The sequence below is a fragment of the Syngnathoides biaculeatus genome, chromosome 9 (genome assembly GCF_019802595.1).
Source record: "Syngnathoides biaculeatus isolate LvHL_M chromosome 9, ASM1980259v1, whole genome shotgun sequence".
NCBI lineage: Eukaryota > Metazoa > Chordata > Actinopteri > Syngnathiformes > Syngnathidae > Syngnathoides > Syngnathoides biaculeatus.
Genome location: NC_084648.1, coordinates 29,340,591 through 29,463,354, shown reverse-complemented (window position 1 = coordinate 29,463,354; position 122,764 = coordinate 29,340,591). Strand labels below are relative to the sequence as shown.

At 43.2% G+C, this 122,764-nt stretch overlaps 1 protein-coding gene and 1 long non-coding RNA gene across 2 annotated transcripts; one reads left to right on the top strand and one right to left on the bottom strand.

The window, feature by feature from the left end:
- Positions 1–52,336: 52,336 nt before the first annotated feature.
- Positions 52,337–106,002, top strand: LOC133506302 (neuromedin-K receptor-like). The gene is made up of 5 exons (XM_061830312.1): positions 52,337–52,975; positions 61,415–61,603; positions 61,863–62,013; positions 94,064–94,260; positions 101,566–106,002. Exons 1-5 carry the CDS (start codon positions 52,608–52,610, stop codon positions 101,882–101,884), a joined length of 1,224 nt encoding a protein of 407 aa, XP_061686296.1. The 5' UTR covers positions 52,337–52,607; the 3' UTR covers positions 101,885–106,002.
- An 8,028-nt stretch (positions 106,003–114,030) lies between these two features.
- LOC133506194 (uncharacterized) lies at positions 114,031–121,177 on the bottom strand. The gene is made up of 3 exons (XR_009796423.1): positions 121,006–121,177; positions 119,316–119,408; positions 114,031–116,389 (listed from the first exon to the last, which is right to left on the bottom strand). It is a non-coding gene; the product is annotated as an uncharacterized LOC133506194 (long non-coding RNA).
- Positions 121,178–122,764: the final 1,587 nt, after the last annotated feature.

Here is a 122,764-nt window from a genome sequence, read left to right as displayed (position 1 = left end):
GCCTCCGTGATGTGAGTTTGGCTTGGTAGTGGGTCAGTCGCTCCCGCAACGTGGGCTTGGTTTGGTAGCGGATTGGTGGAAACCGGGATGTGGGTGTGGCTTGGCCGGTAGTCTAATTTTCGCCGAACCTGGTTTGTGACAGCCACAACTTCCTCCCTCTGCTGCTCAAACTGCTCCCGCATAAAGCGATAGAAAGCCATGTGGTCTTCGGATTGTTTCATCTCGGGGGTCGCAAATCCCTCCTACCCCTGGGTCGGAGGCTTACTGGTTTATTCAGCGTCCGCTGGCTTGAATGTCGGCGGCAACGTGTCGTGGGGAGTTGGCTGTGGCTTGGACACCTGAGAAACGTGGGTGGATGTCGGCTGTGGCTGGGTCACAGACCAGCAGGAGGCACAAGGTGGCACCCTACTTGGGCGTCTATTCTGGCCGCCATGCCGAGGACCTGGAGAGATGGCCAAACAAGTCCCCAAGAAAGGATTAGAGGAAGAGGACTTGGGATCACAGGGCGAAGGCACTCGAAACCTGGAGGGGCGGTTCCACGAAACGAAGTCACTGAGACTCATTACCGGGAGGGACAATTCACCTTCATTGTCCGAGTCAGAATCAGGCAGCTGTTCGTATAAATTCAGGTCTTCCTCATAATCCAAAAAATCCGAGTCCAAAAAAGCATGTGGTGGTGAAAGGGTCGTGGTCGGGATGTAATCATGACAGGTGGGTGGTGCGTATGACAAGTAAGAAGGGAACGACATCACGGAGCCCACCCGGATAGGGTATGCTTGGTTTTCAGGCAGGTGGCGTGCCTGGCGCCATCCCCGGCAACACCGCGTCTTTCCTGCTGGGTCCTGTAATTGTCAGTTCGTTCTGTCACAAACCATTGGTGCAAGGCTGGACCCAAATGCAGGACTCTGAGATGAGGGCATGATGTTAGGCGTGGTTTATTCAAGAAACAGGGTCATACACAGTGTAAGCAGTGTGAGAAGGCAGAGGCACAAAACGCTAAGCACAGATGGGATCCAAAAATGTGAAATGAGGTCTGATGACCAGGAGGCAAACTAGGAAACATGAACTAGGACTTGACTCTGACTATGAAACATAAACTAAGACAGGACTAAACTGTGGTGGCACAGAAACGCTGTGATGAGGATAGCTCAACACTACATTATTCTCAGTAGTGGAGATTCCTACTGTCAATGAATCTGTAACCCGGTTAAAAGTTGGTACAGGTAAAATTTCAGTATAATAGAGTAGCAATTAGGTGATAGGTTTTCTTTATGCAATGTTGTGGAATATCTGTTAAACTGTGTGTGCTGACTGTATTTTCTTTTGGAGGGATTTGTATTTAAATGTGTTTGATTCATTTGTGAAAAAGAAATACTTTTGTTTGCCATTTTATTGTTGAAACCATTGTTTAAGAAGGACAGGAAGTGACGTGTTGAGGAGACGCTGAAAAGAAGAGGGAAAAGGGTGAGACAGAGTGGAAGGGACGAGTGGTTGTTGGAGGGCAACAAAAGGACAAAGAAAGTGAACGGTGGACATTTATCAAAAGTTGTTCGACAAGGACTGTTGAAAGTGTGTCGTTTGAGTGGACTACTCAAATCACGCCGTAACGTGGTGGAGTTAGCCGCTACCACAGGGGCTAAGTGCATGCATGGGACTTGGATTGGGTGCTAGCAACCACCTAACACTAGCTAGGCAGGCGCGTGTACTGAACCACGAAGGAGAGGACAAGGGTGCTAGCGTCGAGCTAAGGTGGCTCTGTTTGGACTTCAAAGAAGGAAAAGGGACAAGGACCATGAGGACGCCGGACAAAGGAAAAACCACCTTCACCTTTCTTCATCCCTGCCTTGGGAAGGACCGCAGTGACATTGGGGTTTGAAATTTGTTTGCATGCCGGCTATATTCCTATTTGTTTGGGCCCTGACCATGTGTGCATTGTGTACCTGTTAAATTGACTTTGTTTATTTGACTGTTGTGTTTGATTTTTCCATTTTTTATTTTGTTATTAAATGTTCACACTTTTTGTTGCATAGCCACTTTTATTATTTGACTATCTGCAAGACAGTTAAAATAGTGGTGAGTTTATTTGGTAGCTTGATTATTTAAATTAGGATAATAATAATAATAAATTAGGACCAAATCTTCAGAGTCAAGGACAGAAAAGGCGAAGACAGTCCAGTCTACCAAATCGGCCCCAAAAATAGACTTGGGAGGGAAAGTATGGTCCACAGAAACCTACTACTGCCATGCAACCATATGCCCCTTGAGTTGGCTCCAACACAGCCACTCCAACCGAGGAAGGTGCTGAGATCTACAGGGAAGAAGAGAGCATCACACCATGACCAGGAGCAGCAGACACCATCGGACAGCAGCTCAGAGGATGACGACAGTGGCGAAGTCTACCAGTGGCATCTCTGGTCCATTGGGAAAAAGCAACAGAGACAAGTACTGAATCCTGAGGCTGAACCTTTCTGGCCTCCATTGGGTTCCCCATCTCCAGAAGAGGATGTGGCACTACATTGCGAAGAAGATGTGCCACTACAATGTGAAGAGGATGTGCCCCGACAGAGCAAAGGAGTTGCTGATGTTTTAGCTGACCAGCATGAAGCAGTCGCAGCAACATCTGCAGCACCTGAACGTGGTGAGTCAGGAGAGCAAACGCCTCAGTTGGTACGAGGACACCCGCACAGGTACAGGCAACCATCTGTAGTGTTGAGGTAGGAGACTCTAGGGCAGCCATCACTGATTTCAAGACAATGTTAAGTAATGGAGACTCAGTATAATGAGCAGACATGGTGAGTTAATGATTATAATGTTGAGAGACACTAAAACTTGTGGGGGAGAGTGTGGCACATTCTGTTTGGAGTGGAATGGCTGAGACATTAATAACCTGTACATTATTATTTTTGGCCAACACAACACACACAGTTTTAAAAAATACTTTACCCCTCAAATTCAACTCATGTGTGACTCTGGACATGTATAACATATTTGCTTCATTTAAGTGTGTTTGTTCTGATAGGAACAGCAATTCGCCAGTGGAGGGCGTTGTGTCGCAGTCGTCAGTCCAGCTCATTCGCAGAAGAAGCTGCAGTACAGGGAAGCATATGATTTCTGTTTCTGTGCTGTGAGCTAAATGTTTATTCTGTGGTGTTTACAGAAATAAAATTAACACAATTTGAATATGCTGCACAAAGAATTGGCGAATCCATTCTTTAAAGTGTAACATTTGCTTCTTGGATCTCGGTGAATGCACATCAACTTAGTGACTTCTGATAGGTGTTTTCACTGACGTCACATTTTTTGCTGAATTACACATATCCACTGCGCGCCACCATTTAGCCTCTCTACCTAACGTCTACCTGTCATGATCCTGGCGCTCCAGCCCGGGGTGTTCGGGTGTCCGCGCGGTTGCGCTGATTGGGAGGTGCACACCTGCGCCTCATGCAGCCTGATTATGCTGTGTATTTTTATGGCCCCGATGACGACTGGCCGGCGCCAGTTCGTTGAGCTTCATGTCCCGTTCCTGTGCTCCGGTATCCCTGATCGAACCTGTGTGTACCGACCTTCGCCTGTTCTCCGACCATCCTTGTAAGCCTGACTCCTTTGATACTTCTGCCTGATTTGATCGTTCTCCTGTGTACCGACTCCTGCCTGCCCGCTCACCTGCTCTCTTTGCCCGACGTCCCAACTACCGCTGCTGCACCGGACTGCCTGCTCGATCCCCGACCTCGGCTTATAATAAACGTTTCTCCTTGAACTACCTTGCATCGTCCGAGTCCTCCATTTGGGTCCTACTCCCGTTCCGATGGGTCGTGACAGAACGAACTGGCCCCGACAGGACCCAGCAGGAAAGACCCGGCGTCGCCGGGACCGACGCAAGGTAGACCAAACCTGCCCGCTCACCTGCTCTCTTCGCCCGACATCCCAACTACCGCTGCTGCACCGGACTGCCTCCTCGATCCCCGACCTCGGCTTATAATAAATGTTTTTCCTTGAACTACCTTGCATCGTCCGAGTCCTGCATTTGGGTCCTACCCCCATTCCGATGGTACGTGACAGAACGAACTGGCCGGGACCAATCTTCATCGGGGTGATATAAATACACAGCATAATCAGGCTGCATGAGGCGCAGGTGTGCACCTCCCTATCAGCGCAACCGCGTGGACACCCGCACAGCCCGGGCTGGAGCGGCAGGATCATGACAGTACCAATGTTGTAGACTTCGGGATTCTCATCGTTACTGTTTGTGTTTTTGTGTTTCACGGGTATCTCTAGACTAAAGTACACAAAACAGGACTTGCTAACCATCAGAGAGCCTTCTTCTGACTTTTTCGACAACTCTCACCAAATCGCTGAAGCTTTTTCCAGAGTTGCTAGTCGGTGCTCTCTTCAAAGCCTCACGATGAAGAGGAACGTGATCCAGTACACAAGTCCGGCGGCGTAAGCAGGGACATCGTCTAACGCTTCCGATGAAGGACTTTGGAGGTTCTGCAGCTCTGTGCTTCACGGAGACCTGGTGAGCTACCAACGGGGGGCGGGGATGTGATGCTCCCAAACTGTTTTAAGGTTAATGTTATGTTGCCTCCTATATTTACTGTATTGTCTGTGCTTTCATTCTGTATCAGGCTAGGTGGAATTTCAAAATTGCAAACCATCTCATCCTGCACTTTCTACTTTGGCTTCAGACCAGACCTTTCTCACTCTTAAAAGAGAAAATCTCATCCAGTTTATTCCCATACTCTGACAGCCATTGCATCTTAAAACAACAGCATTTCTTTTTTAACTTTCTCCATTAATATTGAAAGTAAACATAAGCTGCATGTCAAGCTCGTCTTTGCTGTATGTTGCTCAGACTGTGTTGCTAGCTAAAGCAGGGGTGGTGGACGCTGTCATTATAAAATACATTGATGGGCTTCGGAAGTACTGTAACATTTGTAATTGAGTGTACGTCTTTAAGAGCAGGGGTAGCGGCGGGGTCGGGGTGTGGGTGTAAGCTAAAGTAGGAAACAGAGTGTGTGGCAGAGCAGTGGTCGTTGTTAGAGAAAGTTCCGTGTGCTGCCTAAAGAAACCAATGGCTTCCTCTTCATTTTTTACAGTATGTTTGTGAATTGTGCCATTGGATGTAACAACCAGTCATCCCTCAATCATTAAATCACATTGCAAAATGAGAAAAACTGACTAGCTGTATGTTATACTTTCAATTTGCATTGGATTATTATTTTTTTCTCCGCACAACGCAGAATATCTGCCATGAGACTATATCAGCGGTGCACAATTGCGCACGCGCGCAGTTTAGAGGGAACGTTGGTTGACATCTTTTTTTTGGGCTTGCCGTCCTCCGATTGACTGGTCCCTGAATTAATGCATGTTTTGAGATGTGAGAGGAAACTGGAGTGCTTGTAGAAAAGCCATGCAGGCACAGCGAGAACATGCAAACTCCACACAGGTGGGCCCAGGATTTGAACCCCGTTCCTCAGAACTGTGAGGCTAATGCTTTAACCAGTTGCGTCACCGTGCCGCCCCATCCATTATCATCATGTTAAAATGGTCATTAGTGTTAAACCAACTGTTCTGATCTTCAGTATACTGCCAAGTACTTGAAGATATCAAATGAGAGCAACAGGAAGACTTTGCTCTTGATTAATCGCCAGTCGTAAACTAAATTTGTGTCCTCACTGGTCATAAAAGTCAAAATAAAAGTAATTACAAACCAAAAGCTTACAAAGCTTTTCCTAAAACACCCTCTGTCAGTGGAAATTTCAGACAAATAGATTATCTGAATAAAACCCTGTTTGACTATCAAATCTAATTTTTGCTGGTGCCTGGGCTCTAAAGACTAAATGCCATCAACACTTCCCATCACCAGCTCTAATCAAATGATGGATAAATCCAGGCCAAGATGAAAATAAAAAATTTAGAAGCACTGGAAAGACCTGAATGAGTACAACATAAATATGGTGCCTTTACAGAAAGCAGCTTTCTGTCATGTTTGGATTTCTTGTCATTTGTCCTACTTTATAACAGGCCCTGTGTCCATTCATCAAAAGACAGTGCTAGGCAGATGTTTATTAAACCCTAATGTAGATAGAGAATTTTAAAGAATAGCTCAATTGAACCCTCCATACAGGGCACTGAGCCACGCCTCCTGAAGTTACATCACCCCACGTGTGCTAACCTCAGACAAACAATTAGCAAAAATGGCGGCGCAGGAAGAAAAGACTAGAGCGAAATTGTCTTATTTACCAAATGATTTCTCACTGGCATTCTTAGCGAATAGTGAAATATTGTTGAAAAGCAGACAGCAGGGCTTCAATTATTTCAGCGAGGGGTATTTCAATGGTATTTCCATGCATATCGACGGAGAAACCATTGATATTAGCGCGAGATCTTTCCAGAGTCAGAGGAAGACCGAGAAGCCACATAATATAATATATTATAACCCAAAGACGAATTTGTCATTGACAGTTTCCTATTTTCGTGTTACATGTTTCGTGTTGAATTAGTGGCGAACCTACGTAAGTCCCGACCAAGTACGACAATCACTACTTTATAGTGTCCTCAAACGAGGCCCCGTAGCTCAGTGGTTAGAGCACTGGTTTGGTACACCAGGGGTTGTGGGTTCATATCCCACTGGGTTCTCCACTCCCTGAGAAGGGTTGTGTCAGGAAGGGCATCCAACGTAAAAATTGTGCTAAACATATATGTGTGTTCATCTGAGATGACACGCTGTGGCGATCCCGAAAGGGACGAGCTGAAAGACCCTACATAGTGTCCTCAAACGTCCTTCCTTCAGTCTTGGTGTCTCGGTGCACGTCGAAGGCTTTTAGGAATCGCTAGTCCGGTTTAGCTTAGCTCCCTAGCCGGCAACAAAGAGACAAGCTTGTGCAGTCAGATCATCGCAAAATATCGCTCAACACAGATCAAGTGTGTCAATCATTCACACGTAGCTATGTTATGCAAGCGAAGAACTGCTAATTCATTTATGTGAGACATCTATTGAAAATCAAATATAGGGCATACCTTCGTGCAAACATAGTCCGGTTTAGCTATGCTCGGTAGCCGCCGAACAGAGACACGTTTGTGCAGTCAGATCATCGCAAAATATCGCTGAAGACAGATCAAGTGTGTCAATCATTCACACGTAGCTATGTTATGCAAGCGAAGAACTGCTAATTCATTTATATGAGATATGTATTGAAAATCAAATATAGGGCTTACTTCGTGCAAACATATCTGTTCCGGTTGATTTTACATGGATTGAGTTGATCATACGATCTTCCACAAAGTTTGATCCATCGAAGAAATTTTTCGTACTCGGTCTTCTGTTCCGGTTGATATTAGATGGATTCAGTTGATGATGCGGTCTTCCACAAAGTTTGATCCATCGAAGACATTTTTCGTACTGGGTCTTCGGTTTTGGAATGCTTTGAGCTCAAGTAGACTGTAATGGTCTTCTGAGTTAACTCCTCAAAAAGGGTATTAAACAGCTGCACCCCATTCAGAATGCTGCAGCTCGGGTTTCGACTAGAACAACGAGGTCAGAGCATATAACTCCAATTGACCCCTCCGTAGAAATTGCGTCATCTGCGTCGCTGACCAATCAGAGGCCAGAGATCTGCATAAACCACGCCCCTTGTTGGCATCCGCCGTTACCTCTGACAAAGTCGCATGGTCCAGTATAGCTTTTGTTAGCGTTTTATCACGTATTTGGGTTCCTTAACAAAAGATATGGTTAAGAGGTGTAGTCACGGACTTTGTAATAGTGACGCCAGGTATCCTGATAGGCTAGTTGGTGGAGTTGAATTCGTACCCTTTCCAAAACCGAAGACAGAGTAGGAAAAATGTCTTCAAACTTTGTGGAAGACGGCATGATCAACTGAATCCATCTAAAATCAACCGGAACAGATATGTTTGCACGAAGGTAAGCCCTATATTTGATTTTCAATACATGTCTCATATAAATGAATTGGCAGTTCTTCGCTTGCATAACATAGCTACGTGTGAATGATTGACACACTTGATCTGTGTTGAGCGATACTTAGCGAGTCCTAAATGCCTTCGACGTGCACCGAGACACCAAGACTGAAGGAAGGATGTTTGAGGACACTAAAGTAGTGATTGTCGTACTCGGTCGGGACTTACGTAGGTTCGCCACTAATTCAAGAATAATTATTGAGGGGACCGCGTGACGTTACACAAAGAAAACGAGATAAACAACTCATAAATCAAGCCTCGCCTTCTTCTTTTCCTTCATACGGCGGTTCACAAACGGCTATACAGATACACATACAGATTCTGCACACAAGTGTGATATGTAACACAAAAATCGGAAACTGTCAATGACGAATTCGTCTTTGGGTTGTAATATATTATATTATGTGGCTTCTCGGGCTTCCTCTGACTCCGGAAAGATCCCGCGCTAATATCGATGGTTTCTCCGTCGATATGCATGGAAATACCATTGAAATACCCCTCGCTGAAATACTTGAAGCTCTGCTGTCTGCTCTTCAGCGATATTTCACTATTCGGTAAGAATGCGAGTGAAAAATCAGCTGGTAAATCGGACAATTTCGCTCTCGTCTTTTCTTCCTGCGCCACCATTTTTGCTAATTGTTTTTCTGAGGTTAGCAAGTGTGGGGTGACGTAACTTCAGGAGGCGTGGTTAAGTGCCCTGTACGGAGAGGTCAATTGACATGAAGCATTGATAGTCTGGCAACATGTTAGAGTCCCACAGTGTTTGAAGAGAAGTCAGGGGTACTTAGGATGATCAGATACAGCTTTCAGACACCAACACATCAAGGACTCATGACACACGCACACACGCACAAACACCCCCACGCACACACACACACATACACACACACACATTTGGACACCCAAGGGCTGAACTCAGGGTGCTCAAGCAGCAGCCTGACAGCTAAGGCTTATCTAGAGTCTTCAATAAACCAACCATGCATGAAATAACAGTACCTGATGAAAACTCACGCAGGCATGGGGAGAAAGCAAGCTAACTCAACACAGGCAGGCCCAGGATTTAAACCCCAGTCTTCAGAACTGTGAGGCCAATGTCCTAAACTTTGCTGAACATGACTGACCAATTCTAAGCGACATACACACTTTTCCTATATGAGGCTCTGTCATTGGTGGCCAGTATAAACCCATGCTCAGTTGAGCACACATAATCCATACATGACCCAGTCATCGCTGACCAGTTCTAACCCATGCCCATTTACCCCATGTATAAACCATATGGTAACCAAAAAGCAGACAGGAGAGTACTTGGGGTGCCTTCTGGTAGAAAAGGGGAGAAGGAGACTTGGTGGTGGTGGAACCCCAAAATACAGGAAGTCATCCAAGGAAAGAGATTAGCGAAGAAGAAATGGGACATGGAGAGGACTGAGGAGAGGGGGAAGGAATACATTGAGATGTGACGTAGGGCAAAGATACAGATGGCGAAGGCTAAACAAGAAGCATATGACGACATTTATACCAGGTTGGATATGAAAGAAGGAGAAAAGTATCTCTACAGGTTGGCCAGACAGAGGGAGAGAGATGGGAAGGATGTGCAGCAATTAAAGGTGATCAAGGACACCGATGGAAATATGTTGACTGGTGCCAGTCGTGTGCTAAGTAGATGGAAGGGTTACGGTTAACCCTTCCTGTTTGCGGTCGTAATGGATAGGCTGACAGATAAGGTTCGAATGGATTCCCGTTGTACCATGATGTTCGCAAATGTTGTGATATGTAGTGAAAGCAGGGAGCAGGTGGAGGAACAATTAGAAAGATGGAGGCATGCACTGGAAAGGAGAGGAATGAAGATTAGCCGAAGTAAAACAGAGTATATGTGCATGAATGAGAAGGGCAGAGGGGGAAGAGTCAAGCTCCAGAGAGAAATGATAGCTAGGGTAGATGACTTCAAATACTTGGGGTCAACAATACAGAGGAATGGAGAGTGTGGTAAGGAAGTGAAGAAATGGGTCCAAGCGGGGTGGAACAGTTGGCGGAAGGTCTCTGGTGTTCTATGTGACAGAAGAGTCTCCCCTAGGATGAAAGGCAAAGTCTATAAAACAGTGGTGAGGCCAGCCTTGATGTACGGATTAGTAACCCCCGCCTCCTAATCCCAGTCTGTCTGGTGGCCGTCCAGGCCCGCAAAAGCGAGGCATCCGGGCGGGCAGGTCAGGAGGTCGACCCAGACGAGAAGAGAAAGCGAGGGTGGATGACAGCGTTGCTACTTCCACTGTAATACTGATTCAGATAAAAATCTAATATTAATATCCATATTTTACTCAATGGTTCTATGAGTATGTGTCTTTAGTATTTCACAGAAAAGGTTGGAAAGAAACCTGAGAAGCAAAGAAGAAACATGGCAACTCTGCTATCATTAAAGAATGGTAGACAAGTGTGGGCAAGACTAGCTTTACAGTACACTAGTGCAATAGTACACTTTAGGCTGAAATCTCCTTGGACCATGATGTTCGCAGATGATATTGTGATCTGCAGTGAAAGCAGGGAGCAGGAGGAGGAACAATTAGAAAGATAGATGTATGCACTGTAAACAAGAGGAATAAAGATTATCCAAAGTAAAACAGAATATATGTGCGTGAATGAGAGGGGCGGAGGATGAATTGTGAGGCTCCAGGGAGAAGAGATAGCGAGGGTGGACGACTGCAAATACTTGGAGTCAACAATACAGAGCAATGGTGACTGTGGTAAGGAAGTGAAGAAACAGGTCCAAGCGAGGTGGAACAGTTGTCTGGTGTTCTATGTGACAGAAGAGTCTCCTCTCGGATGAAAGGCAAAGTCTATAAAAGAGTGGTGTGGCCGGGCATGAGTGAGCAGGTTGAATAGGATTAGAAATGAGCTCATTAGAGGAACAGCCAAAGTTGGATGTTTTGGAGACAAGCTTAGAGAGAGCCGACTTAGATGGTTTGGACATGTCCAGAGGCAAGAGCGTGAGTATATTGGTAGAAGGGTGCTGAGGATGGAGCTGCCAGGCAAAAGAGTGAGAGGAAGGCCAAAGAAAAGGTTGATGGATGTTGTGAGGGAAGACATAAGAGCAGTTGGGGTTAGAGAGGATGCAGGAGATAGGCTAAGATGGAAAAAGATGACATGCTGTGGCGACCCCTAACGGGACAAGCCAAAAGGAAAAGAAGAATATTATATTGGGTTTGTAAAGCACACTTCATTTTTGAGAATTTTTGAGTGCTATATAATGTATGATATGATAAAACCTGAAGATAATGCTCATTTATATTTGACATTTTACAGCTAAGATGGAAGAAAGGAAAAAGCAATGTCTAAAGAATATAAAAAGAGTGGAGCAGAGAGGCTGTGAGAATACAGACAAACATTGAGGGGAAATCCAGAGAAGCACATAGAATATTTAGAGAAGTAGAGAGGACAAAACAAGAAACAAAAGAAAGTTGGGGGAGACATCAAATTTATCAGTGATTCATCTGAGAGGGCATAAAGGAAGGTCAGAAGATCATGACGAAAAAGACAGCAACATCATAGGGTATCAATGAAAAGTCAAAAAGCGATGTAACAATTGTGCAAAGCTTCCACGCCGCCTCCCACACCCTCTGCCACACCTTCTGCCATGTCTCCTCCTCACCTTTTACACACTTCTAGTGAAACTAATAAGAGGCGTTCTGTAATGTGTGCCCACAGAAAAATAAAGACCCATAAGATGAAGATGAAAGAACTTGAACGGAAGAAAGAAAAATATAAAAAATGGTGCCATAGGTTGTGCATGAGGCCAGAGGAATCAAATTGTTCCCCAAGAACAAAAACCCTGAAGGAAATGCGGAGGCACAGAGTTCCTACGTATATCAGAAAGATTCTTCTTTTCCATAACACACTCATGCATGATTCGGAGAATAACTACAAGTCTTCCAATTACAAAGAAAAACTTCGCTTGAGAAGATCACAGACGAGCAGGTTGGTTATAAAATCCAATCTTTCTATGCTCAGTTATTGACACAACTGCAGACAAGCCAGATCTAAAGTTCACCTATCAGAGAACTGCCAAACACAAGACCTTAAACTTAGCCAAGACTTTCTTTCTAAATTCAAAAGGCAACAGTCAAGTATCAGCTGGGAAAAAAAGAAACAATCACAAGACACAAAATGAAGTAACAAAAGCGGATCCTCTCTGACACAATGCTGAATTTACATCAGAAATTGATACTGGAGATGCCTCATCTGATGACAAGATCTTATACACTCTTCTTCTTTTCCTTTCGGCTTGTCCTGTTAGGGGTCGCCACAGCATGTCATCTTTTGCCATCTTAGTCTATCTCCTGCATCTTCCTCTAGAACCCCAACTGCCCTCATGTCTTCCCTCACCACATCCATAAACCTTCTCTTTGGTCTACCTCTCGCTCTTTTGCCTGGGAGCTCCATCCTCAGCACCCTACCACCAATATACTCACTCTCTCGCCTCTGAACATGTCCAAACCACCGAAGTCTGCTCTCTCGAACCTTGTCAGCAAAACATCCAACTTTGGCTGTCCCTCGAATGAGCTCATTTCTAATCCTATCCAACCTGGGCACTCCGAGCGAGAACCTCAACATCTTCATTTCTGCCACCTCCAGTTCTGCTTCCTGTTGTTTCTTCAGTGCCACCGTCTCTAATCCGTACATCATGGCCGGCCTCACCACTGTTTTGTAAACTTTGCCCTTCTGTCACATAACACACCAGACACCTTTCGCCAGCTGTTCCAACCTGCTTGGACCCGTTTCTTCACTTCCTTACCACACTCACTGCTGCTCTGGATTGTTGACCCTAAATATTTGAAGTCCTCCACCCTCACTATCTCTTCTCCCTATAGCTTCACTCTTCCCCCTCCACCTTTCTCATTCACGCACATATATTCTGTTTTACTTTGGCTAATCTTCATTCCTCTCCTTTCCAGTGCATGTCTCCATCTTTCTAATTTTTCCTCTGCATGCTCCCTGCTTTCACTGCATATCACAATATCATCTGCGAACATCATGGTCCAAGGGGATTCCAGTCTAACCTAATCTGTCAGCCTTATCCATTACCACTGCAAACAGGAAGGGGCTCAGAATTGATCCCTGCTGCAATCCGACCTCCACCTTAAATTCCTCTGTCACACCTAAGGCACACCTCACCATTGTTCTACTGCCATCATACATGTCCTGCACTATTTTAACATACTTCTCTGCCACACCAGACTTACGCATGCAGTACCACAGTTCCTCTCTTGGTACTCTGTCATAGGCTTTCTCTAGATCCACAAAGACACAATGTAGCTCCTTCTGACCTTCTCTGTACTTTTACACTAGCATCCTCAAGGCAAATAATGCATCTCTGGTACTCTTTCTAGTCCTGAAACCATACTGTTGCTCGCAGATACTTACTTCTGTCTTGAGTCTAGCCTCCACTACTCTTTCCCATAACTTCATTGTGTGGCTCATCAACTTTATTCCTCTATAGTTCCCACAGCTCTGAACATCCCCTTTGTTCTTAAAAATGGGAACTAGAACACTTTTCCTCCATTCTTCAGGCATCTTTTCGCCCGCTAGTATTCTGTTGAATAAGTTGGTCAAAAACTCCACAGCCATCTCTCCAAATTGCTTCCATACCTCTACCGGTATGTCATCAGGACCAACTGCCTTTCCATTTTTCATCCTTTGTAGTGCCTTTCTGACTTCCCCCTTAGTAATCATTGCCACTTCCTGGTCCTTCACACTTGCCTCTTCAACTCTTCCTTCTCTCTCATTTTCTCCATTCATTAATTTATCAAAGTACTCTTTCCATCTACTTAGCACACTACGGGCACCAGTCAACATATTTACATTGCTATCCTTGATCACCTTTACTTGCTGCACATCCTTCCCACCTCTATCCCTCTGTCTGGCCAAATTGTAGAGATCCTTTTCTCCTTCTTTCGTGTCCAACCTGGTGTACATGTCTTCAAACGCCTCTTGTTTAGCCTTTGCCACCTCTACCTTTGCCCTACGTCGCATCTCGATGTACTCCTTTCGCCTCTCCTCAGTCCTCTCAGTATCCCACTTCTTCTTCGCTAATCTCTTTCCTTGTATGACTCCCTGTATTTTGGGGTTCCACCACCAAGTTTCCTTCTCCCCTTTCCTACAAAAAGACACACCAAGTACTCTCCTGCCTGTCTCTCTGATTACCTTGGCAGTCGTAGTCCAGTCTTCCGGGAGCTTCTGCTGTTCATCGAGAGCCTGTCTTACCTCTTTCCGAATGGCCGCACAACATTCTTCCTTTCTCAGCTTCCACCACATGGTTCTCTGCTCTACCTTTGTCTTCTTAATCTTCCTACCCACCACCAGAGTCATCCTACACACTACCATCCTACGCTGTCGAGCTACACTCTCCCCTACCACTATTTTACAGTCAGTAACCTCCTTCAGATTACATCGTCTGCACAAAATAAAATCCACCTGCGTGCTTCTACCTCCGTTCTTGTAGGTCACTATATGTTCCTCCCTCTTCTGGAAATAAGTGTTCACTACAGCCATCTCCATCCTTTTTTGCAAAGTCCACCACCATCTGTCCCTCAAAGTTCCTTTCCTGGATGCCGTGCTTACCCATCACTTCTTCATCGCTCCTGTTTCCTTGTCCATTAAAATCTGCACCAATCACAACTCTCTCACTGTCTGGGATGCTCAGAACTACTTCATCTTGTTCCTTCCAGAATTTCTCTTTCAACTCTAGGTCACATCCTACCTGTGAGGCATAGCCGCTAACCACATTATACATAACACCCTCAATTTCAAATTTTAGTCTCATCACTCGATCTGATACTCTTTTCACCTCCAAGATATTCTTAGCCAGCTCTTCCTTTAAAATAACCCCTACTCCATTTCTCTTTCCATCTACTCCGTGGTAGAATCATTTAAACCCTGCTCCTAAACTTCTAGCCTTACTACCTTTCCACCTGCTCTCTTGGATCCACAGAATATCAACCTTTCTCCTAATCATCATGTCAACCAGCTCCTGAGCTTTTCCTGTCATAGTCCCAACATTCAAAGTCCCTACACTCAGTTGTAGGCTCTGTGCATTCCTCTTTTTCTTCTGACGATGGATCCGGTTTCCTCCTCTTCTTTGTCTTCAACCCACAGTAGCTGAATTTCCACCGACGCCCTGCAGGTTAGCAGTGCTGGGAGCGGGCATTGTTAACCCGGGCCACGACCGTTCCGGTATGGGATTCTTTAGATGAACGCTCATATTTGTTTGGCACAGTTTTTACGCCGGATGCCCTTCCTGACTCAACCCTCTGCATTTATCCGGGCTTGGAACCGGCCTACAGATTGCACTGGTTTGTGCCCCCATAGGGCTGCATTACAAGATCTTATACACCCTGGACAATATTTTAACCTTAATCCCTCATCTAGGCAAGGTCACCGAGGGGCATGTCCAAATCAGATTTATAGTGTTATTATAATAACACTAAAAATAAATACAGGGAGTCCTGGGGTTAAGACGGTCTCGACCTAAAACGTTTCGACTTTACAACGCCCGTCCCCGTCCTCCATTTGGTCTCGCTAGTGCTTGTCCCTGTTTGTGCACCGGCAGTATCTTCGCATTTTTTGCCCTCCTTTTTAGACATTATCACCCCAAAGAAGAAAGCTGTGTCTTTTAGCAATGCTTCTGGAGTCAAAAGAAAATCCATTACCATGAAGCTCAGGATCATAAAATGATCGGAGAAAGGAGAAACACCAACACCACCAAGGCTTCATTCGGTCAACCGTGTTGACAATTATTAAAGACAAAGAAGAACTGTGCTTTGTTTTATGTTTTTGTTTTTTCTTCACAAAAAGAAAGTTGCTTCATAACCCTCATAGGGACGAAACCCTTTATGTTCGCTAAAATATGAGCTTTGTCCTTAATAATGATCGCCACGGTTGACTGACTGAAGCCCAAGTCTTTACCAATGTCTCTCCTTTCGCCAACCTTTTTATGAGGTTAAGCTTCGTTTTCATGGTAAATGATGTTCTTCTGTCTGGACCAGCATTGCTAAAAGACTCAGCTTTTTTCTTCTAGGCCATAATGTGTAAAAATGTGGGTGAAAAAGACAAAAATACTCCCAGTGCACAAACACAGAAAAACACTGTGCATTAGCTAAGCAGAAACAGTGTGGTGCTCGTGATAAAATGGTGGATGAGGCACGAGGGTCATAAAGTCAAAGTGTCATAGGTCGAATGCGTTGTAACACAATGAATTCCTGTAACTGCACAGACTCCCGTGTTCGAGGTTGAATCATTTTGAGTAATACTCCACACCCATTCTAACAGGCTCGCTAATCTCCTGAAACTTCAAACAGTAATCCATAATCGATTGTTTCTAGAAAGATTGATGGTGCCTATCCCTCCAGCCGGCCATTTATCTACACATTACAGTACCCATTGCTGATGTGAAACTATGCCCAACGTTTAAGATCATTACCTGCCACCGTGGGGGACCTAGGTTCAATACACAAATTGGACCCTTCACTAACATTCCCCAGACTCACAGCAGTAGTGTCCTTGAGTCAGACACTGATACTCTGAACTCCTCCCCAGGCACCTCAGCTGCACCCAGCTTCAGTGTGCTCCACCAACAAGTGTGTGTGTGTGTGTGTGTGTGTGTGTGTGTTGTGTGTGTGTGTGTGTTCACTATGGATGGGTAAAATGCAGAGAACAAATTTCATGTGCATGGATGCATGTTTATGGTAAAAAAGGTGATTCTGCTCTACAGAAGCTAGCTAATCTGCTAAACTACGTATCATTGCCTCTTGCAATCAAGGGGCAAGAGTCAATTACTCAATGCCAACATATTTTTCTGACGATATTACAAATCCATGCTGTGTTGCTCTTTGTAATCTTTGGATGATTTATTCTAGTAACATTGGAGCCATCATGTTTCACTATATCCAAGTAGTTAGTGTTATTAGCCTACACTGGTGTCTACGCCTAATGCGGGACAGTTCTCTAAGAACAAACTATTTCGCTCTAGCTGGTGGACATGTTCCTCTACCAGGGAAAGCCTCTGATGGAGAATGGTCCAATTGGTTCATGAATCTATATTCATTTTCATTTGCCCAGAGTTTTTGAAGCGAAGTCTGTGATACCCAAAAAGCCTCATGGATGTCTGGCAGTGTTGTGGCTGCAGCTAGAAGCTTTGAAAACGCGGCTTCTCCACTCTTAAAAATTCAAAATACCGCAGTCTCAAAAAGTAAAAATTAAACCAAAGGCAAAAGGTAGAAATGTAAGAAGATGAGAGGAAAGTGTTAAAGTTTTGTCTGTAGAACATACACAGGTTTGTGCAACTGGACCAGTGGTATACTCCTCCTTCTTCTTCTTCTTTTCCTTTCGGCTTGTCCCGTTAGGGGTCGCCACAGCGTGTCATCTTTTGCCATCTTAGCCTATCTCCTGGATCTTCCTCTCTAACCCCAACTGCCCTCATGTCTTCCCTCACCACATCCATAAACCTTCTCTTTGGTCTTCCTCTCGCTCTTTTGCCTGGGAGCTCCATCCTCAGCATCCTTCTACCAATATACTCACTCTCTCGCCTCTGAACATGTCCAAACCATCGAAGTCTGCTCTCTCGAATCTTGTCTCCAAAACATCCAGCTTTGGCTGTCCCTCGAATGAGCTCATTTCTAATCCTATCCAACCTGGTCACTCCGAGCGAGAACCTCAACATCTTCATTTCTGCCACCTCCAGTTCAGATTCCTGTTGTTTCTTCAGTGCCACTGTCTCTAATCCGTACATCATGGCCGGCCTCACCACTGTTTTGTAAACTTTGCCCTTCATCCTAGCAGACACTCTTCTGTCACATAACACACCAGACACCTTTCGCCAGCTGTTCCAACCTGCTTGGACCCGTTTCTTCACTTCCTGACCACACTCTCCATTGCTCTGTATTGTTGACCCCAAGTATTTGAAGTCGTCGACCCCCGCTATCTCTTCTCCCTGTAGCCTCACTCTTCCCCTTCACTTTTCTCATTCACGCACATATATTCTGTTTTACTTCGGCTAATCTTCATTCCTCTCCTTTCCAGTGCATGTCTCCATCTTTCCAATTGTTCCTCTGCATGCTCCCTGCTTTCACTGCATATGACAATATCATCTGCGAACATCATGGTCCAAGGGGATTCCAGTCTAACCTCATCTGTCAGCCTATCCATTACCACTGCAAACAGGAAGGGGCTCAGAGCTGATCCCTGATGCAGTCCCACCTCCACCTTAAATTCCTCTGTCACACCTAAGGCACACCTCACCATTGTTCTGCTGCCATCATACATGTCCTGTACTATTTTAACATACTTCTCTGCCACACCAGACTTACGCATGCAGTACCACAGTTCCTCTCTTGGTACTCTGTCATAGGCTTTCTCTAGATCCACAAAGACGCAATGTAGCTCCTTCTGACCTTCTCTGTACTTTTCCACGAGCATCCTCAAGGCAAATAATGCATCTGTGGTACTCTTTCTAGGCATGAAACCATACTGTTGCTCGCAGATACTTACTTCTGTCCTGAGTCTAGCCTCCACTACTCTTTCCCATAACTTCATTGTGTGGCTCATCAACTTTATTCCTCTATAGTTCCCACAGCTCTGAACATCCCCTTTGTTCTTAAAAATGGGAACTAGAACACTTTTCCTCCATTCTTCGGGCATCTTTTCGCCCGCTAGTATTCTGTTGAATAAGTTGGTCAAAAACTCCACAGCCATTTCTCCAAATTGCTTCTATACCTCTACCGGTATGTCATCAGGACCAACTGCCTTTCCAGTTTTCATCCTTTGTAGTGCCTTTCTGACTTCCCCCTTAGTAATCATTTCCACTTCCTGGTCCTTCACTCTTGCCTCTTCAACTCTTCCTTCTCTCTCATTTTCTTCATTCATCAACTTCTCAAAGTATTCTTTCCATCTATTTAGTACACTACCGGCACCAGTCAACACATTTCCATCTCTATCCTTAATCACCCTGACCTGCTGCACATCCTTCCCATCTCTATCCCTCTGTCTGGCCAACCTGTAGAGATCCTTTTCTCCTTCTTTCGTGTCCAACCTGGTGTACATGTCTTCATATGCCTCTTGTTTAGCCTTTGCCACCTCTACCTTTGCCCTACGTCGCATCTCGATGTACTCCTTTCGCCTCTCCTCAGTCCTCTCAGTATCCCACTTCTTCTTCGCTAATCTCTTTCCTTGTATGACTCCCTGTATTTTGGGGTTCCACCACCAAGTCGCCTTCTCCCCTTTCCTACCAAAAGACACACAAAGTACTCTCCTGCCTGTCTCTCTGATTACCTTGGCTGTCGTAGTCCAGTCTTCCGGGAGTTTCTGCTGTCCATCGAGAGCCTGTCTCATCTCTTTCCCAACATTCTTCCTTTGTCATCTTCCACCACATGGTTCTCTGCTCTACCTTTGTCTTCTTAATCTTCCTACCCATCACCAGAGTCATCCTACACAGCACCATCCTATGCTGTCGAGCTACACAGTCCCCTACCACTACTTTACAGTCAGTAATCTCCTTCAGATTACATCGTCTGCACAAAATATAATCCATCTGCGTGCTTCTACCTCCGCTCTTGTAGGTCACTATATGTTCCTCCCTCTTCTGGAAATAAGTGTTCACTACAGCCATCTCCATCCTTTTTGCAAAGTCCACCACCATCTGCCCTTCAAAGTTCCTTTCCTGGATGCCGTACTTACCCATCACTTCTTCATCGCCCCTGTTTCCTTTACCAATATGTCCATTACAATCTGCACCAATCACAACTCTCTCGCTGTCTGGGATGCTCAGAACTACTTCATCTGGTTCCTTCCAGAATTTCTCTTTCAACTCTAGGTCACATCCTACCTGTGGTGCATAGCCGCTAACCACATTATACATAACACCCTCAATTTCAAATTTTAGTCTCATCACTCGATCTGATACTCTTTTCACCTCCAAGACATTCTTAGCCAGCTCTTCCTTTAAAATAACCCCTACTCCATTTCTCTTCCCATCTACTCCGTGGTAGAATAATTTAAACCCTGCTCCCAAACTTCTAGCCTTACTACCTTTCCTCCTGCTCTCTTGGATGCACAGAATATCAACCTTTCTCCTAATCATCATGTCAACCAACTCCTGTGCTTTTCCTGTCATAGTCCCAACATTCAAAGTCCCTACACTCAGTTGTAGGCTCTGTGCATTCCTCTTTTTCTTCTGACGCTGGATCCGGTTTCCTCCTCTTCTTTGTCTTCGACCCACAGTAGCTGAATTTCCACCGACGCCCTGCAGGTTAGCAGTGCCGGGGGCGGGCGTTGTTAACCCGGGCCACGACCGATCCGGTATGGGATTCTTTAGATGAACGCTCATATTTGTTTGGCACAGTTTTTACGCCGGATGCCCTTCCTGACGCAACCCTCTGCATTTATCCGGGCTTGGGACCGGCCTACAGATTGCACTGGTTTGTGCCCCCATAGGGCTGCATTCAGTGGTATACTCCTGCACCTGCATTAATTGTTCCAAAGAGCATTTTTTGGGGGGTTTGTTCCAAGTTCCTCAACATTAGACATATTCACATTAGATAAATTTGTTTTCTCCATACTCTTTACCATGATTTCAGCAAAGAAAGTCATCCATCCATGGATTCATGGCCTGTGTTTAATTTCTGGTCATGGTGGTGGATGCCAGGGAGGGATAATAATAATGAGGGAAAAGCAGAGAGGGGGGGTTGATTTTCCTGAATGATGGAAGAAACTGTCTTTGAGCCTCCTGATTTTGGCCTCAAGACTCTGCAGTCTCCTCCCTGATGGCAGTAATTTGAAAGGGCAGTCGGATGTGTTAGTGGGGTCACGAGTGATCCTGATGGCCCTGCAGGTGAGGCGCGTGTCATAAATGTCCAGAAGGGTTGGGAGAGAGACATCGATAATCTTCTCAACTGCTCTCACAGTGAGGTGCAGGAGCTTGCTGCAGGAGGTGCTGCAGGCGCCATACCACATGGTGATGCTGCTGCACAGGATTCTCTCAATCATCCCTCTGTAAAAGGAGATCAGGATGGGGGACGGGCCTCTTCCTCTTTTCGCTTCTGGCTGCTTTTGTACGTTGAGCTGCGTGGAGTGTAACTAATTACAGTTGTGCCACTCCTTGGATCCTTTCTTCTTGTAGGGTGTACGATGGAGAATACATTCTCATGTCGGGATAACATCGTCAATGTGCAGTTCTATAATACTGCAAAGTCCCTGCAGACGTGGTTAAGCATCTTAATAACACTGCTGCTAATTGACACTGCATTGACTTTTCTGTCTGGCTTTACAGTCACAAACCCTGACATAGATGCCACAAGCACCAGCAGGTACTTTTCCCTCTTCTGGGCTGTCTCCTGTGGGTCCAGTCGCATTCATGGAGATGGATTCCTATCAGAGTGCTTTTAATCACGAGCAAATGAATTTCCTGCCTTTTTTTAACATATATTGTAGTGACCACACAGCTCAAGGTATCACATGACACAGTGGATCACCTTTTCCGAAATGCAGAAAAACATCCTGTCCAGCTCCTTTTTTGTCTGAATATCATTCTCGCTATAACACAATAATTCTTTTTATACACTGAACAATATACTTCATTATCACCCCACCACTATGCCCCCAAACTTGCATTACCTTTCTTATGCACCACTTCCACTGTTTGGTTGTAGCTCAGTAGTTTTCTCCCATATGTCATGGTCTACATTTTTGCCTTTCATCGCCTTTTCATCCTCAAATAGTCAAGCCTTCATCAAGTCCCTGAGTATAGTTTTTCTTTGTAGCTTGTCCCATTAAGGTTCACAACCACATGTCATCCTTTTCTATGTAAGCCTTTCTCCTGCACCCCCCTCTCTAACACCAACTGTCCTAATGTCTACGTCAATCAACCTTTCTTTGCTCTTCCTTGAGCTCCCTTGCCTGACAGCTCCATTCTCATCATCCTTCAACTAACATAGTCACTCTCTGTACCCTCTGAACGTGCCCAAACCATTAAAGTCTGCCCTGTCTGACGTTGTCTCTAAAACATCTAACCTTGGCTGTCACTCTGAAGTAGTCATTTCTAATCCTATGCAGCCAGCTCACTTCAAGAGAGAACCTCAACATTTTTATTTCTGCCACTCCAGCTCTGGTTCCTGTTGTCTTTTCAGTGACACCATCTCTAATCCATACATCATGGCTGGCCTCACCACTGTTTTGTAAACTTTGCTCTTCATCCTAGCAGAGACTCTTCAGTCACATAATACAATGGACCCCTTCCTCCAACCTTCAAACCTGCTTGGACCCGTTTCTTCACTTCCTTACCACACTCACCATTGACCCCAAGTATTTGAAGTTGCCCACCCTCTCTTCTCCCTGTAGCCGTACTCTCCCCACTCCCACTTGTTATTCATGCACGTATATTTCGTTTCATTTCAGCAAATCTTCATACCTCTCTTTTCTATTGTATGCCTTTACCTTTCTAACTGTTCCTCCACTTGCTCCCTGCTTTCACTACACATCACAACATCATCTGCGAACATCATGGTCCACAGGCTTTCCAGTTTAACTTCATCTTTCACCCTATCTGTCACCAATGGAAAAAGGAAGGGGTTCAGGGCTGATGACTTATATCTGCCAGTGCTTTCTTGTACAGTAAGTACACTATTTCATCTTCTCATACAAAAGAGTATATTCCTCTTCTATAGTATCAACAAGTATTATTATTATTTTTTTCATTGTATCTGTACTGTATTCCAATAAGTGAAGCTTACCTTTACCATGATGCAAAAAAATGACTAAATTTCCAAAGTTTCTACTAAACAGTTAATCTAACACTCCCCACTCAAGATTTGCTTTCTGGGCCCATTTTCCCTCAATTTCTGACTGTTTTGGTGTAACTATAATGAAAATAAAGGTCTCACCCGATTGACACAAGGTACTTTTTTCAATTGAGAAAATAAACAATCCTAGCCACTATATGAGGAAATATACTCCAGTGCTGTATACCCAAATGATTTCAGAGTGGCATTTGCTTCTCCGTATGAAATATGTAATTATTGGGAAAAATGACAGTAGTGTCTCTTCTTCCATTCCCATAACTAGCTGCCATTCCATGACCAAACTTCCATACATTCTATGTGCATGTGCAGAACACCCTGCATTGTGATAATATTCTCGTCACATACTCTATGTTGCTAGGAACTCTATTGTAAGAAGCCCACGAGAATGTTCTGCCAGAGGAGAAAAGGCAGCATGATGGAGTACATGCCATTTATCCTGGGACATTTGCTGCTGATTTCCCCTAAGAGCTATCTCTTTGGAATTCATTGCCTGAGGGGTTTGACTCAGGTGAAGCAGTATTAACATAGCAACAACCAACAAAAGTGGCAGAAAAGGTTCTTTACATGAAGAACAAAGGAAGTATTTCAGCTTCACAAAACTGTGCATATTGTGAATTTGATGTTCCTAGTTTTGGATGCTGGATTACCCCCATTTATCCTCCAATTCTTTGTTATAATGGAATAAAGGGCTGACTGGAATATACTCTACTCATAATGTCCATAAATACTGTCTCCCTTCATTTTTTTTTTAAATCAGAGCTTCTGTTTGTGTTTTGTGGTAGTTACAAAAGCAGTAATGAAAAAACATTTGTAGTATGGTGAGCACAAGAGGCAGGTCACTGTCATTCTATGTAGAGTGTCTATATAGGAGCACTAGCCCTATTATTAATTCTGAAATGGGGACATATCAAATTCAGATGACATATATAAGTGTATGTTGTAGTGACATTCTGTCACAAATGATTCATACCTGTGAGCAATGCCTTTTTGTTCACGAAAGGACTAAAGTTGCAGAAACCTCTTCTCATTTGGGAAGGACACGCAGTGTCAATGGTCAGATTCTGATGAACTATGCCTGCACGTCAGTGCATAAATGTGGGATTCCAAAGAGGAATGGGGTGAACAGGAAATTGGTGTTAGAATTCCATATACATTTCAGAAATAATTTATAGTATTTTTATGTGCAAACCCAATTCCAATGATGTTGGGATATTGTGTTGAACATAAAAAGAGAATACAATCATTTGCAAGTCATCCATCCATTTTCTGAGCCGCTTATCCTCACATGGGTTGTGGGAGATTTGCAAATCATGTTTTTAATTGAACAAACTATAAAGACAAGATATTTAATGTTCAAACTGATAAAACGTTATTGTTATTAGCAATCATTGACTTGGAATTTTTTGGCTGCAACACATTCTCAAAAAGATGGGAACATGATTGCAACATGATTTGCAAATTGTATTGTGTTTATATTTATGTTTACCACAACGTCCCAACTCCATTGGAATTGGTTTCGTATGGGAAAGTTAAAAACCTTTGCAAGGCTTCTTTATATTCCTGTGCAGCGACCACAATAAAGTAAGTGTGAGTCTCCTGCACGTAGTTTGGCTTCACACTCGAGCAGAATCCACCAATCCAGTTTTGAAAATGTGCTGGAGTTCTTCTCCAAGTCAGAGGTGTCGCTATGGCTGGTATTGGCTAAAATGCCACGGCGTGGGGTTTTACTCAGTACAATTTAGACATCTCCGTTTTCTGTTTTCACGTTCTTTTCCGTAACAAGCAATGAAGTAGAATATATATTTTTTAATTTTTCGTCATTGATAACAAGGAACAAAGCAATAATAATGGCGACTGTGGAAGGTTGTCTGCTTTAACAAACGGACCTATAATGTGACGGAACGGGCCAATCATGAGAGATGCACTCCGTGGCTCTCATCGGGCTGAAACTTTTTTTTGATGTATGCACGGCAGGCTATGCCAGTGATTCCCAAACAGTGGGCCGGGGTACGGTAGTGTGTGATGGTATAAAGTAAAAAAAAAAAAAAAAAGTATAAAGTAGCCTTAAGACTGTAACATTTGGAATTAAACTAAAAGCTTGTGGTAAAAATATTCCAATAAAAATGGGTTAACTCTGGTCACGTATTTAGGTTTTAATGGCTTTGTTGGACACATAGTCCACTAGAATGAAACAGCCTTAATAGAATCATCAACTTTATTGGCCAAGTATGTAACAACTCACAAGGAATTTGTCTCCTGTAGTTGGTGCCGCCTGAGTACAAGATACATGTTGAGTAGGAAGAACTATAGTCAACTAATAATGTTCAAAAAATGAGATGTGAGGCACTGTTACAACACAAGTATGTCGCATTATGCTTATTTTGATAAAAATAAATAAGTTAAGTGTAATGTCCATACATTATTTTATTTTACACTAGTATGAAATCCTAAAATCCTGTGATTAGCTGATGACCAGTTCAGGGTGTACTCCACCTCTCACCCAGCACACACACGACCCTAGTGAGGATAAGGAGAATGGAAAATGAATGCATGAATGAATGACAGCTAAAACATCAGTGAGTGGCAGAGAATCAGTTTAAGCTACACGTAGCCTCTTTAACAGAGTCAGCGAGGTTAGGCTCTCACACACCAACAACCTTTGTGAGAATAATTGGTTCAGAAAATGGATGGAAAACTGTGAAAATACAGATAGAGATAATGTGGTAAACATTACCTCTACAGTTTGTAAAGGATAAATGATGGTAAACGTTTGACCCTGGAAGTATTTGTTTTCTTGGTGGAAAAACCCATGATGACATCCCAGAAGGTGAAAGTGTTTCATTAAAGTAGGCATTTGTTTCGACATCCTCGTCTGTAGTTTAGAGTTTGTGCAAATCTTGTAACAAATAGCCTAGAGGGTGTTTACAAGCTAAAATCAATGCAAGACCTTTCAATCCACTGACCTTCAATCATACCTGAGGGAGTGTGGGGGTTGGGTGGTGTTTCAGCATAAAGGAAGCTTGGTCGCTTTGAGCTGGAGCCTATTCCATCTGAAAGACTAGATTGGTCACCAGTCAATCATAACAAATGAAGTGGAAATTAATAAATTTGTGCGGTTGCCTCAGTATACGTCATTATTCAACACACAAAGGCACACTTAGTTACTGCCATACTTACTGTGTATTGGGCTAAAAAACTGTTGATAGAAATGTTGACTTTATAACTTTCTGCTTCATTAGCACCATGTTAGAACTTGTGAACAAAATCACGTTACTGTGCTACCATAGAAACTGCATGAAATCCCATTTTTCAGATGACCTGTACCATGACAGACAAGTGTAAAAGGATTTGATTGAATTTTTCTAATTCATGTCAGTTTCAAGTCATTAGCAGCATAGTCATTAACAGCATTTCAGATCATATGCAATTTTGAGGGAATTGCAGCTTCTATTTTTTTTCATTCATATTTTTATCAGGCGGCACGGTGGAGCAGCTGTAAAACATTGGCCTCACAGTTCTGAGGACCAGGATTCAATACCAGCCCCCCCTGTGTGGAGCTTGCATGTTCCCCCCGTGCCTGCGTGGGTTTTCTCCCAGCACTCCGGTTTTCCCCCGCATCCCAAAAACATGCAACATTAATTGGACACTCTAAATTGCCCCTAGGTGGGATTGTGAGTGCAACTGCTGTCTGTCTCCATATGACCTGCGATTGGCTGGCAACCAGTTTAGCGTGTACCCCGCTTCCTGCCCGTTGACAGCTGGGATAGGTTCCAGCACTCCCCTCGACTATTGTGAGGATAAGTGGCTAGGAAACTAGATGGATGGATAACTTTATCAGTAATATAAATCATACATTGGCCTTACAAATTGTATTACAACAAGATAAAAGGCAAGAATAATCCACAGAGAAACAATACAGCTAATACACTGCCTCAGAGTGTTTGGAAATAATACCGGCAGATTTATTTGATGTCATTTGCTAACTATTTCCTTGGTATTTGAAAATCGCTGCAAATGATGTATTAGCATGTCCTCAAGTCATTTCTTTGTGTTTTCAACTAAGGAACTCTATCTAGCAATGAGTTACGTAGCTGCCATAAATGTCAATTAGTTGTACTACCAAAGTTAATTTAATTGTTTGATTTATTTGAATTAAAGTGTAACTTATGTTATTGAGGGAAATTTTTTTTTGTTATTTCATGTTTATATAGCAGAACTTTGTACACCAATGTTGGTGGTGTGAGGAGGGTTATTTTGGTGTGTTTCCTCTACACCACGCTATAGTTAAAACGGTGGCAAGGATTTGACGGTAGTTAGAAAAAATAGCAAGAGAAGCAAGAAGAATAAGTTAACTCCGTTTGGTCAGAAGATCAATAAGTTCTCACTGTAACTCCCGTTCAGTCACTCAGGACAAGGTGATCCTTTTTCACAGGCATCTAAGCATCTTGGCATATTAGCCTGTTGACATGCTGACGTGTTAAGAAAAGCCTGTGAAAAAGCACTTTGTCCTAAGTGACTGAACGGGAGTTACAAGTAATTTTTGACAATAAGATAGTATGTTTTACAGACACCTTTTATTATTCTTATAGACACTTTCAGACAAACAGTTTTCTGCAAGTGAACACACACACACACACACACACACACACACACATACATATATATATATATATATACAGGCTTGCTAGGGATGTATCAAGACGCATCAAATCCACAGATTACGGTATTTGAAATGGCATTGTGTGCTGCCGTGACATATCTGTGAGATTATAAGTACTGTAGTTATTTGTAAACTTCTTAACAAAACTAAAGGAGTATGTTGCTGTTCACTCACTCGTTTCCAGTACGGTAAGAGAGGAGGAACATACTTGGAACCAGAAACAATTGCTCAAGTATAATTCATTACGATGCCAATTATTGGGCTTCGTATAGGGAATATGCGCCCCAATTGGAGGCACCTTCTGGTCTGGTCTTAATTACTCTGCCTCTCACACTTCCAGTCAAGTGGCTCAATAATGCGGATCAGGTTTTACGTCTCATCGCACCTCTGCAATTTTGATGGTAAATTTCCCAGCATTGCTTGCTGGACCCTTTAACTGGCAATTTGGTCATTTGTGCACATTTTAAATAACTGCCATCATTCTCTCTCCCATGAGGTTGGAGAACCACATTTGTAAAATAGCTGCAAAAGCTGTTTTTTTGGTATAGTTTCCTCTTTCTAAAGGAAACACTTGTGAGCTTCCATTTCAAGCAAGTTTGTGTGAGAGGTTGAAAAGGTTTTAGTCATAGTTACAAGGTGGAAAACAAAAGGACACTGACTTTACCATTTTTTATGGAAACAGTTACATAACCAGGTTGTCATATGAAACACTATTTTCTGAATTGTGCACAAAATAGCATGCTAAGGTGGATTTCCACGTGCTGCACGCAAATAATGCAACAAACAAACACATTTTTTAATTATATACTGTATTTAATTTCATGTTTTGTTTTGGGTTTATTATTTGTGTAAAGAACAAACAACATCCAATCGAAGCAACATCCGAGGCTTTAGTGTTAATTAGTTATATTACTTGGAGTAATTAATTGAAATCCTATTACATTTTGAACAGGGTAACTTGGAATTGTTACCAAAGACACAACCCTCATTTGTTTCAAGCTAATTTGTATTTGAAATAGGTTGAACAAAAATTGTCAAGTGGAGTAAGTTTTATTTTTTCCCTCCACTGGAAGTTTTGGCTTGAAACAAGTTTGGTTCATTATTACATGATTAGTCTTACTGCAATTGGGTTAGTTTTGACGAGTAATAAAAGAAATATTCTTTCTAAGAATTGGGCTTTTTGCAGAGTAAATAAAAGCTTCAACCAAACAAAATAAACAAAACAAAAAAGCCCGTCCAGCCTTGCCCACCCACAGGACAACCACTCCGGAACATTTAGAGAAATCCGCTGCGTCCTTAAAAGCTGATGATGAATGGCGTCAGGAACAACACTGTAACTTTGTAACACCACCTCCGATGCTTTGCTGAAACCAAACAACCCTCTTGTGAGGATACGCGACTCAGATAAGGGAGGGATGAATGAATGGGTGAAATTAGCCATCAAGGTAAGCATCTTGGAAAATGGATGGATGGATGGATCTTCTGAGAATTCAATCAAGACAAATGATGAAAAAAGCCAAAAAAAAACGGGGTAACATGGTGATTCTTTTGCGTTGATATTTCTTGCAGTCTATTCCACTTTTATTTCTTACTTTTATGTCTACCATCATCGAAAAGGATTGTTTATAAGGATGAAACACAAATGGTATGTTAAGGGCTTTCTTACCAATAAGTCTTGACCTCTGCTGGATCCCACCTCTGACTTAAATTATCTATTATTTCATGCCTTGTATTCTACTTATAGTTACATATTGTCATGATCCTGCCGCTCCAGCACGAGCTGTGCGGGTGTCCGAGCAGGTGCGCTGATTGGAAGGTGCACACCTGCGCCTCATGCAGCCTGATTATGCTGTGGATTTATATGACCGCGATGACGACTGGCCGGCGCCAGTTCGTATGATCTTCATGTCCCATTCGTGTGCTCCGGTATCCCTGATTGAACCTCTGTGTACCGACCTTCGTCCCTTCTCCGACCAACCTTGTAAGCCTGACTCCTTTGATACTTCTGCCTGCGTTGATTGTTCTCCCGTGTACTGACTCCTGCTGCACCGGACTGCCTGCTCGATCCCCTACCTCTGCATATAATAAACGTGTCTCTTCTTGAACTACCTTGCGTCTTCTGAGTTCCTGCATCTGGGTCCTACTCTCGTTTCCGATGGGACGTGACAGAATGAACTGGCCAATACAGGACCCAGCAGGAAAGACCCGGGGTCGCCGGGACCGACGCAAGGTAGACCGTCTGCCGGAGGACCAAGCCTGTCCAATCTGGGTAGGCTCCCTGACGTCCTCCACTTCCGTGTCTTACGCTCCGCCAGCGAGGTATGAATACGTCCCGAACACGACCCGTCCGGCTCCTCATATTCTTCTGGACTCTGACTTTTCGGAGTATGAGGAGGACCGTGATTTGTATGACCGGCTGCCGGAGTACGACTCCGATTATTCTGACTATGAATCTGCTCGTCCGATCTTTCATCCCAGTCACTTTTTTTTCACCTCCCCGTGTTTCTAGCACCAGAACGTCTTCACCCGGTAGGTTTAAGTACACCAATCCATATGAGGGAACCCGCTTGGCCATCTACCCGGGACCTCCGCGTGGCGGCCAGAGGAGACGCCCCGGCTGGGCGCTCCCCGGTGCCTCCCGCTGCGCGGCAACTAAGACATCGTCCTCCCACTCCTCGCCGGCAACGGTGAAACCGGCAGACCCTAAGCTGGTGGCGAAGCTTCCAGCCCAGAGGGAGGAGGAGTCTCCAAATCACGAGGCGTTCTACCGTGAAATGCGGGCGGAGATAGAGCGGCAGAGCGCGGAATTGGTGGGTCTCACGGCCCAGGTCCGGCAAGGATTGGCGAACCAGCCGAGCTACTCTGACGTCGCAACGGCGACGGACTCGCTGCTGATGCAGGTTCACGTGGCAGTTGGAACTGACCCGCTTCCGAGACACGCCCACGTGTCAGTTTCGACTGACTCTCCGCCTGCTCAGGTTCACGTTGCCGTGGAAACCGACCCGCCCCCTTGCCAAGTGCACGCCGCAGTGGGAACGGACCCGCCACCTCGCCAAGTGCACGTCGCAGTTTTGGCTGTTCTGAGCAGAGTTCACGCAGCAGTCGAAACTGACCCGCTCCCGAGACACGCCCACGTATCAGTTTCGACTGACTCTCTGCAGACTCTTGTTCACGTTGCCCTGGAAACGGATTCGCCACCGCGCCACGCCCACGTTGCTGTTTCAACGGATGCACTGCAAGCTCACGTGGCAGAGGGGACCGACCCGATGCCGCCTCACGTTGCTGTCCAGGAGGTGGCGATGGGGTCGCCGCCTTCTCACGTTGCTGTCCAGGAGGTGGCGATGACGATGGGGTCGCCGCCTTCTCACGTTGCTGTCCAGGAGGTGGCAGTACTGGCGCCGCCTTCTCACGTTGCTGTCCAGGAGGGGGCGGTACTGGCGCCGCCTTCTCACGTTGCTGTCCAGGAGGGGGCGACGGTGTCGCTGCCTTCTCACGTTGCTGTCCAGGAGGGGGCGATGGCGTCGCCGCCTTCTCACGTTGCTGTCCGACAAGAGCTTGGGAGTTCTGATGAGCCACCCCGGAGCTGGAGAGACTTCGGGATGGTAATGGTGGCGGTCATGGCTCTCGTCCTTCTCTCCATCATCCTATTCGCTCCAGATGGCTCCCAGCCGCTTCATGACTTGGCCTCATTGGTGACCAATCCACGGCTGCCTATTGACCAAGCCTCGGTGGCGACCAATCCTTGGTTGTTTGGCAACTACGGCGTGGGAGGTTCTCGTCCGGAGCAGTGGCCTGCCTCGTTCTGGTGCCTGCTTCTTCGTTTGGTTCCTCACAGAGGTCGTCCGCCCGAATCGCCCCGTGGGGACCCTGGTGCTAGGCGTCCGGGTCGCCCTCCTGACCTGTCCACCCGGACGCCTTGTGTTTGGTGGCCTGGATGGCCACCAGACTGGGGTTGGGGGGGGGGTGCCCTCCTCCGGACACCCCTTCCGCCCACCCCTGCCTGTGTTAATTACTGTCTGTTTTTTCGTTTAGGCACGTCTGGGAGCCGTGCCTTTGAGGGGGGGGGGGTACTGTCATGATCCTGCCGCTCCAGCACGAGCTGTGCGGGTGTCCGCGCAGGTGCGCTGTGTCATGCTCCTGGATTCCAGCTAATCTGAAGGTGCACACCTGCGCCTCATGACCTTTGATTAGACCCAGTACATATAGGACCCGGGGGACGACTATTACTCTGCTAGATCGTTGCTCTTCATGCCTCGTTCCCGCACTTCTGCTTTCTTGACTTCTGACCTCCGTGTACCGACCCACGCCTGTTCATTGACCACCCTCGTAAGCCCATTCGTACTGGTACTACGAATTGTTTGGACTGTCTACCTGATCTCAGACCTCGGACCGAATAAAGGTTTCCTCTGTACTGTCTGCTGTCTCTGGAGTCGTGCATTTGGGTCCACCCTTGAGCCCCGCACCGTGACAGAACGATCTAGTCAGAACATGGACCCAGCCGACTCTGAAGCCATTCGCCATGCGCTGCAAGTGCAGGGCAAACGCCTGGGTGAACAAGAGGCTGCTCTCCAGGGTATGACTCACCAGATCCAGGAGCTCTGCACCCAGCTGGAACCGTGGCTAGCCTCCCAAGCTAGCACGGCCGCTCCTGTGCCTTTCCGTGCCACCATCACTCCGCTCTCTCGACCAGAGCGGTTCTCCGGCGACTCCGGTAACGTCAAGCCCTTCCTGGCGCAGTGCAATCTCCACTTTGAGCTGCAAGCGTCCGCTTTTCCCACGGACCGCTCCCGGATCGCCTTCGTCATTTCCCACATGACAGGGAGGGCGGAGGCATGGGCCACCGCCGAGTGGAGCCGTAACTCGGAGACCTGCCGCTCATGGGCGAGCTTCGTCTGCGCGCTCACCCAGGTGTTCCAGTACGCGGCTCCGGAACGCCAGGCGGCGTCGTCACTCATGACAATTCGCCAGGGACGTCGCCGCGTGTCCGACTACGCCATTGAGTTCCGGATTCGGGCTGCCGAGAGCCGCTGGAATGAGGAAGCCCTCCATGACGCGTTTTACGAGGGACTGTCCCCACAGATTCGTGGTCACCTCGTGGCCATGGATCTTCTGCCTTCGCTTAACTCCCTCATCGCATTGGCCCTCAAGGTGGACCAGCGCCTCACCGTGCAGAGACAGATGGAGGGCCTGAGGGAGGAGGAGAGGGAGAGTCGCAGTCCGGTTGCTTCCGCTTCCCGGCCACCCGTGTTGTCAGCTTCATCGGAGTCCATGCAAGTGGAGGGCCTTGGCGGCTCAGCGGAGGAGCACTTACGTCGGCGATGAGAGGGACGCTGTTTTTACTGCGGGCGTTTGGGACACTTGATCGCCCGCTGCCCGACTCGACCAGGGCACTCTGACATCAGGATCTCTGCTCCGGTGAGTGTGCGGTACACCGCGGCGGGGTCAGGGAGGTCCCTTCTTCACCTCACCTTGGGAACGGACTCCCGTTCATGCACTGTGACGGCTTTCATAGATTCTGGGTCGGAAGCTAACCTGATAAATCCCCGCGTGGTCGAGGAGCTGGGGGCAGCAACCTTTCCCACGCAACGGTTTCGTCACGCCTATGCCGCCAACGGCAAGTTCCTTTGTCGGGTTACACATCGCACTCAGACGCTACGTATGAGCTTTCCGGACGCTCACTCGGAGCGTATTAGCTTTCATGTCTTCGACGCACGTAGTAGCGACATCATCTTGTGCAGCCCGTGGCTCAAAGAACATAATCCGCACATAGATTGGACCACGGGTCAGATCAAGACTTGGGGAGAGGACTGTCTCAGTCGCTGTGTCGCTGTCCTGAGAGACAAGGGTATTCAAGTTGCGCCGGTTCGGCTAACAGAACCTAGTACCGCCCTGGACCTGACCGCAGTGCCCTCCTGCTACCATGACCTACGGGAGGTCTTCTCTGAATCTAAAGCAAAGTCTCTGCCGCCACATCGGTCATACGACTGCGCGATTGAACTCCTGCCAGGCACCTCTCCTCCCAGAGGGAAACTTCTCTTTAACAGGACCAGAGCATCAAGCCATGAGGGACTACATCGAGGACTCGCTGGCAGCCGGACTCATTCGCCCCTCATCCTCACCAGCCGGTGCGGGTTTTTTTTTTGTCAAGAAGAAGGACTCCACGCTGCGACCCTGCATCGACTACCGAGGCCTGAACGACATCACAGTCAAGAACAGGTACCCTTTGCTGCTTATCTCTACAGCATTCGAACTCCTCCAGGGAGCCCGGATCTTCACCAAGCTCGACTTGCGCAGCGCTTACCATCTGGTGCGGATTCGGGAAGGGGATGAGTGGAAGACGGCGTTCAACACCCCCACAGGGCACTATGAGTATCTTGTGATGCCCTTCGGACTGACAAACGCTCCGGCCGTCTTTCAGAACTTCATTAACGACGTGCTTCGGGAGTTCCTGAACAGATCTGTCTTTGTTTATCTGGATGACATTCTCATCTTTTCAGCAGACCTAACCTCTCACATTCAACAAGTCAGAGAGGTGCTCCGGCGTCTGCAGCAGCACCAATTATACGTGAATATGGATAAGTGTGAGTTCCATCGGGCATCCGTGTCCTTCCTGGGCTTCGTCCTGGCTGAGGGAGAGATACGGATGGATCCCGGGAAGGTCGACGCGGTGCTGCGGTGGCCTACCCCCACCAACAGGAGGGACGTGCAGAGGTTTCTGGGATTTGCCAATTTCTATAGGAAATTCATAAGGAACTTCAGTTCATTGGCCGCTCCTCTGCATTCGCTCACCTCGCCACATACCCTCTTCGACTGGTCCGGGACCTGCCAGGAGGCCTTCAGCAGGCTCAAGGCAAGTTTCACTACTGCGCCCGTTCTCATTATTCCGGACCCAGATAACCAGTTTGTGGTGGAGGTGGATGCATCGAATTGAGGAATCGGAGCAGTCTTGTCGCAGAGGAGTCCCAGGGATGGAAGGATCCACCCGTGCGCGTTCCTGTCTAGAAAGTTGACCCCGGCAGAGAGGAACTACGACGTGGGAGATAGGGAACTGCTGGCGGTCAAGAGCGCGTTGGAGGAGTGGCGGCACTGGCTGGAGGGCTCGCAAGTACCGTTCGTTGTCTTCACGGACCATAAGAACCTTGAATACCTGAAGTCTGCGAAGAGGTTGAACGCCCGTCAGGCCAGGTGGGCCCTATTTTTCACCCGCTTCCACTTTAAGGTGTTTTTCCGCCCAGGCTCCAAAAACGGCAAGCCGGATGCACTCTCGCGGATCCACGAGGGAGGGCGCACGGATTCAGACGCCGCTACTATCCTGCCAGCGGGGTGCTTCGTGGCCGGTTTCACCTGGGCGATCGAGTCGCGGGTGAAGGAGGCCCTGGGAGAGACACCGTCACCCGCGGATTGTCCGTCGGGCCGCCTGTTCGTCATCCCATCTCTGCGGGGAGACGTCATCAACTGGGCCCATACCAACAAGACGGTCTGCCACCCGGGTATGGCGAAGACACGTTCAGTGGTCAAACAAAGGTTCTGGTGGCCTAACCTCAGCAAGGACGTAAGGGAGTTCGTCAACGCCTGCCCGGTGTGTGCTGCCAATAAGACTTTCCGCCTACGGCCTGTTGGTGAGTTGCAACCCCTGTCCATCCCCTTTCGTCCGTGGTCACACATCGCGCTGGACTTCGTCACTGGCCTGCCGCCTTCTCAAGGGAACACAGTGGTGCTGTCCGTAGTGGACCGTTTTTCCAAGATGGTCCACTTCGTGCCGCTTCCGAAGATCCCGTCGGCCAAGCAGACAGCCCAGTTGGTATTAGACGAGGTCGTCCGTTACCACGGCCTACCCCAGGACATCGTTTCGGACAGGGGTCCGCAATTCAGCGCCCGTTTCTGGAAGGAGTTCTGCAACCTCATCGGCGCTTCAGCAAGTCGGACATCGGGTCATCACCCAGAGTCTAACGGCCAGACTGAGAGGATTAACCAGGAATTAGAGACCGGTCTTCGATGTCTGGCATCCAGGGACCAGAGCACGTGGAGCCAGCACATCAAGTGGGTGGAGTATGCCCACAATTCTCTACCCTCCGCTTCAACAGGTATGGCTCCACTCCATGTCGTGCATGGCTACCCTCCGTCCCTGTTTCCTCCACTGGTCACAGACTCCGCAGTTCCGTCAGCCCTGGCCGTGGTGCGACGCTGCAAACGGACCTGGGAAGCAGCTCGGAGGACGCTGCTGCGCATGACCAGCGCCTACAAGGCCGCAGCAGACCGCAAGAGAAGGGCCGCACCAGAGCTCAGAGTGGGACAGCGAGTGTGGCTCTCCACCAAAGATCTCCCGCTGCGGACGGAATCCCGCAAACTTGCTCCCAGGTTCGTTGGCCCGTTCCCGGTTTCCAAAGTTATTAACCCGGTCGCCGTCTCGTTGAAACTGCCCAGGTCGATGAGGGTGCACCCTACGTTCCACGTCGCTCAAATCCCCCCCGCCCCCCGCATGGTCGACGGTGGGTTGGTGTATACTGTGCGCCGGTTGCTGTCTTCCCGTCGCAGAGGAAGGGGGGTCCAGTACCTGGTGGACTGGGAGGGATATGGCCCGGAGGAGCGCTCTTAGATCCCCTCCCGCTTCGTCGTGGACCGCTCCCTCATCAGGGACTTTCACGCGGCTCACCCTGATGCTCCTGGGCCGTCCAGAGCCGGTCGTTGAGGGGGGGGTTCTGTCATGCTCCTGGATTCCAGCCAGGGCTGGGCGTGGCCAGCTAATCTGAAGGTGCACACCTGGGCCTCATGACCTTTGATTAGACCCAGTACATATAGGACCCGGGGGACGACTATTACTCTGCTAGATCGTTGCTCTTCATGCCTCGTTCCCGCACTCCTGCTTTCTCGACTTCTGACCTCCGTGCACCGACCCACGCCTGTTCATTGACCACCCTCGTAAGCCCATTCGTACTGGTACTACGAATTGTTTGGACTGTCTACCTGATCTCAGACCTCGGACCGAATAAAGGTTTCCTCTGTACTGTCTGCTGTCTCTGGAGTCGTGCATTTGGGTCCACCCTTGAGCCCCGCACCGTGACACGCTGATTGGAAGGTGCACACCTGCGCCTCATGCAGCCTGATTATGCTGTGGATTTATATGACCGCGATGACAACTGGCCGGCGCCAGTTCGTATGATCTTCATGTCCCATTCGTGTGCTCCGGTATCCCTGATTGAACCTGTGTGTACCGACCTTCGTCCGTTCTACGACCAACCTTGTAAGCCTGACTCCTTTGATACTTCTGCCTGCATTGATTGTTCTCCCGTGTACCGACTCCTGCTGCACCGGACTGCCTGCTCGATCCCCTACCTCTGCATATAATAAACGTGTCTCTTCTTGAACTACCTTGCGTCTTCCGAGTTCCTGCATTTGGGTCCTACTCTCGTTTCCGATGGGACGTGACACATATTGTCCTTATAATCCCAGGAGGATATTTCATGTTACAGTATTTCCACTACATTGTAAAAAGGGGGAGGACTGTGGTTGCGCCAGCCCACATTGACTTTGTGATGATCATGAGGAAGTTTATTGGGATGACACTCCTCACCCTCCCTGATAAGGTCTACTCCGGGGTACTGGAGAGGAGGGTCCATCGGGAAGTCGAGTCTTGGATTCAGGAGGAGCAATGTAGTTTTCGTCCTGGCTGTGGAACAGTGGAGCACCTCTACACCCTCGGCAGGATCCTTGAGGGTGCATAGGAATTCACCCAGTCTACATGTGTTTTGTGGACTTGGAGAAGGCATTCGACAATGTCCCTGGGGTACGATATGGGGTATGATACGAGCTGTTTGGTCCCTGTAGGACCGCTGTCAGAGTTTGGTCCACATTGCCGGGAGTCCGACTCGTTTCCGGTAAGAGTTGGACTCCGCCAATGCTGCCCTTTATCACTGATTTTGTTCATAACTTTTATGGATAGATAGAGGGTGTCCAGTTTGATGGCCTTAGCCTCGCAATGCTGCTGTTTGCAGATGATGTGGTTCTGTTGGCTTCATCAAGCCGTGATCTCCAGCTCTCACTGAAGGAATTCATAGCTAAGTGTGAAGCGGCTGGGATAAGAATCAGCACCTCCAAATCCGAGACTATGGTCCTCAGTCAGAAAATGGTGGCGATCCCTCTCCAGGTCGAGGATGTGATCCTTCCCCAAGTGGAGAACTTCAAGTATCTTGGGGTCTTGTTCACGAGTGAGGGAAGAATAGAGCGGAAGATTCACTGACAGATCGGTGCAGCGTCTGCAGTGATGCGGACTTTGTATCGGTCCATTGTGGCAAATAGGGGTTCCTCCATCAAGTCTCCTTCTCCACTTTCCAACCAGAAGATACACCTAGTACTTTCCTGCCTATTTCTGATCACCTTGCCTGGAGTGGCACAGTCTTCCAGGAGCTCCTTCTTCCCACTGAGAGCCACCCTTGTGTTGACATTCATGTTGAGTACTGAGAAGAACAGACAAACAAGAACGAAGAACAAGGAGCATCCAGTTAATAGGGAACTATTTCTTATAAGAGTCACAATTGTGCAAAGACAAAATCTTCTTGCATTTGGAGCAGTGTGTCAACCCCCGACATTATGTTATGCTTATGCAGTGTGCCCTTACCCGTTCGTGGTTGACCGTTATAGACCAGTGAAATGACAACTGTGCAAAGGGTGCAATCGTCTATAGTATGTATTACTAATACTAATACTGATTGGACCCGCAGGATGTGAGGGTGTGTCCCCAAAACGGCGCAAGGCAGAAAATAGTAGGCTCACTGAACAAGAATTTGATGACTTAATTGCAAGATGGAAAAAACTATTTGAGTGTCTGCTAGTTGTGATTTGCAGTGATCGGTAGCGCCCAGCCAACGAAAGGAGCTTCCTTTCTCAGCTTCCACCACATGGTTCTCTGCTCTACCTTTGTCTTCTTAATCTTACTCCCCACCACCAGAGTCATCCTGCACACCACCATCCTATGCTGTCGAGCTACACTCTCACGACCTAACTAGCTAACTAGACGTATAGTCACCAAACTCAAAAAACTTCTCCGAAAGCACCAATAATAAAAAGCTTCGTCCGCGTCCGACAACGTTATCCTTCTCTCAGAACGTAACAAAAGATCCACATCATAACTTTATAAAGTACACTAGCGGACGGCCTGGCGTTGTTGTCGTCTTCCAACGGACGGCTCGGGGTTAGCCTCAACGCGGAATCTCTCAAAAATCTCTCTTATTCATCTCAAAGCAGGTGGCCCAGCGTCTTCTCAATGGTGACTGTCCTAGTGGGACATCTGCAAATGACGTTACAGGCAATATGGCCACCATTGGGATGTCGAGTAAGACTTCCGCAACTTTGAAGATTAATGACACACTCTCCGTTCATTTTTTTCCATATAGACATGGAAGTTTCATAACAATCTATCTTATTTCAATCTATTTTAAAATGTATATATTGCTTTCAGTTGACCTTTAAACATTTTGTCTTTTTATGTTTCTTTATGAGTAATGCCTTCATTCTCAATGGCCTTACAGCCCATGTCAGTCCAGGACTCGTTTCACTGTGGATAATGACACTTTCTTACCTTTTTCATCTAGCATCTTCACAAGGTCTTTAGCTTTTGTTTTGGGGTTGCCCGTCTCCTTTTTGAGCAATGTGATATTCCCATGATGTTTATATTTGGTTATAATTGTTTGAACAGAGGAACGGTGCACCTTAAAGAATCCGACTGTCAAACTCCTGAAGTTTGCAGATGACACCACAGTCATCGGTCTCATCAAAGACGGTGATGATTCTGCATATCTACAGGAAGTGCCGAGACTGGAGCTTTGGTGTGGCCAACACAACGTGGCATTGAACACTCTAAAGACTGTGGATATGATTGTGGAATTCAGGTGGCATCCTTCACCAAAGCTCCCCCAGACGCTGTCCAACTGTCTGATGTCAACCGCCGACATCTTCAGGTTCTTGGAAATTACAGTCTCAGAGGACCTCAAGTGGGGGACGAAGATCAACTCCATCCTCAAAAAGCCCAGCAAAGTATGTACTTCTTGTGGCTTCTTAGGAAGCACGACCTGTCACAAGACCTGCTGAGACAGTTCAACACAGTAATTATTCCATCAGTACTGTGTACCTTCATCAGTTTGGTTTGGGGCTGTGACATAAAAAGAAAAACTCTGACTGCAACAGACAGTCAAAACTGCTGAACGGATTGTCGGCACCACACTACCCACTATCGAGAACTTGCACGCAACTGTCATGGTCCTGCCGGTCCCAGCCCTGGCTGTGCAGGTCCCCTACACACGTGCATTGATTATGAGGTGCACATCTGCGCCTCATCGATGATAATGAACCCCAGTACTTATAGGACCCAGCGGACAGTCTGTCTTTGCCAGATCGTTGCCATCCATGCCACATTCCCACACTTCCTTGTTCCTGATCCTGAATTGTGGTGTATCGACCTCTGCCTGTCCTCTGACCAACCCCGTAACCTTAACGTCCTTGATTCTGCTGCTCTCTCTGACTGATCTCCCGTGTACCGATCCCTGCTTGCCTGCTGGCCTGCCTTCTACGCCTGACGCCCTGGTTACCGCAGCTCCAGTTGACTGTCTGCCTGATCCCCAACCTTGGAACGATTAAACACTTTTCCCGAACTGCCTCTGCGTCTCTGAAGTCCTGCTTTTGGGTCCTCCCCTATATCGATGGGTCGTGACAGCAACGCGAAGTAGGTCCAGAGCAGGCAGGATCATTTCGGACCCTCCATATCCTGGCCACAAGCTCTTTCAGCTCCGTCCGTCGGGAAAGAGCTACAGATCAATAAAAGTCAAAAGTAGCAGGCGTTCGAACTGTTTTTTTTCCCTCTGGTAATTAAGTCATTAAATTCTTGTGCAGCGAACCTACTATTTTTCTGCCTTGTGCCATGTTAGGACACTCACTCACATCCTGGTGTCACGTCCCATCGGAACGAGAGTAGGACCCAAATGCAGGACTCGGAAGATGCCAGGTAGTTCAAGGAGAAACGTTTATTATATGCAGAGGTAGGGGATCGAGCAGGCAGTCCGGTGCAGCAGCGGTAGTTGGGACGTCGGGCGAAGAGAGGAGGTGAGCGGACAGGCAGGAGTCGGTACACAGGAGAACAATCAAAGCAGGCAGAAGTAGGGAAGGAGTCAGGCTTACAAGGTTGGTCGGAGAACAGGCGAAGGTCGGTACACACAGTTTCGATCAGGGATACCGGAGCACACGAACGGGACATGAAGATCAACGAACTGTCGCCGGCCAGTTGTCATCGCGGTCATATAAATCCACAGCATAATCAGGCTGCATGAGGCGCAGGTGTGCACCTCCCAATCAGCGCACCCGCGCAGCCACCCGCACAGCTCGTGCTGGAGCGGCAGGATCATGACACCTGGCCAATCAGTATTAGTATTAGTAATATATATATATATTATATTACACTATTTATCTATTTTTAATATTTTGTAGACCGCATGATTTGTCACTTTAAACTGCTCCTTTTGCGCAATTGACACTGTTAACACACTTATCTATATGGATTTTACATCTTGCACGTCTTATAAGGAATAGTTCCTATAAACAGAAATCTCTTGTTCTTTGTTCGTGGTGATATGTTGTTCCTTGTTCTTTGTTCTGAATGTTGTACTCGGGTAACGCCGACTGCCAGAGAAAAATTCCGTGTGTTTTACACACTTGGCCATTAAAGCTGACTCTGTTTCTGATTTGTGTATACAGGAGTGCTCAATGCATCGATCGCGAGACGGCGTGCCCAAAACAAAAAAAAAAGCAAAAAACAAGTCAGCCAAGGCAGCACGGTGGATCAGCTGGTTAAGCGTTGGCCTCACAGTTCTGAGGACCCGGGTTCAATCCCTGACCCGCCTGTGTGGAGTTTGCATGTTCTCCCCGTGCCTGCATGGGTTTCCTCCGGGCACTCCGGTTTTCTCCCACATTCCAAAAACATGTAACATTAAATTGCCCTTCGGTGTAATTGCGAGTGCGGCTGTTTGTCTCGATGTGCCCTGCAATTGACTGGCAACCAGCCCGTTGACAACTGGGATAGGCTCCAGCACTCCCCACGACCCTCGTGAGGATAAACGGTGAAGAAAATTGATGGATGGATGGATGTCAGCCAATGTTCCGCTGATGCAGTCTCTTTGCAGATATTCTGTGTTGCGCGCAAAAAAGATCCAATGCAAATTGAAAGCATAACATACAGCTATTCAGTTAGTGCCATTTGACAATGTGATTCAATGAGTATAAATAAGACATTCTCAGCACACATTAAAACCAATCCAGCGTAATGAATCAGAGCCTGACATTTTTTTTTTTAACACCGAAAGCACATTGTCTACTGCTCGTTTACCTGACTCCGCCCCCCTTCGGCTCTTAAAGGAGTACACTCGTAATTACAAACACCGTCCACCCACACAGTCTGGGCTACGTAGAGCAGAGAGACATGCTGCTTGTGTTTTCTCTCAATAATAATGGTAAAAGTAAAAAAAAAAAAAAAAGAAGTGCTGTTTCCTTTAATGAATGTCGGGGTATGTGAATAAAAGAAGAAAAAGTGGTGAAACTGGATGAGATTTTCTCTTTTTTGAGTAAAAAAGGTCTGGTCTGAAGCCAAAGTAGGAACTACAGGCTGAAATGGTGTTTAATGTTAACTTCCCACCTTGGTGCAGCCTGATAGAGGATGAAAGCACAGACAATACAATACACAAAAAGCTAATTCTGTATTTTAAATATCAGAGGCAACATAACATTAACCTTCAAACTGTTTGGGAGCATCATTCAGCTTTCAACATGCATTGCTAAAGATATTCTGCAAGCAATAATTTAGTTTTACATCAAGAAAAACAGAGAGGGATATAATTGTGGGTTTGAAAAAAAATGTAACAAAGCAGGAAGCGACCTTTCAAATTTATAGTTCATAGTTGGCTTGATTTAGTTACAGTCACTCACATTTGACGAGCACGACCGCACTCGCGCCCCTTCGTGCTTGCAAATCTGCACAGTCGAGCATGAAAAATTACGGACGTAAAATTTGTTACGAGTAAAAAAATATATATTCAAAGACGTTCCTTATTTTGTGTAGTCTTGACATTAATTTACGTGTTCATTTCATAAATGTTGTTAACAAAACAAGCCTGCTCCTGAACAATCAGTCTTCACCCGGAAACAGGAAATGCAAGTTAACCATACTGAACATGTATGGAAGTAACGCCAAAAGCGCATGTTCTGAGCTGCTTCACGTACTGCGAGCGCATTCACATTGAAAGTCATCAACATAATGAGCCATGTCAAAGGAAAGTCAATTACACCACGGGTGCTAATGCGTTGATCGGGAGGCAGTTTTGGTTGATCGTGTGACGGTGTGCCCACAAAAACAAAAAATACACTTGACCATCATCCACCTCGTCGCTTGATTCAGGTGTGGCCAATACGTCGAGCGCACGCATATCAAGGCGCATTCTAGCAAGCCGGCCTCCTATTTACTGCAGTGGCGACGTAGTGCTCGTGCATCCCCCTTCTCCCCCCCGCCTGCCCCACTAACTATAATACGTATGAGATTTTGATTTACTTGATCTAAGTTCTAATGGTCATTTTCCCCGTGGCACTGGTTATCTTGACTGAGAAAACTTTTCTCCTCTACATGCTTTAGCAAGATAGATAGATCATCCACTGCTAGCTTTCATCAGTGGATTGACAATAGATACTGACATAAATTACGATAGATTCTAACAATACATCACGATTGCCGACAGGAATGTGTGTTACAATGTATCACTAGCTTGTTGCCACTAACGTCGATTAAGTTGAACTAAACTTTGAGCATTTTCAAAACATTGCGGGTATAGACTGCTCGTGTTTATTCCTTGATAGGCCAGTGCATTTAACTTTTGTTCAGATAAAGTTTGTCAGATCAAGAATTTTTATTGATGAAAATTTTTAAATAGCATTTTCTATCATGTTCTACTAATATCTGTTGGAATTGGAAATTATCATTTCTGAGTTTGAAATTTTTGTTTTCTATTTTAGTAATGTATTTGTTTATTTTATTTTTAATTTACAGTTATGTTATATTAATCCAGTAAGTTATTTTAATGTCTTGAAATTCCATCCCTAATCACACCTGCAACTTTATGTCCTGGCATGACTGGTGGACCACACCCATAACTATATCAGGAAGCATGACAGACCACACCCGTACATTTTTCAAATGTGAGTGACTGGTACTGTAAAAAATGAAAAGAAGCCACTGGTTTCTTTTAGGCAGCACACGGAACTTTCTCTAACACCGACCGCTGCTCGTCACACTCTCTTTTACCTAGTTTACCTTACACCACCACCACCGGCCCGCTCTTAAAGATGTACACTCATAATTACAAATGTTACAGTACTTATGCAGCCCATCAATGTGTTTTATAATGAGAGCGTCCGCCAACGCTGCTCTAGTTAGCAACGCAGTCTGTGCAACGTAGAGCTAGACATGCTGCTCATGTTTGCTTTCAATATTAATGGAGAAAGTTGAAAAAGAAATGCTGTTGTTTTAAGATGTAATGACTGGCGGAGTATGTGTATAATCGAAGAAAAAGTGGTTAAATTGGATGAGATTTTTTCTTTTCCGAGTGGGAAAGGTCTGGTCTGAAGCCAAAGTAGAAAGTGCAGAATGAGATGGTGTGTAATTTTAAAATTCCACCTTCGCACAGCTTGGTCCAGGATGAAAGCACAGACAATACAGTTCACACAAAAAGCTAATTCTGTATTTTAAATATTGGAGGCAACATAACGTTAACCTTAAAATAGCTCGTCCCTCCCACCGCCGCCACCACCACATCCCCCCTTCCCGTTGTCGGTAGCTCGTGAGAGGCTGGCTGCTTCAGAAGTAGATCTTGGGATACAAAAATCTGGGCACCACTGTTGTATACCATCATGGGGGTCTTTTTGCCATGCTTTGTCTGGCCCTACGCCTCGAGCCTGTTTGCCATGGGTGACCCTACCAGGGGAGTGAAGCCCCAGACAACTTCGAGGATCACCGGCACACACAAACCCCTCCACCACCATAAGTTGACGGCTAAGGGAAGGGGACTTAACAGCCTTTCAACCTATATAAGAAATGGTAAATAACATACTGTAACCCAAGTACATGGAAAACATACTGTAGACCCAAAATCATATACTGTAAATAAAAAAACTCCTCTAACCGAAAAAAATATGTCAAAAAAAAAAAAAAATCAACTTCCACTACACTGATTTCACATAATCTGGGTATTTTTTTTGGAACATAACTTCTATATTAAACGAGGTAACGCTGGAATTGACAACTTTGATTCGACACAAACATGCACAAACAACGGACCGACAAGAACTGAAAGAAACTAGGGCGCTAAATACACACAGAGTGACGAGACACCGAGGAACAAGACATGAGTGACTAGAGGGAGATGATTGGTCAATACAAGATAGGAGGTTCTCGATAACATGTGGACACAGCTAACAGAATGAGCACACGAAACATGGAATGCATGGACACAGGAAAACATGAGACGAATCTATAGAAACAAAGACATAGACCACGACAGCTTTAATCTTTCACATAGGCTGAAAAATTGGCAGTCAGACCTGGGAGTCATGATTTTTCTTTTTTTGTCAAACTTTCAGAATTGCATTCGTGATGGTATGATACTCATAACAGATGATTTTTTTTTCCTTTTGTGTCCTGTCCATTTGACAGCACATTTTGCTTGGTCTTTGGTTTCCTGTGTCTGAGCTTTCCTTGTTCGCTTCTCCTCACCTCTTGTCCACCTCACCCATTTGTCATTAGTCTGTGTGTATTCAGTTCCCTCCTTCTGTTCATTTGAGGCTCTGGTTATTGTCGAAAGTCATTTGCAATGTGCCTCATGTTACTAGTGTCTCAGTTTTGGTTTACACTTTTAATTGTCTTGAACCCTTGTTTGCATTTTTTGTGTCAAATATTTCACCAGCACTTCTGCCTTCCCTTCCCTTGGCTGGTTCTGCCTGCCTTTGTCACCACTCCACCTCCCTGAATCATGACACTTTGTTCAGGCAACATGGACTGGGATATAATTTGCACATGGCACTCACATTGGTGCTCAAGTACCATGAGTGAGTATATAGTATGGGACTAAGAAATGTATTGTAAGTGGAAATGGATTTGGGAAAGGGTTAACCTATCAATATAGCTACTTAATTAAATGTTCTGTCTAAGGCGTTCCTGCGGAGCGGTCTTCAATTATGTCTCACTTCACACACACACAAAGACATCACGCTCTGGCACAAAAACATCCCAGTGCACTGAAGTGTAAGAAAAGTACAGTCAGAAAATGGCTTTACGTGGTTCCTTAAAAGGAATTTAATAACGTCCACTCTTCTGGCTAACTGGAAAAGGTTTCGCTCTTTGGTTGGTCAATCAGTGGCTTGCCTTGGTACAGATGCAAATTCATTGTGGACAATCACTCTCGAAGTTGTGATGCATGTGACAAAAGCTTTTGGGAAATGAGTTGATTACAGCACCACAGCTCCCACTCTGACATTTCATACGGCGATATGATGGCATTTAATTGAGAAAGCAACAATAATTACCTGATGGCAATCAGGCCATTCAGCACATCTAAGAACACAGCTTCTTTGAATAGCTGGTTTCACAATGTTCCCAAGGGAAAAATAGTTCAAACTTATTGTGATCCTTGGATCTTAAGACATTTAGTATCTCTCACTATTGGTAGCTTTAATTTTTTTAAAGCATCATATTTCATTTCTTTCAGTCTTACATGAAAAGCATTCTTTTGTTTCTCCAGGAAGCAAAGTTTACTTTTTTTTCTGATGAAAGAAAAATGCTTAACAACAAGTGTTTATATTGTCAATGTTTAAGCTTTGAAAATAAAGCTATGCTTAGCAGCGGAATACTTTAGGTCCTTTTATGCAGTTTCCTGTATCTAACTTGTAACTTTTAAAACCAGACCCTTCCACATTGATTGACATACTTTGTTAACCCTGAGAAGGAAATTAGGGAATTTGCTGTTCTGTATACAATGCGGCGGCACGGTGGGGCAGCTGGAAAGCGTTGGCCTCACAGTTCTCAGGACTCCGGTTCAATCCCAGCCCTTCCTGTGTGGAGTTTGCGTGTTCTCCCTGTGCCTGTGTGGGTTTTCTCCGGGCACTCCGGTTTCCTCTCCCATCCCATAATCATTCAACATTAATTGGATACTCTAAATTGCCTCTAGTTGTGACTGTGAGTGCGACTGTTGTCTGTCTCCATGTGCCCTTCGATTGGCTGGCAACCAATTCTGGGTGTATCATGCCTCCTGCCCGAAGACAGCTGGGATTGGCTCAAGCACTCCCGAGACCCCTGTGAGGATAAGTGGGTAAAAAAATGGATGATGGATGAAAGGATTAGGCGATAATGTTTGTATGCCTGATATTCTATAATCAACCGACAGGACACTAACGATGGCTTAGAATATCAACATCACAATATATTATCTCTCTGTAATCTCTAACACCACACCTAATCCCAATCACCTACAGCAGTGATTCTCAACTGATGAGTCATGTAGTGATGGGCAAATGATACCGAGGCTTTGGTGCTTCTGTTACTCACAGAGTGATTCAAAACGCTGTGTCGCAGATTGTAACAATACACCATTGTCATGTGACCAATGACGTTCCAATGCTGTTTCACTTTGCGCTTAATTGCTTCAAAGTGCTTTGCAGCTTTTATTGTCTCAAGATGTTTCAATGTTTTCAACGTTTCATTCTGACACAATGACGAGTTTGACAGAATCGAGTGCTTTGGTTCCATGCTAGCTGTATAAAATGCATCATTGAGCAGATAGTGTTTTGGAAAGTCGACCATACAATTCCCCAAATGACAAACTATTATCTTTAAAGGTTTTTCTTAAAATCACAACACACAGTAAAAAAACAATGTTTCTGAATTCACACACAATGATTATTTGAAAAGTTGGAAGGACTTTTAATCCTGTTGGGGACTTTTATAACAGTTTTAAATAAAGCTTAAAGTTTTATTTTCTTAGCTGCTTTTCCTCACAAGGGTCGCTGAAGTGCTGGAGCCTTTTCTAGCTGTCAACGAGCAGGAGGCAAGGGACACCCTGAACTGGTTGCCAGCCAATCGCAGGGCACATGGAAACAGACAACAGCTGCACTGACCATCACACCTAGGGGCAATTTAGAGCATCCAATTAATGTTGCATGTTTTTGGGATGTGAGGGAAACTGGAGTGCCCAGGGAAAACCCACGCAAGCACGGGGAGAAGATGCAAACTCTGCGGTGGGGATCTCCAGGAGCAGGCAGGCTTATGTACACACAAAAATGATGAGGCTGATTGAAACTGAAGACTGAGACTGAAGGCTCTCACCACATGCCACTGACCTATGTAGTATCAAAAATACCAATACTAAAATTGCAAGGATTGAGATTTTACTGCCCAGAAAGAAGGGTGGTGAGTGTTTGTATAAAAAGAATTCCAAAAAGAGTGAACAGGTTGACAGTTGTGGCACGTGTGAAAGTAATCATGCTTTGTATCTATTGTAAATTGTGAGCAGGTGTTTGTGTTTGTCAGTCTCATTTTGCACATTTTGTTTTGAGTGCTCTGTGTATTCTCTTATATGGAAGCCTGTATTCCCAAGAGCTATTGGCACTGGTATGGAATACTCTAAATTAAATACGAATGCATTCAATTAAAAAAAAAATGCAGAGCTGCCAACATATAAAAAATTACCTACAGAACAATTAGTCTAAAGTTGTCTGAATTTCCGTATTTTCAATATTTTGTCAAGATAATTTCTGTGCTGCAGTCATAATCATAATTGTTAATAAAACATGACTTCAATAGTTGTCATTTTATTGTTTTAATCCGATCAACCTTGTAATGGTGAATCACAGTGCCAGTGTAATAGATTTGGTTGTTCCATCATCAAAATATCTATGGTTTAATCCACCTTTGCAAGTTCTTTTTTCCTTTTCTCTGTTCTTTAAATTATATATATATATATATAACAAATACCATTGGTGATCAACTAAGTTGGATAGTTAACATATGGACAATCGTTTTGGTTTCTAATTCATACAGTGCACTTCTTGTGCGTGTAAGAGTACTGTATATGTGACAGGAAGAAATATAATTAAACCTTCTCTTGCATGCTTTTGACATTGCATATTTATATTTCCTAATTCCCCAATTGCTATTGAAACAATGAAAATGTCATCATTGTGAGACTAATAAAGGTTATCTTATCTTATATTACAAGTATTTATTAATAATACTATACTTTAAACCTGCCCATGTTCTGAAGTGAGCGTGCACCAAATAGCGTGCACCAAGCAACTGTTGAATGTGGATGTGCTCTTATATCAAATGCTGATTTTTTTTTTCTCACAAAATGAAGAACAATCAGTGTTATGGCTGTAACATCACCTGTATTGAATTCAATCATAAACTATGGATGTTCCATAACATTCAGCCTCACGGAATTTGTCATTTGGATTATGTCACTAGGATAAGTAGAATGGAAGAATTGGGATTGATAATTCTGTGTATTTTTGCTATAACTATGGATTGAATTGACTCAAAATTGCACCTGTGTGATTGTGAATGCGCCTGTTGTCTGTCTCCATGTGCCCTGCAATTGGCTGGCAACCAGTTCAGGGTGTACCTTGCCTCCTGCTCAATGATGGCTGGGATTGGCTCTAGCACTCCTGCGACCCTCGTGAGGATAAGCGGCTAAGAAAATAGATGGATAGATGGGGATGGAAGTTCCAGATATTCTAGAAATTGCCGTCAAGGGGTTCATGATAAAAGTTGTTTTTTTTTTTTTTTTTTTTTCAAATCAGTGAACTGGTTGTACAGGATTTGACTGAGTATATGACTGATTGATTTCCTGTGATTGATGAAAAGTGCAACAACCAGGTAAGACTCAGGACTCAAAGAAGGTTGTCCCTTTACCCCCATTGTTTGCAGTTACAGCTGGCCTAAGAAGCGCGTAGTGAATCGTGAGATAAAACCTCAAGGGGCACCATACCACCTGGGCCGATTGGCTTGAAAAATAATTCATTCCTCGAACCATCATGTGCACACATAGCCACTTGCTTCCCATGTGTAATAATAATAATAATAATAATAATGTATGATGCATTACATTTTTGCTTTAATCTGTTTGGGGTCTTGCGAATTACACTCTTCGTCTTCTTTTGCTTTCGGCTTGTCCCGTTAGGGGTTGCCACAGCGTGTTATCCTTTTTCAGGTGAGCCCAACAGCCCTCGTGTCTTCCCTCAATATCCATTGACCTTCTCTTTGGTCTTCTTTTCACTCTTTTGCCTGGCAGCTCCATTTTCAGCACCCTTCTACCAATATGCTCAATCTCTCATCTCTGGACATGTCCAAACCATTGAAGTCTGGTCTCTCGAACCTTGTCTCCAAAACATCCAACTTTGGCTGTCCCTCTAATGAGCTCATTTCTAATCCTATCCAACCTCCTCACTCCTGGTGAGAACCTCAAAATCTTCATTTCTGCCACCTCCAGCTCTGGTTTCTGTTGTCTCTTGTGTCCCACCGTCTCTAATCCGTACATCAAGGCAGGCCTCACCACTGTTTTATAAACTTTGCCCTTCATCCTTTTCCGTCACATAACACACCAGACGACTTCCACCAGTTGTTTCCACCGGCTCGGACCCGTTTCTTCAATTCTGTACCACAATCATTATTGCTCTGGATTGTTGACGACAAGTATTTTAAGTCGTCTACCCTCACTATCTCTTCTCCCTGGAGCCTGCCTCTTCCCCCTCCACCCCTCTCATTCATGCACATGTATTCCTCGTTGGATTAATTGGATATAAAGTTATCTCATTTGCTTTCTTGGGTTTTTAGTGCTATGTGATGGAATGCAATCGAGAGGCACATTAGGTGCCATGGAAACTTTGCTATGATGTACTTTAACAATGCGATGCAATCAATTTACATTGGGTGCCGTGGAAACACCAGACAGTGATGCAGAAGAGAACAAAGACTGACGATATGAGGATGGTGAAGACATCGCAAAGAATCACATGGACTATTTTTGTCACGGGTGCTTTGTTTGTCACAATTTGCTTTGTGTGATGCGGACCACGCTAAGGAATAAAAAAGTGGAGACGTGGAGATGTGATTAGAACGGGTTGGAGATTGTGAAAGAGACACATCCCACGTTCTCCTCGCGAGCCAGAAGTTCCTCTTATCTTCCTTACTTGATAATTTTACTTTAAATGTCCGAGGCTGTTTAAACCTGACATTCCTCTCCTTTCCAGTGCATGCCTCCATCTTTGTCATTGTTCATCCACCTGCTCCGTGCTTTCGCTAAAGATCAAAATGTCATCTGCGAACATCATGGTCCAATGGGATTCCAATCTAACGTCATCTGTCAGCGTATTCCATTAACACAACAAACAGGAAGGGGCTCAGAGCTGATCCCTGATGCAGTCCTACCTCCACCTTAAATTCTTCTGTCAAACCTACAGCACACCTTGCCTTGCTCTCTCCCATTGTCCAGTCTTCCAGGAGCTCCACCTGTCCACGGAGAACCCCTCTCACCTCTTTTTGAAAGGCTGCACAACACTCTTCCTTTCTCAGTAATTACTGTAAATTACCATCCATCCATCTATCCATTTTCGTAGCTACTTATCCTCACAAGGGTCGCAGGGAGTGGTGGACCCTATCCCAGCTGTCAACGGGCAGGAGGCGGGGTACACCCTGATCTGGTTGCCAGCCAACATCTACATCGAGACAAACAACCATAATCGCAATCACACCTCGGGGCAATTTAGATTGTCCAATTAATGTATGTGGGAGGAAACCAGAGTGCCCGGAGAAAACCCACGCAGGCACGGAGAGAACATGCCAACTCCACACAGGCGGGTCCGGGATTGAACCCGGGACCTCAGAACTATGATTTTAACATGAATCACAGAAGATGACACACATGATTTACCTTCACGGGCCACGTAAAATCATGTGGTGGGCCAGATCTGGCCCCTGGGCCTTGAGTTTGACACCCGTGGGTGAGATCATTGGCCTCACAGTTCTGGGGACCGGGGCTCAAAGCCCAGCCCCGCCTGTGTGGAGTTTTCATGTTCTCCCCATGCCCAGATGGTTTTCTCCGGGCACTCCAAAAACATGCATTAATGGGAGACTTTAAATTCCCATTAGGTGTTATTGTGAGTGTGAATGGTTGTTTGTTTCTATGGGCTTTGCGATTGGCAGGCGACCAGTTCAGGGTGTACCCCACCTCCTGCCCAATGACAGCCGGGATTGGCTCAAGCATTCCCGTGACCCTTGTGAGGATAAGCAGCTCAGAAAATGGAAAGATGGATATATATAGATATGTTATTTTCAAATAGTCAAACTTATCTTTTAAAAGTTAATATGGCTTGCTATAAATACTGCACTGTACCTGGGGACTTTGGTTCATCTGGGTCTGTCCAGAATTTCGTTTGTCTGGAATTGGCCAACTTTCTAAAACGTCATACATTTTATAGAGTTTGTTACCAATCCATCGCTTCCATATTATGCATCTGATATTACATTTAGTCAAAGGTTGAAGTTGAAATATCCCAGGCAGACGTCGGATATTTCCATATTCTGATATTGGGTGGGCTGAAAACAAGGTAAGGTCAACACAATGCGCAGAGAATGATAACGCGCAGCACTGCTTGTATTTGTTATTCATGAAGTTGAAAACAGCAACCACAAGTGTCGATCAATCTCCACCAGCGTGTGTGCCCACTCCACTCGTGCGTCAGGGAGTGCGCGCGACGTGAACGCTGCCCCCGCCGCTGCTGTAGCTGCTGTTCTCACAACCTCATTCAACAGGCATTTGTGTGCACTCCATGTCCGGACCAGCCTCGTTTTGACCATAAATGCTACTACACAGACAGCATTCGTATGGGAGAACGATGTTTAGTCATGGATGTCGTCCTGTTGCGCACTGTGACGCCTAAACCTCCACAGTCCCTCTTTGGGCTATTTCGGTCTTGGTAGTGCCACCATCCGTTTTTTGGGGTTTTTTCCCCCCCTTCTTTTTTTTTTTTTTTTTTTTTAGCGGAAAGTACAGCATACAAGGATGGCAGGTCCTCTTAACGGATCGAACCTTACCTCAAACTACACAAACCAGTTTGTGCAGCCGCCGTGGCGCGTCGCGCTCTGGTCTGTAGCCTACAGCGCGGTGCTGACCGTGGCCGTGTTCGGCAACCTCATCGTCATTTGGATCATCTTGGCTCACAAACGCATGAGGACGGTGACCAACTACTTTTTGCTCAACCTGGCCTTCTCCGATGCCTCCATGGCCGCCTTCAACACTTTGATCAACTTTGTCTACGCGACCCACGGGGAGTGGTACTTTGGGGAGGCGTACTGCAAATTCCACAACTTCTTCCCGGTCACGTCCGTGTTCGCTAGCATTTACTCCATGACTGCAATCGCCGTGGACAGGTGGGCTCGTCACACGTCACCGTCTGATCGTGGCCATCTTTAGTAACAATCAGTAGACGTCCAAAATAGCAGCATAACTCATATTAACGACCAAGCACATATATTACCGACTGTACATGAGAGCTAGTGTTTTTTTTTTTCAATATATGTTTATTGATGTGATTGTAGTTTGTCGCGGTGCATCATTGTGGAAGGCGTTTCGAACATTTTGGCCTTAGGGCAGTCATGTTCCATATTCATCAGGCAGATGAACAGTTACTGTAATTACAAAACACCTGCAGCATAGTTTTAAAGCACTGCATCAAACTGAGCGATCTTCCCAAGTTCATCTCCCTCTCACATAACTCGGGTAACCTTTATTTAAAAAAAAAAAACAAAAAAAACTTTAAGGTATAATACAGGATAATTCTCCCCCCCAAAAAACGTTAAATGTAACCCAACGACCTCTTTTAACCGGTCACATTTTGTTTGGAGACCTCCTCACTTTAGGACAGTAGTGTAGTGTAAGGGATTTTAACATCCATGCCACAATTTATTGCCAGTAGGTATCGGTTGGGAAATCAGTGGAGGAATTTTGTGTTTCAGTTGAAAGTGAGTCTATCAGAGGCACTATCACAATCAGTATAGCAGCACAGAAATACTTTAAGCTCCAAAACATGTTCAAGGGAAAAAGAAAGAAACAAAAAGCCATAATGTGCCAACTTTAATCTCGGCATGAATTCTCACTATCTTCTTCGCCCTATTTTCCTCTGGGCTGTGCTGCTTTTCATCAGCAGAGGCGGAAAATCGAAACTTGAGCTGAAAAAAAGAACTCAGATTGCATGATAGCCTCCATTTTCAAAATGTGTTGCACAATCTTCAAATGCTTGCATGTGCGAGAAGTCCACTGGGAGGGCGGGGTTGCTCATTCCAACTGCATGTTAGCCTGCAGTGCTAAATAGATGCTTGATTTTCATGCAGGGGAGGCACTTTCAAGTGGGACTGACCGCCTTCTCACTCACCGTATGAGGCCATCCATCATATTTATTTTTATATTTCATTGGAACAAATGCATAGTTAGGGCTATCTTCTCACCCTCGTCCCTGATTGCCTGTCGGGGAAACACAAAATCAAGACATCCATTTATTCTTTTATAGGACTAATTAAAAAATGTTCTGAATGAATGGCAATACCCAGAATAATTTCCCAGGTGGGGGTCTCCATGAAAGTACTTCAACTTCCCATAGCTGAAATGAAGAAACAAATTGAGACTGAATCAACAGCACCTCTGCCAGCTGTTGGCGAGTAGTGCACTCCGTTTTACCATCACTTGCACACAATCAACGGAATAATATAACAATCAATCATCCAATATTCCCATGCCCAATGTGTCTCCACAATATAACAACAGGGTTACTTCTTTCTTCTGACCATCTGACTTCAGGTTATATGGGGATCGCTATCAGATTAGCTTTCCACTCATCAAAGGAGCATCATCTGTCATAATGGTTCAATAAGAGGATGATGAAGGAAGTGGCTTCATGCCTGGTGATAACAAAATCTAAAAGTACAAAAGATACAGCACGCACATGTGTGCGTCTGTGTATGCATGCTCATGCGTCATTGTTACGATGTGGCGTGAGGCGTCGTCCTCCTTCACACAGAGAGGGAACAATCTGTTTCCTACAGGCAAGCTCACTTTGGTTCCTGGAACTTCTATGTACGTATATGGTCTCTTGTGTCCTTCTGAATCCATCAATAAAAATAAAAAAAAAAACAAAAAAGAACATCAGCATGACCTCGGTGATGCTGCCATAACCCCAGGTTATGCTTATTTTTGTACCTCGCTCTCTGCTCTCTTGAAATGGCACGAGGCCAGAGTTCATGAGCAGCTATGATTTTTGTCCTTCCTTTTGCCTCCATGTGGCTACTAAGTGTGTTTCTGCAGTCAGAGCAGCCAAGAGTATAAAAGATTTGATAAAAACACAGCTTGTTTTCCATCATGTCTGCTTCATTGTCTTGTTTCGTCTGAAGGTGCTTTTTTGGTTTGTAATCAGTAACATTGGCTCTGCATGCAATATCTCTTTCTCTTCTTTACTTATTTGCTTTCAGCTAATATGGGACCATTTTGAAACATTTACCATGATATATAACATTGCTGGTGTAGTTCCACAGAAAGTAGCAGAGTTACTAATTACCCAACTAAGCATTGCAACAAAAAGTTGGCACCCTCCAGTTTTTTAAAAGTACATCTTTAGTACTTAGGGGGTGATGGGGGTTAATACATTTTCATAATACTATTTTTGTTTGTTACTATGTTGATACGTAATACTATTTCTCAAAACAGATGAACCAGTCAATCAGTCAAGTCAATCATAAATAAATGAAGCGAGTTGTTGTCCAGATGCTTGTTTGGATACTGAGGCCTTTTGAGGTGTCCTTGATCAAGACGCCAAACTACAACCAAACTCAGCTTCGGGGCGCAGTCACAGTTTGTGAGATCTATCGCTCGGACAGCTCTCCAAGCATGGCTGGATGTGTTTGCCCTGCTTTCCTGTTGTGTGTGAGGAGCAATTGCATACAGTACAGCCAAGCTCAAATCAAATTTCCCCGGAAGAAATTACAAAACTAAGCAGAGAATTGTTTTTTATTAAATAGTAAGCTAACATACTCTATAGAGCAGGAATGGATGCATACATTTAGTCGGAATGCAAATTAGCATTTGTTAATTACTGTCAGTAACATCGAGGAGTTGTGCCATAGCATGTTGTTTCTTTTTCAGACTGCCTAAGCCATCCATTTTCTGTACACTGCTTATTCTGCTCAGGCTCGCAGGTTTTCTGGAGCCTATCCCAGCTGACTTTGAGCAAAGGCAGACTATGCCCAGGATTAGTCGCCAGTTAGTCGCAGGACTCATGTAGAGACACACATCTTGTAACACTCATCCACATTGTCGCTGTTTTGAAAGCAAACCTATGTATATACTGAAGTCATCCAAACATACTACGCCATCAGTAACCACCGGCTAAATAGTTAAGGCTAAATCATAGTAGTGTATTCAACTGTCTAAAATCGACACGTTATACTATTCACAATTATATCAACTAATTGGCTTGTCACCTATTAGCCCATCCCGGAACTAGCCATCCATCCATCCATCCATTTTCTGAGCCGCTTATCCTCACACGGCTCGCAACTATCTTTGGGACAGACGTCGGGTCCATCTTGAACTAACTACCAGCCAATCGCAGGACACATAGAGACAAACAAACAACCAGTTGCACTTAACATCACACCTAGGGGCCATCTAGAGTCTCTGATCAATTATTTTTTGGGGGGGATGTGGGAGGAAACTGGAGTGCTCGGAGAAAACCCATGCAGGTACGAGGAGAACATGCAAACTCCACACAGGCAGGCTTGGGATTTGAATCTCAGTCCACAGAAGTAGGAGGCCAACGCTCTAGCCAGTCATGCCACCATCCCTGAACTAGCCCAATAATACTAATGGTTGTGCAGATTGGCATGCAAACTCCACACAGGCAGGCTTGGGATTTGAATCTCAGTCCACAGAAGTAGGAGGCCAACGCTCTAGCCAGTCATGCCACCATCCCTGAACTAGCCCAATAATACTAATGGTTGTGCAGATTGGCATTTTTGCTTTGTATGGAGATAATCATCACATTTGCCTTGCATTTTCATTATATCATCAAAAAATGAGGAGCTCAAACAGACTGAAAATGTCTTGTATTACTAGAGATAAAAGTGGACTTTTGTGAAAATTCCTGAAAATACAAACGTGAGGACTAGGGGCTCCGGGGGTATGCCCCCCCGCCCCCAGGAAATGTTTCAAAAAATTGATGGCTGTGGTGCATTCTGGCGATATCTGTTAACACAATTCAGAGAAAAATTGAAAGTAAAATTCTAAGTCCTGAGTTAAGTTCTAAATTCCCCAAGGGCCAAGCCCAGATTTTTTTGGCCCCCATCCCTCTATCACTGGATGGAAGAAAATCACGTTTGTCATTAAAATATGCCATCTTATCTCAAGACAAATGAATTAAGTGAACTATTCAGTAAAAAGACATCTAAAATTGTCCTTTTCCCCACATTATACATATAGTATAGATATAGAATATGACCGAAAATATATCCTAGAATTTCTACACCGTACAGCAAAACATGTAACGAAGTTGATCTGTAGTAATTACTATTAACGTTTAAGTCTCAAACTTGTTACGTTGCGTTGTACTGATACACTCGACCGCATTGAAAAATGTATGGGTGTGGTCAGTCATGCTTGCAGATAAAGTTGCAGCTGTGATTACGGATGGCCTTAAAATAACTTACTGGATTAATATAACATAACTGTAAATTAAAAATAGAATAAACAAATACATAACTAAAATAGAAAACTAACACTTTGTCATGATTTGAGTCATGATCCTGCCGGTCCAGCCCTGGCTGCGCGGGTGCACGCGCGGTCGCGCTGATTGGGAGGCATACACCTGCGCCTCATGCTGGCTGATTGGCCCCGGTGTATATAGGACCATGGGGACGACTGGTCCAGCGCCAAATCGTTGCGGTTCATGCCCCGTTCCAGCACTCCCGTATCACTGATCGTATTCCCATGTGTACCGACCTCCGCCTGTCCTCCGACCAACCCCGTAAGCCTGACTCCTTTAATACTCCTGTCTGCTTTGATCGATCTCCCATGTACCAACTCCTGCCTGCCCGCTGACCTGCCCTTTACACCCGACGTAATGACTACCGCTGCTGCACGTGACTGCCTGCCCGATCCCCGACCATGGAACAATAAACTTTTTTCCCGAATTACCTGTGCGTCTCCCGTGTACTCCTGCATTTGGGTATTACCTCCGTTCCGATGGGTTGTGACAGAATGAAGGAGTCAGGGTTACGGGTTTGGTCGGAGGACAGGCGGAGGTCGGTACACACGGGAATACGATCAGTGATACGGGAGTGCTGGAACAGGGAATGAACCGCAACAATCTGGCGCCGAACCAGTCGTCCCCATGGTCCTATATACACCGGGGCCGGCAGGATCATGACACACTTCAAACGCAGAAATGATCATTTCCAATTTCAAGTGATGTTAGTAGAACATGATATAAAACGGTATTTAAATTTTTTCATCAATAAAAATTCTTGATCTGACAAACTTTATAATAATAAAAGTTAAATGCACTGGCCTGTCAAGAAATAAACACGAACGGTCGATACTCGCAATTTTTTGAAGATGCTGAAAGTTTAGTTCAACATAATAGCACCCCTGTTGTAACTGCATTTCCTTTGACATGCCTCATGATGTTGATGACTGTCGACGTAAATGCGTGAAGCAGTTCTGAACATGTGCTTTCGTACATGCTCCGTACATGCTCAGTATGATTAACTTGCATTTCCTGTTACCGGGTGAATACCGGTTGTTTTGGAGCAGGCTTGTTTATTTAACAACATTGATGAAATAAACACGTAAATTAATGTCATGACCACACAAAATAAGCGACGTCTTGAGAGAATGCGAGGGGAGGGGCGTTACTGTTACTGTTACTAGTGTTAGTGGCTCAACATGGCTACACTAGTGAAAGCAAAACAATGAACTCAAATGCATGTTTGTTCAATGTTGTCAACTAATATCCACATTAATTTTAGGGAATTTTTCCTCAATTTTCCGGAGCAATTTTCATGAAAATTAAAAATCCGGAATTCGAGAGGACTTTCATCACTGTATTCCATTCTTGACATTATATTTGACAATGATAAATGTTTCTAAAACATTGCGGCACGATATAATATTTCCACTCTGTGATGTGAGGTTGAGTGGAGGGTGACCATCTACCCTCCCCACTCATACAAGGAATGACTTCACATTTCGTGTGCTCGGAGATCCTTTTTCCTGGCAACCTAACTCCTGCTAGTTAAACACAAGGCAATGATAAAGTGCTTGCGAGTAGTTACTGTCACAATGTCGTGATAATCTTTCAAACGGGATGGCTTCCGAAAGCGTTGCTTCAAGCATGTTAAAATGTCAGATTGAGATTAAAAAATGACAAGGGTCATTAATTTGCATCAGGGATGTTTTTTGTAATTAATATACAGTGTTTCAATTCCAGTACCTCAAGTGTTTGTGTTTTTTTTAAGTTATCCTCAACAACTCTCAAGTGGTATACATTTAGTGTGCAACAAAAGTGTCTCACAATGCTGTAATACAAAAGGACCGGTGTAACTCTTTAATTACTGGTAAATAGATGGATTGTCTTTGTGTCCCACACATTTAGGTGCGAGCCGCTCAGTGACCTGTCATGAAGAGTCAATTAACAAATGTCAGGCTGGGCAATTGGAAATCATGTAGAACTCTTTATTATGACAGGGTTTTTAACTGCAAAGAAATCAAAACAGGCGTTTTGTGTTAATGAAAAAGCCATTTTGCAGATTGAAAATTGAAAAACAAGAGGTCACTAATTGAAAACGACTCTTTTAACATTTACATACATTTATTAAACAACAATAAATAAAAAAAACACACCTGTGAAAATAGAAGACATGGATTTTAAGTGTTAATTGAAGTGCAGTATATCACAACCATAAAAACATTGGTGGACCACAGCAAGGTGTTGCACATAAAAAAAATCTCCAGCAAGAAGTGCATAACCTTCCCTCTCTGAATATATTTGTATCTATATTTGACGATTTGTTGATCGGTTAGTCAGTCAATGGACTGCATCCAGGATCCATCCATCCATTCTCTTAACCACATATCATCATTATGGTTGCATCCAGCAAATGCCCAATAACTAAGATGTCAAACTCTGAGCGCACGCAATATCTGACTAAAATTGTGAAAAGATGCTTTTGAGTTTTGAGGGCAGGGTACAAACAGAGTGTATACATTACAGTATTTTCACATTATTGCAGGCATTCGTGAAGAGTGGTCGATTTGAAATCGTTAGCAACCCTTTTAAAATATACAAAAATAAACCGAGCATTTTAACTGGGTTTCTGTCATAACTAATTGAAACTGAATCATGATTTCGATTTTAATTTTTCATGGTCATAAAAATATTGTAATCAAAGAAAATGTATTAATATGGTGCACGTGCATATGCAAGTTCCTGTGTAGTAAATGCATACTGAAATGCATGTGTAGCTTGCAGTGGCAAGCATGTAATGTTATTCTGCCCTGCCTGAGGTTTCTTTAAGATGTTAATTACCGTTGATACTTCAGTCAAAGTTCAACGTAAAACTCCACACATAACAAAAAGGATTATACACATCGAACTGTACATTGAAATACAAACCCAGTTCCAATGAAGTCAGGACGTTGTGCTAAATAAAAACAGAATAAAATTATTAGTAAATCACGTTCAACCTATATTTTATTGACTACACCAGTGATATTCAATGTTCACTCTGATAAATGTTCTTGGTTTCAATAAATAATCATCCATTCATCCATCCTTTTTCTTGCCAGCCAATCGCAGGGCACATGGAGACAAACAGCCGCACTTGCAATCACACCTAGGGGCAATTTAGCGTGTCCAATTAATGTTGGATGGTTTTGGGATGTGTAAGGAAACCGGAGTGCCCAGAGAAAACCCACACAGGCACGGGGAAAACATGCAAACTCCACACTGGCGGGGCCGGGATTGAACCCTGGAATTCAGAACTGTGAAGCCAACACTTACACTTTACAGCAGAGCCACCGTGCCGCCCAAATAATCATTAACTTGGAATTTTATGGCTGCAACACCTTCTAACAAAGCTGGGACAGGTGGAAAAAAAGATGGAGAAAGTTGAGGAATGCTCCTCAAACAGCTGTTAAGAACATCCCACAGATGAACAGGCTCATTAGGAATAGGCGGGTGCCATAATTGGTTATAAAAGGAGCTTCCCTGAATTGCTCAGTTTTTGCTACTAATTTATTTCGTTTTTTCAGTTATATTTAAAGTTGTATTTTGTAGTTGAATAAATACTCATCTTTGAAATCAATGAATAATCATGTTAATCGTGATTTCATTATCAATTAAAGTGATTGGGATGATTATTTTTTTCCCATAATTCTCCAGCCATTGTGTGCAGAAGTCAAAAGAATGAACCACTGTAATTAACAAGGACCCTGTCGTCAATGTCAATTTCATTATACTGGTATGTTGTGTGATCCTGTGATGAAGCAAGGTCCCTGTAGGCATGCTTGGACTGGTTTGGTTTGTAACAACTTGATTTCTCTGGCCTCAAGTCTATCAAACACTTTCGAGATAAACTACAACAGAGACTGTTAGCCATCAGGGCCTATTTCAAGTCAAACGTCACTCACGTCTTATATATGTTCTTATAATAGAGAGAAAAAATCCCACATAATGGTAAATTATTGAAGATGATCCACTGACCTTTATGTCAAGTATTATTTAGCCTTTGAATAACTAACACCTCTTACCGTTGACACCATAGGTACATGGCCATTATCCACCCACTAAAGCCTCGTCTGTCAGCCAAGGCCACCACTGGAGTCATCGCCTTGATCTGGAGTCTGGCCGTGGTTCTGGCCTTTCCTCTCTGCTACTTCTCCAGGATTAGAGTTCTGCCTCGCCGGACTGTATGCTATGTTGCGTGGCCCCGCATGGAAGCTGACCCTGTAATGTGAGCTGTCTTTTATTCTCCTGTTTTTACATTGAGACATTAAAATTGTGAAGTTCATCCATCCATCCATTTTCCAAGCTGCTTGTCCTCACAAGGGTTAACAAAGTCATTTATTTTTAAAAGTTGTAAGACGCTATTGGTTCTTTTCTTCCACAAAATATTCCAAGCAAAAAATCATGAAGTGCAGATGTTATTGATAGACACCAGCTGTTCACGAAGTAACAATTTGACATACGATTTTCTGAAAATGTCGTTAAAGGTACCACATCATAGTGACAGTGCTGGTCTATGTGCTACCTTTGGTGGTGATGGGCATCACCTACTCCATCGTGGGAGTCACTCTGTGGGGAGGGGAGATCCCTGGAGATTCATCAGACAACTATCATGGACAACTGCGAGCTAAAAGAAAGGTGAGCATGCTACAAGGGAAATATGCACCATGTATTCAAGAATTCAGGCTAAGTAGATGGAAAGAGTACTTTGAGAAGTTAATGAATGAAGAAAATGGGAGAGAGGGAAGAGTAGAAGAGGCAAGTGTGAATGACCAGGAAGTGGCAATGATTAGTGAGGGGGAAGTTAGAAAGGCACTGAACAGGATGAAAAATGGAAAGACAGTTGGTCCTTATGACATACCAATGGAGGTATGGAAGCAATTTGGAGAGGTGGCTGTGGAGTTTTTAACCAACTTATTCAATAGAATACGAGCGGGAGAGAAGATGAACAGAAGAATAGAGGAAAAGTGTGCCAGTCCCCATTGTTAAGAACAAAGGCGATGTTCAGAACTGTGGAAACTACAGAGGAAAAAAGATGATGAGCCACACAAGGAAGATATGGGAAAGGGTAGTGGAGGCTAGACTCAGGATAGAAGTAATTATCTGCGAGCAACAGTACGGTTTCATTCCTAGAAAGAGTACCACAGATGCATTATTTGCTTTGAGGATGCTCGTGGAAAAGTACAGAGAAGGTCAGAACAAGCTTGCTTCTAGGCCCAGACTACCTTAGTTTAGCTGGCAAACAAGGAGACGCGTTTGTGATCAAACCGTTGCTGTTGAAGAAACATCGAACGTGAGTAACTACATAACTTGTACGACCTAAACAGCGTGTAGAACGAAGGCCGTGAGGATTTATAGGAAATTGTACAAGTGGACGCAACCTTCAACTACTGGAGTGAGAGCCATTGTGGTTTGTATCTCTTTCATCCCCATATAATTTAAATCAACTTATCATTTATATTTTCATACTCAAACCTTAATACCCTCATACCCTTTTAACTTTAACTTGAACATAGACTAGGTAGTAGGTGAATTGTGTTCCTTATGTGCTGACTTTGTTTATTTGATTGCTTCTGTTTTGACTTTAACTTTAACATGGATTAAGTAGCATGTGAATTGTGTACCTTATGTCCTGATTTTGTTTATTTGATTGCTTTTTTTTGACTGTCTGGAGCCCAATGGGAAGCACAATATTGTACAACCTGTAGGCTGGTCCCAAGCCCGGATAAAAGCAGAGGTTTGCGTCAGTAAGGGCATTCGGCGTAAAACTATGCCAAACACATATTCACACATTCATCATACAACTTCCTTAGCGGTTAGGTCGTGGCACGGGGTTCCTACACCCGCACCCGGAAATGTTAATATGCAAGGCGTGGGTAGAAATTCAGATAGTGTAGGTCAAAGACAAAAATGAGGAGGAAAGCGGCTTCGTTGGCAGAAAAAGAAGAGGAATGCACAGACCCTACAGCTGAGTGTAGAGACTTTGAATGTTGGGACTATGACAGGAAAAGCTCAGGAGTTAGTTGACATAATGATTAGGAGACAGGTTGATATATTTTGCATCCAAGAGAGCAAGTGAAAAGGGATTAAGGCTAGAAGTTTAGGTGCAGGGTTTAAATTATTCAATCATGGAGTAGATGGAAAGAGAAATGGAATAGGGGTTCTTCTAAAGGAAGTGTTGGCTAAGAATGTGATGGAGGTGAAAAGACTATCAAATCAAGTGATGAAGATAAAATTTTAAAATGAGGGTATTGTGTATTATGTGATTAGCGGCTATGCTCCACAGGTAGGTTGTGACATCGAGTTGAAAGAGAAATACTGGAGGGAACTAGACAAAGTAGTTCCGAGCATCCCAGACAGAGAGAGAATTGTGATTGGTGCAGATTTCAATGGAGATGTTGGCGAAGGAAACAGGGGGGATGAAGAATGGTTGGGTAGGTATGGCATTCAGTAAAGGAACTTTTAGGAGCAGATGGTGGTGCACTTTGCAAAAAAGATAGAATTGGCAGTGGTGAACACTTATTTCCAGATGAGAGAGTAACATAGTGTGACCTACAAGAGCGGATGTAGAAGTACGCAGGTAGATTATATTTGGTGCAGACAGGCAGGAGAGTACTTGGGGTGTCTTCTGGTGGCAAAGGGGAGAAGGAGACTTGGTGGTGGACCCCCAAATACAGGAAGTCATCCAAGGAAAGAGATTAGCAAAGAAGAAGTGGGACATGGAGAGGAGTGACGAGAGACGGAAGGAATACATTGAGAGGTGGTGAAGGTTAAACAAGAGGCATATGACGATATGTACACCAGGTTGTATATGAAAGAAGGAGAAAAGTATCTCTACGGGTTGGCCAGACAGAGAGATAGAGATGGGAAGGATGTGCAAGAAGTAAAGGTGATTAAGGATAGCGATGGAAATATGTTGACTTGTGCATGCCAGCAGTGTGCTAAGTAGATGGAAAGACAGTGAGTATATTGGTAAAAGAGTGCTGAAGATGGAGCTGCCAGGCAAAAGAGCGAGAGAAAGACCAAAGAAAAGGTTGATGGATGTGGTGAGCGATGACATGAGGACTGTGAGAGTTAGAGAGAAAGATGCACAAGATAGGCTTAGATGGAAAAAGATGACACGTTGTGGCGGCCCCTCACGGGACAAGCCGAAAGGGAAAAAAGAAGTGGAAGGAACACGTACAATAGTAGCTCAACAGGCTGCATAATAACTAAACATCTTCAGGTGAGCGCTAATTTATTCATTACAATAAGTCACCTAAGATCTGAGATGCATTCAGATATGTAAAGGCCAGCATTCTGGGAAAGTATTTCATCCATGATATCTCTGTACTACATTATTTTTTTATTTTAACGGCAACCAATCCTCCTGTTGGAATTTTATTAGGCAACTGATGAACAGTACCTGTTTTTCTCCATACTTAGTATTAAGGTAAAGAAATTCTATCTCAGTCCAATCAGACCAAAGATTATTATTTCCCATGGTCTGGGATCCTTGGTGATTTGTTTTTGTTGTTGTTGTTTGTTTGTTTTTAGCAAACTCTTCATGGGGGCTTCTTGCGGGTGGCCCGTGTCCACGGTCCATGGTAGCGCCTTAGTGCAGAGGGCTATTTGAGATCATGTCTCCTCACCTGGTTGCTTGGTGCTAGGGTTGGGAACAATAAACCCATGTGACCAGATATCATTCGTAAAGGTAACAGGTACGATGGTATAGGTAATACACTAGACTATCGAAACAAAATCCATCAGAAATCCTTTGCTTCATTGGCTGTACGGCTGTGGACTGGATATCGCAAGGCTCGGAATCAGTTCCCTGAGGCTTTGTGGTTTTCATCTCGTAAAACAAGCACTTTCGATATGTTCCACAGCAAACATTATCTTTTAAACCAAACACAGCAGTGGTGGATAATTGTGATATGACTAGTTTAACTTAATTTCTCCATAGCGTCTCTACAACATCAAATAGCATTTCGGTCGTTAAGCGGCTTTTGTGGTCACAGCGATAGCAAAGTAATGTTTCCCAAGGAGTTGTAAATACTGACTGCAATGTCAAGTCATGTAGCTCATTACAAGTCCACCGTTGACACCTGGGCTAGTGACGAAATATGCACCGCAGATTGTAAACATCCAGACATTGTGGCAAATGTAGGTTCATCGTGGCAATTTCCTTGAGCTGCAACTCGACAAACTATTTCTTCTTTTGAGTCTTCACATTCCACTTATAGATTTGTATTAGTGCCCAGTTTCTGGAGAGGAAGTCTTCAAAATTAATTGTTGTATTTTTTGCATTATTTTTAAATAATTCATTTGATAGTTAAAAAAACAGAATGCATTGTGGTCTGTCTCCATGCCTTATGGCAGTGCCTTTGTATAGAGGAGCTCCTTGATATGGCGCTTCTTCACCTGGATGCTTGGTGCTAATGTTGGGAACAATAAAGTGATGCGACTGGATACTTAAACCTCCTTTCACAAATTGTGAGCCAGATGAGCTAACTGCTGAGCTAAAGCTCCCATCGAACACACCAATAACCGCCCTCCTCAGGCATAGGTAGTGAGGTCGATTGGCTGGCACCCACTTCAAGGTGTACAATTCCTCCAGCCCGAAGATAGCTGGGTTAGGCTCCAGCACTCCTGCAACCCTTGTGAAGATAAGCGTCTTAATGAATGGCTGAATTATTATTATCATTATGAGGCCTAGTGCCCTCTATTGACGAGCCACCACATTTTTACTTTTGCTATGTTTCCAAATAACTGTAGACATCATTATGTGCCCTGAAATAATTCCCTGCAATCCTTCCACGAATGTAGAGCCCAAAAAATAAAAAAACACTGCTCGATCATGGCTTTGTTCAAACTAACTGCATCTCAAAGACACAGAGTCAGAAAGAGAAGGATTTAAATCAGTTAAAGTGATGGAGTAATTTCATTCAGCACACTCGCACTGTTGTGACAAATGGCTCTATAACCTCCCCAAGCCAAAAATGTGTGATTAAAGATTACCGCATTCAAATTCAAACTTGAAATGTCATTGTAGAGAAGTTGACTCTTCTCTACAACCCCTAATATCAAACTCGTAATCACGCATTTAGATCATGAACTAAATGTCAAAATGAGTATTTGTTAAATCATCCTACAGCTTTAACACTGTCTCTGATCATTTCCTGTTCTTTCTGAATAAAAGGTTGTTCAGATGTTGCCCGTTTGTCACATTTTGTTCTGACTAAGATTGTAAAAAAAACTGTGACAGCCAAGGAGAATTCAGATAATGTGGTTCATCCTCTCTTGGAGTGTAAGTTTAATCCCCTGGTGCTGTTAATTTAATTTCTCTTTTAAAATAATGATCTTCTCATGAGGGAATGTCAGACTTTTATGAGATGTAATTAATTTGTTTTGGGGTATGTTAATGTGTAATCAGATCACCTGCTTTTAAGTCTGCTTATTGACAACCTGGTGATACACCATCTTTGAGAGAGATAAAAAGACAATTACATGTAAGGCATTGTGTCACACTCAACATGTATGTCATACTAGAGCAGCTCCAACTACCGGAGAATAATTCCTTGTGTCTCCTTTACATAATTGGCCAATAAAAATGATTCTGATTATCAGTAGCATAATTACACATGTTAAACCATCAAAGAGTGACATGAACAACTTTTCAATACACGTTTTTGAAACTGAAAAATCTGCCAATAAAATGTCAATGTAGCAGACAGCAAACATTACTTGCATGCATATACTGTATATCTTTTGGACGAAGTTGAATTTTCTCACTAATATGCCAGCCTTCATCCTTTACTTGACACTTTTGGCCTAGTGTATGATCTTAATGGTCGGCATAATTATGACTACTACTCCTGTTGTTTTTATTTTAGGTTTTGCTTCGTATTTGGATTACAGCATTCCCACTGTATATTTGAAGTTGATGTGTAAAGATTTTTTTTTTACCCCGTTTGAAATGCACTCCCAACTCGACCATTCTGCCAGCTCCTTGGTAGAGCCTGACCAGTTGCCAGTTATCACACCACAGAATACTGACAAACAGCCATTTACACTCACATTCATACCTGTACCTATGGACAATTCAGTTATTTATGAATTAATTTGATGGCATGTTTTCGGAATTCAAAGTAAAATTCAATGCTAACCCAACTTTAGAGGTCTCCTTCAGTATTTGAGACAACTAACTTTTAAAGAGCCAAGTCAAGGGCAGAGATGTTATTTTAAACAAAATTTTGTTGCTTTTCGGGCAACACATTTGACTAGTGGATACCATATTTGGCTCACAGTTCTGAGGTTTGGACTTTGAATCGTGGGTCTGCCTTCTGTGTAGAATTCACATTTTTCCCCTGCTTGCATGTGTTTTCACAGGGTTCTGCGTCCTCACACATTTCAAAAACATTTTTTTATACTACATATTCAGAGTCACAAGTGAGCTAGACCTTATCCCAGGTAACTTTGGACAAGAGGCGGTGTTCTGTTTGCTGGTCAATAGCAGGGCATAACTTGATGAATAACCATTTGCACGCATTCACATCTATAAATAATCTAAAGACTGTAATTAACCTAATGCGTATGTTTTGAGAAGCTGGAACCTGGAGAAAACACACACACAAGCTTGGGGAAAATAGATTTGAAACTGAAACCTCAGAACTGTAAGGTGGTCATGCTAAGTCCTCATGCAGTCTCAAATTCAGACCATTGTACTATAAAGAGTTTCTTTTGCCTACAATCACACACATTTTATTTATACATTCATATTTATACATCATTATTTTTTTTTTAATTTGCATTTTCATTGCTGGCTACATGGTGGTGCAGCTGTAGAGTGTTGGGCTCACAGTTCTGAGGACCCAGGTTCAATCCCGGCCCCGCCTGTCTGGAGTTTGCATGTTCTCCCCGTGCCTGCATGGGTTTTCTCTGGGCACTTCGGTTTCTTCCCACATTCAAAAATATACAACATTAATTAGACTCTCTGAATTCCCCCAAAGTGTGATTGTGAGTGTGTCTGTTGTCTGTCTCCATGTGCTCTGCGATTGGCTGGCAATCAGTTCAGGGTGTACCTTGCCTCCTGCCTGATGACAGCTGGGATGGGCCCCAGCACTCCCGTGACCCATGTGAGGATAAGCAGCTAAGAAAATGAATGGATGGATTTTCATTGCTGATTTTTATTTACTGGTAATTCCATAATTTTTAATTCATGTCTAATACCTTGGCTGAGCTCTTCTATACAACACCGAGAAAAACTATTGGCTGCTTCTCAAATTCTATTTTACACACTTTAATGTATATTGAATTATCATAATGATCATCAAACAAATATAAATATTAAAAAAAGATAACCGAAGTATACATAAAACGCTGTTTTTAAATGCTAATTTTATCATTAAAAGTAAAAAAAAAAAACTTCTATGATACCTGGCTCTGTGTGGCTAAAGTAATGGACCCCTAAAACTAATAACTGGTCGGGCCATCTTCTGCACCAACAACCAAAATAAAACATTCAGAACTCCAGTTGCTAGTGTGGATCATTATCCTGTTGCAGAATGCAAGTGTGCTTTAGCATGAGGTCAACAACTGACAGTACCTGGCTACATTTGGCATCGCTGCCCACTTTTCTTCTCTACTGTCTCAAAGCCAAAAAAGCCAAAATAGAATAGAATAGAATAGCCAGAATAGAAACTGACATATCAACGCTTATTGAGAAGGCTGACAGGCTGTGTGAGGATTCAGAAGAAAAGAGGAATCTGAGGTTTATCACCGAGGCCAACGCACTCAGAGGCAGAGCAAAGGACAAGAGAGCCACTTTGGCACCTCTGCAGCAACAAAGAGGAGGCACTGGGTAGGCTCAAGGAGCTGGAGTAGGGGTGCTGAGACAGACATCAGTAGACGGCATTTGTGTATATACTTGCAATTGTAGTTAGAATCTGTTTTTCTGTATACTGTTATGTGAAGACGTTTACAATGGTCATATCAATGAGATCTACCACAAGGGGCGACAGGTGATCACTGTCACAGGTACTGAGGTACTGTAACATTTGATGAACCAAGAACGGTTGATGGCACCATTGGGTGAGTCTTTTTTCCTTACTTTTGATTTCCCGCAATGGCCCTAAATTTTTCGTCTCGGGCCTAAATTTTTTCCGTGTCAGCCCTAAATTTTTCGTGTCAGCCCCTAAGAATGCCCCTAAAAAGCCCTTAAATTTTTTGGGTCAGATTGAGTATGAACCCTGTCATAAGTTTGATCATGAATGCTTCTTTGTCTCTATATGCCCTGCAATAGTCTGGCATCTAATCAACGATGGCATCTAATATCTTGTTCGAAGTCAATTGGGACTACCCTAATGGGGCTCGTAAATAGTATAGAAACTGGATGGATAGATGGATGTTATATTACTTTTCCTTAAAACATATTAATGTTTTGAACAGTTCACTTATTAAATTTGGGATTTGTTTGCATCCCTTGCAGTTATTGCACATTTTTTTACAATCACAATATAGATTTGTCCATTTTTGCACAATCAAATTACCTGGCAGAAATGTATTCTATGGATTTGTGTTGTATATAACTGTTTGAGAGCTAATAGGATAACCTAAGGCAATCTGGCTCTGTGTGGATAAAGTAATGGACCCCTAAAACTAATAACTGGTCAGGCCATCTTCTGCACCAACAACCAAAATAAAACATTCAGAACTCCAGTTGCTAGTGTGGATCATTATCCTGTTGCAGAATGAGAGTGCGCTTCAGCATGAGGTCAACAACTGACAGTTGAGTATTCTCCAAGATTTTCTCTTAAAGAGCAGAATTCATTGTTCCATCAATCACAGCAGGTGCCCCAGCTCCTGAAGGTGCTTGCAATCCCAAACAATCACACCATATCCAACCACCATGTCTGACCTCTGATGTGAAGTTTTTTTTTCTGAAATGCTGTTATATTCACGCCAGATATCACGAGGCACATACCTACAAATAAGTGCGACGTTTGTCTTGTCAGTCTGGAGAATATTCTGTCAAAAGTCTTGGGCATCATTCAGATGTTTTTTTTTTTGCAAATGCAAGATGGGCTTTTATGTTGTTTTCAGTGGTGGGTTTCACCTTGGAACTCTATCATGGTTGCAAATCACTTTTGTTTGCTGGAAGCTTAAGCTTTAGAAGTTGCTCTGTAACACTTTCCAAAGTGATAGATGCCAATTACTTTATTACTCATCTGGTTTGGAATTTCTTGGCATTTTCTTGCAGTTGAGATCTTTTGGATGAGTACACTTTTTTCAGTGTGGTCAGTGAAAACAAACCCAAAACTATGATTAGACACGGTTCATTCATGATTTAACAAGGGGGTCGTTTTCTTTTCACTCATGGCTAGGTGTAATAAATAAAATCATTATTGAAAAATAGCCTTTTATGTTTACTTGGATTATTTTTTGTATGATATTTACAATTTTTTATTATCTTGAATATTAAAGCACTGATAATATGCAATACTGTACATACAATACATACCGTACATACCTACAGTACATATATATTGTACATACTGATACATACTGTACATACACACCAAATTGTGTGTTATGTTAAAACTTGGGAAACTTGTCTATACTTGACTATATAACATTGTGCATGTAGTCCATAATCCTCTCAGACAGTCTCTCAAAAGAGATACAATTGGATTATTCACCTAAACCACAAATCATTTCTGGAACAGACCAGCAAAGAAATGTTTTCATTTATTATTTAGTGGGAATGGCAGTGCAATAATTCAGCTGCAGTGTTGGGTTTGAACAATAGTACAGTATTAGAGATTTCAATGCAAGTTACTGAGAGGGCATTTTTTTATCTTGATGTTCTGTAGAACTTTTTGGAGTGTGTGTCATGTTTTGCTTTGGCCAAAGGTCCAATGTAGTGTACATTTACTTTTAAGACAGCTGGTTTGGTTATGCTTGAGAGTCTTACCCAAGCCATCTCTCTCTCCCTTTTGTAACCAACTCTGACCGCAGTCCGCAGGTCGAAAAACTCTCATCCTGCACAACAGTCATAACAAAGAAAAAATGGGGGTAAGGCACATTTTGAAAGATGTTTTAAGTAAAGGTAAGCCAACTCAATAGTACTCTGACTGTAAAGTACCAGCAGTGTGGATAAAACCTGAATCCTTCTTATCACTCAGAGAATAGATTTTATGTATTGGCCATTGTTGAATTCTGTTAAAGTGTTTGGTGATTCAAGTTGGCTGACATACTACTGAATTTCCACTGCATTGTTTGCATTATTTGATTTTTTTGGGACTGATTTACATAGTTGTGCTAAAAAAGGCTTTTCCATCAGCAAAAGCAACCATGTCTTGTTTTTGTGAGTGTAACTTTTTTTTTTAATAATTTGAAGATACATAAATAAAAACAGAATCACATGCATTGTTGTGCCTAATGAAGATCCCTGTTGTCCATTGGCATTGATGTTGGGTAATACAGTACATTTTGAGTGAAGAATTAGTACATTAAAAATGTTGGGAGTTAAATAATTGATTTTTATAACTGCAAATCAGTAATGAGTTTACACTCTAATTAATATTCCTAAAATAATATTTTAGTCAACGTTTGATGACTGCATAATTGTGTCTGTTGTTAATATGTCAAGCTCACAGTCAGAGGATTTTCAGTAGGATAGAATTGCAGGTGGAACATGTGTGGGGTTTACCTCTGAGGGTTTTTGTCTGATACTTCAGTTCCACATATTGTAGATTCTTCATTGTTCTTACAGGATTCGCTCACGGCCCTAAAAGTCCCTAAAAGCCCCTAAATTTTCGAAGGTGCATTTAGGGGCTCCTAAAAGTCCTTAAAATCCGCGAAAACCGGTCAAGCCCCTAAAAAGGCCTTAAATTAAAAAAAAAATCAAAGGGAGGACCTCTACCGCCAAAATTCTCCCTAAAAAATAAATTAATCTTTTATTTAAAAAAATAGCGATCCATCTGTCGTCCAAATCAGCCAGAAATTGTCAACGGAAGTCACCGTGTTGACAACTAGTAGCCATCTTGTCAATATTCCATTGTTTGTTTCCGTGAGTAGGCATTTTACTTCGTCTTCGTTACGACATAGCGTAGTTCTTTCATCGATCCAACTTGTATCACGGGGAAGTGTATTTTTCAAGAAGCTTGGGTTGAAAGTAAGGAGATTGGGAGCTGGGTTTGTTGAGATCCAAAAGATCGGCACATGTTTTACTGCCATCTGTGCAAGCAGAGTTACCAGCTTGAAAAGATGGGCGTCAAAGCGCTGGAGTCGCACCGGAAAAAACAGGAGACACGCTGATTTGGCGAAGACTCTCTCATCTTCCGTTGGTATGAATCTGTTTCTAAAATATCAAGATAGTGAAGCATCAACTTCAGGCAGTGGTACTAGCAGTGCATGCGCACTAGGGATCGCAAAAAAACGCTTACTTTCATAACCGGTTTTAACCGAACAGCTGTAGCAAAAAAATGGTACCATAGTGGTGTTTACATAATTCACCCACGGGACCTCAAGTTTGTGTGCGGGGTTCTGCACGGACTGTTTTTGTTGTTGCTCTTCCGGAGTGACGAGTTCACAGAGTTCCACCCGTTATGCGAGTAGTGTTTTGATGTCTGCCAATAAAACAAGTTTACTCCCATACTTCGGAGTGTTTCCTCGATGCCATGTTTGATGTTTCTTTGATTTAACTGAGTCCAACTTTACTCTAACAGCGAAACTTGAAAAAAAGTTGAAATGATGTTGAAAAAATAGCGCAATGTGGAGTACCGGAACAGGAAGAAATTTTAACCGATTTCGAAAGTCCGATTACGGTTTCTGTTTAAAAAAAAAACGAAAACCGGTTATTTGTAACCGGTTGCGATCCCTAATGCGCACCTACAGTTGTCCAGCCAGAAGTCAGGCTTTATGAACGTCGTTCAATACACGAAGACGGACTCGTTAAAGGCAGAGATCGTGTGGACTTTAAAAGTGATCTGCAACCATTACAGTTACAAATCTTGTGAAAATAATTCAAAAGTGTTTGCAGTCATGTTCCCAGACAGTGACATTGCTAAAAACTACCACTGTGGGGAAAGGAAGACTTCGTACCTGGCTACATTTGGCATCGCTGCCCACTTTTCATCTCTACTGCCTCAAAGCCAAAAAAGCCAGAATAGAAACTGACATATCAACGCTTATTGAGAAGGCTGACAGGCTGTGTGAGGAGGCAGAAGAAAAGAGGAATCTGAGGTTTATTACAGAGGCCAATGCACTCAGAGGCAGAGCAAAGGACAAGAGAGCCACTTTGGCACCTCTGCAGCAACAAAGAGGAGGCACTGGGTAGGCTCAAGGAGCTAGAGTAGGGGTGCTGAGACAGACATCAGTAGACGGCAATTGTGTATATACTTGCAATTGTAGTTAGAATCTGTTTTTCTGTATACTGTTATGTGAAGACGTTTACAATGGTCATATCAATGAGATCTACCACAAGGGGCGACAGGTGATCACTGTCACAGGTACTGAGGTACTGTAACATTTGATGAACCAAGAACGGTTGATGGCACCATTGGGTGAGTCTTTTTTCCTTACTTTTGATTTCCCGCAATGGCCCTAAATTTTTCGTCTCGGCCCTAAATTTTTTCCGTGTCAGCCCTAAATTTTTCGTGTCAGCCCCTAAGAATGCCCCTAAAAAGCCCTTAAATTTTTTGGGTCAGATTGAGTATGAACCCTGTCATAAGTGTGATCATGAATGCTTCTTTGTCTCTATATGCCCTGCAATTGTCTGGCATCTAATCAACGATGGCATCTAATATCTTGTTCGAAGTCAATTGGGACTACCCTAATGGGGCACGTAAATAGTATAGAAACTGGATGGATAGATGGATGTTATATTACTTTTCCTTAAAACTTATTAATATTTTGAACAGTTCACTTATTAAATTGCAGTTATTGCACATTTTTTTGCAATCACAATATAGATTTGTCCATTTTTGCACAATCAAATTACCTGGCAGAAATGTATTCTGTGGATTTGTGTTGTATTTAACTGTTTGAGAGCTAATAGGATAACCTAAGGCAATCACATCTGTACACTGCTCACTACATGAAATAATACGGTTGAGAATCTGATGACATAAGCAAAGATCACTTAGACAAAATTATTGGAGTGATGTATTGAGGCAGAAAGTACTCCTGTTTCACCAATATAGTCTATTAAAATAGCATAACGTATTTTGCGCAATCATACGATTCTTGGGCAAATGCGGTGTTGTCAGTGAAGTGGAGAGTAACCGATTCATTGCTAGTTGTAAATTCTAATCATCTTCAGTGATAGACAGGCCGATATAGTCATCACACATTACATTTAGCGTTTCAAATGTCAAGCCAGTGTGGAGCACTTATGATATACTGTATTACTGTAGGTTGCATAGCTCTTCCAGACAAGGATCACATGCTCGAAGAACCACAGAGCTGACCTTTCCCCTTGGGGATGTTTAAGTGTGGGTAAGAAGAGACTTTGGTCAATTTCCTGGGCTACAGTTTGATTGTGAATTGATGGGGGGGTGGTCATGGTATGCACCTGCTGGGTATTTATGGATATGCAACACCTTGATAAGGTGAGTGTTCTAATCCTGACTATACACAACCCCAATTCCATTGAAGTTGGGGCATTGGGTTAAACAAATAAAAACAGATTCCAATGATTTGCAAATCACATTCAATTTATAAACACTAAAATACACTAAAACGACCTTCAAACGCATCAGCTTTATTTTTTTTTTTTAGCAAATAATCATTAACTAATTAAAATGTTATAGCTGCAACACGTCCTAAAAAACGCTAGCACAGGTGGAAAAAAAGACTCAAAAAGTTGAGGAAAACTCGCTAACAGCTGTTTGTAACATCCCACAAGTGAACAGGCTTATTGGGAACAGGTGTGTACCATGACTGGGTATAAAAGGAGCTTTTCTGAATTGCTCAATCATTCAAAAGCAAAAATGCCGCAAGGTTCACCTCTTTGTTAACAAGTGCGTGACAAAATAGTCCAACACTTTAAGGGCAATCCTCCTCCATGTAAAATCAGAAGGAATATAGGGATTTCATCATCTATAGTCCATAATATGATCACATGGTGAAGAGAATCTGGAGAAATCACTGCACGTAAGCGGCAAGGCCAAAAACCAATATTGAATACCCATGACCTTCGGTCCCTCAGGCAACACTGCATCAAAAACCAACATCAATATGTAAATGATATCACCACATGGGCTCAGGAACACTTCAGAAAGCCAATGTCAGTAAATATAGTTACTTTGTTAAAACTCTATTATGCAAAGCAAAAGCCATTTATCAACACAACCAGAAACCCCACCAGCTTCTCTGGACCCGAGCTCATCTAAGATTAAGTGATCCAAAGTGTTCTGTGGTCCAACGAGTCCACATTTAAAAACTCTTGGAGGGAAATTGTGGAGTTCGTGTCCTCTGGGCCGAAGAGGAAAAGAACCATCCGGACTGCTATGGATGCAAAGTCCAAAAGCCAACATCTGTAATGGTATGGAGCTATGCTCGTGACAATGGCATGCGTAACTTACACATCTCTAAGTGACCTGTTTCCCATTGAAATGTGTGCTGTATTCTGAAGCGTAAAATATGACAACAGAGACCCCGGACTGCTGAAAAGCTGAATCTGTACATCAAGCAAAGGGAAAGAAGTCCATGCCCAAAGCTTCAACAATTAGTGTCCTCAGTTGCCAAATGTTTATTGAGTGTTCTTAAAAGAATAGGTGATGTAACACAGGGGTAAACATGACTCTGTTCCAGCTTTTTTGGAATGTGTTCCAGCCATGAAATTGTAAATTAATGATTATCTAGTAAAAACATTAAGGTCTATCAGTTTGAACATTCAATATCTTGTCTTTGTAATATATTCAATGAAATATCGGTTGAACATTGTTGTTTTTTTTTGTAAACACAAGGAAGGGCAGGCAGTAACATCGGGTGAGCTTCAAGAGCAGAGTTATAAGAACCCAGGTGGATTACACTTTGTGCAGACGATGTAATCTGAAGGAGGTTACTGACTGTAAAGTATTGGTTGGGGAGAGTGTAGCTTGACAACATAGGATGGTGGTGTGTAGGATGACTCTGGTGGTGGGTAGGAATATTAAGAAGGCAAAGGTAGAGCAGAGAACCAGGTGGTGGAAGCTGAGAAAGGAAGAATGTTGTGCGACCTTTCGGAAAGAGGTGAGACAGGCTCTTGATGGGCAGAAGGAGTTCCGGGAAGACTGGACTACTACAGCCAAGGTGATCAGAGAGACAGGCAGGAGAGTACTTGGTGTGTCTTACAGACATTGAGATGCGACATAGAACAAAGGCATGGGTGGAGAAGGTTAAACAAGAGGCATATGATGACATGTACAGCAGATTGGACACAAAAGAAGGTTAGCCAAACAGAGGGATAAAGATGGGAGGGATGTGCAGGAGGTAAGGGACTGATTAAGGATAGAGATGGAAATGTGTTAACTGGTGCCAATAGCGTGCTAAATAGATGGAAAGAATACATTTTAAAGTTTTTTAACAAATAAAAACCTGAAACGTGGAGCAAGCAATATTATTCAGCCCACTTGCATTAATACTTTGTAGAGCCACCTTTTGCTGCAATTGCAGGTGCAAGTCGCTTGGGGTATGTCTCTATCAATTTTGCATATCGGGAGACTGAAATTCTTCCCCATTCTTCCTTGCAAAACAGTTTGAGCTCAGTGAGGTTAGATGGAGAGCATTTTTGAACAGCAGTCTTCTGCTCTGCCCACAGAATCTCAATTGGATACAGGTCTGGACTTTGACTTGGCCATTCAACACCTGGATGAGTTTATTTGGGAACCATTTCATTGTAGATCTGGCTTTATGTTTTGGATCATTATTGGAAGATAAATCTCTGTCCCAGTCTCAGGTCTTTTGCAGACTCCAACAGTTTTTTTTCCAGAATGGTCCTGTATTTGGCTCTATTCATCTTCCCATCAATTTTAATCAAAGAAAGAAGAAAGCAGGCCCAAACCATGAGGCTGCCACCACTATGTTTGACAGTGGGGATGGTGTGTTCAGGGTGATGAGCTGTGTTGCTTTTACGCCAAACATATCATTTTGTAATGTGGCCAAAAAGTTCCATTTTGGTTTCATCTGACCAGAGCACATTCTTCCACATATTTTGTGTGTCTCCTAGGTGGCTTGTGGCAAACTTTAAACGAGACATTATATCGATATCTTTGAGAAATTACTTTCTTCTTGCCACTCTTGCTTAAAGGCTAGATTTGTGCAGTGTACGACTGATGGGACAGACTCTCCCAGCTATCAATCTCTGCAGTTCATCCAGAGTGATCATGGGCCTCTTGGCTCTATCTTTGATCAGTCTTCTACTTGTCGAGGTGAAAGTTTAGAGGGACGGCCGGGTCTTGGTCAATTTGCAATGCTCTGATACTCCTTCCATTTCAATATGACTGCTTGCAGAGTGCTCCTTGAGATGTTTAAAGTTTGGGAAATCTTTCTGTATCCAAATCCGGCTTTAAACTTCTCCACAACAGTATACCAGACCTGCCTGGTATGTTCCTTGGCCTTCATGATGCTTCCTGCACTTTAAACAGAACCCCGAGACTATCACACAGCAGGTGCATATATTCTGAGACTTGATTAAACACAGTTGTATTCTATTTATCATCATCAGTCAACATCAGATCATTCAGAGATCCTCATTAAACTTCTGGTGTGAGTTTGCTGCACTGAAATTAAAGGGGCCGAATTATATTGCACGTCCCACTTTTCAGTTTTTTGTTAAAAAAAGTATAAAATATCCAATAAATTTCGCTCCACTTCATGATTGTGTCCCACTTGTTCTTGATTCTTGACAAAAAAAGAATTTTTTTTAAATCTTTATGTTTGAAGCCTGAAATGTGGTGAAAGGTTGAAAAGTTCAAGGGAGCCAAATACTTTAACAAGGCACTTTATCTGTGGAGGTGAGGAAGCAATTTGGAAGAGGTGGCTGTGGAGTTTTTGACCAACTTATTCAACAGAATACTAGCGGGTGAGAAAATGCCAGAAGAATGGAGGAAAAGTGTGCTAGTTCCCATTTTTAAGAATGGAGGCAATTTGCAGAGCTGGAATAAAGTTGACACAATCAAGTTATGGGAAAGAGTAGTGGAGGCTAGACTTAGGGCAGAAGTAAGTATCTGCGAGCTGCCACGCAAAAGAGTGAGAGGAAGACCAAAGAGAAGGTTGACAGATGTTGTGTGGGAAGGCATAAGACCGTGGTGACCAGTAACTGAACAAGGCGAAGGGAAAAAAAGTTCCACTGCTTGTTAAAACATATGAGCTCATAAACTGGTTTGGAAGTTAAATCTAATCAATGAGTCAGATTGTTTGGGACAACCCTCAAATCCCTGTCATGGAAATATTGTGCTGCAGATTAGCACCTGGTGAAGTACTGCATGTAAATGATACTATAAACACTTCAAGTAAAACCAACATTTTGTCACTGTTTGTACAGTGAAAATGACTGAGATAAATCAACAGTGGGTGGTCCAACAAGTGTGATATACTGTAACTTAACCCAGTGGCTGGTACAGCACCATCTCGGAACATGTAGTGATTTGACATTCAACCTCAGCTGTCTTGTCCATCCTGTGATGTTTCCCAAACAGAAGACCTCTGCCTCTCACAAAGAGAAATAATCACTTGAGAACTACAAGCAGTAAAGTGCTACTAAAGATGTTTTGGACCTGAGGTAAATTCGTTGAAAGGCTTTACACTATCCATAAATAGATGTAATTGGAATGAAGGAAAGTACTCAACTCAACACTGCCAAATATTGAATCTCGAAGAGAAAGAAACAAATGTTTGAATGACCATGAACGTCCATTTACATAACCATTACGCCCAGCTCACATCAATTTAGAACAACTTCAACAAATGTCGAAGATAAGATATGAAATGAAGTTAGTGAAGATAATATATTCCAGTCACGACAACTCGGGCATTCAATACAGCAGTCCATTGAACTCTTCACCCACTATGAAATAGAATTGCAATGTGTTCGTGAAGCGTGACTAATAAAATATAAGTGGCAAAGATGTCTCTACCCAAAGGATTATCACAGAATCATTTTTAAAATCGCTTTTATTTTTATTACCCCAGTTTCTCTCCGCCCACTTAGGTATCATTATCAGAGTCTCTCCTCGCTGCATCACGTTGCAAATAGAGTGTAGATGGCGGGACTCATTCTGACTCCGAGATAATTAATGGGTGGTCATTTATTGGTATAATGAACGAACATGAATCTAGCGATGGTGAAAGCCCTGAGACTGTTTTGGTCAATTAGACTGTAACTTGGGATCTTTTTTTTCTGCATTAAAAAAACTCATTAGCATTTGAGTTTCATTAGTTTTCTTCAACAAAGCAAAGCAAATCAGTATGATTGTAACATGTTTTCCCCTGAGTTCACTTCACTTTAGATGTGATAAACAGTACAAAGGACATCATAATACGATAATGTGTTGAAACTGTGTTACGTTTGCTGTGATCATTTTCTTGTCACCTTCAGTGTATAATGTGGATACTGCTTTCTCTTTGTTAATACACATTGTGCAACATTTAATGTGCATCTGAAGGACAAATAATATTGCAATGTTTCTTGCTGAATTTTTCATAGGTTTGACTGTGAGTGTGACTGCCAGCACAGTAAGTATGTGTACCAACTATCAATTTGACTACCAATAATCCCAGGGTGTACCCCGCCAATTGATGGCTCAATAACAACAAGCCGTGGTTTTCAGACATACTTAAACATCTCCGTTAAGCTAAAGATATTGCATATAGTAGTGGGGACAGGACCCTCGACAATGGCACAGCTGACTAAAGAAATTAACACGACAAAGAAGGATGACGCAGTTAAACTAGAACACATCTCGGCGCTAATGTCTCCAAATCAGTTTGGCACAGATTACAATCACTCACTAACTACAAGTGACGTTTTCCCCCAGTAGAAAACAAGAGCAGGTGAGCCAACGATCTCAATAGCTTTTACTGCAGATTTGAAACAGACCCCATCCTGCCTCACAGTCTGTGCAGACCAACTTGCTCCCATCTTCACAAATATGTTCAACAGGTCTCTACAACTTTGTGAAGTATCAACCTGCTTCAAACGCTCCACAATTATACCACTCCCCAAAAAAGCAGAAGATTCAGGTCTTAATGACGACAGGCCTGTTGCCTTGAAATCTGTGGTCATGAAGTCCTTTGAAAGCCTTGTGCTGGACCACCTCAAGAGCGTCACAGATTCCAAAACTGGATCGACTGCAGTTTGCCTATTGAGCTAAGAGGTCTGCGGATGATACCGTCAACATGGGTCTGCACTTCATCCTTGAACTTCTTGACAGCGAGGGTACATATGCATGGATCCTGTTCATGGACTTCAGCTCTGCGTTTAACACAATCATCCCTGAACTCCTCTCCTTCAAAATTCCCCAGCTCAGCGTCTCGCCTGCCATCTCCCGGTGGATCTGCAACTTCCTGATGAGCAGGACAAAGCAGGAGAGGCTGGGGAACATCACCTCATCCACGTGCACTATCAGCACTGGGCATCCCAAGGTTGGGTCCTCTCCCCTGTGCTTTCTCGCCCTACATGAACGACTGCACCTTGTGGCATCCGACTGTCAAACTCCTGAAGTTCACAAATGACACCACAGTCATCGGCCTCATCAATGACGGCGACAAGTCTGCGTAGCGACAGGAAGTGTGGAGAATGGAGTTTTGGTGTGGTCAACACAACCTGGCGTTGAACACTCCAAAGACTGTGGAGATGATTGTGGACTTCAGGACGCATTCTTCACCACAGATGCCCCTGACACTGTCTTGTGTCAACCGTCGAGACCTTCAAGTTCTTGGGAATTAAAGTCTCAGAGGACCAGCATTGAGGGACGAACAGAAACTCCATCCTCAAAAAAGCCCAGCAAAGGACGTACTTCTTTCGGCTTCTGAGGAAGCATGGCCTGTCACAAGAGCTGCTAAGACCATTCTCCAAAGCGGTTATCCAATCAGTACTATGTACCTCCATCACAGTCTGGTTTGGGGCCGCCACGAAGAAGGACAAACTCAGATTGCAACGGACAATCAAAACCGCTGAACGGATTGTCGGCACCATGCTACCCACTATCGAGGACTTGCACGCAACGCGGAGTATGTCCAGAGCAGGCAGGATCCTTTTGGATCATCCACATCCTGGCCACCAGCTCTTCCAGCTCCTTGTATCAGGAAAACGTTACAGATCAATCAAAAGTAGCACGCATTGGAACAGTTTTTTTCCCTCTGGCAATTAAGTCATTAAATTGTTGATCAGTGAACCTATTATTTTTCTGCCTTGTGCCATGTTAGGAAACTCACTCACATCCTGCTGGTCCAATCAGTTTTAGTATCTGAAATTTTCATCGTAGGTTCATGTCCTCTGTGAGAGAGATAATCTAAAAAGAAAAATCGAGAAATCACAATGTATGATTTTTTTTAATGATTTATTTGTGTGAACCAGCTGCAAATAAGTATTTGAACACCTGAGAAAGCCAAAGTTAATATTTGGTACAGTAGCCTTTGTTTGCAATTGACCCCTCCGTAGAAAATGCGTCATCTGCGTCTCTGACCAATCAGAGGCCAGAGATCTGCATAAACCACGCCCCTTGTTGGCATCCGCCATTACCTCAGACAAAGTCCCATGGTCCAGTATAGCTTTTGTTAGCGTTTTATCACGTATTTGGGTACCTTAACAATAGATATGGTTAAGAGGTGTAGTCACCGACTTTGTAATACTGACGACAGGTATCCTGATAGGCTAGTTGGTGGAGTTAAATTCATACCCTTTCCAAAACCGAAGACCGAGTACGAAAAATGTTTTTGATGGATCAAACTTTGTGGAAGACGGGATGATCAACTGAATTCATCTAAAATCATCCGGAACAGAAGACCGAGTACGAAAAATGTCTTCGATGGATCAAACTTTGTGGAAGATCGCATGATCAACTGAATCCATCTAAAATCAACCAGAACAGATGTTTGCATGAAGGTAAGCCCTATATTTGGTTTTCAATACATGTCTCATATAAATGAATTAGCAGTTCTTCGCTTGAATAACATAGCTACGTGTGAATGATTGACACACTTGATCTGTGTTGAGCGATATTTTGCGATGATCTGACTGCACAAACGTGTCTCTTTGTTGGCGGGTAGCGAGCTAAGCTAAACCGGACTATGTTTGCACTAAGGTAAGCCCTGTATTTGATTTTCAATACATGTCTCATATAAATGAATTAGCTGTTCTTCGCTTGCATAACATAGCTACGTGTGAATGATTGACACACTTGATCTGTGTTGAGCGATACTTTGCGAGGACCTGACTGCACAAACGTGTCTCTTTGTTGGGGGCTAGCGAGAGTCCTAAAAGCCTTCGACGTGCATCGAGACACCAAGACTGAAGGAAGGATGTTTGAGGACACTAAAGTAGTGATTGTCGTACTCGGTCGGGACTTACGTAGGTTCGGCACTAATTCAAGAATAATTATTGAGGGGAGCGCGTGACGTTACACAAAGAAAACGAGAGAAACAACTCATAAATGGAGCCTTGCCTTCTTCTTTTCCTTCATACGGCGGTTCACAAACGGCTATACAGATACACATACAGATTCTGCACACAAGTGTGATAGGTAACACGAAAATAGGAAACCGTCAATGACATATTCGTCTTTGGGTTATAATATATTATGTGGCTTCTCGGTCTTCCTCTGACTCCGAAAAGATCTCGCGCTAATATCAATGATTTCTCCGTCGATATGCATGGAAATACCATTGAAATACCCCTTGCTGAAATACTTGAAGCCCTGCTGTGTGCTCTTCAGCGATATTTCACTATTCGGTAAGAATGCGAGTGAAAAATCAGCTGGTAAATCGGACAATTTCGCTCTCGACTTTTCTTCCTGCGACGCCATTTTGCTAAATGTTTGTCTGAGGTTAGCAACAGTGGGGTGACGTAACTTCAAGAGGTGTGGTTAAGTGCATTGAACGGAGGGGTCAATTACAGAGGTCAAACATTTCCTGTAGTTGTTCACCAAGTTTGCACACACTGCAGGAGGATTTTGGCCCACTCCTCAACACAGATCTTCTCTAGATCAGACAGGTTTCTGGGATATCGCTGAGAAACACAGACTTTCAGCTCCCTCCAAAGATTTTCTATTGGATTTAGGTCTGGAGACTCATGTCATGTTGAAAGACCCAGCCACCGCCCATCTTCAATGGTCTGACTGAGGGAAAGAGGTTGTTCCCCAAAATATCACAATACACAGCCAGGGTCATCCTCTCCTTAATACAGTGTAGTCGTCCTGTCCCATGTGCAGAAAAACACTCCCAAAGCATGATGCTAACCCAACCCCCCACCCCCCACATGCTTCACAATAGGTATGGTGTTCTTGGGATGCAAGGTCAAGGTCTCATAATGCGTCTTCCTCCAATCACGGTTAGTGGAATTATGACCAAAAAGTTCCATTTTGGTCTCATCTGACCACTAAACCTTCTCCCATGACTCCTTTGTATCATTCAAATGGTCATTGGCAATTTTAAGCTGGGCCTTTACATGTGCTGGTTTAAGCAGGGAAACCTTCCATGCCATGCGTGATATCAAACCATGACGTCTTAGTATATTACCAACAGTCACCTTGGAAACAGTGGTCCCAGCTCTTTTCAGGTAATTGACCAAGCCCTGTCGCGTAGTCCAGGGCTGATTCCTCACCTTTCTAAGGATCATTGACACCCCACGAGGTGATATCTTGCATGGGGCTCCACTCCGATTGAGATTGACTCTCATGTTTCGCTACTTCCATTTTCAAACGATTGCTTGTGGACAACAGTGGACATTTTTTCACCAAGATACTTGGCAATTTCTCTGTAACCCTTTCCAGCCAAGTGGAGTTCAACAATTTTGTCTCTGGTGTCTTTGGACAGCTCTTTGGTCTTGGCCATGTTACAAGTTTGAGTCTTACGGAGTGTATGGGGTGGACAGGTGTCTTTATGCAGCTAACGACCTCACACAGGTGCATCTTATTCTGGATAATACATGGAGTGGAGCTGGACTTTTAAAGGCAGACGAACAGGTCTTTGAGGGTCAGAATTCTAGCTGATAGACAGGTGTCCAAATGGTTATTTTCTTCACTGTGTGTATATATATACAAATATATATCTTCGTCGTCTTTTCCTTTCAGCTTGTCCTGATTAGGGGTCGCCACAGCGTGTCATCTTTTTCAATCTGACCCTATCTCATGCATCTTCCTCACGTCATGAGCCAGGCTGGCCCACAGCCAAGAGGGGCGTGGCCACTGCCCTGGCCGTGACACCTGCCACTGCTCACAGCTGTTTCACATTGGGACTGTAATTGGATGGTGTATTTAAGTTGGAGTTTTGGTCCCTGGCATTGGCCAGTTCATTGTTCATTGTGCCCTGAGTCTGTGAGTGTGCTTTGTGTTATTGAGAATAAAACCCACTAATCATCATGTCCTCGCCTTTGAGTCATGTATTTGGGTCCTTCCCCGCAACGATGGCACGTGACACCTCACTAACAACCACAGTCTTCATGTCCTCCCTCACAACATCCATCAACCTTTTCTTTGGTCTTCGTCTCGTTCTTTTGCCTGGCAGCTCCATCCTCAGCACCCTTTTACCAATATACCCACACTCTCGCCTCTGCACATGTCCAAACCATCGAAGTCTGCTCTGACGAACCTCGTCTCCAAAACATCAGACTTTGGCTGCCCCTCTAATGAGCTCATTTCTAATCCTATCCAACCTGCGCACTCTGAGCGAGAACCTCAACATCTTCATTTCTCCTACCTCAAGTTCTGGTTCCTCTTGTTTCTTCAGTGCCACTGTCTCTAATCCATACATCATGGCTGGCCTCACCAGTGTTTTATAAACTTTGCCCTTCATCCGAGCAGAAACTCTTCTGTCACATAACACACCATAGACCTTCCGTCAGCTGTTCCAACCTGCTTGGACCCGTTTCTTCCCTTCTTTACCACACTCCCCATTGCTCTGGATTGTTGACCCCAAGTATTTGAGGTTGTCCACCTTCGCTATCTCTTCTCCCTATAGTCTCACACTTCCCCCTCCACCCCTCTCATTCAGGCACATATACTCTGTTTTACTTCAGCTAATCTTCATTCCTCTCCTTTCCAGTGCATGCCTCCATCTTTCTAATTGTTCCTCCACCTGCTCCCTGCTTTCACTACATATCACAATATTTGCGAACATCATGGTCCAACGGGAATCCAGTCGAACCTTATCTGCCAGCCTACCCATTACGATTGCAAACAGGAAGGGGCTCAGGGCGCATCCCTGATGCAGTCCCACCTCCACCTTAAATTCTTCTGACACAACTACAGCATATCTCACCGCGGTTCTGTTGTCCTCATACATGTCCTGTACTATTCTAACATATTTTTCCACCACACCGGACTTGCGCATGCAGTACCACAGTTCCTCTCTTGGTACTCTGTCATAGGCTTTCTCAAGGTCTACAAAGGCACAATGTATCTCCTTCTGACCTTCTCTGTACTTTTCCACTAGCATCCTCAAGGCAGATAATGCATCTGTGGTACTCTTTCTAGGCATGAAACCATAATGTTGCTCGCTTATACTTACTTCTGACCCGAGTCTAGCCTCCAATACGCTTTCCCATAACTTCAGCTCATCATCTTTATTCCTCTGTTTTCCACAGTTCTGAACATCGCCTTTGTTCTTAAAAATGGGAACTAGTACACTTTTCCTCCATTCTTCTGGCATCTTCTCTCCCGCTAGTATTTTATTAAATAAGTTGGTCAAAAACTCCACAGCCACCTCTCCAAATTGCTTCCATACATTACATCAGTCATATTTTCATCACTATCTTTAATTACTTTTACTTCTTGCACATCCACCTTCTCTAATCCCTACATCATGGCCGGGCTCACCATTGTTTTATAGACATTGCCTTTCATCCTAGCGGAGACTCTCTGTCACATAGAACTCCAGACACCTTCCGCCAACTGTTCCACACCTCATGGACCCGTTTCTTCATTTCCTTACCACACCTTTAGTTGCTGCACATTCTTCCCATCTCTGTCCTTCTCTCTGGCCAACCTGTAGACATCCTTTTCTCCTTCTTTCGTATCCAATCTTGTGTTCATATCATCATATGCCTCTTGTTTAGCCTTCGCCACCTCTACTTTGCCCTGCAACGCATCTCAATGTATTCCTTTCGTCTCTCCTCAGTCCTCTCCGTGTCCCACTTCTTCTTCGCTAATCTCTTTACATGAATGACTTGCTGTATTTTGGGGTTCCACCACCAAGTTTCCTTCTCCCCTTTCCTACCAGAAGACACCCCAAGTACTTTCCTGTCTGTCTCTCTGAAAACCTTGGCAGTAGTGTTCCAGTCCTCTGGGAGCTTTTCCTGTCCGTCCAGTCTGTCGCACGTCTTTCCGAAAAGCCACACAACACTCTTCCTTTCTCAACTTCCACCACCTGATTCTCTGCTCTACATTTGCCTTCTTAATCTTCCTACCTGCTACCAGAGTCATCTAACACACGACCATCCTATGCTGTCAAGCCACACTCTCCCCAACCACTACCTTACAGTCAGTAGCCTCCTTCAAATTACATCGTCTGCACAAAATATAATCCAAATGCATGCTTTTCCCTTTGCTCTTGTAGATCACTCTATGTTTCTGTCTCTTCTGGAAATAAGTGTTCACCACTGCCAATTCCATCCTTTTTGCCAAGTCCACCACCATCTGACCCTTAAAGTTCCTTTGCTGGATGCCGTACTTACCCATCACTTCTCCCTCGCCCCTGTTTCCATCGCCAACATGCCCATTGAAATCTGCACCAATCACAACTCTCTCTCTCTGACTGGGATGCACGGGACTACTTCGTCTAGTTCCTTCCAGAATTTCCCTTTCAACTCGAGGTCACATCCAACCTGTGGGACATAGCCGCTACTCACATTATACACAATACCCTCAATTACAAATTTCATCCTCAACCCCTACTCCATTTCTCTTCCCATCTACTCCATGGTAAAATAGTTTAAATCCTGCTCCTAAACTTCTAGCCTTATTCCCTTTTCACTTGCTCTCTTGGATGCACAATACAGTGGTGGCTTGGTTCTCGAACACAATCCATTCCAGAAGGCCGGTTGAAAACCAAAGCGTTCTAAAACCGAAGCACGTTTTCCCGTTACAATGAGTGGAAAATGAAATAATGCGTTCCAATCCTAAAAAATAGTTTGATTTTTTTTTTAGCTTTTCCTGACAATAAACTGCATAGAAGAAATACATGTATAGTTTAAATACTCAATATAATTAATTCATTTAAGAAATATATTTATTTTTTGCTTAAAATGTATGCTTTGGCCTAGTAGAGTATGCGAGGCTGGGAGTGCACTGCCGTATCTGTAACGACTCGGCCCTCAGCCTTGTAAACCTTTTTTTATTCACAAAAGTGCAGAATAACTTTAAACAAGCAATAATGAGAGGGAAAAAACATTCGCACAGAAACTACGTAACGTAAAAAAATATTAACTTGCAACTCGAGGTAGGGTTAATGGAACAAAAGAAAAAAGCAATGCAAAACAGTTTCAGATGTCTTCAGTGAGAGTTTTCAGCACCAGCAGTTCCACTTGCCTTCTTTGGAGCCATGATCGGTGGTTAATGTTGCTCACTTTGAAGAAAACAGTCACTACAGTACTGGGAATCATCCGCGAGCAGGGCAGTGTTTGAGTCTACTGGTTGCGCCGCGTCACGCGCGTTATGTGTTTTCCATTTTTTTCGGGGGTGCATTCGAAAGCACAATAACACATCATAGTGGGTCAGATGGTCGGGGTGTTCAAATGCCGATTTTCGTACGAAAACCAAAGCAAAAAATCTCAACATTTTTGTTCGAAAACCGAGGTACCACTATATATCAACCTTTCTCCTCATCATCATGTCAACTAATGCCGGAGGTTTTCCTGTCATAGTTCCAACATTCAAAATCCCTCCACATAGCTGTATGGTCTGTGTATCTCTCTGCTTCTTCTGCCGACAAAGTCACTTTCCTCCTCATTTTGGCCTTCGACCTACATTACCTGAATTTCTACCTACGCCTGGCAGAAAAACAATGCCGGGGGCGGGCGTACTTAGCCCGTGCCACGACCTTTCTGTTATGGAATTCGTTTGATGAACGTTCATATATGTTTGGCACAGTTTTACACCGGATGCCGTTCTTGACGCAATACTTTGCATTTATCCGGGCTTGGGACCGGCCTACAGGTCGCACACTGTTGTGTTCCCCAAAGGGCTGCAGATAGTCAAAAAAGTAATCAAATAAACAAAGTCAACACATAAGGTACACAATTCACATATATCTAAATCTATGTTAAAGTACAAATCGAAGCAGTCAAATAAACAAAGTCAGGACGAGTAACACAATTCACGTGCTCCCGAGTCTATGTAAAAGTTAAAGTTAAATGGGCAAAAGTAAGTAAGTAAGTAAAAAAAAAAAAAGTAAAGGATATGGTGATGAAAGAGTTTCAAACCAATGGCTCTCACTCCAGTAGTTGCAGATTGAGTCGTCCTCACAATCCTCATTGTACAAGTTGCGTTGGTTGAACAAGATTATGAAGTTACTCTTGTTCGAGGCCTCTTCAACGTTAACGGTTTGATTACAAACGCGTCACGTTGTAAGCCAACCAAGCAAAGGAAGTCCGGGCCAAGGGCCAAGTTTTAAATCAGCCTTTCAACTTGTCCAACTTCCTCACTACTAGTACTCACGGAGCTTGTTGTATATGATACGAAGGTTTTGCAGGAAGTGTAGGTACTAGCGATTGATGTTTTTCTCCTCGGTAAGTATTTGATTACTAATGCGTCTAGTTGTTAGCAAGCGGGGCTAGGCTAAGCTAGGCCGAGCTGCTTCAAACGTGAACAAAATACGGCTCCAATTTGGGTACTAAGATTTCACAGAATGATTCGTAGTCCACTGAAGTCGTCACCAAGACTGTCCCACGTCGAGTATTCACAACATTCGGTCCAAATTCAACGGGATTTATTTATTGTACGACAGAGTTTTGCCGGAGCCTCCTCGTTTTCGCTGCCACCAGTTCGGGGACCGGAAGCAGATATTTATGTATTATATATATATTATATGGATCAAAGAATCTACAGAAACAACATAGATAGATAGATAGATAGATAGATAGATAGATAGATAGATAGATAGATAGATAGATAGATAGATAGATAGATAGATAGATAGATAGATAGATAGATAGATAGATAGATAGAGATAGATAGATAGATAGATAGATAGATAGATAGATAGATAGATAGATAGATCCCTTCACTCCCTTCACTTTGGAATTAAATTCCTTAGTGACTTATGACAGCTTCAACCTTTACATCACACAAGTATTTACTTCTTGTTTATCATCTGATTATTAACTTCTTTTGAGCTGTTGAGACACAATCTGAGCTTTCACAACCTGTCTTGTTTTATTCCATGAACATTTATCAAAACTGGAAGTTTACGTTACAAGTTTACATTTCAGGCGGGAGACGCTGGTGTCTGTTTCGTCTCCTGTAGCATGCTTCTGAGGAGGCCAATGTTATTTACCCAGAGTGTTTTGCCAGATATCAAACAGCGGCGACCCACAGAAGTGACTTGTTGAAAAGAAGTGTCAGAGGACCGCCCCCGCAATTGAATATTGGAGCAAAAAACATGGCCTTGTTAACATATAGGTGATGGGAGCTGATCTGAATAAAATAGGGATTGTAAAGCAACAGGTCGCAGGGATGCTGACTACAAACATAATTAAATATAAACAGTACTTTTCTACTTTTGGTATTTTTAAGCAGGAATATCTGTTGAGCAAAGTAAGAAATACAATTGCTTCTCATTGTGATGACAATGAATTGAGGATGTGGACAACAAGTTGGACAAGTGGTTAGCACAGCTGCCCAACATTTCTTACTGTCCTTGTGCGGGTTTTCGCCGGGTTCTCCAGCTTCACTCCACATTCGAAAAATATATGTTTGGTTACAATTAAGACTCCAAATTTCCCATGGGTCTCAGTGTGAGTGTAAATGGTTGATTTTCTCTACTGTGTGTGCTCAGCCATTGTTTGATAACTAGTCCAATATCTGCACTTTGATCCATAGTCAACTGGGATAAAAGTCCACCTTCCCAGTGAGTATAAAATCCCTTTAAAAGTTAAAAAAAAAGGGGGTGGCACGGTGAAGTGACTGGTTTGGGCGTTAGAGTCACAGTTCTGTGTGTTCAAATACTTATTTTTACTTATTTTACTCGTTTTCTTCACTGTATAAATACTGTCATGATTATGGAGTTTTCAAAATGGGCAAGTCCATCATATAAGACTAACCACTATTACATCTTGAAAAATCGGAAACCAATTGTCAAAGTGTTGAAGATGGCACTACATTCACAAATTTTCAATCGCTATCATCAAATGGACCAACAACAGTCCAAGGAGAAGTCATCTGACCAAATCTGGATTTGAACCATTATTACGCAGATGCGGGTTGTGAAAACCACTCAATCAACTGGATTTTCCCCCATTACATCTTGAGTACCAACATGACCAACAAAAATAAATAGCTGGTGTGTTTTTTTTTTTCAAGTTCGAGTATGAAAGGAATGCTTTGTAGAAAATAATGGGAATGGGAGCACACATTAAAAGTTAGTTGATGAGGGTTCCGTGTTTCTTTTAATGCCAGAGTTATCCACAGATTTCACCAAGAAACATCTCTAATTTGGAAAAGTATGATTGAAATTCCTCTCTCGATCAGACAATCCAATGAGCCCGACTGGAAAACTGACAGCTAATCTACGTTTGCCACGCCTGCATTGCTGCCTGTTCTGACCCCCCATTACTGGTGGATACGTTTCACCAAACAGAGGACGTCCACTACCTGGCATTTTGTGGGCGATTTCTGTGAAAAATAATTACAAACAAACCAAACAAAAATAACCAAGTACAATGACAAAAGTACAAAAAAAAAATGCATATGCTACTTACTGAGATAAGGGACACCGCCACTCATCAAGACCATCGGGCAGCACAAGAAGAGGAAGGTTTTGGTAAACAACATACCATAATTTCTCGTGTATAATACATCCTGAAATATAATGCGCACCCCCAAAGTTGACTTAAAAAAAATCAGGAAAACCCTTCTACCAATGTACAATGCACACCACCAATTTCCTGCTAGCCATATACTCAAAATATTAAGAATGATCTGTATTTCTATTTTTCCAGGTTTGTACCTTTATTGTTTGTATTTTTATTGATTTTCAAAAAATTGTCTGTGCAACAATCATTAATAATAATCTTTGGTAATCTATATCTCAGGACAGGCCATAGGACATGCTTGTCCTGGTCCCTGTAATTGGTAGAACAGAAACCTTCAACCAACTAAAATAAATGCTCAACGATAGCATAACATTTTATTTTTACTAAAATCTGCCCATCATGCCCGTACTACATAGTTTGAGCTCATGTTGTTTTGATAGCCACCTGAAGCCATTGAGTTCTCATTGTTTTGGACTGCTGCACTGCTTCAGGGTTGGCCGCGACATCGGCAGGAGTAATGACACATTTCTTTTAAAAGCAGCGGCACAACTAGCCGTTGTAGTCAACATTTTTTGTCTTAGTTCAAGTTAAAACAAACTCACAGGCAGTCATTTCTGAAAATCTATATGCATTCCGTTTTTTACCACTCTCTGTACCTGTATACGACGATACATTGTAATAGTATAGTATGTAATAGTGTAATTGTAATATAGCCAGACTCAATAAAATAGTGCAATGCATCCCCTGTAATTACTTGTTTTGCCCTCATCAACTTCCTTTCATCATGTTCTGTGCAGACAGCCAAGTTGAATTAATTATTTACTTAATGAATAAATTAGACTACCTTTCACTACGATGATATGATGGGGATGATATGATATGATCCATGTGCCCAAGTGTCATACAATCTCCAACCTCCACATGCCTTATTCCACATATTACACAAGAATTTTTGGTCCTGTGAGGTATTGTTTTTAGTGGGACATTTACATTGCAATAGTAACTTTTGATGGTCATACTGTACAATTTATTACATTAATTTTAATTTAGCATTTTATTTACTGTTTTGATCTGCTGTATGCATTAAACATTGGATTTTTTTTTGGAAGTAATGTTCTGCATTGTGGTGCCGTAATTTACAGGACCACATTAGTTTGATAGTGACTATTTAATCACTGCCCCAACATTAAAGCAAAACTCCTAAACCTTAACTTTCTGACAATGTGTTGCTACTGTACATACAAGGAAATTATTTACTATGTTTTGGCCCCATCATGTTTTTGTTTTCATTTTGCACATGCTAAAGCTTCTTTCAAAAATCTGGTTGAAGATATGTTCCAGTGGTACAAATGGCCTAAAACCTACTACAAGGGTGCTCAATCCATCGATCGATTGGCAATTTTGGTCGATCGCGACAGCGTGCCGAGAGGAAAAAAAAAAAGACAGCCGTATTTTTCTGACCTTTACCTCACCGCGCATATTCAAACAACAGTACATGAAAACACACAAGTCAGTGAGTTCCCCCCTATTTTAAGCCCTCGCTTAAGAAATCTTATCAAACCTGAGTATGGATGCTGGAGTAAAGAAGACAATAACGTATCACTTTCATACGGAATGGGAGCCGGACTTTTATTCACGATGTCATTTTCAAAGTGTGTTTGCCTCATCTGGCAGTGAAGTGAAATATCTCAACATTTTCAAACTGCGTATGGAAAATACGATGAATACGCCAAAAAGCAAGCTGAGAATGAGAAAAGTGAACATACTATAAACTCTATTGGCCCCACAGCAGTCACTTTTCACACAATATAGTTCAACAGCAAAAGCTGCCACCGAAGCATGGTTTCGAGTTCGTCACATCATCATTAATAACAAGAAGTCATTCCAAGACGAGATGGTAAAAGAGGGATATCTGACTCATTGTTCCGATCTTTTAAAAATAAGGCAGAAATATTATCTTCAATAAAATCTCTGCTGCTATAAAGGATTTCAGTTACATGGCACTGTGAAGCCATGGATGATGTGTGGAAGGACATCAGAGATTGTGAATGTTTCTCACTCCAGTTGGACGAATCCACTGATGTGAGTGACATAGCCCGGGAGTGCATTTTCATTCATATGGTGTTTAGTGATCATCAACGTGAACTCAGATGGTTCCAAAAAAATGTTAATTATGTTGTGTTGTGCAATATTGGCTCATGCGGTTATGTAAGGCACACAAACATACTTTTATACATAAAAAATATTCAATATACTTTAAAATATATATGTTTTGCATTTTTGTAGTGGGTAGATCTTTGTGACTTGATCATTCTATTTCATCATTGGTCATTCTAAAAAGAAAAAAAAACCCACTCCTCCCCCCGTCGGTCGATCGTGACAGGCTGGCTGCTTGAAAAGTCGATCTTGGGGTAAAAAAAAAAGTCTGGGCACCCATGACCTACTATATTTCTCTCAGCAGTGAATTCCTGCTTACTACATCCACAAATTGTGATGTAGATATCTTTCACCTGAACTCTTTGTTTCTTAAACCAGGTAGTTAAGATGATGATCATTGTCTTGGTGACCTTTGCTTTCTGCTGGCTGCCCTATCACATCTATTTCATTGTGACGGGCCTCAACAAGAATCTGAGCAAGTCAAAGTCTATCCAGCAAGTTTACCTGTCTGTGCTGTGGCTGGCCATGAGCTCCACCATGTACAATCCCATTATCTACTGCTGCCTGAACAGCCGGTGAGTAACAACGCAAGTTAAATTAGTCCTTTTATGTTTGTCTTGATATGTTTAAAACAGTATTGTGCACTAATTAAAAATGTTTTTCCTGTTTCACTTGTGACAAACGTTTATACAACTTTGAATATGTATATTGAAATGCATGACAAAATACAAAAATTGAGAGGTGTGGCAAGGCACAGAAAAAAAACACATGGATGCAATGTGAAAAGATTGTGTTCTAATGAAAAGCGAAATGGCCAAGTGTATTATATCTGGTTGGACTCTCTGGACGCATTGACTCGGAAAGTAGAAGGGCACTCAGCAGAGCGTAGACCACCATCGAAGCCAATAATTCAGCCATCTCGCTTGATGCAAATTGTCCTTTATGTCAGAATATATTTACATAAGTAGGATCAGCATGCCAGATTTTTTTTCTTTTTTTTTCCCCACAAAAGTACTTGTAATTGATTCGGAGAAATGAATCCTCACTGCAAAAGTGGGTAAAACATTTCATTAACCCCTTATTATCTAAATAAGGTTTTTCTTAAAAAATTATGTTGAATTTTGTCTTGACCTATAAGATAATATAAACAACAGTATGAACAAATATTTAAAATGCTCTAAATGTTTTTAGTGTTCTTGTGAATGAATGAATGATTTGATACCAAGGTCATTTGGAGGACTGTTTCAAAGACAAGCAGTTCAGTTTTGATACATTTGGTAGGATTTTTCCACTCTCCAAATTAGGTCAACAATAGCAAATCATAGATATATAGTTTACTTTTTGGCAATAGCGCTTGAGGTTCCAAAAACAGTGGTACAGGGATGAGAGGCTGAAGCTTGACATACTGCAGTCTCATGATAAAGAGCCAATAAAGTTCTTTGTCAGAAAAACAAAGCTATTGCTTTAAAGGCTCTGACCTTTGAGGATATACAGAGTTCTAGTAACAAAAAAACATGAAAAAAAACATTGAATTAATTCCACTTTAAATGGAATGTGGAATTAATTGCACTTATCACAGAATTTTCAAATACATTTTAGATGCACCTACCTGAGCCGTCACCTTATCGTGGTGGAGGGGTTTGTGCGTCCTAGTGATCCTAGGAGCTAAACTGGGATTGTCTGGGACTGAATCCCCTTGGTAGCATCACACAAGACAAACAGGTTCTAGGTTAGGGACCAAACAAAGCCTGGATCAAATGACCCCTTATGAAAGTGAACATTCATGGATCTCTGTTGCCCTTTTTCTGGACGCCAATCACAAGGCCCCCCCCTCTGGAGCTAGGCCTGGAGGGGGGCTCAAAGGCGAGTGCCTGATGGTCAGACCTGCACTCATGGGGCTCAGCCAGCGACAGCCCGAAGAGGATACATGGGTCCCCATTATGTGAACTCACCACCTGTGGGAAGGGACAACTGTATTAGGTGCATAATGATTTGGGTGGCAGCTGAAGGCTGGGACCTGATCTCCAGCTGCAGAAGCTGGCTCCCGGGATGTAGTGTCACCTCTCTGGCAAAGAAGGAGCCGAACATAGTGTGCGAGGTTGAGAAATTCCCACTGGATACAGTCGAGCTCTCCTCTACACACAGCTTGGGTGACCGTACCCCCTGAGACTCTAAATTCCCCCTAGGTGTGATTGTGAGTGTGACTTGTCAGTCTCTATGTGCCCTGCGATTGGCTGGCAGCCAGTTCAGGGTGTACCCTCCCTCCTGCCCAATAACAGCTGGGATTGGCTCCATCACTCCCTCAACCCAAATGAGGATAAGCAACTAGGAAAGTGGATAGATAGATGTTTTTATCATGTTTGCCAATGATGAGCTCTTTTGTTTTTAATGTGTTCAGGAGCAAGTTATTGCTATCTAGACACGGTCACCTGCTGGACGTCATCCTAGTAAGTGACTTCATCACCTCCCCTGATGCAGCCTAGCACTGTGGTGTCGTCCGCATACTTAATGAAGGTGTTGCTGGTGTGGTTGGGGTAGCAGTCTGAAGTGTAGAGGGTGAAAAACAGGGGGCTGGGTGTGAGGGGTGCGAAGGTTTGGAGGCCAATCCTGACCCTTTGAGGAAAAGTCCTTAATCCAGAGGGATGTGAAGTGAATGTGAGTGACTGCGACTAGATATAGTCGGACTCGCCTCTACGCACCGCTTGGGCTCTGGCACCATTCCTCTTGAGAGGGGTTGAACTCTGTTCCACTCTGGAGTTGCCTACGGGGAGAGACGCCGAGGAGGTGTGGGCATACTTATTGCCCCCCGTCTCAGTGCCTGTACATTGGGGTTTACCCTGGTGGATGAGAGGGTAGCCTCCCTCCGTCTGCAGGTAGGGGAATGGGTCCTGACTGTTGTTTGTGCTTATGCACCAAACAGCAGTGCAGAGTACCCACCCTTTTTGGAGTCGTTAGAGGGAGTGCTGGAGAGCACCCCCTCTGGCGACTCCATCATTCTGTTGAGGGACTTCAGTGCCCGCGTGGGCAATGACAGTGAGACCTGGAAGGGCATGACTGGGAAGAACGCCCCACCGATCAGAACTCGAGTCGTGTTCTGTTACTGGACTTTTGTGGTCATCAAAGATTGTCCATAACAAACATTATGTTCAGGCATAAGGGTGTTCACATGTCAATCTGGCACCAGGACACCCTAGGCCGCAGTTTGATGATCGACTTTGTGGTCGTGTCATCAGACTTGCGACCGCATGTCTTGAACACTCTGGTGAAGAGAGGGCAGAGCTGTCAGCTGATCACCACCTGGTGTTGAGTTGGCTCCAATGGTGGGGGAAGATGCCAGTTCAACGTGGCAGGCCCAAACGTATTGTGAGGGTCTACTGTGAACGGCTGGCAGATTCCCCTGTTAGAAGGAATTTTAACTCCCACCTCCGAAAGAACTTTGCTCACATCACGGAGGAGGTGGGGGACATTGAGTCCAAGTGGACAATGTTGCGCGTTTCCATTGCTGAGGCGGCCGACTGGAACTGTGGCCGTAAGGTGGTCGGTGCCTGTCGTGGCGTCAACCCACGAACACGTTGGTGGACACCAACAGTGAGGGATGCTGTCAAGCTGAAAAGGAAGTCCTATCGAGCATTTCTGGCCTGTGGGACTCCCGATGCAGCTGATAGGTAATGGCTGGCCAAGCGGAATGCAGCTTCGGTGGTCGCTGAGGCAAAAACCCAGGCGTGGGAGGAGTTCGGTGAGGCCATGGAGAACGACTTCAGGGCGGCTTCGAGGAAATTCTGGTCCACCGTTCAGCGTCTCAGGAGGGCGAAGCAGTGCACCATCAACACTGCGTATAGTGGGTCGGTCTGTGTTGAGTCGGTGGGGAGAATACTTCGAAGACCTCCTCAATTCCACCAACATGCCTTCTGAGCCTGGGTGCTCTGAGGCAGGCTCTTCTTTCTCTTGAGTTGAGGTCGCCGAGGTGGTTAAAAAGTTCCTTAGTGGCAGGGCCCTGGGTTTGGATGAGATTCGCCCGGAGTTCCTCAAGGCTCTGGATGTTGTGGGGCTGTCCTGGTTGACACGCCTCTGCAATATTGCGTGGACATTAGGGAGTGTGCCTCTTGATTGGCTAACTGGGTCGGTGGTCCCTCTTTTTAAGAAGGGTGACCGGAAGGTGTGTTGAAACTATAGATGGATCACTCTTCTTACCCTCCCTGGCAAGGTCTACTCACGGGTAGTGGAGAGGAGGGTCCGTCGGGAAGTTGAGTCTCGGATTTAGGAGGAGCAATGTGGTTTTCGTCCTGGCCGTGGAACAGTGGACCAGCTCTACACCCTCGGCAGGATCTTCGAGGGTGCATGGGAGTTCGCCCAACCAGTCTACATGTGTTTTGTGGATTTGGAGAAGGCGTCCAACCGTGTCCCTTGGGGAGTCTTCTGGGGGGTTCTTCAAGAGTATGGGGTACCGAACCCACTGATATGAGCTGTTTGGTCCCTGTACGACCGCTGTCAGAGTTTGGGCCGCATTGCCGGCGATAAGTCGGACTCGTTTCCGAGTTGGACTCCGCCAAGGCTGGCCTTTGTCACCGATTTTGTTCATAACTTTTATGGAGAGAATTTCTAGGTGCAGCTGAGGCATACAGGGTTTCCAGTTTGCTGGCCTCAGCATCACATCTCTGCTCTTTGCAGATGATGTGGTTCTGTTGGCTTCATCAAGCCGTGATCTGGAGTGATTCGCAGCTGAGTGTGAAGCAGCTGGGATGAGAATCAGCACCTGCAAATCCGAGACTATGGTCCTCAGTCAGAAAAGGGTGGCGTGCCCTCGCTAGGTCGGGGATGAAATCTTTCCCCAAATGGAGGAGTTCAAGTATCTTGGGGTCTTGTTCACGAGTGAGGGGAGAATGGAGCGGGATTGGTGCAGTGTCTGCAGTAATGCGGACTTTGTATCCGTTCATTGGGGTAGAGAGGGAGCTAAGTCAAAAGGCGAAGCTCTCAATTTACCAGTTGATCTACGTTCCTACCCTCACCTATGGGTATGAGCTGTGGGTCGTGACCGAAAGAACAAGATCCCGGATACAAGCACCGGGCTCTCCCTTAGAGATAGGGTGAGAAGCTCGGTCATCCGGGACGGGCTCAATGTTGAGCCGCTACTCCTCCGCATTGAGAGGAGCCAAATGAGGTGACTCGGGCATCTGATTCGGATGCCTCCTGGACGCCTCTCTGGTGAGGTGTTTCGGACATGTCCCACCGGCAAGAGACCCCGAGGACGACCCAGGACACACTGGAGAGACTATGTCTTTTGGCTGTCTTGGGATCACCTCGGGATCCCTCCAGAAGATTTGGAAGAAGTGGCTGGGGAAAGGGAAGTCTGGGTATGCCTGCTGAAGCTACTTACCCCGCAACCCAACCTTGAAAAGCAATAGCTAATGTATGGATGGATGGATAGATGGATGTTTACTGGTACTGTGGATTGGGTTGGGCATTGAAAGCATTTATAACTTAGAACCAGGTCCAATTTACTTTTTCCATGAGAATTGGACCCCTACAACAATCCCGGTTCTCTAAAATGATGTTTTCATCCCAGGTTATCGTCACTCTGCGCGGTGGTAGCCGCCACGCACTAATTGATGCTAGTCCACTCGGGCTAGCAGTACAAATTTCAGAGGAAAGTCAAAGTTGGATTTTTGCCTGCTGAAAATGACTGCGATACTTTTAGCACTGAAATATACTCGCCAGGACAGAATGTTTTGACGACGCAAAAAAAAATAAACTGACAGGTGTTTGACAGGAAATGGGTATTAGCCTCAAGTCATGTCGCTAAAGCTAACAAAGCTAATGCCAGCAGTGGGCCTCATGGAATGGCAGTGAATAATAAGGGCAGTGACAAAAAGTCAAGCTTCATCACCAGATTATGTCCAATAATTCACGGACAACAACACTGTGCTAACAAAATCCTTATTTATCATAAAAGTAAGAGCATGCACACAACACATGCCACTTTATGGCACTTTGCCATTTTTGTTATGTTGTAACACTTCCTGGAATACAGCATATGGCTGGCATGTGTAAATAATAGATATCCTATACTATATGTGTTCATTTATTGCTTTTGGTGTAACAACAAATGTATTTGTATGAAAAAGCCCAAGGGTGCTAAAATGTTTTGGGACTGCTGCCTTTAAAAAAAAAATGTTTTATAGTTTGCATTACTTGTAGATATTTGTTTTTTGTCCAGGAATAGGCCTTTTGGATGCATCATCTCATTTTCAATGAACATATACAGTATAATCAGTTGTGTAAAAAAATCATAAAGTAAATCATCATGGGCGTTGGATCAGCTGGAAAGCGTTGGCCTCACAGTTCTGAGGTCCTGGGTGCAATCCAGGACCTGCCTGTGGGGAGTTTGCATGTTCTCCCCCGACCTGCGTGGGTTTTCTCCGGACACTCCGGTTTCCTTCCACATCACAAAAACGTGCAACATAAATTGGAAACTCTGAAATGGCCCTCGGTGTGATTTTGAGTGTGGCTATTTGTCTCTGTGTACCCTGCGATTGACTTGCAACAAGTTCAGGGTGTACCCTACCTCCTGCCCGTTGACAGCTGCAATAGGCTCCAGCACTCCCGCGACCCTAGTTAGGATAAGCGGCTAAGAAAATGGATGGATGGATAAATCATAATACACAAGCAACTGATGCCCAAAGAAACATGCACAGACACACGGACACACACGCACATGCACCCTCAATCTGAGTCTCCGATAATCAGCCAATATTTATATGTACTGTAATACCCATAGTGTAAAGTGCACACAACATCAAAGCATGAGATAAAGCATTGTTGGATTGTCAGTGCTAAGTAAATATTTTAATAGTTTTGTCACTGATTTGTTCTTACAAACAAAATTATTCTTTTGTGCAGTTGCAATGTCTTGATTTTAGCAAGGTTAACAGAATGATAGCCATGAATGCAATTGTACTACAAATATAATAAACTGGTTCAAGTAATACAATATCCATCCATCCATTTTCTGAGCCCCTTTTCATTCACTGCTTATTATGAGCTGCTTATTATCACAAGGGTTGCAGAGAGTGCTTGAGCCTATCCCAACTGTCAACGGGCAGGAGGCGGGGTTCACCCTGCACTGGTTGTCAGCTAATCGCAGGGCATGAGTAAAATAATAAAGATGGTAAATACAAAATAATCACGAGAATTTAACAAAATATCATGAATACTGTCACGGAGGTGTCCTTCCTCTTGTTCATTACAGTCGATTATATTCCGATGCATGTGTCTGTTCTTTTGCCAGATCATTGTTCCTTGATGTCAGGTTCCCGCAGTTCTGTGTTCATGTCTTTAATCCTTTGTATACCGAACCCTGCCTCATTGACAACCTTGCCTCTTCGCCTTGTGATTCTGACACTGTTGCCTGTTTGGACTCCCTGCCTGTGTATCCACCTCGGATTGAATAAATACGCTCACCAAACTGTACCTGGTCTTCTGAGTCGTGAATCTTAGGTTCAGACTCGAGTTCTGGTCATGACAAATATATGGGTCCATCACGGGTTCTGATGGGGCTGTATAATGTCTCATTGTACACTTGTTGGAAATCACTCGAGGACAGTCTAGAGGCAAACTAAACTTGTTATCTGAATCTGGCTTGCTTCGTGTAAACAAAAAATCAATACAATACTGCAAATCTTTTCATGGGACACAAGAAAACAATCTTAACCTCTTTGCTTATGCATTTCAGTTGAAGTCTTACCCCGGCCATGATCCCAGCTCTTTAGCCACTGACCGCAGAATACATTATCATAAATAACAGCAGCATAAAGTTCAATTTATCTTCTACCTGCCTTGTGACAGCTCTTGGGTTCTATGTCTGCTCTCTGACGCCACATCAGGTTCCGCGCTGGCTTCAAGCGAGCTTTTCGGTGGTGCCCTTTCATCAAGGTCTCCAGTTACGACGAGTTGGAACTTCGCTCAAGCCGGCAGCACCCGACCCGGCAGAGCAGCATGTACACACTCTCCAGAATGGACACTACCATGGTTGTGGTTTACGACCCCGCTGAAGGGGATGGCAGCAGCGGACGGAAGTGGTCCCTGTCCTCTCGGAAGAGAAGCTACATCACGTCTCGCCACACACCTGCCTCTTGCAGCATTGGAAGCATAAAAACCCAAAATGGCGGCACACCGAATCCTCAAGCTGAGCAATTCTCTTGAGTGGTATTTTTCCTACTGTGCATCAACAATGACATAAAGAAGCAGGCATATGAGAATTTGACACACCTCCATGATGCATAGATACAATCAAAGGGTTTGTGTCAGTGGCCAATTTTAGGGTGCCCCTAAAATTAATTTCCAAGGTCATCCATCGACCTAATGTAGTAGGCATAATACATGTACACTGTTTGGATGGATGGAAAAATGAAGTTGGATCCGTGAAACCTAGTGGTGCCCCCGCTGCATATTTGAAGGCTCTTCATAATTCTTAGCTGATGTGAAACTGCACATTACCGTGTCACAAAGTTTTACTCTAACCAGATTGATTGTCTCCTGCAACAGTGAATTCCTGCTTAGTCAGAAAAAGCAAATCACGTCTTGACATCGAAATTATAAATTGTCCCATTATTTTCAGCCCCATGGTTCCAGTTATTGCTGTTTAAATGATGATTTATTAGTTCTGGTTGGATTTACACTATTAAAACACTGCGTGGTTCTTCTTCTTTTCCTTTCGGCCTGTCCCGTTAGGGGTCGCCACAGCGTGTCATCTTTTGCCATCTTAGCCTATCTTCTGCATCTTCCTCTCTAACCCCAACTGCCCTCATGTCTTCCCTCACCACATCCATAAACCTTCTCTTTGCTCTTCCTCTCGCTCTTTTGCCTGGCATCTCCATCCTTAGCACCCCTCCACCAATATACTCACTCGCCTCTGTACATGTCCAAACCATCGAAGTCTGCTCTCTCGAATCTTGTCTCCAAAACATCCAACTTTGGCTGTCCCTCTAATGAGCTTATTTCTAATCCTATCCAACCTGCGCACTCTGAGCGAGAACCTCAACATCTTCATTTCTCCTACCTCAAGTTCTGGTTCCTCTTGTTTCTTCAGTGCCACCATCTCTAATCCGTACATCATGGCCGGCCTCACCACTGTTTTGTAAACTTTGCCCTTCATCCTAGCAGAGACTCTTCTGTCACATAACACACCAGACACCTTTCGCCAGCTGTTTCAACCTGCTTGGACCCGTTTCTTCACTTCCTTACCACACTCACCATTGCTCTGGATTGTTGACCCTAAATATTTGAAGTCGTCCACCCTCGCTATCTCTTCTCCCTGTAACCTCACTCTTCCCCCTCCACTTTTCTCATTCACGCACATATATTCTGTTTTACTTCGGCTAATCTTCATTCCTCTCCTTTCCAGTGCATGTCTCCATCTTCCCAATTGTTCCTCTGCATGCTCCCTGCTCTCACTGCATATCACAAATCATCTGCGAACATCATGGTTCAAGGGGACTCCAGTCCAACCTCATCTGTCAGCCTATCCATTACCACTGCAAACAGGAAGGGACTCAGAGCTGATCCCTGATGCAGTCCCACCTCCACCTTAAATTCTTCTGTCACACCTAAGGCACACCTCACCATTGTTCTGCTGCTATCATACATGTCCTGTACTATTTTAACATACTTCTCTGCCACACCAGACTTACGCAGGCAGTACCACAGTTCCTCTCTTGGTACTCTGTCATAGGCTTTCTCTAGATCCACAAAGACACAATGTAGCTCCTTCTGACCTTCTCTGTACTTTTCCACTAGGATCCTCATGGCAAATAATGTATCTGTGGTACTCTTTCTAGGCCTGAAACCATACTGTTGCTCGCAGATACTTACTTCTGTCCTGAGTCTAGCCTCCACTACTGTTTCCCATAACTTCATTGTGTGGCTCATCAACTTTATTCCTCTATAGTTCCCACAGCTCTGAACATCCCCTTTGTTCTTAAAAATGGGAACGAGAGCACTTTTCCTCCATTCTTCAGGCATCTTTTCCCCCGCTAGGATTTTGTTGAATAAGTTGGTGAAAAACTCCACAGCCATTTCTCCAAATTGCTTCTATACCTCTACCGGTATGTCATCAGGACCAACTGCCTTTCCAGTTTTCATCCTTTGTAGTGCCTTTCTGACTTCCCCCTTAGTAATCATTGCCACTTCCTGGTCCTTCACACTTACCTCTTCAACTCTTCCTTCTCTCTCATTTTCTTCATTCATCAACTTCTCAAAGTATTCTTTCCATCTATTTAGCACACTACTGGCACCAGTCAACACATTTCCATCTCTATCCTTAATCACCCTTACCTGCTGCACATCCTTCCCATCTCTATCCCTCTGTCTGGCCAACCTGTAGAGATCCTTTTCTCCTTCTTTCGTGTCCAACCTGGTGTACATGTCTTCATATGCCTCTTGTTTAGCCTTTTCCACCTCGACCTTTGCCCTACGTCGCATCTCGATGTACTCCTTTCGCCTCTCCTCAGTCCTCTCAGTATCCCACTTCTTCTTCGCTAATCTCTTTCCTTGTATGACTCCCTGTATTTTGGGGTTCCACCACCAAGTTGCCTTCTCCCCTTTCCTACCAAAAGACACACGAAGTACTCTCCTGCCTGTCTCTCTGATTACCTTGGCTGTCGTAGTCCAGTCTTCCGGGAGTTTCTGCTGTCCATCGAGAGCCTGTCTCATCTCTTTCCCAACATTCTTCCTTTGTCATCTTCCACCACATGGTTCTCTGCTCTACCTTTGTCTTCTTAATCTTCCTACCCATCACCAGAGTCATCCTACACAGCACCATCCTATGCTGTCGAGCTACACAGTCCCCTACCACTACTTTACAGTCAGTAATCTCCTTCAGATTACATCGTCTGCACAAAATATAATCCATCTGCGTGCTTCTACCTCCGCTCTTGTAGGTCACTATATGTTCCTCCCTCTTCTGGAAATAAGTGTTCACTACAGCCATCTCCATCCTTTTTGCAAAGTCCACCACCATCTGTCCCTCAAAGTTCCTTTCCTGGATGCCATACTTACCCATCATTTCTTCATCGCCCATGTTTCCTTTCCCAATATGTCCATTACAATCTGCACCAATCACAACTCTCTTGCTGTCTGGGATGCTCAGAACTAATTTCTCTTTCAACTCTAGGTCACGTCCTACCTGTGGGGCTTAGCCGCTAACCACATTATACATAACACCCTCAATTTCAAATTTTAGTCTCATCACTCAATCTGATACTCTTTTCACCTCCAAGACCTTCTTAGCTAGCTCTTCCTTTAAAATAACCCCTACTCCATTTCTCTTTCCATCTACTCCGTGGTAGAATAATTTAAACCCCGCTCCTAAACTTCTAGCCTTACGACCTTTCCACCTGCTCTCTTGGATGCACAGAATATCAATCTTTCTCCTAATCATCATGTCAACCAACTCCTGAGCTTTTCCTGTCATAGTCCCAGCATTCAAAGTCCCTACACTCAGTTGTAGGCTCTGTGCATTCCTCTTTTTCTTCTGACGATGGATCCGGTTTCCTCCTCTTCTTTGTCTTCGACCCACATTAGCTGAATTTCCACTGACGACTAACTTTATACTGTCAGCAGGGTAAATCAGACTATGTTTTGATGACTGTGAATATGTAAGTACGTCAAAGTTTATTTTGCAGCATCACTAACTGAACTTTATTTGATGTGTGGAACTACTGTGTGTCTCTCAAATGAATGTTGAGTCACTTCTGTTGTCCGCTGAACTACTTAATAGAGCTCTTTATGTGTAAATGAAGAAGAAATACTGTATAAGATGAAGAATATGTGGAGCTTTTGGACTGCTGTCTTTTTTTTTTCTTAAAAAAAGTACAATTTAAACATCACGCAGCTATTATTTCACTGTGCTGTTGGACCCTGTGAATCCTCTTTAAGTCAGTCATGCAACAGAACACAACTGCCATGCAATTTGTTGTGTTCTGCTCAGTCCCTGCAAAAAGCAACAAAAGCTGCTGTAATTAGAGAAAATTTTACATCAAAATAAAGAAAAAAAACAATAATGCAAGGTTTTAAAATGCTAGTGTTCTTCTTTTGGTCAATCTCTTTAATATGCTTTTTTTTTAGTTGTTGTATTGTCCTTTAATATGAGTTTTGAATGTTTCGAGGCTTCTTGAAAGTACAGGCACAAAAAATCTGACGTTACTTTAAATGTTTAATGTATTTATATCAAGTGTTTGTTACACTCCTCCCCCCCCCCAAAAAAAAAGATTTGGTAGTTTTGTATCAATGTTAAAATATACAGTACTATGTGTCTTTTGTGTGGTGACTCTATCTATCTTGGTATCTTGAGTGATGTGTTTTCTGAATTTCAATAAATTATTTCAAAAATCATTGCATTTTCACATTTTAGTTTGCCTTCTCACTTGGTGGTCACTTTTTTGCTGATGGTAAATTCAGATAAAGTGACTACAGGTTTACTGTATGTAAACCATAACAGTACTTTCCATCTATATCACATACACCACAAATGATATTTACAATGCTATGACTTCAAATGTCGTTTTATACTCAAACTTCTCTTTTCAACATTTACATATTTTTCATTGCGCGTTCTTTATCACACTTGTGAAAAAAAATAAAGAACGAGTAAGACACCAAAAGCCTTTTTGGGAATATATTACAAAGCTGAGTAGCTGAAAGAGTGCACATTTCTCATCCAAGGGTACATTTTACAAAGAAACATCGTGAGGAACATTCCGAGGTAATATAAATGCAATGTTATTGGGGCTTTTTTACAAAGTAACAATAAAGTATAAAATGCAGGCTGAAAATGGGGTTCGGGTTATTTTAACAATCAACTGCTAAGATGTTGAAATACAAAACTTTCACCACTAACTACATTACTAGTCATTTAATAAGGCAAGCATATGCCTGCCCCCTTTTCCACAGCAAGGCTTTCGTAGCTCTACGGTTTTCTATTGGGAAATGCAGTTACTACTTCTTGTACCTGCTCAAACCACACCAAGCCAATATCTTGTGGATGACTTCCACCTCTCAACTCAAATTTCATTACGGGTTATGATTTAGTCATTGTTTCCCATGGGCCTGGTTGTAATAATAATAATAAAATAATAATAATCCCTGTAGTAAATACTAGCTTGATACATTCCTTGGTTTTCACGTCAGGGTTCAATCCACCTTGGATACTGTAAAGGAATAAAATGCAAAACAACCTGCTTAACTATATGTTAAACGGGAACAGATTTTATGGCATTTAAAATGAAACCTCAACATCTTTTAAGTATTTTCTTTTTAGGAAAGCACAACATCAGTAGTTGGCATTTTAGAACTGAATGATGCAATAGTAAAAGTTTAAACAATGTAAAATATAAGATTATAAAAACACTAAATATGGCATTTGTTATTAATTCGACCCAATATGGAAAGACAAGGAGAGGTTACAACTTTTTTTTTTTCATCCAAACATATAGTCATAAAATATGCTACCTTAGGAGAGCTACACTGTTTGTATATGGACTATCAAGAGTGTGATGCAGTTACATTCCTTGTCAACTCCTGAATTTATGTGGGAATACCTAATAATCATCATATCACATACTTGCCCCAACATTAGAAACGGGCATGAGTAGCACCTCTTACACCATACCCCCACCGCTCTCTCTCTCACTCTAACACTAATCACCTCCTCGGACGTGGATCGTATTCCAATCAGAACTCATTACAGCCTGCATGTTCCTCTATGTTACAGCACCAGAGTATTCCCTCTCCTATGCGGTATACCAGCTGATGCATTGCTCTTGATCACTGAATAAATTCTCTGATACCCATGCTTGAACTAACTCCTTGTTGATCCTCCTCCTCCAGTGCCCTCTTGTGTCTCCTACCACAATGTTCGCTCCACCTGCATTGCTAAGTTCACACCTCTGTTCATGCTTCAGTTTCCCCCACACTCCCTGCTCCTGTGGACCACCATAATAATGCCTTCGAATTTCTGACCTCACACTTCACCCGAGTAAAAACCCTTCCAACTGCTTTCTCTGAATCAGTGTGGTATTTCGTCCAGTCCAATACAATTTGGTACAAACCGTGACACAATACTCTGGGCTCTATGGACCCAGCAACTCTAAGCATTGAGAGAAGCGCTCATCCACCAAGTCGCCCACATCGGCCGACAGGATAACATACCTCAGCAAATCATGAACACTATTAGCACCCTCACACAGCGAATATCTCTCATTTCTGCTCAGATGCCCTCCGGCAACCCCGCATCATTAATTCCCAATGAGTATCCACGTGCTTTCAACCAACCCTCATATCCTCTGTGAAACACTTACAAGGAACTGCAATTTCCACCCTCCGAAACCCTTCACTGGAGATTTCAGTTGCTGCAGCCAATTTTTATCCTTCCACCCCTTTGCTGAGCCACCTATCCTCACAAGGGATGCGGGAGTGCTGAAGCCTATCCCAGCTATCTTCGAGCAGGAAGCAGGGTACACTCTGAACTGGTTGTCAGCCTATCACAAGGCACAAAGAGACAAACAACAGTCACACTCACATCTAGGGGCAATTAAGAGTGCTTAATAAATGTATGTTTTTGAATGTGGTAGGGAAACAGAGTAGCCGGAGAAAACCCACACAGGCACGGGGAGAACATGCAAATTCCACACAGGCGGGGTTGGGATTTTTTTTTTTTTTTTTTGGCTCATCCCACCACGGAGATGGATCGGACGGGAAGGTGGTTTGGCCGTGGCATTGTCGTCGCTCACGGGCAGCATTGTTTATCACCCCCATGGAAGTCGGACGGGTGGGGGTTGCATGCGGTTTGGCCATGATCCGCATATTATCTAAATATGCCTCGAAACATCTTCTTTTTCTTTTGGCCTGTCCCGTTAGGGGTCGCCACAGCGTGTCATAGTTTTCCATCTAAACCTATCTCGTGCATCCTCCTCTCTAACACCCACTGTCCTCATGTCGTCCCTCACAACATCCATCCACCATGTCCAGACCATCGAAATCTGCTCTCTCTAACCTTGTCTCCAAAACATTCAACTTTGGCTGTCCCTCTTATGAGTTCATTTCTAATCCTTGAAAAATAATTATTAAAAATGGGGACTAGCACACTTTTCCTCCATTCTTCTGGAATCTTCTCTCCCGCAAGTATTCTATTGAATAAGTTGGTCAAAAACTCCACAGCCACCTCACCAAATTGTTTACATACCTCAACAGGTATGTCATCGGGTCCAACTGTCTTTCCATTTTTTATTCTGTTCAGTGCCTTTTTAACTTCCCCCTTACTTACGGTCATTCACCCTTGCCTCTTCTACTCTACCTTCTCTCCCATTTTCTTCATTCATGACCTTCTCAAAGAACTCTTTCTATTTACTTCGCACACTACTGGCACCAGTCAACATATTTCCATCGCTATCCTGAATCACCTTTACTTGCTGCACATCTTTCCCATCTCTATCCCTCTGTCTGGCCAACCTGTAAAGCTCCTTTTCTCCTTCTTTTGTATCCAACCTGGAGTACATGTCATCATATGCCTATTGTTTAGCCTTCTCCACTTCTACCTTTGTCCTATAAAGCATCTCAATGTATCCCGTACGCCTTTCCCGAGTCCTCTCCGTGTCCCACTTCTTCTTCACTAATCACTTTCCGTGGATGACTTCCTGAATTTTGGGGTTCCACCACCAAGTCTCCTTCTCCCCTTTCCTACCAGAAGACACACCAAGTACTCTCCTGTCTGTCTCTCTGAATACCTTGGCAGTAGTATTCCAGTCTTCTGGGAGCTCTTCCTGAGCATCTAGAGCCTGTCTCACTTCTTTTTGAAAGGCCACACAACATTCTTCCTTTCTAACTTCCACCACCTGATTCTCTGCACTACCTTTGTCTTCTTAATCTTTCTACCTGCTCCCAGAGTCATCCTACACACAACCATCCTATGCTGTTGAGCCACACTTTCTCCCACCACCAACTTACAGTCGGTAACCTCCTTCAGATTTCATCATCTCCACAAAATATAATCCACTTGCATGCCTCTACCTCCGTTATTGTAGGTCACTCTATGTTCCTGTCTCTTCTGGAAATAAGTGTTCACGACCATCAGCCCCTCAAAGTTCCTTTGCTAAATGCTGTACTTACCCATCACTTCTTCATCGCCCCTGTTTCCTTCACCAACATATCCATTGCAATCTGCACCAATCACAACTCTTTCTCTGTCTGGGATGCTCAGGATTACTTAGTCTAGTTCCTTCCAGAATTTCTCTTTCAACTCACAGTCACATCCTACCTGCGGGGCACAGCCGCTAACCACATTATACATACCCTCAATTTCAAGTTTCATCATCATCACTCGATCTGATGCTCTTTTCACCTCCAGGACATTCGTGCCAGCTCTTCCTTTAAAATAACCCTTACTCCATTTCTCTTCCCATCTACTCCATGATAAAATAATTTGAACCCTGCACCTAAACTTCTTGCCTTACTGCAGGGGTCATCAACCTTTTTGAGGCTGAGGGCTACTTCGTGAGAAGTGATTGTACGAAGGGCTACATGACTTGTTTGCAGCAGACTTCAGTCATAGTTCATTATCCATCCATCCATCCATCCATTCTCTTTACAGCTTATCCCCACGAGGGTTGCGGGGAGTGCTGGAGCTAATCCCAGCTGTCAACGGGCAGGAGGCGGGGTACACCCTGAAGTGGTTGCCAGCCAATCACAGGGCACATAGAGTCAGGCAACAGTTGCACTCACAATCACACCTAGGGGAAATTTTGAGTGTCCAATTAATGTTGCACGTTTTTGGGATGTAGGAGGAAACCGGAGTACCCGGAGGAAACCCAGGCGGGCACGGGGAGAACGTGCAAACTCCACACAGGCGGGTCCCGGATATAACCCAGGACGTCAGAGCTGTGATGCCAATGCTTTCATAGTTTATTATACATACATAAAATAGTTTTGTTTTAATTTTTTGTATGATATGACTTTACAGGTATTTTAAAAATATAAATAACATAAGCAAGTCAGATTCAAAATTTAAAGCTGTGGTATTTTTAGAACATGTCTCGCGGGTGCCTTAAATTGTCCTCGCGAGGTACCATACGCCCGCGGGCACTGCGTTGGTGACCCCTGCCTTACTCCCTCCCTTTCTACTTGCTCACTTGGATACAGAATATATCAAACTTTCTCCTTATCATCATGTCAACTAACTTCTGAACTCTCCCCCTCATCGTCCCAACATTCAAAGCCCCTCCACTACCATCTGTGTGTGCCTTTCTCTTCTTCCGCCACCTAAGCCGGTTTCCTCCTCTTTTTTGCCTTTGACCTACATTCTCTGAATTTCTATCTACGCCTTGCAGATTAGAATTTCCGGGTGTGGATGTAGGAAGCCCGGGCCACCACCTAACCATTAGGGAATTCGTATGATGAACGTTCATATATGTTTGACACAGTTTGACACACCGCATGCCCTTCCTGACGCAACCCTCTGCATTTATCCGGGCTTGAGACCGGCCAACTGGTAGCACAATAGTGTGCTGCCCAACGGGCTGCAGATAATCAAAAAGAAGAAGCAATCAAATAAACAAAGTCAGCACATGAGATACACAATTCACATATGACCTAATTTATGTTAAATTTAAGGTCAAATGAAAGCAATCACATTAAACACAGTCAGCATATAAGGTATACAAATCACATACTACCTGTGTTAAAAATATAAAGGATATGGCGATTTAAAGGATACGTGGATGGAAGGGATTCAAACCACAATGGCCCTCACTATAGTAGTTGAAGGTTGAGTCCACGATTGACGTGATTGTATACTCTACGTAGGTAATGTTGTATTTGTATGTATGTATATGTATATGTAAATATGGCTCAAATGATAGGGTAATATTGCCACTTCACTTGGTTGTGAGATGTTCTCTTCTTCGGAAAGAGCTTCCGTGTCAGAAAACTGGAAAAATCCGAATATCTCAGTTGTTCGTCTCCTATAGTAGGTGGCGGAGTGTGTTTTCAATGGCGAATTTCCCAGTGTGACGTCACAGACAAGATGCAGCCAATATGGCGACCACTTTAATGTCGAATGAGACTTCCGCAACTTTGCGTATCGATGACGCGCTCCCCGCTCATATTTATTTTTTCGTATAGACACTGAAGTGAATAATGTTATATGTATTTTTCATTACAATATATATGTTAGAATGTTTATAGGCATGACACTTGACCTTTAAAAATATTTGTTTACTGAATCGTTCAGTTCTTTTTCATAAAATAATTTCGGTGCTTCCTTATTTTGTTAATGAACCATCTCTGAAGTTCACCGAAGCACTAAATGCCTTGTTGTGTACTTTAATAGATCATTTCTCCAAGTTTGTTTGTTACATACCCCTTCCTAAATTACATTCTGATTTCGCAACCATAAACCTACTTTTTTTTCTGGACAACAAGATACTTTTTTTAGGAGATGTGAACCCTGTGGCATATTTAACAATGGGGCTGAAATACTATTTTTTATTTTATTTTTTTTCCCTGGCAGCTATCAGTTTAAATGTACTGCATAACCTTTTTCACCGTAATGGTTGAAACATGGCTGTTCCCTAAAATGCACTCAGGTTCGGGCATGTGCGGATGCCTCCAATGTGAAGGACATGAAGAAAATTTCACCTTTAGCCTGCGTGGAAGAGGAAGAATCTCTCTCAAGAGCGGGTAGTAGAAGAAGAATTTACCTCAAACGCACGTAGAAGAATTTAGCTCATTTGTGCATAGAAGAAATAGCGCATAGCAAAACACAGCATGACAAGCACAAACGCCAAATATATATTTTAAATGTAATTAATTTAACTTGAGATGAAAATAACATTTAGAGTGACTGAGAAACTGAAATGATGTGTGACGGAGACTTTATGAGGCTCTTCAATTTCAATACTGAAGTTGACAATTTTAGTGGGTTGAAGGAACAGGAGGGGGAATGAAAGCAATGACTTTTCGGTTATGTTTGAGACGTTTAACAGCCATGTTACAGTCCCTGTTTGGAAACAAGGTACCTGTATGTAAATATTTACAGTCTTTCTGTATAAATATCTTTTTTCACAATGTACGAGTAGGTACGGCATACATCCACGTCGTGCAGTATGCTATGCCAAGTGCACAGTCTACAAATGTAACCACTCCACCGATGTCTCAAAATGGGGAGTAGAATTGTGCTAACAAAGAGCCACTTAGCTCAACAACAAGGAGAGATGTAGACAGTAGAATCAATAACGGATTATCCAACAATCCTCCTTGGAATTCATTGGTAGCAAAGCCCAAAGATATGGAACATCTAAAAGGGAGGTCACAACAGCAGCGGATTACTGCTCACCAGAGGCTTGGGCCACCTCAACCCAGAGTGAACGGCCATGGACGGCACAACATTGACATTAGACTTACAAATATATTTGAACCACTTTTACAAGACCCAGGCTAAGAATGTTCATCCCCCACCATCACTGAAACTTCTGAAATTGAATAATACAAGAAAAAATTGGGACCTCAAACGATAATAGTTGGTGATGCAGCTGTCAAGAATGTGAAACATTTTTGAAGTGAGAAAAACACCAAAGTACTGTGCTTTACCAAAGACACGGTGTCTGGTATCCCTCAAAAAATGCTTGAGCTCACCAATCAGCACCCAAGTGTAAAATCTGTCATTATACACACAGAGGGCTTGAATGTTGTCAAGCAGCACTCATAGGTACTGAAGTGAGATTTCATTGATCTCCTAACAAAAGTACAATGTTTGGAAGCTGAAGTTTTTACAAGTGGACATCGGCAACTTTTAAGATTTGCAGATGAACGTTTCTCGAGACTCTGTTAATTAAACAAGCGGTTAAGCGAAGTATGTGTAAATGGTTTAGGTAATGAATACATGAAAGAAATGCTAATGGGATACAAACCTATTAGGGCTCTGAGATTGACTGACTCAGGTCTAATAAGGCCTAAAAAAATGATTGTTGTGATTTCGATTTCTTACATTTCATACATTTAGGATAGGTATGAATTCTTTAATGTTGAATACAAATCAAATGCTGAAAAACTTCTGTGATGACATTTTTAAAAGTCCATTTTATACAATTTCACAGTTCAAATCTGAAATTTTGTGATTTACACTGATCATGGGACCTTTGAAGAAAAAGTTTCTTTTTTTTCTTTCCTCCATATGATTGTGTATACTAGCAGAGGTGATAAATAAACTTGATTTTGTCACAAATGAGGCAGAGGGTAGGAGTGTGGATTTTAGGAAGGTTTATTGCCAGACAGAGGTCGTACACAGGAAGGAAGTCCAACAGGACGATGGTACAAAAATCACAAGGCAAAAAGCTTGGTCCAAAAAACATGAAACAATGTCAAAAATTGGACATGGCAAAGCATGATAACGTAACTTGACATAATACGGCTCAGTCACACTCTGACTTGGGACAGGGCAGTAACGCTAGCTGACGCTCATGAACACACATGCATATACACACACAACGATCCGGCACCAAGTGGCATGAAAAACAAGGCTTACAGTAAATAAAATAAACAACATCAGAGTGCAACCCGGATTCACAGCTAGCTACACTCCGCACGGGATCATGGAAAATCAAGCCACTGACAGATTTATTACGTGGCATAAAAATGTTAGTGTTGGCGGGAATTTTGAGGGTCAGTCTAAAAATCATGACCACAAGCTTTTTTTTTTTATGCCGAATTAAGTGCAGAGTCCAAAGCAAATATGGTGAAGCAGCATTTAGCTATTATGCAGCAAAAAAAAAAAGAAAATGCAGTAAATTTCCAATAGAGGTAGCGTCATCCCCAAGTTTGAGTATTTTCAAATCCACATCAAAAACTTTCTTCTCAAGCTTTTTAAAGTACGTCCACTTTTCAGTGCTATTTCTTGCACTAAAAGTTGTTTTAATTGTACTTTTTCAAGTTTTTATTTATGTATTTGAATGCCTTTAATCATGTAAAGTTACCTTGTATATGAATGTGCAATACAAATTAATTTGCTTTGCTTTGCTTAAATGCACCTTTGCCTTTGCCAATGACTTGGGCACCTCTTTGAAGTACGGTAGATTAAAGCATTCCCCTTGTTTTATCTTACCAAATGTATCAACACAGTGCACTCAAACGAATGCAATATAAACATGAGCAACTCAAATGAGGAAGTTCATCAAGCCAGGGCGAACTGACCATCAAACGAAATTGGTTTAAGGCAGCTGGAATTTTACTGCCAGCGTACGATATTTAGCAGCTTCCATTAAGTCAGCTGTAGCTCTTTTTAAGTGGCAGTGATTAGCCAGGTCTAACAAATGTTGTGTTTAGGTTCATATCTAAGAAAGATCAGTAATTTATGTCATTTTCAAGACATGAATGAAAGAATTTGGTATGGATGTCTTCGCAGAATCTGTCCTCTACCCAAGCGAACACCTTTGGATTGATTTTCATTGGACAGGAGCCTGACCTACTCACTGAACATCAGTCTGCACACAAATGTGCTCCCGGAAGAATCACAAAACAATCCCCGTAAATTCACTGCTAAACCTTGTTGAAAGACTTTCCAGAAGAGTTGAAGCTGTTACAGGTGAAAAGGGTAGAACAACAAGATATTAAAGAATACTGTATTGATTTAGAATGGAGGTGGTGGGGTAGAACGACTGGTTAGAGCATCTGCCTCACAGTTCTGATGTGGACTGGGAATTGGATGGGAGTCAGGATCGGTACTTTTTTGCGAGAAAGCGTAAAAGACAGAGAAAAGGAAGAAGCTCGCACTGGGAAACGAATCGAACCGAGAGCATGTTCAAATTCTCATTTTCAAAATTCTCCTAGCCATCAACAGAAATACAACACTGCTTTCAGTTCAACAAATTCACTATCACATGGAAAAGTATGTGAGTATGCCAGAAAGCTGAAGTCACAATCAAAAGTTAAGGATTTGATTTTTTTTAATTCAATCAATCAAATTGTGCATGATAAGACTGTGTGTAATGTTAAAAATCCATCTCAGCACACATTCATCAAGGATGAAAGCACAGACAATGCACTCCACAAAACGCTTGTTCTGTATCTTAAATTCAGGGAGCAAAATAATGTTCACCATATAAGTGTTTTGGAGCATCATTCAGCTGTCAGCATGGACTGCAAAATATATTATGCAAGCAATAATTCAGTTTGACACAAAAAAAAAACCCACGGGGATATCATTGTAAATAATAAATAAATGAAATAAACTAGGAACAAATTTGGACATTTATATTTCCTAGTTTAGAGCTGGCTTGGTTTGGTCAGCAATGTATTTTTTTATGTAATTGTTCCGAATTGATGGCAATGTAAATGCTGTAATTTCATTCTTTTAATAAGACATGCAACTTCAATGGATGACACTGCCCTGACCACAGTGCACACATCTGATGTTGCTCACAGTGGTTAAAGGGACTACTCAGATATACAAAATTTGAGGGAACATTGACAAACACTACAAAAAGTTGATTATCAGCAACTTTATTATCAGGTGTTGGTTCAGTCAGGAGCAGCAAGGTGGGCTCAGCTGGAAAGCGTTGGCCACACAGTTCTGAGGTCCCAGGCTCAATCCCGGACTCGCCTGTGTGGAGTTTGCACATTCTCCCCGTGCCTGCGTGGGTTTTCTCCGGGCACTCTGGTTTCCTCCCACATCCCAAAAACAGGCAACATTAATTCAACACTATAAATTGTGTGATTGTGAGTGCTGCTGTTTGTCTTGATGTGCCCTGCGACCCTGGTGAGGATAAGCGTCTAAGAAAATGGATGGATGGAAGGATGTGTCAGTCAGGTTAAAAAAAAAAGTCATCAAAACCCAAACTTTACCCGGATTCTAGCGATGGTCATGAATCTGTGCTGGCTGGTATTGGGATTAAGTGGGTGTGGAATGTCAATCGTCGAATCAGAATTTTTGAACTCATACAACTACAACTGATAATAATAATAATAATATTTACTTCATTGACAAGAGCTGTACTGCTGCATTGTTGTATTTACATAAAAAAAATTTCACAATTTTTAACCTGTTTTTATGTTTGATACTATTTTCTCTTCATGCACACAGTTTTTGTACAAGCTATATAGCCTTCCATTGAGATCTTCGTGTAAGGTGTCCAAAAAGACAGTTTGTGGATATTCATTCACAACCAAACATGGAAAGGATGCGAGTACGATTCACATGTTTAATAATTGAGGAATTGATTGTTTTTCATCACAGTCTATTGAGTAACACATGACTGGAGTTGTTTTTGTTCTTGGATACATGGGCTCGCCTTGAATAGAAGACGCAGCCTTGCTTACATTTCCCATTGGGACTTTAGTGTTGTTCTTTCCAAGATGGGGAAAGTGGAAAGACAAAACACGACTCTCTTGAATTCACGGTCATCCCAGGCCTTATATGTTGATTATTACACAAGAAACAAGCCGAAAAGACATTAGGGATCACCTCACAGCTCGAAAAGCCTTCAATTCCCTCTTTTGCAGCAGTAGCCAATGAGGTATTTTTTTGTTTTGTGTTCTGTATTATTTTCACCATGTCAAATTGTTCGCTATGTAGTCAAGTTGTTCTTTTTTTTAATTTATTTATCTAAATAGTTCGAGTTGTATCATTTTTGTATAGTTTTTATAATGCGATTGGAGATTGGATGTCTTCAATAAGCCATTGAAGAAAATGGCTCACGACACCAAGGTTTCAACGGCTGCTTTAAATACCAAACTAATTATGTACTATAAGTGGAGGCGTACTGAAAAACGTAAAAAATGTGCAAAATGAGCAAAATTCTGCCAGAACCTGCAAAAATGTTCAAGAAAATGTTTTTGATTTAAAGGGTTCTTTGAAAATGGAGAAACAACTTTGAGCTTCAAATATGTTGCTTAACGTCCTTGAAGATATAACCACAGGTCCTTCTGAAGGTGAGACAGCATAGCAACCCCGAATCCCATTTTATTTCAATGTAACAGTTCAATTCAGAATGCTTCAGTTTCCAATTCAGTTTGTTTTGCAATGCATGTTTTTCTCATAGTAAGTTTTATGTTGGCCGTTCAAAGGTTGGCAGATCTAAAGATTTGTGGATACTGGCAGAGAATAAGACCACAAAGAAATACTGTCTATCCTGAAGCATTGCAATGAAATGTTTAACTGTTTGATGTGTATAATATTTCATGTGAACTATTCATGAGTTTTGAAGTATTAGCCTTTCCTGCTCGTTGACAGCTGAGATAGGCTATAGTACTACTGCGACCATTGTGAGGATAAGCACCTAAGCAAATGGATGGATGGATGGATGGATGATTGGATAGATGATGGATAGATGGATGGACGGATGCCACCCAGGGTCAATAATGGTACTGTGGAGCAGTCCATGACATTAGTGTTGGAAATGATTCATGGAAGAGGCAAAACGCTCTAAAAAATTGCGTTTTTAATTTTAAAAAAAATCTGTTGTGATTACATGTTTACTCTGTTGCAATTCCTATGAGAAAACATGGATAATAGAATTAAATGACTTAATTTACCTCATGGGGTGGCACGGTGACTCAGCTGCTATAGCGTTGGCCTCACAGTTCTGAGGAAAAGGGTTCAAATCTAGGCCCTGCTTGCGTGGAGTTTGCATGTTCTCCCTGTGCCTGTGTGGCTTTTCTCCGGGCACTCCAGTTTCTTCCCACATCACAAAAACGTGCATTAATTGGAAACTTTGAAATGGCCCTTGGTGTGATTGTGAGTGCGACTGTTGTCTGTCTCCATGTGCCCTTTGATAGGCTGGCAACCAGTTCAGAGTGGTACCCCGCTTCCTGCCTGATGACAGCAGGGATTGGCTCCAGGATTCCCGCGATCCTCGTGACGATAAGCGGCTCAGAAAATGGATGGATGGATAGTAAATATTATCATTAATTAAAATAAAAGTTGAAATGATTTACTCATTTGATAATCATCAATAAAGATCTTAAGGACTTTATCAATATTTTTTCAAATTCAGACATTTTATTTGAATATTATTATTGATACTCGAAATTTTTTATGGTAAATATTTGTTGGCCAACTATTGTCATCAGATAATTGCAAGATATTTCAAAAGCAAGTCAAAGAGGTCAAATTTACATCTGGGGGGTTGGGGTTGGAGGACGTCACTTTGTTTGTTGCAGGTCTCCAAATGACTAGTGAGATCTGTACGGCCCTGCTTTGAGCATACACCGCCGGTTGGCATGACAAGCAAAGTGGATTAGTGGCTCATGCTTTGATGAAGAATGCTGCCAGCTAGCTGCGAGAACGAATGTGGATTGCAGGACACATTGCCCATCTCCATTTCAAACGTACCTAATAAATATTCCTGTTTAAATTCAGTGTAAGCGGCAATGTATCTTCCAACAGTCTACACTTCCGTCTAAAAAAAGATGGCATTTTCAGTGCATACCATAAAACAAATAAATTATTACAGATGGAGTATTTCAAACTCCCTGCTGGACAGAAAAACTGTTCCAGCATTAAAAGGCATACAGATCCACCACTCTGTATGATGTAGCAAGTGAACAGGAGAGGTTGAAAAAAAGATATGAGAAAAAAGATGGCACTCACCTTGCATCAACCTGATCTTTACCTCAGTTATGACCTGCTCCCACCAAGGTCAAAGCACAGCAGGTTGCCCGTTAGCATTTCTGAAGGAGAGATCTTAGAACAGATTCATTTCATGATTGTCTGGTTATAAAGACATCACATGGTCATGTCTTTAGCAACTACTTCAATACAGTACGCCGATTCTAATACAAAGTCAGTTGTGATTGGCATCAGCTCACCCCAAACCTAATGAAGATGAGCTGCATAGAAAATGGATGGATTGATTGATGAATTGATGGATTATTCTTATTTGCGAGTCCTATAGACCTTGTGCACCGACATCACCACCACTGACCATATTGCCGGTCAAACAATGCATTGTTCAATGCTAAAGCCATTGAGACGAAACCAAAATATGTCTTATAGCATGACGCCTAGAGTTTTGTCCCATACCGTTAAACATTTAGAAGATGATAATAAACAAAGGTACTTGGAAAAATTAGAGACACTTGGCATAGAAGACCTATATTTAATTCAGAAGTCGATGTTTTCGTCAATAAGAAATTGGACTGCTATTTCGCTTCCGCTTGTATTTGGTAAGTAAGTTGTTGAGATTTACACAGAAGAGTTTGAAAGTGTTTAAAAGTATGGATGCATACAAATACTCTGTTCCTGGATCTGTTCTCAATCAATCCCACATCATGATGTACCCACTCAGATCTTTTCAATACAAATACCAATATTTAAATAAATGACCCCTGGTTTTACACAAACTAGCTATCATGACCAAAACACGGGGTTGGACCCAAATGCATGACTCAGGATACGTAGAGGCATTTCGGGAAACGTTTTTATTCAATCCAGTGTCGGGGATCAAGCAGACAGTCCACGGAAGCAGCAGTAACAAGGTCGTCAGACATGAGAGGCAGGTCAGTGGGCAGGCAGGGGTCGGTAAACGGGAGATCAGAAACGGAATCAAGAAAGTGCGGGAACGAGGCATGAGGCAATGATCTGGCAAATGTCAGACGGTACGAGGAGTCCTATTTGTATCAGTCGTAATTACGGGGAACGAGGCGCAGGTGTGTGCCTCACTGATTGCTGCTGGTGTGTGCCGTGTCGGGGACCGGCCCAGCCAGGACAAGGACCGGCAGGACCATGACACTTGCATTCATTAACTATGACTGTGAAAAAAAAATTGGCCTCCGTACACGGAAGTGTATTGCTGCCACACGTGTATCTCTGTCAACAGACAGATGTTTTTTTTTTTGTTTGTTTGTTTGTTTTTAAATAAGCATTGTTCTCAAATGAGTCAAATTGGCATTATAAATACTTCTTGATTATTTGACATTGAAAAATTCCTACCTGAAATGATCACTACACAGGCGTGTGTATTTTGTTGGGTACCATCCATCACGTGCATGATCTCTATACACTTCTCATTTTTTCAATACAAATACCAATATTTAAATAAATGACCCCTGGTTTTACACAAACTCGCATTCATTAACTATGATTGGGGAAAAAAATTTTGGGACAGGGAGTCGTCTCCTCCGTACACGGAAGCGTATTGTGGTCACACGCACAGACACAGCTGCGTAAACCTCTCTGTGAATGTTTTGTTTTGTTTTTTTATATGCATTGTTCTCAATTGAGTCAACTTGGCATCATGAATACTTCTTGGTTATTTGAGATTGAGAAGAATAATTCCTACCTGAAATGAAGTGATTGCTACACAGGCGTGTGCATTTCGCATCATCCATCACGTTTAATTGCTGAAATCCATAGATCTTTTCTGGTCTTTTCAGCTGGTAATCTCTTGAATAATTTCTTTGAAGAACTGTCTTGTCTTTTGTGACAACTAACAGCACAACAAGTCTCGGGCATGAATATTCTGTTACAGTGTGACACAGTAGCAGATTCAGTGCCTACTTGGGTTACTTCGGTTTCCTCCCACATTCCAAAACCAATGCATGGAAGGTTGACGGAGGCCTCTAAATTGTCATTGGGTATGAATGTGGGAGAAGGTTTGCTTGTTTATATGTGCCTTCAGATTGGCTGCCAATTCAGGGTCTATCCCACCTTTCACCAGTCCCAAGTCAGTTCAGACAGATGCCAGCATGCCTGAAACCATAGTCAGGGGGAGAGATTGGATGGATGGAAATTTGAACCATCATTTCAACATCCTTCATCTTGACAAGATTACAGTAAATCAGCACAAAGTGATTTTGAAGCTTTTTTCCCACTCAGACATTGTTTTGTGTGTGTGTGTGTGTGTGTGTGTGTGTGTGTGTGTGTGTGTGTGTGTGTGTGTGTGTGGTGTGTGTGTGTGTCTGTGAGAGAGTGTTTTTTTCCATTTCTTTTCATACTAGAGCATATTCAATCAAGGCATGGGTCTGTTGTCATGGACACAAGTGAATGAGTTCATTCGAGTGACAGTCATTCAAGATAGAGCTGAAGGTATTAAGAAAAGACCAATAAACATTTTTTTGATTGCTATGTACACTAACTGCCCAAATCATGTCAGGGCCAGAGTGAGACTCATTTTCAGCCCTGGAGTTACATGGTTCGGACAACGTTTAATGAAGATGCATAATTTTACCCATTGCAATGTAGCAATCCAAAATAGGTTAGAATTGCCGCAGCATCCGTTTTCGTATTGTATTCGATCAAAAATCTGAATATACATATACTGTAGTCCATAATCAATGGCATCAGAATTTTTCTGATATTTACGTCACGCACATACGCAAATAATGGTATCTCAGAACTAACAAGCTGGTCAGTGAGTTACCTCCAATTTTTATCCCTCTGTGTTTTCTCTTAAAGTTAGTAAAGGGTATAAAAGAGTGGGGGCGCTTGACTAAGTAAAAGGAGAAAAACTGACCACTTTCATACGAAATGGGTGAAGTATTTTTCATGATGACATTTGATGAGTTCAGACACAAAAGCAGATATATCCATTTTTGTTGTTTCTGTAGATTCTTTGATTTCTATATGATATGTTTGTTGTTTCTGTACATTCTTTGATTTATATATTATATAATATATATCCATTTATCCATTTTCTTCACTGCTTATCCTCACAATTGTCGCGGGGAGTGCTGGAGGCTATCCCAGCTGTCAACGGGCAGGAGACGGGGTACACCCTGAAGTGGTTTCCAGCCAATCGCAGGGCACATTGAGACAAACAGCCGCACTCACAATCACACCCTAGGGGAAATTTAGAATGTACAATTAACGTTGCATGTTTTTGGAATGTGGGAGGAAACCAGAGTGCCCGGGGGAAACCCACGCAGGCACGGGGAGAATGTGCAAACTCCACACAGGCGGGTCCAGGACCTCAGAACTATGAAGCCAACACTTTACCAGCTGATGCACCGTGCAGCTATATAATATATAAATAATATTGATATGTAAATCAAAGAATCTACAGAGACAACAAAAATTAATATATCTGATTTTGCGTCTGA

Bases quoted from the DNA above. Each gene is read 5' to 3' on its own strand.
- LOC133506302 (XM_061830312.1), top strand. From the start codon at position 52,608: ATGGCAGGTCCTCTTAACGGATCGAACCTTACCTCAAACTACACAAAC. The intron at 52,976-61,414 runs GTGGGCTCGTCA...TTGACACCATAG, and splicing joins ACTGCAATCGCCGTGGACAG to GTACATGGCCATTATCCACC. The intron at 62,014-94,063 runs GTGAGCATGCTA...TTCTTAAACCAG, and splicing joins AACTGCGAGCTAAAAGAAAG to GTAGTTAAGATGATGATCAT.